Raw genomic sequence first — 144,179 nt, 5'->3', positions numbered from 1 at the left:
CTGGGTGCCCTGGGGTCCAGTCCCTCACTGCTTACTGGTGTCAGAATAGGACATAAAAATTTTCTTCCCCAAGAATCACTGTTCATGGTATTTTATTAGTGAATTTGGATCACTGGGTCCAAGCTCTGAAGGCAGCTATTATTTCAACCTGCACTGACAAAGGTGAAGGCAGCCATTGTTACAATCCTCCCCAGACAGGGGTAGAGGCAGTAGAAATTTAAAGATGTAGCACCTCCTCAAGTTGGTGTGTGACAGTAAACAAAAGGGCTGCATTTGTTTGGCAGACCAGTAGAGCTAGCTTTGGGGAGATATTGGAGAAGGCTTTGGTCATCTTCCCAATCTCATCTCTAGGACACTTTGGAGGCAATCTATGCCCACTTCATGGTTCCCTGTATTGGCTGGGAAAGACTGACTTGGGAAGGTCCTCTCTGGGGTGACCCTCCACAAAGAATTTGCCCTCCAAGCAAAAGCAGCATGAGACAACAAAAACTATAGCAGTGGAGAGTCTGGAACGAAGGCCTGACAGCTTCAAACACCCATGAGAGGGAAGTCTGTGTCTGGGAAACAGAGGGACAACCAAACTCATGTAAACAGGGGAATTTCAAAACAGAATAATAATCAAATGCCCAGATCAAGATGAGGCACAGAAAAACTGTGTTCAAGAAACCCTGGACACTACATTCACCTTTGGTAGCCTTTACTGATAAGAGAGCTGAATCTCAAGAAAATGTCTGTCTTATCATCAGTTGGGCATAAAACCAAGGAACAGAAATCCCAGGGTGTAAATCCCAGCATTAACATTTAAAAATCAATGTTAAAATTAAAATGTACAATGTGCAACAAAAAAGTACAAGATAAACATAGAAATAGGAAATAATGGCACATTCAAAGGTAGAGGGTGAAAATACAGAGAACACCAAAGAAGAAAGTTAAGAATGTGGACACACTAAACAAAGCTTTTAAACATGTGATCTTAAAAACATTCAAGGAAATGAAGGAAAGTGCACAGAAAGAATTAAAGGTAAGACAACTGAGCAATATGAGAGTCTAAATAAAGAGACAGACATTTTAAAAATGAACCAAACAGAACTTCTGTTGTTAAATGCCATAAGAGAAATTTAAAATATTCAGGAAGGTTTCAAATGCAGAATAAATTGGCAGAAGAAAGAATAACAGAAATAGAAGACAAGGCACTTGAAATGAGTCAGACTGAGGAGCAGAAAGAAAAAATAATAATAGCAAAAATAGCCTAAGACAATTATGGAACACCAGGAAGCATAACAAAGTATGCATTATGGGAGTCCCTGAAGGAGAAGGAAGAGAAAAGAGGTAGGAGGAATAGTCAAAGAAATAATGACAGAGAACATCACTGACTTAGCAAAAGATGTGAATATGCATATCCAAGAAGCATGGGGAACACCAAACAGAATAAACATGGAGAAAAAATGCACTGTGTCATATATTGATTTACACTATTGAATGCAAAGAACAGGGAGAGAGTTTTGAAAGCTGCAAGAGAAAAGTAATGTGTACCTACAAGTGAGTCTCAATTCAATTGAATGGCAATTTCTCGTTAGAATCCATGAAGGCAAGAAAGCAGTGGGTTGAAATACTTAAAATGCTAAAGGAAAATAATAGCTAGTCAAGAATTTTATATCTAGAGATACATTCTTTCAGACATGAGGGAGAATTTAAGACATTCTCAGATAAACAAAAGCGGAGGGAGTTCATTACCACTAGCCCTGTCCTACATGCAATGATAAAGGGAGTTCTTCAGACTGCAAGGAAAGGACACAAAAAAATGATTGGAAGAAGCTTAAAGAAATAAAGGCCTGAAATAAAGGTTTACAGTAGCTATAAATGCCAATTTTATTGCATTGTACTGTTTGGAATGCAGCTTCATTTCTTATTTTTTACAAGTGCTAAAATGCAAATGCATAAATGGTAGTAATAAGTCTCTGTTTTTGGACATACAATGCACAAAGATATAAGAGGTAAGAAGAACAAAATATGGTGGGGACAGAGGGGTACAGGAAAATTATATGTGCATGCTATTTAATTTAAATTGATATCAAAACAATTATGATTGTTATATATTTAAGATATTAATTTTAGCCCCAATGGTAACCACAAAGAAAACAGATGAAAAATATATTCAGATATAAATGAGAAAGTATTCAATATGGTGAAATGCAGAAAAGCAAATAAATGTAAAATTAGGTGTTAATGGAAATGAGGGACAAACCTTAAATGCAAAATGACAGAAGAAAGTCCTGTATTGTGAGTAATGACTTTAAATGAAGGTGGATTGAAGTCTCCAGTCAAAAGGTAGAAATTGGTAGACTGGGTAAAAAAGCATGGCTTAATGGTAAGCTGTCTTAAGGAGACTAACTTTTAAGTCAAAGATACATCTAGGTTCAGTATGAAAGGGTGGAAAAAATATACCATGCCAGTAGTGACCAAAAGAGATCTTGGGTGACTAAACTAACAGTGATAAAATAGACTTTAAGTAAATAACAGTCATGAAGGACACAGATTGTCATCATACACTAATAAAGGGGAGCATTGAACAGGAAGATGCAACAATCACAGATATATATGCACCTAACAGCAGAGCCCCAAAATACATGAAGCAAATGCTGACATATATTTGAAGGGAGAGATTGATAGTCTATAATAATAGTAGAGACTTTAACAAACCATTCTCAATAATTCATAAACATCTAGTCAGAAGATCCATAAAGAAGCTCAGGACTTGAAGGATACATTAAACCAATTAAACTTAACAGTCATTAAAGAAAACTGCATTCAACTAAAAAAGAATACACATTCTTCTCAAGTGCACAAGGAACATTCTCCAAGAAAGACCATATCTTAGATCATAAAACAAGGCTGATAAATTCAAAATTATTGAAATAATACAATGTGAACTCTCCAATCACAAGAAAATGAAGCTAGAATTCATTAACAGAGGGAGGTTTGGAAAATGCACAAGTATGTGGAAATTAAACGACGTATCCTTAAACAACTAATCAGAAGTGAAATTAGGAAATATCTTGAGGTGACTGAAAATGAAAATACAAAAATACCTAAACTTATGGGATGGAGTGAAGGCATTGCTAAGAAGGAAATTTATAGCTCTAAATGTTTACATTAAAAAAGAAGAAACACTTCACATCAGAGACCTAACCTCAAAACTGGAATAATTTGCAGGCAAAGAAAAATTAAACCCTAAGCAAGCAGAAGGAAGGAACTTAGAAAGATCTAAGTGGAGATAAATGAAAGAGATACCAAAAAAAAAAAAAATAGAATCAACAAAACCACAGTTGGTTCTTTGAAAAGACCCTTAAAATAGACAAAACTTTAGCTAGACTGACAAACAAAAAAAGAGAGAACTACAAACAATGAAAATAAGAAATGAAATGGTGGATGCTACTACAGACCCAGGTGAAATAAATAGGAGTATAAGAGAATGTTATGATCAACTACACATCAACGAATAAGAGAAGCTATAAGAAATGAACAAATTATTAGACATACAAACTACCTATATTGACTCAAGAAGAAACAGAAGATCTCAACAAAACAATTACTACTATAAGGCCTTGGATCTGTACTCAAAAACTTCCCAGCAAAGAAAAACACAGGAACAGATGGTTTTACAGTAGAGTTCTGCCAAACATCCCAAGTAGACTAATGCTAACTCTGCTCAAAATCTCCCATAAAATTGAAGAGGAGGGAACACTCCATAACTCATTCTACAAGACCAACATATCCTCATACTAAAGTCAATAAAGATAATAAAGAAAAATAAAATTACAGACAGATATCTCTTATGATTATAGATGCAAACATCCTCCTTTCTTGATAAAAACACCTAGAACACTAGGAAAATAAGGAAATTTCCTCAACATCATTAAGGGCATGTATAAAAACCCCACAACTAACATCCTAATTAATGGTGAAAGACTGTAATTTTCCAAGATCAGGAACAAGACAAGGATGCCCACTGTCACCACCATTATTCAACATTGCACCAGAAACCCTTGCCAGAGCACTTAGGTAAGAAGAAATCAAAGGCATTCACATTGGAAAGGAAGAAGTAAAATTTTCCCTATTTGCATATGATATGATTCTATATACAGAATATCCTGAAAATCCACAACAAAGATCTTGAGCTAATAAATGAATTCAGCAAAATGGAAGGATACAAGAGCAACACTCTCAAATCACTAATGATTCTAGACACAAGCAATGATTTATTGGAAGAAGAAATCCAGAAAAAAATCTGTTCACAATAATAAGTAAAAGAGTCAAGTATTTAGTAATAAATCTAACCAAGGATGTAAAAGATCTGTAAAAAGACAACCATGAAACATTGGTGAAGAAATCAAAGAAGACCTAAATTATTAGAAGGATATTTTATGTTCATGGATTGGAAGGCTAAATATCATTAAGATGTCAAAACTATGTAAAGTGATGTATAAATTCAATGTATCTTAATCAAATTCTAACAATCTGTTTTGCAGAAATGGAAAAGCAAATCATCAACTTTATATGGAAGGGTAGAAGATGCAGAATAGCTAAAGCTACCTAGAAAATGAAGATTAAATTGGCAGAATCCCACTTCTTGATCTTAAAACTTATTACAAAGCCACAGTAATTAAAACAGCATAGTATTAGCACAAGGACAGACATAGAGACCCATGGAATAGAACTCAGAGCTCAGAAATCAATCCTCACATTTATGGCCAACTGAGTTTTCACAAGATGGCACAAACCACTCAATTGGGAAAATAGTCTCTTCAACAAATTGTACTGAAAAAAACTGGATGTCCATTTGCAAAGAAAGAAGGTAGACCCTACCTCACACTATATATCTAAATGGATCAAAAACCTTAGTATAAAAGCTAGAATTATCAATCTTCTAGAATAAAACATAGGGAAGCATCCTCAGGATGTTGAGGTAGACAATGGTTTCTTAGGCTTTCCGTCCAAAATACAAGCAACAACATAATAAGTAGTCAAATGTGAGTTCTTCAAAATTAAAAGCTTTTGATTCTCAAAGGACTTTTTCTTGAAAGTACAGTGAAACCTGCAAAATAGGGAAAAAAGATTTGGAAACCGCACATATCCAATAAAGTTTTGACATCCAGAATGTATAAAAAAATCCTTTGACTTTACAACAGAAAGGAAATTTAACCCAATTAAAAAATGGACAAAATACTTGAAGAGATATCTCTCCAAAGGAGATATACAAATGGCCAGAAAACACATGAAAAGATGCTCAACCTCATTGCCCATCAGTGGAATGCAAATCAAAGCCACAATGAGACACCATTTCACATCCAATAGAATGGCTACTATTAAAATAATGGAAAATAATTGTGACATCATCATGTTGACATAAACAGCTACTGAAAGTCTCTCCTCAGAGATTCATAAAAAAAAAAAAGGATAACTCTCACTTGTTTAGATCTCTTGGGGGAGGAAGGTATTGAATGGAGAAGGATCCCACAAATGCTGAATAAAAGAAAGAAAAATTTCACATAGAAAACTTCTGTCCCTGACTGGCCATTTTCTCCTCCCCCTCACTCAGTCTCATATACCTCTGGAAGTGCACAGAGGTTGTAGCTTGGACCCTTCCTGTTTCCTATCAGGAACAAAGATTATAAAATCTCACATAGCAGTGAGAATACCACCTATATCCAGATGCAGAGACCCAGGCCACTGAGACCCATAGAAGGACTTAGCTGTTGAGGTGGGTGATTTACAAAACGGCAGCAAGGAGGATTTTCCAAAATGGATGAATAGGGAGGTAATGGCAAAATCTTCCCTAAAAGCAGCAGAAGTCATGCAGAAGATACTCAATTCAAATCTTTGCAGACCAAGAGGATAGAAGAAGAGATTTCAAGGCCCAAGTGAGGGATGAAGAGTCTGAGAAAATGTGACAGAGACTGTGTTTGCAGACTTGGGTCCTGGTGCCTATCCTCCACTCTTGAGGTAAACAGCAGGAGGATGTGTGATCCTTGCATGTGGTACTGCTTGCATGTAGACAGCTGCAGACTGACTAGTACAGCTGAAGGAATCCTCCATCACAGTAAACTGAGGGACACAGCCCCATACTAAATCAGATTTGGGCTGGTAAAGAGATACCAGGATTCCCACCTGGTCAGACACTATCTAGGCTCCAGGACATAAACAACTTCCGAGGACAATTAAGGTACCAAACATCACCTACTGGACAGGCCAGTAAGTGCAAAGAAATTTCAGGGGTTTTCAAAGTCTTCCCAGACCAGATCCCAGATCATTGGCCATGGTCTGCAGTGCCCTAAAACAACCCCAGGCCTTTCTAGGGGGTGAAAAGTGAGTGCTATTGGGCTGGGTGTTGGCTGGGGAAGTTGAATCTCTCATTCCTGCAACTGGAAGCCTTTTCACATGAGAGCCTGGGAATTGCCAGATATATTGTGCCCACAGGCAGAGTCTCAGCCAAGTTGTTCAGTGTTCATACCCTACCCCCAGAATCAACAGCTATTAGTGTAAAAAGAGTACTGTGGCCTTGACCAGATTGTTGCCTGGTTAGGTCCCAACCTAGCAGTCTTCCACAATCAAGGAGAGGTGAGGTTGTAGATAAGAGGGGCTCCAAGAGTGCAGTATGCTGGGAAGATAGTGAAAGTGCAGTTTGGCAAGCTGCTTTTCTGCCCAGACCCTAACAGAATTCCAAAAAGTGTTGCTCTTACTGTGTGAGGACTCAGCCCTGGTTGGCTTGGAATTACTGACAAACCAATAGCCAAAGGAGACCTTCAATGCAAATCTAAGCAACTACAAAATCTTAGATGAGCAAGGTAAATCGACTTTAAAAATAACCATATCAGGATAATCAAATGTCAGGAAACACCACCACCACCACCACCACCACCAACAACAACAACAACAAAAACACAAAGCACATGAAGATGCAAAACGATACAACCAAGCCAAATCACCAAATTAAAAAGCAAAAGGAGACACAGAACTTGGAACAACTAATCAAGGAAATTCAGACAACTCTCCTAAAAAAATTCAGTGGATTAGCTAAAGATATAAAGGATATCAAGAAGGCAGTAGAAGAGTATAAAGAAGAATTTGAAAGAATAAATAGAAAAATAGAAAATCTCAAAATGATGAAAGATACTTTAGATCAAATTAAAACGTATTAGAGACAAACAACAGCTTTGAAGAAGCAGAAGAAAGAGTAAGCAAACTAGAAGTCAGGGCAACTGAATTTGAATGCACAAAAGAACAAATAGTGAAAAAAGGTGGAATGCTTTGAATTGGATTACATGGAAATGATTGCCAACACAAAGTCCATAAATAAAATAATCATTTGTGTCCCAGAAGGAGAACAGAATAGTAAAGTCTAGGAAGACTAGTTGAGGAGATAATTGGGGAAAACTCCCCAACCCTTATAAAAGACATAAATAGACAAATTAAAGAATCCAAACAAAATCCAAACAGAATAAATCTAAGTAGACCCACTCCAAGACACATACTGATCAGACTGTCAAATGCTGAAGAGAAGGAGAGAGTCCTGAAAGCAGAAGGAGAAAATGAATCACCACATACAAGGGAGGACACATAATACTAAGCTCTGACTACTTATCAGGCATTATGTAGGCAAGAAGGCAGTGGTATGATAAATTTAAGATTCTGAAAAGAAAAATTGCCAGCCAAGAATTATTTATCCAGCAAACCCTTCCTTCAAAAGTGATGGAGAGTTTATAGTTTTCACAGATAAATAAATGCTGAGAGAATTTGTTAACAAGATACTTGTTTTATAAGAAATACTAAAGGAAGTTCTGTCCACTGGAAAAAAAAAGACAGGAGGAAGTGGTCTGGAAGAGAGTACAAAATTGAACAGTATCAGACATGGTAACTTGAAGGATAAAAAGAAAGAGTAAAAAATAGATCTGATGAAGATGGTTGAATCAAGAACTTCCTTTACAGTAATAACTTTGAATGTTAATGGATTAAACTCCCCAATTAAAAGTCACAGATTGGCAGAATAGATCTAAAAATATGATCCAGCTATATGTTGTTTACAAGAGACTCATTGTAGATCCAAAGATACAAATAGGTTGAAAGTTAAAGTACAGAAAAAAATATTTTTTCAGGAATAATAGCCAAAAGAACTCTGGGATAGTGTTCTAGTTTGCTAGCTGCTGGAATGCAATATATCAGAAACAGAATTTTTAAAGGGGGAATTTATTAAGTTGCACGTTTTTACAATTCTAAGGCTGTGAATAATATCCAAATTAAAACAAGTCTATTGAAACATCCAATCTAAGACATCCACGTGAAGATACCTTGGTTCCAGAAGGTCTATGACATCCAGGATTTCTTTTTCAACTGGAAAAACACATGGGGAACATGGTAACATTTGCTGAAGCTTTCTCTCCTGGCTTCTTGTTTCATGAAGTTCTCCCTGGGGCATTTTCTTTCTTCATCTCCAAAGGTCTCTGGTTGAGTGGGCTCTATGACTCTGTGGTTCTCTGATGGTTCTGAAGCTTTTTCCAAAATGCTTCCTCTTTTAAAAAAATCCAGTAAAATCAAGACCCATCTGGAATGGGTGGAGTCACATCTCCCTTTAATCAAAGGTTAATACCCACTATTGGGTGAGTCACATCTATGTGGAGATAATTTAATCAAGTTTACAACCTATAGTACCAAATAGGTTTAAAAGAAACATCTACCTTCACAGGATGGATCACTATTAAAACATGACTTTTCTAGGATACATAATCCTTTCACACTGGCACAGGTAACTATACTAATATCAGACAAAATATATTTTAAATGTAAAGATGCCATAAGAGACAATGAAGGAAATAATATATTATTAAGAGGGGCAATTCATCAGGAAGAAATAACACTCATAAAGGTTTATGCACCCAGTCAAGGAGTCCCAAATTACATGAGACAAATAATGGCAAAACTAAAGGGAGCAATTGACATTTCCACAGTAATAGTGGAAGGTTTCAACACACCACTCTCTTCTATAGATAGAACAATCAGACAGAGGATCAATAACAAAATAAAGAACTTAAAATATATGATAAATGAGTTAGGGCTAACAGACAAATATAGATTATTACATCCCAAAACATCAGAATACACATTCTTTCATTTTTTGCAGATTTTGAAAAGGTAACTAATAAATTCATTTGGAAGGGAAAGGGGCATTGAATAGCCAAAAGCATCTTACAAAAGAAGAATGAAGTGGGAGGACTTACAGTTCCTGACTTTAAAGCTTATTATAAAGCCACAGTGGTACAGCATGGTATAGGCATAAAGATAGATGTATTGATCAATAAAATCAAATTGAGAGTTCAGAAATATACTCTCGGATCTATGATCATGTGATTTTTGACAAGGCCCCCAAATCCACTGACTTGGATAGAATAGGCTCTTCAATAAATGGGGCTGGCTGAACTGGAAATCCATAATCCAAAGGAATGAAATAGGATCCCTACCTCACACCCTACACAAAAATTAACTCAAAGTGGATAAAAGATCTCAATATAAGAGACGTACTAGAAAATATAGGGAAACATCTTCAAGACCTAACGATAGAAGGTAGTTTCCTAGACCTTTCCCCATAGTTCAAGCAATGAAAGAAAAAACATAAATGAGAACTCTTCAAGATTGAACACTTCTGAGCTTCAAAAAACTTCATCAAAAAGGAAAGAGGTAGCCAACTCAGTGGGAAAGAATATTTGATTAACATTTATCTGATAAGGGTTTGATATCCAATATATAAACAGAAGTCCAATAACACAACAACAAAAGAACAAACAACCCAATTAAGTGGGCAAAAGATGTGAATAGACATTTTTCCAAAGTGGAAATACAAACAGCCAAAAAGCACATGGAAAGATGTTCATCTTCATTAGATATTAGAGAAATGCAAATCGTAATCACAATGGGATATTTTCTCACACCTATAAGGACGTCAGCTATTAAACAAACAGGAAACTACAAATGTTGGAGAGGCTATTCACTCCTGATGGAAATATAAAATGGAACAGCTACTGTGAAAGACAGTATGGTGGTTCCTCAGAAAAGTAAATATTGAGTTGCCCTACAGCCCAATAATGCTACTACTCAGTACATGCCTAGAAGATCTGAAAGCAGGGATATCAAAGACATTTTCATACTGCTATTCATAGCAACATTATTCATGATAGCCAAAAGATGGAAACAGTCCAAGAGTCCATCAACAGATCACTGGATAAGTAGAATGTGGTATGACATGCAGTGAAATATTATACAGCATAGATGAACCTTGAAGAACTAATGCTGAGTGAAATAAGCCACACACAAAAGAACTGATATTATATGATTTCACTAATATGAATTAGAACATGCAAACTAAGAGTCTTAAAATGTAGAATATAGAGTACATAGAGATAGAAACTGGAGAAGGGCTAACAGTTACCTAATATGTACAGAACTGTTAATGAGATTGAATTTAGTGTTTGGGAATGGATAGAGGTGATGGTAGCTTGTTATTGGGATTATAAGCAATAGTGCCATATTGTAGGTGAATTTGATTGAAAGTGATTATTTAAAGTCATGTATGTAAATAAGTTCTTGCATGAAGTACTAGAAATATTTAAAAAAGAAGCATACTATAGAGTATATGGGAAAACATAGCTATTACAAACTATAGACTGTAGTTAACAGCAATACTTTAATGTTCTTTCATCAATGGTAACAAATTTACTACACTAATACTATGGGTCAACAGGGGAGGATAAAGAGTACAGAAAGGTTTGCATTTATTTCTCATTCTTATTTCTGTTCTGGAGTAATGAAAATGTTTGAAAATTGATCGTGTGGTAAATGCACAACTATGTGATAGTAATATGCCAAGTGACTATATACTTTGGATGGTTTGTGTGGTGTGTGAATATTTCTCAATAAAATTGAAAGAAAAAGCAAAAACAAAGAAAGCAAACATTGTACAATAAGGATGGATTGTATGATTTCTTAATAAAACTTTAAAAATAAAAATAAAAACAAATTTTAAAATGAAAAATAACAAATATTGGAGAAGATGTGGAGAAACTGCGATACTTATTCATTGCTGGTATAAATGTGAAATGGTACAGCTGCTCTGGAAGACAGTTGGTGGTTCCACAGAAAGCAAAGTATAAAAGTACCACATGACCAGGCAATCCCACGACTAGGTATATACCCCAAATAATTGAAAGCAGGGGCTCAAATAGATACTTGCAGAAAAATATTTATAGATGCAGTATTCACAATTGTCAAAAGAAAGAAGCAACCCAAGTATCCATCAATGAATGGGTTAATTTTCACATTAACCCAGATTCATGTAACCCGTATTCACATAAAAATATTATGTGATATATACAGTCAATGGAATATTTTTCAGCTTTAATATATAATGAAGTCCTGATATGTGTGACAACATGGATGAACCTCGAAGACATCACATTAGTGAAATAAATCAAACACAAAAGGACAAATATTGTATGATATCACTGATTTGAAACAATTAGCAAACTCATAGAGTCAGAATCTAGAATCTAGATGATTAGAGGATAGTATGGGGAGAGGAAATGGGAAGTGAAGGCTTAAAATGTGCGTGGCTTCTATCTGGAATGATGGAAATGCTTTGTAATGGATGGTGGTAATGGTGACGCAACATTGTGAACACAATTAACAGCGCTGAAATATATATCCATATATGATTAAGAGGGGAAATAGATTGTATTTATGGTAGCAGAATAAAAATGTAAAAACAAATCTATGGCACTACACAACACTGAGCTCTAAGTTAAACAAGGGGCTTTAATTAGTGGTTCAGGTGTAGAAATGTGCTGTTGTCAATTGTAACAAATATTTCTCTCCAACTGCAGGTTGTTCTGGTGGGTGTGGTGTATGGGGGCCCTGTATTTTACACCTGTTTGTTCTGCAAACCCATAACTTCTCTAAAAAAAAATTAAAAAGAAAAATATATAATGTAATAAAATGATTTCCCTTCTTTTAAAAATCTTATTTACACGTAAAGAAAAATTATTCTTTTCGAACTAAACCAAAAGTTGGTTGAAATTCTGCAAAATGAAAAATCTACCCTTCTTGTGTCATCCTCAAGTAAAATATTATTTTTATAATTTTATAATGTTTTGGTTAATTTTAAAGGCTCGATATATTAACTATAAAATGAAATAAAATGGAGCACTATTCTTAAGAATCTTCAATACGCTGTCAAATAATTTGGCTGCTATATCAATCAGGGTTCTCCAGAGAAATAGACCAAGAGTGGGTGTTGTGTGTGTGTATATATATATTTATATATATTATATATATAATAATTATATATATATATATAATTATTATAAGAATTAGTTCACATGACCAAATTCTATAGGGCAGTAGAAAGTTGGAAACTCATTGAAGTTGCAAGTTGGGAAATCCGATGTATTCTTAGGAGAAGATGGCTGTAGAGATAGAAATAATTCATGACTGCTGAAATCATGAGTTCTCTCTTTAAGGCCTTCAAATGATTGGATGAGGAGAGTTCTCACATTGCTGAAGGTACTCTCCATTGTTGATTGTAGGTGTAATCACCCAAAGACACGATTAACTTGCTGATGATTTAAATCCACAAAATGTCCTCACAATAACCATCAAGACAGTACTTATTTAGCCAAACAACTGAACACCATAACCTAGCCAAGAAAATATGTGAAATTAACCACTGTAGTTGTATTACATTTAAAACTATCGGTCAGATTGTCTTGAATCAGTTAAACTGGATTTCAAATTTGGGTCTGGGTGGAGTTCAACTGTGATATAATGGTTGTCTGGGGCCATAATGCATGAGAAAAGATGGTTTATTGCTCACAGTTCCCAGGGAGAGAGCTGTGACATGAAGGATCAAGGTAAAAGTGATCACCTCAGATGGCTCAAACTGCAGGTGGGGTGTATACAAGCAGAGCAAAAGGGACCCAGGGGCTTGTGCTTTTTCTATGGTCCAGAGATGGAAGTTAGTATATTTCTTGCATGAATTTAAAGCAGATGCACATGAAAAGGAAAAGGAACTGGGATTCCAAGGGTGGTGGAGATGGTTACCTTATCATTGGTGCCAGTTGTGGATTTTGGGTGAGGCATCTTGGGTGGGGTGGGTGGTGATGCAGATGTAGGTTGAGCTCTAGGGGAGTTTATGCCCAGGACTAGAGGCTGAAGGTCAGTCTAGAGGCTACTGGCTTATCTGAAGTTAGATGTTTGCTAAGGCAGTACACAAAAGTTTTGATAGTTATGATCATAGTATTCAGCTATGCTGTTTAGAGGTAACCAGTTGTGGAAACGGATGTGTAATGTACTGGCATATAGATATTATATTAATTGTCTTTAAAATTTTATTTTAAACAAAGTTTTCATTGCAAAATGTCCATTTTATATTTTATTTGTAAATTACCTGTAAGTGTAAATTTTATAACTACTATTGTGTATTTCCTCATTTTATATATAAAATTTTATATGTAAAAAAATTAAATATTTGGTGAACACAATAGGAATTTTGTTTTTGCATAGGCAGGCACTGGGAATAATAGAAGTTTTAATTATGCAAAAAGTCATATTAAGTTCCTATCTTATACTTGCTGAGAAATGAATCAACAAACACAAGCTTTATGAAAACATCAGGTACAATAAAATGTGTAAAGAGTTGGTTTAGCATCAAAAACATCTACTGTATTAACTACAAAAATCAGCCTAATTTACCCAAATTCTAAGTAAATCTTGCATATGGTTCTATTCTAACTCTCCTTAATACCAAGCCCATTTATTGTGTATAATAAACCAAGAAGGAAAAGATGACGGTAGCACCAGCCTCACTTCTTTCTGATCTCTGAACACTGAACTCATATCTAATCCAATTGTATAGGAAAGAACATTTTAAGGGTATATTTAAATGATCACATTTGGCTGTAGTGTACCATGATTGTTCAATGAGAGTCACTATAATGTAAAACCTTATTGAGAAATTCAAAGGGGAAAATATTATAAAATTTGTCACAGCAGTCCAACTTTGTATAGAGATCTGTTATCTTTTAATGCCCCTATCCAGTTAAAGGGAATTCTGTTTTACACTGGTTGATTCTTTGAAAGGAGTCACTGTATTTTTATAAGGTTACTCATTCACAGATTTTCTCAGAGAATTTGGAGTTTAATTATACTGGATTGACTGTCTTTTTCTGTTTAAAAAAATGACAGAGAAGGCAACGTCATAAAAATTTTGTTGCCATGTCTTCATATCAGCCAAAACTAAAAAAAACAAATGAGCCAACAAATGAACAAATCCTCTATTTTTTTCAAGTATGCATTCTAAATTGAAACAAATTTAGTGTGGATTCAGCTTCTACTTTTGGCATAAAGAGATATGCAAAAACATGCTCTTTTAAAAACTTAATGAAATGTATTTATTTTGAATATTTGCATTTCCCATATTCATCTGGACTATTATTTTTTCCAGCACATTTTTTTCAAAATTCAACTCAGTATGATATTTAAGTGATTTTTTTTAGCCAATATACTTAGTTTCACTTATACTGGTTAAAAGCACACCAAATAAAGTATCAAGACTAAAGAAACTAAGCACTTCATAGAGAGAGAGCAAGAGAAGAAGAAACAGAGAGAAAGAGAAGAATGAATTATTTGAAAGATAGAAGAAAGATGAGCTATTGCCACAATAAGAACAAGTGTCAATATTTGCACTCTTAAATTCAGTGGTTTAAAAAAATAATAATAAATAACATTCTACAGTTGGCAGGTTGGTTGCAATTCAGCTGTATTAGTCTGGTCTCCAGACTCCAGTCTGGCCTTCAGCCTCTGAGTTCCAGGATACATATTAGATTCCAGTTTACTCCTCAAACCAGCAACTACCAGACCTGCACAGTCAACTCCTATGTCTTTTTCCAAGACACAGACTGAGACATGTACTTCTCAAGGCAGGCCATTGGATTATAATGCAATCAGTACAACTGTACAAACACATTTCAATCGTGTGTTCATATATGCCCCCCCCCCACAAAAAATCCTTTGGCTAAAGCAATTCAAATGCTCATCCCAAAATGCAAAGGTATGTGGATATACATACTCCACCATCCATGAGGCCATGAAAGGTTATAAAGGTACTATTCTATTACAATACCTTTACAAGACAGAATAGTTGAAACCAATGATTCAACAAATGACAAGTGCTGGAAATTTTCTAACTTTAAGGGAGCACCTACCATATACAATGCTTTACATATGGCATTCTGTACATGTGGCCATTAATTATCACAACAATCCTTTGCAATAAGCACTGTGGCTATTTCCAATATTATACAAATGGAAACTGAGAATTGGAAAGGATGCATGGTTTTCCCAGGAGCACCAAATTGGCAAGGTGGACTACGGACTCATGTCCAATCCAACTGACTCTGCAACTCTAGCACTCTTATGACCACAGACCTCAACATAAAAGCCCAGAAAAAAAGAGCATGATCACCAAACGAGAGAACCTGTTGGGAAACCCAGTCATTAGTTTGGAAAGAGTTGGTAGAGGCTGCTTGACCAGAGAAGGCAGATATTCTGCGACCCTTGCTACAATTTAGGCAGAGATATGTCTCTTTTGCGTCTTGGCTCGTGATTCACTATCCTCTCCCTATCACACCCTAGATGTAGGATTGCAGCAAAGGGATAGTGGCAGGTAGGACTGGATATTTTCCTCTTCCTATGGCAGTATGCACGGAACATATGGCTGTGATTGGGAAATGGGAACCCAACCCATCTTGGGTGCCAATACTAAGCACCTCCCATAGTGTTCCCATCCAAGTCATAGCTTCTGCCAAGTTGCGCTGTCCAACCAAGTAGCAGTTCTTGAATCCTCCAAAGAAGTGTGTATGTCTGTGTGTGTTGGAGGGGGAGGAAGTTCAAATACACAACCAGACTTTAAGATAGCTTGACTTCTGGAAACACTCATGAGTTTGTTTATTCCCAAATCACTGGATTCAGATTTGTTCCGGATAAATAGATCAGTCAAGGCAAACTGACTCACTAATGTCCTGGCCAGAAAAACACATTCTCAAACATCACTATTCAACAAACTAACAATTTCAGACAAGCTGAGAAACTTCACTCACTTACTACTTTGTATATATGACCAGACCTGATTTATAGACCCTCCTGCACATTTGCTAACCCACAGTGACTATTCTGCTTACCATTCAGCCACAGACTTCCATAGCATACTGACAACTGACCACCTGTGCAGACACTACCCATATGGAATCACTGCACATTGGTGAATGTACCCAAGGGGTAGCTCACGAAGGTTCTCTCATGCTCACTCTAGATAGTGAGTGAGCAACCACCGAGCATTAACATTAAACACTCAAGTCTGCTAATGTGCAAATCTTTATATTTACTGGCAGTCTCTGTAAAAATTGAATTCCATTTGAATATTTAGTTACAAAACACTTCAAAAATAAGTCTAGAATTCCTATAATGTATATCATAATTAAATATCACCTATTTGGGATATATTGCAATGTCCATAACTACTTATTATTATAGTGATTTTAAACATCAAAGTCAGTCACAGACATAGAATTTTTCCAGTATCTGCCTATATCTGCTGAAAATATTCCCAGTATGTCTGTAACTGAACTCAGTAAATGATGCATCTTAGAAAAAAAGAAAACCCTGTTAATTTTATTTACAATAAAACATAAATAAAATAACTAAATATACAAAGTAAAGCTTTTCTTTTGTTTGTCCAACATCCTTCCCCTGAGAAATGGGGAAGAATGGCCCCATTTTTTTGCATTAACACCCTGGTCTCAATACCCATTCACATGGAGATGACATCAGTCCTGACTAGGTACAAGCTCAGTCCTGGTCACTCATAGCATTGTTTCCACTTAACTACGGTGATTACTGTTCAGAAATAGCCATGTGATCCAAGCAAGACCATGAGCTAAAAGATGAAATTTGTTGTTGCTCCAATTTGGTTTGCTCTCATGGAATGTTAGTACCATTATTATGGAGACAGACAAGATATGAACACAATGCTACAAATGACCAACTTGCCTTTGTGAAAATGAAGAGAGCTGGCACAGCTCATGTAGTGCCAGGAATGGAAAAACCTAAGCAGTGTTTTCTATGTCTAGCCTACCTGAGGATCTACTGCCAGGCCTTTAAGTATAAAATGCTAATGGATTACTGTGGCCATTTGAGGTGCAACCAAAATAGATCAAGTCAGTAACAATTTATTATTTTATTAATAGTCATAATTTCTAACAGTGCTGGTTATTTTGTGTTTTTTAGTATAATTAAGGAGGGACCTCACGTATTATATTTAAATGATAAATTTTGCTAGGCAAAGGAAAGGATGCTGATAACCAACAACCAAGGAATCGAGTGTGTTGACATTTTATTTATCCCCATCCCAGGGGGGGCAGTAGTTTTTTTGTTTGTTTTTTGGTCTGTTTGTTTAATTTTCGCTTTTTTTTTTTTTAATGTCCTGCCACCTTCTTCAGTTAAGTGCTTCTGTCAACTAGGGATATGATCATCCCCATTGTGTGTAAGTTTTGTTTTGTTTTAAGTAAATTATTAAATAAACCAGGTTTTGAAATCTTTATTGAATACGTTCTAGCTGGTGAAAATGGCTTCATCAAATTGCTCTCAGTAGCATCAATTAACTCAATTTTTTTGCTGTACCAGATGCATGCAGGTAATTACTAATTGAAACAAATAAAGTAGAAGGTAATATGTGAAAATCTAAAGCAGCATTTAAAACAATTGTTATGAATTATAAATGAGGAGAAAAATCAGAGGCTTGGATATAAGGTTTCTACCTAATAAACCATAATTAATTTGCAGTGGTTGAGGCAGCCCATCTGTATTTTTTTAAGCCATCCAGGTAATTTTGACCATTCCCAGAGCTTAAGATCATTGTTACATACCTTAAGTTGCATGCAATAAACAGAAACATCCACATAAACCTGGATTCCATATTCACTATCAATTTTCTAGCTGTACTATCATTTAAATATTCATGACGTATCAACAGATTCTAAAAATAATGAGAGAAGAATAATAGCATAAATCATTTTATTTACATTCTTTTTCACTGTTATATAGAATTCTATTATGAACGCCAATGCTTTAGACATTGTCTAAATTAAGCTTTCTAGTTAATGCAATGATCATTGTTATACTTTCTTTACAGGCTTGTATAAGTATTTCTCTTATCATTAACTATAATTTTTGAGATATAAATTCCAGATTTGGATTTCTGGGACTTTTTTTTAGTAATTACCATAATATTGTGTTTTCTGACACCTTTCTTGCATTTTAAGTGTAAGGATGCTTTCGAGGTTTAATATAAGGAAGTAATATGCGACTTTCTTTTCCCTTGAAAGGAAGATAATGTTTAAGAAAGAAACCTTTATAATATAATTTTTAATTGAATTCAATCATCTTTTTATAACTCAAGCTAAAATAACAAGCACTATCACAGAGCATATTATCTACCAATAGGTTTAAAACAGGTTTCAGAAATAATGGCCATGAGAGATGCCTAATCACAATGTAGCTAATTTGATTTTACAGTTAGAAAAACATCTCGGCTCTAATTTTATGCAAGGCACATGCACATACACACGTTCTGTCTGACCATATTTCAAAGTTATATGGAGAAAGTATTAGTCAAACAATATTTTTTACATTTATCTGAATCTTTGAAAATATTTTGCTACTGTAACACTGTTTGCAGAGAATCCTCCATCTTCTTATTTCTCTTTGCTTTGTGTGGTACTTTTGCAATTTGATCATCTTTACTGATCATATCCATCCAAATCAAATTAGAAGAGGACATTCACACAACAATTTTGCTACTCAACAATTTTTTTTTTTTTTTTTGACGATGCATAGTCCGGGAACTATTCAACAATTTTAATGCAGTTTGATGCTCCCATAATAATGATGCTCACACAAAATACAATTATTTTATCATTAAGCTCTTTAGTTTAAAATAAAGAAATAATGTATTGCTTTAAGGATCAAATAAATTTAGGAAGTGTAAAGTAACCTATGCAGTGAGGTGGTGACATGTTTTGTGAAAGATTGGTAGGAATATAGTGTACTTCGTGCCTTATAAACTCTGGTGATGATAAGAATCACCTGGGATTTTCATTAATAATACAGAAACAAGAAACAATGAAGATTTAATGAAGCAAAATCTCCTGTGAAGGGGTACAGGAATTTTATTTTTATTAAATATATAATAACATTTATAAGAATGTATAATAAATGTAATAAAGTATTGGCTGATTCCTGTAATCAGATGATTCTATTTGAATTTTGAGGTTCAAGATTAGATGTGCAGCATGACACACAATAAATTGGAGAGGATATGTTGTCACACAAAAATATTTGGTTTCCCCGTAGAAAAGGAATTATTTAAATATTATCACTGATGAAGGAGCAAACTTATACCATAAAAAGATAATACTAGCAGCAGTGTGACAGATGGTGGTTGAGACCAGAATTGAGTAAAACAAAAAATGGCATTTGTGACTCAGATGTCCATTGAGGAAGGTTTAAAGTGACTTTAGCACATTAGAAGAAGGGATGGTATTGATAGATATGAAGAAGTAGTCTAAACTCAATTTTCCCACTAAGCATATAGGATGAGAGTAGTTTATGAAGCATATAAGACTCTAAGAAAACGAAGTGGATAATGATGTACTTCTCCAAGGAAAGAAACACAACAAAGATGAGCAATATGTATAAGGTCCATTTGAACACAGCATGTTGGAATTGCTTATGGGAAATTAAAGCAGAAATGTAGGTATACGACAGACAGATGTTTATGTGTAGGCATGTGTGTGTAGGTTGACTGCATATAATAAATACTGAATTTACAAATATGAATTGAAGTAAAAATTGAACAATTAATAGTCCTTATGTTTATACTTATAGTATTCAAAACACATTGTATTGATTAATTTAAAAACAGTTGCTTGCGTTCTTCATGGATCCTTATTATCTGCACAACCAACATTTATATTCCGCACCCCCCACCTCAATAGAGAAACTTGGTAGCACATTTCATTAATTTAATCTCAGGCATTACTTAGACATTCTGGCTCCCTGTTTTCTGCTGTTCCTTCTGTGCAGCTCGTTTGAAAAAGTGAGTGATGAAATATTTTGGTACTCTTAAGATCTCTATACCCTCTATTCTAATTTGCTGGCTGCTGGAATGCAATATACCAGAATCAGAATGGCTTTTAAAAAGGGGAATTTAATAAGTTGCTAGTTTACAGTTCTAAGACTGAGAAAATGTCCAATTAAAACAAGTCTATAGAAATGTCCAATCAAAGGCATCCAGGGAAAGATAACTTGGTTCAAGAAGGCTGATGATATTCAGGGTTTCTCTTTCATCTGGAAAGGCACATGGCGAACAAGTCACAGTTTCTCTCTTGGCTGGAAGGGCACATGGCAAGCAAGGCATCATCTGCGACTTTCTCTCCTGGCTTCCTGTTTCATGAAGCTCTCTGGGAGGCATTTTCCTTCTTCATCTCCAAAGGTCACTGGCTTGTGGGCTCTCTGCTCTCATGGCTATGTCGTCCTTCTCTGCTCTCTCTGAATCTCCCATTCTCCAAAATGTTTCCTCTTTTACAGGACTCCAGTAAACCAATCAAGACCCACCCAAATGGGTGGAGACATGTCATCACCTAATCCAGTTTAACAACCATTCTTGATTAATCACATCATCCAGGGAGATGATCTGATTACAGTTTCAAACATACAGTATTGAATAGGGATTATTCTACCTTTATGAAATGGGATTTTGATTAAAGCATGGCTTTTCTAGGGGGCATACTTCCTTTCAAACCAGCACACCCTTGATTGCCTTTTCTAAACCAAAATTGGCTTCTCAGTCACTTGACCAATCAACTTTTCTACTTTTTTTATATTTAATCTTTCTTTAAAAAAATTAATAAATATTGGTGATTTTATTCAACTAGAACAAACAAGACCATATGTTGCAACAACGTTCTAATATGATTTAGTGTTACATATGCATGCTTACAATAGTCAATAACATTTAAATAAAAATTTAATGACAGGAAATATTTTAGAACTCCATGAATAAGGTCATATATATATACAAAAGAATTATATGCAGAACAATATTAAGAATCATATACAAAGCAATATTAAGCAGAACATAGGAAAATATCTTAAGGCAAACATGTTCAGTGATTGTTTTCAAGAACAATCACTACCCTAGAAGTAGGGTAATGCCATCAAAATTTTATAAGAATCGCCAATTTGTAATGAAATTCAAGTCAAACTGTATGTATACACCAATATAATACTATTTCAATAGAACTTCTCTGTATACACAGATACTGATTTAATTTCAAAAACAGTCTTTTATCTACAATTTGATATACTTCCATGTCTATTTTTGGTGACTTTAGAAGAAAACTTTTAGCAAAAGTTATCATACTTAAATTTTATTTCCTTAAATTTACCTAACACGCCAAGTTAGGTGACTCAATATATATGTGAATGTGTTTGTTATATACACATACACAATATAATGTATAGTACTTTACTATTTGTTTTTGAAAAATACTCTTTCTACGACAGTTAAAAAATCAAGTTTAAATTTCACTTATTAAGGACACTGTCAAACTCCACTTTCAGATGAGGACAATTCAAACAAATATATTAATATTATAAGGATCTGTAATATTATTCTTTGAAATATTATCTGAATTTTCATTTTCAATTATTTTCTATGTAGGAGATGAACAATTAATTATCAAATTGAAAAAAATAAATATCTTAGGCTTAATAGGGTGCCCTACAAAATGTTTTCAATGATTCATCACAGACCATCTGCATGTTGGCAATAAATCAGTAAAAAATATTCCCATGTGTTTCCACAAAATGTAAATCAGTCCCCTTCCTCCACAAACAGTTTTTTTCATTTTTCACTGCTGGCAATAATATTTTGGTGACATAAATATGGTAGAAAAGATCAATGTGCCTTGCCAGTTATAGTTAAATGAAACAGTTCTTTGATTATAGCTCTCACTGGTTTAGGGTCACCTTAATACATCTAGTGAACTAGGTCTCTATTTTCTTTGGATAAAGCTGTAGAATATTGTTGTTACTTATTTTTATTCTTTAGTGTTTGCTGTAGTCAGTACTCTTCCTTGTTCTGACAAACCTGAAGAAACAACCCATAGAATCAAATTTCAAAGTAGAGACCAAATCAAGCAGTGGCATGCCTGCCAGTTCTTGTGTGAGAGTTGCCCCAGCTCCTGCACAATTGTTCTCTCTGTTTATCTCTAAAATGTTGCTACTTTCTAATTCTCATGGGACACAAATGCTCGTTTTCCAGATATTACTGTTTGCTGTTTTCTTCACTCCCTGGGTGTTTTGTGTTGACATTTAGAGAAAGAAAATATGGGCTCCTAATACTAAACAACTAGTAGATCTAAAAGCTATTATTTTATTCATTCGTAGCTAAAGTGATGTTCAAAAAGGTTAAGCAACATCTTCAAAGTTCTGTGTCAGAGCTAGCAAATATATTCACATTTCTTTACTCTACTTTTCTACCTTTTCCTGGTATACCACACCACCTCTGTGTAAAGCTAAGCTTCGGTGCTGATATATGATGATGTGTTCCAGAATTTTTATTTTAGTAATCGAGTACCATTTAATGATGTTACTGGACTATTTTATGCATTATATTATTTCTGATGACACTACTAGTTTGGGACAGATGATCCCTTAGTCTGGCTTTAAAATGCTTATTTTTCCCTAAGATTTCATATAAATTACAAAGTTTCAATCCCTGTATATGAATTTTTATAGATCCAATCCAGATTTAACTCAATCTGAATAAGGATATCTTGTGTTAGCATACAGCTTTATAGTTATTTACCACTGACCTTTTGATAGTGTATTGAAATTAGTCTTGTTCTCCGAGAAGTTGATGACACTGAAGAGACAGTCACATCTTCTTTTCCATATTGGAATTTAACAAGTTTCTCAGTTTACGAATCTAAAGAAAATGACCAAAACCAGTTTTTATTTTTTCCATTTCTATTTAATCTGAATATTGAATAATAATTCCCAAATAAATTCCTCCAGAACTGACATTTTCTGATTGCCAGAATCACATAAAGACACCATATGTCTTTAGTAATTTTTCAACATCACATGTGTAAAATAAAAGTTTTGACTTTGCCATCACCTCCTCATTACCAAACCTGCTTTTCTCTGAATTACTCACGCACTTAATTAAGTCAAAAACTTGGAAGTCAACATTGATTTTCTTTTTTCCTTACATCACACGTATAACATGAATAAATCCTGTCTGTTCCACTTTAAAATACATCCAAAATTTAACCAATTAGGTTTAATCCCAGACACACTATCAACATATTTATTGCTATTATAATGGGGTCTTTTATTTTTCCTTCATGTTTTTTTCACCATGAGGGCAAGCCTAAGATAGGTACCTGGAGTAGAAATGTCCCCATGTGGTTCAGTCAAGTCTTCCCAGGAAAGGCCTGCTTAAACCAGTCAACTCATCAAGATGTATACACAAGCCAGGCTGAAATCTATAGCGTATACAGCTCAGTAGAACTGTCCAAGACTCTGCTCAGCAGAACAAGCCCATAGACAACTTGGGGAAGACTAAAATGTTTCTTTGTGGCACTGTTATATTAGGATTGGTTATTATGCAGCATTATTGTGGCAGTAAGGTAGTGATATGTGTGTCTGTATTTATAGGTTATAATCACTTGAAATTTCTAGGGTTCCATAAATATGTTCAAATGTATTGGGTAGCTTTTCATGCTTTTTATTTTGAATCATTTTCACAAGCTAAGTTATCAATTCTTAAACATTTTAATTCACTTTTGGCTTATTCAGCTTTTCTACTCCAATTAACATTTAACCACACCTTACTAAATAACCTAAATATTCCATTTTAATTTTCCCTAATATTAAATTAATTAGAATTATTTGTTTATTTTTAATTAACATGCATATGGACTTTGGGGTACCATTTTATTATTTCTTCTGTTTATTTCATTGTGGCTAATAAACAATGGTCAGTATGATAGATTTAAAAATGTACAGTAATTTATTTGTCAAATTGTAAATATTGAAATTGTAAATACAAAATTTGATTTGAAAAATATTTAATATATTTTATGGGTATAGAGTTCAATAGCTATAAGGATTATTTTGGTAATTGTGGTATTCAAATCCTCTGCACTTTTAATTATCTTACTGCTTTATATCTTGATTTTTGAGAGAGCAATATTAAAATATTCAATAAATATGTTGAATTTTTACTTTCAACAATAGTTGAATAAATTGCTTTGGATAAATACAAATTCATGACTGATATATTCTGGTGAATATACCTTTTATCAATATTATTGTCTCTTTTCAAGGTTTTCCCCTGGATTCTCATTTTTGCCCTGCCATTCACCTCTTATTTTATCATTACTGATTTTTTCTATCATTCTATTTTCACCTTCTTACATCATATATTTTGTGTCTGTAGAATAGAATATACCTGGTTTTATTCTTTCTTACACTGTCTCAACATCTATCATGTATATTGAGTTCAAGCCTTACACATGTGTTATGATTATTTACATTTAACTATTTGTTTTCTTTTTATGATTCTTCCACTTTGTGCAATATGTCTTATTCTATCTTATTTTGTATGACTGTTTTATTTATTCTTTTGTTTATTACTTTGAGGTCCTTTAGTTTGACATTCATAGTTTCTTTTCATATTCCTTAACGATTTCCTTAACATTTTAATTTTAAATTTAGTTTTGCTTTTGAAATGATTTATAGTGTCAACTACACATATCTCATCTCCCAAAATAAAATAAAAATTTAGCCTGCTTTTCCTTCCTTCTATACAATACACCGTTCATGTTTCTATCATCTAAAATTTTAATTATGGAATGAAAATGAATATCAATTGATTCTTCGTGGTAATACATAAGGGTGTCTGTTGTCTATTTTTTCCTGCATCCTATTGATTTTTTAAAAATCATTTTTATAAGTAAGTCCTTATATCTCTTTTATAATATATTGATGCCTGAAAGTCTTTAAATGTTGTGTGACTGAAAATATGTTTATCACCCTTTTGAGTTAAATTTTGTCCCTTAAAAATATGTACTCAATTCCTAATCCTCAGTACCACAGAGTGTGACCTTATTTGGAAATGAGGTCATTACAAATGAAATTAGTTAAAATGAGGTCACTCTGAAGAAGGGTGGGCCTCCAATCCAATATGACATTTGTGTTTATAAGAAGAGAAGGGCCCCAAGTAGACAGGAAAGAACATCATGTGACAAATGAGGAACAAAAAGCAAAGAACACTAAAGATGGCCGGGAAACCACCAGAAGGTAGAAGAGGCAAGAATGGATTCACCTCCACAGGTTTCTGAAGGATCCTGGCCCTGCTAACTGCTTGAGTTTGGACTTCTAGCCTCCAAAACTGTTAGACAATAAATATCTGCTCTTTTAAGTCACTAATTTATGGTGTTTTGTCATAGTAGCCGGAGCCAACTAAAACAATAACTTTCACATCAAAATCTTAGGTGGGGAGAATATAATATTTTGGATTCACAGTGCCAAAAGTTTTCCTAATATTCTGTAGTTATTGCTTGAAATTCCTTTGCATCTAGTTTTGCTGAAAATTTTATATCAATAAAATTTTCATTTTTTCTCTTTTTTCAGTTCATTTTCTCATCCTATCTACTCCCCCAGTAACTGTTAGAATTTATATTTCTCCCTTGCATTTAGAAATCTCAATACTATGAGTCTAGATGAGGTCTTTTAAAAAACATCTTACTCTGAAATCAGTGTACTTTAGTGCTAACAAATCACATTTTTTTTTTTAGCTTTTTTTTTTCATGGACCTGCCCATGAAAAACCAGGAATCGAATCCAGGTCTCTGGCATGGCAGGCAAGAATTCTGCCACTGAGCCACCATCATACCATCCTAAATCACGTTTTTAACAGTTCTAATTTTTAAAGAATTTTCCTCTCATCCACTCCCTTCCCACTCTCTTTCTATGAGTTCTTTCATACAGATTCTGAAAATTCACTCTATATGATCTATAATTAATTATATTTAGACAAGCAATCTTTTGTGTGAAATCATGGGAGATTTTCTTCAGCCCTCATTTACTAGTCCACTAATTTTTTTTTATTTTATTTTTTTATTAATTAAAAAAAATTAACTAACACAACATTTAGAAATCATTCCATTCTACATATGCAATCAGTAATTCTTAATATCATCACATAGGTGTATGGTCATAATTTCTCAGTACATATGCATCAATTTAGAGAAAGAAATAGCAAGACAACAGAAAAAGAAATAAAGTGATAACACAGAGAGAAAACAAAAATAAAAATAAAAAGTACAAAAATATATAAGAGAAAAAAAAAACTATAGCTCAGATGCAGCTTCATTCAGCGTTTCAACATAATTACATTACAATTAGGCAGTATTGTGCTGACCATTTTTTTTTTTTTTTTAGAAATCATACCATTCTACATATGCAATCAGTAATTCTTAACATCATCACATAGATGCATGATCATCGTTTCTTAGTACATTTGCATCGGTTTAGAAGAACTAGCAATATAACTGAAAAAGATATAGAATGTTAATATAGAGAAAAAAATAAAAGTAATAATAAGAAGAACAAAACAAACAAAACAAAACAAAACAAAAACCTGTAGCTCGGATGCAGCTTCATTCAGTATTTTAACATGATTACTTTACAATTAGGTATTATTGTGCTGTCCATTTTTGAGTTTTTGTATCTAGTCCTATTGCACAGTCTGTATTCCATCAGCTCCAATTACCCATTATCTTACCCTGTTTCTAACTCCTGCTGAACTCTGTTACCAATGACATATTCCAAGTTTATTCTCGAGTGCCGATTCACATCATTGGGACCATACAGTATTTGTCTTTTAGTTTTTGGCTAGACTCACTCAGCATAATGTTCTCTAGGTCCATCCATGTTATTACATGCTTCATAAGTTTATCCTGTCTTAAAGCTGCATAATATTCCATCGTATGTATATACCACAGTTTGTTTAACCACTCGTCTGTTGATGGACATTTTGGCTGTTTCCATCTCTTTGCAATTGTAAATAACGCTGCTATAAACATTGGTGTGCAAATGTCCATTTGAGTTTTTGCCCTTAATTCCTTTGAGTAGATTCCCAGCAATGGTATTGCTGGGTCGTATGGCAATTCTATATTCAGCTTTTTGAGGAACCGCCAAACTGCCTTCCACAGTGGTTGCACCATTTGACATTCCCACCAACAGTGGATAAGTGTGCCTCTTTCACCGCATCCTCTCCAGCACTTGTCATTTTCTGTTTTGTTGATAATGGACATTCTGGTGGGTGTGAGATGATATCTCATTGTGGTTTTGATTTGCATTTCTCTAATGGCCAGGGACATTGAGCATCTCTTCATGTGCCTCTTGGCCATCCGTATTTCCTCCTCTGAGAGGTGTCTATTCAAGTCTTTTTCCCATTTTGTAATTGGTCTGGCTATCTTTTTGTTGTTGAGTTTATAAATTCTGGATACTAGACCTTTATCTGATATGTCGTTTCCAAATATTGATTCCCATTGTGTAGGCTGTCTTTCTACTTTCTTGATGAAGTTCTTTGATGCACAAAAGTGTTTAATTTTGAGGAGTTCCCATTTATTTATTTCCTTCTTCAGTGCTCTTGCTTTAGGTTTAAGGTCCATAAAACCGCCTCCAATTGTAAGATTCATAAGATATCTCCCTACATTTTCCTCTAACTTTTCTATGGTCTTAGACCTAATGTTTAGATCTTTGATCCATTTTGAGTTAACTTTTGTGTAGGGTGTGAGATATGGGTCTTCTTTCATTCTTTTGCATATGGATATCCAGTTCTCTAGGCACCATTTATTGAAGAGACTGTTCTGTCCCAGGTGAGTTGGCTTGACTGCCTTATCAAATATCAAATGTCCATAGATGAGAGGGTCTATATCTGAGCACTCTATTCGATTCCATTGGTCAATATATCTATCTTTATGCCAATACCATGCTGTTTTGACCACTGTGGCTTCATAATATGCCTTAAAGTCAGGCAGTGCAAGACCTCCAGCTTCATTTTTTTTCCTCAAGATGTTTTTAGCAATTCGGGGCACCCTGCCCTTCCAGATAAATTTGCTTATTGGTTTTTCTATTTCTGAAAAATAAGTTGTTGGGATTTTTATTGGTATTGCATTGAATCTGTAAATCAATTTAGGTAGGATTGACATCTTAACTATATTTAGTCTTCCAATCCATGAACACGGTATGCCCTTCCATCTGTTTAGGTCTTCTGTGATTTCTTTTAGCAGTTTTTTGTAGTTTTCTTTATATAGGTTTTTTGTCTCTTTAGTTAAATTTATTCCTAGGTATTTTATTCTTTTAGTTGCAATTGTAAATGGGATTCGTTTCTTGATTTCCCCCTCTGCTTGTTCATTGCTAGTGTATAGAAATGCTACAGATTTTTGAATGTTGATCTTGTAACCTGCTACTTTGCTGTACTCATTTATTAGCTCTAGTAGTTTTGTTGTGGATTTTTCCGGGTTTTCGACGTATAGTATCATATCATCTGCAAACAGTGATAGTTTTACTTCTTCCTTTCCAATTTTGATGCCTTGTATTTCTTTTTCTTGTCTAATTGCTCTGGCTAAAACCTCCAACACAATGTTGAATAATAGTGGTGATAGTGGACATCCTTGTCTTGTTCCTGATCTTAGGGGGAAAGTTTTCAATTTTTCCCCATTGAGGATGATATTAGCTGTGGGTTTTTCATATATTTCCTCTATCATTTTAAGGAAGTTCCCTTGTATTCCTATCCTTTGAAGTGTTTTCAACAGGAAAGGGTGTTGAATCTTGTCAAATGCTTTCTCTGCATCAATTGAGATGATCATGTGATTTTTCTGCTTTGATTTGTTGATATGGTGTATTACATTAATTGATTTTCTTATGTTGAACCATCCTTGCATACCTGGGATGAATCCTACTTGGTCATGATGAATAATTCTTTTAATGTGTTGTTGGATACGATTTGCTAGAATTTTATTGAGGATTTTTGCATCTGTATTCATTAGAGAGATTGGTCTGTAGTTTTCTTTTCTTGTAATATCTTTTCCTGGTTTTGGTATGAGGGTAACGTTGGCTTCATAGAATGAATTAGGTAGTTTTCCCTCTAGTCCACTAATTTTTTCATGAACTCTCTCCATTTTGCTAAACAGACACCTATGATTTGAATTAAAATATATTGTTTTCCATTAAAATTTCCAATAGTTAAAAATCTTCTGTTACATCATTATAATCCCTACATTTGTTTTATAGGTTGTGGCAGGTTGAGTTATACATACCAGAAAAAAGGGTGTTCATCCATTCCTGTGGGTGTGAATCCATTCTAAGTAGCACTTCTGAAGATGTTATTTTTAGTTGAGGTGTGGCTCAATTGATGGGCTTAAATCCTGTTACTGGAGGCCTCAGAAAGAGAAAACCATGGGATGAGCTGGAAGTTGGAAGTCAACAGAATCTGGAAGAGATAGGAGAGGACTTCACTATGTAATGGGAAAGCTAAGGACTCCAAGAATTTCCCACTGGCCAGAGGACCATGAGTCGGAATGGAAACACGTGTTCTAGCCTCTGAAATTGAGAACTAGTAAATTCATGTTGTTTAAGCCAACACACTGTGTGGTATTTGGCACAGCACCCTGGAAGCTAAGTCATATGTGTACATATTTTTCTTATATCTTGGGAATATACAATATATTTGTTTTAACTCATTACTTCAAATCTTTTTCCATTCCATTGTTCCTGACTTACACCCCTAGGAATGAAGTCATCTTTGATTTCCCCCCACCATTCAAGATGTTTCCTCTTTTGTCCTAAACTGTTCTTTCCTTTTTTTTTGTTCTGATCCTTTCTTGTTTTAGACCCTCAAGGATTCCTGAACAGTTTTTGATCTATCAAGAACTTCCCTTTTTGGGGGGCTCTATATTTTAACTTAAAGATGCATTTTAACATAATCAACATTTAGTTTAATAAATCCATCAGCTTCAAACCAGAAATGGTATAGTATTTGTTTTAGAAGCAACCACTAATTAACCAAGACAGTATTCTTTTTACAGAATTATGGAAGAATGTTAATACTTCTTCATATTTTACATCAAACCTGAAAATAAAATACAGTAAATACTTAAAAGCTACCATTATTTACAACACTTCGGTGTGCAATATAATTATATTCTCTTTTTTCCAGGTTTTAAGAACCTTTCATGAAATTTCAATAATCCACTTTTGACTGCTTAAATAATAACACTGTGTTAAAGCTTATTGTTAAGAAAAAAGCTGTTAGTTTCAGAAACACTGCTACAAAAATTGAATTAATATATATCCAATTGATGGCTTTGAAGTAAAATCCATTCAGTATGTTTCAAATTTGAATATCTTTCCTGGTAAGTGGATTACGCATCTCATCACTCAGTAACCACCCATCAATTTTTCTTTCATCTTTGAACAATAATGTCATTTATGACATATAAGGAAGCTTGCATTCAGTTAGTAAATTACATGAGTCATCTATATTTACTGTCAAAAGCAGGAGCAGAATTCTTGCATCTGTGGAAATAAATTGACTTCCAGTATGAAACTATAAATCTCTTCAAAAGGGGTCTTTATAAAAAGGTTAAAAAGTGGTCCAACATCAAATTGATGTATTAATTAGGAAAGTAGTTTGATGAGTCCAACTCCACATGGTAATACATCGATTTGGAAAAGGCCATGTGAAATTTGACTATAGATACAACCAAAATATAAGCTGATATTTTGACTGGAAAGAAGTAGGAATATGGGAAGGTGGTCAGAGTATTGGTTTTAGGAAATAACTTGAATACCAATGAGAAACAAGGATTCTTCTAAGTACTGAGTATGTATGTGTGCGTGTGCACATATGTGTGTGTGTGTGTGTGTGTGTGTGTGTGTGTGTGTTAAATGCACCAGAAAATGATGACAGGATAACAGGTGTTTTAGTCTGCCAGAGCTGCCAGAATGCAATACACCGGAGATGGATTGGCTTTTATTAAAAGGGAATTTATTTTAGTCAATAACATATAGTTATTCAGAGGAAAGGCAGCTAACTTTCCACTGAGTTTCTTTCTTACATGGGAAGGCACAGGGTGATCTCTGCTTGACTTCTCTCCAGGCCTCTAGGTTCCAACAACTTTCCCCAGGGTGATTCTTTTCTGCATCTCCAGAGGTCTGGGCTGAGATGTGAGTGCTGAGGTGAGGTATGCTGAGCTGCTTGGGCTGTGCTACATTGAGCTCTATCATTAAGCACCAGCCAGTTAAATCAAACATCATTCCTTGCAGCAGGCATGCCTCCTAGCCAACTGCAGATGTAATCAGCAATAGATGAGGCTCACAAACCATTGGCTCATGTTCACAGCAATAGAACTAGGCACCTTCACCTAGCCAAGTTGACACCTGAACCTTACTAATACATGTCCACCCCTTGTCAACTTGGCAACTATATACATCACCTTAAATGATATTAAAGTGGCAAAAATTCTCTTCTGGCTGTGGACCTATGAATCTCAAAACAAGTTATCTGGTGCCAATATGCAAAGGAGGAATAGTCACAGGATAAACGTTTTACTTTTCATAGGGAGAAATTGGAAGGAACACAGATGTCACAAGACTCAAATAGTTCTGAAAACCTGCAGGGCAAACTCCATTGGATTTCAAAGTCTGAAAGTCATTTATCCCTCAGCTTAGAAAGCGGCAGACTCACTCTTTCCAATGGCCTATGCAGCGGGCCACCTCTCTCTGAATCAACCTCAGGGGACATTGAGGAGACCACCTTTTTCTCAATTTTACCTCTCTAAGCATCAAGACCACACCTGGGTTCTCTGCCATTACCAGGGCACATGCTCAACCCTTCCATGTGGTGGCAGCCAGGCTCTCTCCAGTCCCCAAGGAGTGTGTTGTACCTTAACCAAGGCCTGAGGCTGCATGACTCTTCTACTTCAACAAGGTGGGAGATTCATCCCCGCCCTTTAGGGCAAACTCACCCTCTCCATGTATATGGGTGGATCCACTCTCCTGGCCTGATGTTTCTTGGCTTCAGACCCAAACTTCCATGGTTCTCATTCTGCAAACTCCAATTAATCCCTTTTGTGTCCCCTTTTGTCCAGACTGGCAATGATTCCATTAATATCAATAGTCTCTTCAAGTACTCCAGGACTTCTCCATCATTCTCCTCACAGTTCCTCCAGAATCTTCCCCTTATCCATCCAAAAACTGGTCCAACATGACTGGTATTTGCAAACTGCAGTAGCACTCCACTCCTGGTACCAAAATCTGTTTTAGTCTACCAAAGCTGCCAGAATGAAACATATCAGAGATGAATTGGCTTTTAATAAAAGGGGATTTATTTTGTTAAAAATGTATAGTGCTTCAGAGGAAAGGCAGCTAATTTTCAACTGAGGTTCTTTCTTTACATGGGAAGGCACAAGGCAATATCTGCTGTCCTTCTCTCCAGGCCTCTATGTTTCAACAACTTTCCCCAGGGTGATTCCTTTCTGCATCTCCAAAGGCCTGGGCTGAGCTGTGAGTGCTGAGATGAGGTATGATGAACTGCTTAGGCTATGCTACATTGAGTGCTCTCATTTAAGCATCCAGCCAATTAAATCAAACATCAATCACTGCAGTGGGCATGCCTCCTAGAGGACTGCAGATGTAATTGGCAACAGATGAGGTTCACATGTCATTGGTTCATGTTCACAGCAATAGAATAAACACCTTCACCTGGCCAAGTTGACACCTGAATCTAACTATCATAACAGGTTAAAACAGGTTCAACTGAAATATAATTAAGTATTAAGGCAATAATTCTCAGGAGCATTGCAAGAAATGATGTGAGACTCAGCTTATTGTGATTACTAAGAGAATCATGTAGGATTGTAATGGAAATTTATTCTGGAAGTTTGGACATGAAATGATCTACTCAGTGACATATACAAATTGTTTCCTCTCATATATTTTTCAAGTGTAATGTAAATTTCACAAGAAGAGATCACCTTGTTTGAAATACGTATTTTTCCCCTTAATTTCTAATGGAGAATAAAATTTTCCAAGTATAATACACAGAATATCCAACTAAGATGATAATCTGGATATGGCATTTCAATTTATTAATTTGTGCATATATTTAACAGGGTTTGAGTTGGATAATTGATTTCCTTTCCCAGGGAACTTTGGGATCTACATCTAGAGTTGACTCTAAATACCTGAATAAAGCTGGCAATTTTTATAATAATCATTGAACATAAAACATAATTTTAGAGTGAGTGAAAATGAGACAATAATCAAGGAGCTAAGGTTTCTACCAGAAGTAAAGTTTCATGCACCATGCTCAAGGAGATTTTCCAACCACTTAAAGCAGATAAAACAGGATATCTTATGGTTAAAGCATTGAAAAATGGGACGCAATGTGTATGATGATATTGTAACACTTGTATTACGATACAGTATATTAAACAAACTCAAGGTAAACAAGGCAAGGATATTTTGATATGGATTTAATGGAGCAAGTGGGCTTAAATGAGGAAGATTTGAAGAGATACAGGAGCTATTAAGATGAAAAAACATTCCTTACCTTAAAGGAATTTGCAGTTCAAAAAGAGAAATAAATGACAAAATAATTTGTAGCTACCGTGCAATGTGATAAATGCTGTGATGGAGACTTGGATAGGCTGAGAAGCAAAATAGATTGTTGGATGTGAGAAGGCTTTACAAAGACCTGGCGTTTGAATTTCACATTAAGAGATGTATAGGAGATTTTCCAGAGCAAATTGTGAGGGGGGAGAATGTTCCAAGCAAATGGAAAAATGTCTAGCCAGGTACAGAAGTTTATGATAGTATTTGACATCCAAATGTCAGCCAGGGTATGTATACAAAGTGACAAAAGAAGTGCTACACATGAACCCAAGTCATGAAGTGCTTTTTTGCCAGTCAAAGCAATTTGAAAAGTTTAGGTAATTAAAATAGATAAATGTATCAAGTTTGTAATTGAAAAGCACTATTCTACTGAGTCTTATAGGATGAATTTGAAAGGGCAAGGGAAAGAACTAGTGTATTAAAGTTATTGAAGTCATTCTCGGGAATGCTGATGAAAAGCTAAAGAAAAGAATACTGGTGAGAATGGAAAGAAAATATCAAGAAATATTTAGGTTATTACCTTCTACAGCCTATTCTTCATACAGCAATGGAAGATGTATACTTAAAAAACATGAGTCATTTCAAGATGCTCCACCATTTAAAACCCTTCAATGAACTTCCTGACCCCTTCCCTTAGAGGAAAAGCCAAAGGCCAATAAAGCATTACTTTGAATGACCTTTCTGATTTCATCACTTACTACTCTGTCCATTCCTTATCCTTCACTAGGATACTGGTTTCCTTGATCGTCTTTAAATTCACTCTGCTTCAGGACAGTTATATTTCTTGTTTATTCTACTTGAAAGCCTCTTTTCCATGCATCTTCAAGACTCACTCCCTCAATTCAAGTCCTTGCTCAAATGGTCCTGTCTCAGTGAGTCCAGTCCTGAACACGTAAATTAAAATGCAGCCCACAATAAGAAAAATTGCTGCCCACAATTTTTGTCCTTCTAATACTCAAACTTCTTCATTTATTTTTACAATACATATTATTTTTCAACATATGCTTGTATGTGTATTTTCTATCTGTGCATTTATTTTCTATCTTACTAGCACCTAGAATACTCTTCTCATAAGAGAAATGTAACCATTATTTTTTAATTGGATTATTACTAACAGAAATGATGAGATGCTAAGTGGCTGTCGTGGTAAAAATAATTATGGATTTATCTGAAAACTTTAGTCAATGGCGGAATAATAAAAACGCCAGGGAATTTCACTATAAAACATATTATTACATTACTACATTGAGAAAACAAATCATGTTTAAGGTGGTTAGTAACAACATTTCACAGATTATAATGTGTTATAAAACACATTATAATTCAACTATATCTGTTTTGGTGATGCTATATGTTCTTTTAAATTTCCTGGGACTTGTTTAAAAATAGGAACTCATTTGTTACTACCCGGTTTTGTCTATTATAGTTGGAAAACCAATAACAGGGTTAGGGGTAGAGGAAGAACCAGACGTTAAATAGCAGTGAAAATCATTAGATAGGAAATATAAGGGTTCAAATCATGTTTGTTTGTATGTTCATCTATGCAAGCGTGTTTGTGTGTGTGTGTTCATGTCTATTTTATGTAAACAGATACACAAGTAGTACCAAATGACAGATGTGAAAGCTAGAATAATGGACAAATATCATGAGATTCAGTCTATGGAAAATATGCAAACATATACTGGTGAAATAATTTTAACTGATCCTAAACAGGTAAAAGTGAAATTTGAAGGAATTGGGGATGTTAAAAAAAGGTTGTGGGTACAAAACCACTATGCTATATAATTTGCAAAACCCATATTAGGAAATGTGTACTAATTCAAATCTGACGACAACATTATGGATTTTTTAACTTAGTAAAAGGGCAATATATTATGAATTTCTGATACATTCTTATGGATATAACCAAGGCGTTTTTGAACAAACATAATTTGAAAGTAAAATTGGTGCAATAGTATATAATCTCAAGAAATTTATTTAATAGAATGCAAAATAAAGCAAGGTGGTAGCTTTAAAAATAAATATGCCGTCCTAGAAATTAGCACGTATACTTAACCACCATAAATTAGGGAAGGTGACACCAAATGCCTAGCTGAAAGGAAATTATGCACACAATTTATTTAATGTATCCAGTAATTCTAGGACAAGGTCCATTTCTTAGAAGCTCAATGGACCCAATGGAATTGCATCTTTATTTCCTTACAGTCACCACTAGTTTTCACTGGATCCTTATTAGTTGTACAGACTTTGAGTACAGGATTCTAGAAACCAGAACAGCAGTGTAATTGCAAAGATCCATTCAATATATCTTTCCCACGAGTCTCAAAATTCATTAATGTAATCTCAATTAAAATAGGAATTGATCAGCTATCTGCACAAATATATTATATAAAACAATCTTTTCTACTTGTTTTCATCTTATTTGTACAATGTTTCACAGTTAATCCATGTTTACTATAAATATATAATATCTGTGATGCTAAACCACAAGAAAGATCTGGGAAAACTTAGAACATATTCTGTAAATTCTTCCATTTAAGCAACACTTTGTAAGGCCCAAATGATTTTAGGAATTACAAAATAAGCATGATGACAGGTTCATGGAATGAAAAAAATTCTTCCTGTTTTGTGAAAAAGAATGAGTCATAGCTTGAAATAAATTCTAGGAAACTTTTTAAACCTGCTCATTTATATTTATTTACATCTCATTTAATAAATTAAATCTTTACTAGGTAAAACAATCAGTCTTACATTCTTTATGTTAAATATAGCAAATATAACATAGAGAACTTTGTGGATTAGGTTTTTTTGTTTGTCTGTTTGTTTGTTTTTTGCATAGGCAGGCTCCAGGAAGTGAACCCAAGTCTCCAGTATGGCGGACAAAAATTCTGCCAGTATGACACCACTGCACTGCCTGAGAAGATTATTTTAATCCATTTTCAGGGTTTCATCTTTTCCTGATGTAAGCTTTTGAAAAAGTCAGACCATATAAAAATAATGAGAAATAAATCAATGTTCAATGACCTCATGAGCTGATGATTAGGCAAAAGCTTTACCCATATTGAAATATAATATAAAGAAAACAAGAGAAAATATTTCATAATAATGGCATTCGATGTTTGGACCTTACCTAAACATGTCATGATGATATTCTTGTGCCAATAAATTCTGATAGGGAGACTTAAGTTGGATTTAATTCACTAATAAATAATGTAAATCCTTGCAATTACAACAAGTACTAAAAAAAAAAAATACACAGGCAGCATCTGAATCTTTGTTTTCAGAGAAATTTTTTTTAAATAGCTGTTTCACTAATCAAAGTAATAGAATTCAGCAAATGCCATACATATTTTAACAATATTCTTTACCAAAGAAAAAATTCAAATATTTTAGAAAAGTTTCTTTACTTTACATTGAATGTAGCAGTTCATGTCGATGCCATATGTCCACCGTGCTGTTCCGTTGGCATCGGAGTCACTCATCCCCAGTTTCCAAATACAGCCTGAATATTTTGGACTTCTGTTAGATTTTGCCCTACAAGCATCTGCCACCTTTTTCTTCCTTATAACACCCCATTCCATTTTGGTGAATCACCCATCTTGTCCCATTTTTATAGGCTTGTTGGGAGAATAAATTCAGGAACCTTCAATAAGCTGTGAAAGATAAACTAACCTGAGAGTTTAACACTATACCCTGGTACAGGGAGTAACAGTTGTTTATTAATTCTAATACAATACACCTACCAGATTGTTGTTGGTATAAGAGGATTTTTAGTTCTATATACCCATCTACTAGAATTCCTTCAATCTTTACCTATCCCCAGCTTATTTCCCAGTCTCTCATCAATCTATTCAATCTCTAACGTCCTTTCCGTTAATTTTGTTTTACTTAAGTTATCTACCATAATTTTCTGTGGATGGCTAATAGTAAACTTCAATTAAGAAAAATGTCCTAAGCTATGCTGTAATAAAAAGTACTACAAATACCTCAGAAAAGTTTATTTCTGGCTCATATTACATGGCCAATACAGTGCAGGGCTTCTGCTCATGACATAGGGTCCTAGGTTGATGAGGAATCCACCTTCTTTGAATGTCACCATCCCCAAACCAACCAGAGGCTTCAGAGTTTGTCTCAGCAGGGCAAGAAGTCTCCTGAAATGCTGTGCCTCAGGAAGCTTCATTTATCACTCCTAGCCCATCGGCCAGTACTTATCACAAGGCCCCACTCCATTAAAGCCTGAAAATTGAAGTCCCAAGTACATGAAAGAAGATGGGAACTGGATAAATTTGTGGATTAGAAATCACTACCACACATACCTAAATAATATGCAAAAGCTTAAATTTCACTAAAGAATTGTTATAATGAATACTCAACAAAAATGATCTGTATTTATCACCTCTTCAGCTTAATATGTAAAGACTAGTTCCTGGATTAGATTTTTATCTGTTTATTACTTTTTAACAAAAAAGGAAAGCAGATGAATTATCCATGAAAAAAAATGGAAAATGCTTCTCAGACTGCCACCTTCATTCTACATCTGCTTGGCAAATATGATTTTACTTAAGGATTTTTTAGTCAGAATGTTGGGGAACAGATACATGCCACAAAACAAACTCTAAATGGTCCTACCTGTATAGTATCCATGTGGGTCAGAAGTCCACAGTAGTGTTTAGAGGGATCTGGTTTAATAGGAATTTTAGCTGGGGTTAATCTCTAGGAGGAAAATACATAGGTATCTCACTAAGTTTTGCTTGACATATAGAAAAGCAATATCAAAAACAAAAGTTAAGTGGAGGTCAGATTTTTTGAATAACGGTATCTCGTAATACCATGCCTAACACTATGACTGCAGTCAATTAAATGATATAGAGCATTTTGAGTAGTCAGAATGTCAATTCTTATGCTTTCAGTGTGGAGACCAAATGCAAGAAAATACAAGTATTCTGTGTATTTGAGGAATTAATGAAATTGTCTCTGAAATGAGCTTAATTCCTAGAGATGAACATCTTTAGTCAGAGAAGAATCTCATGGCTTTTAGATGGCCAAGATGATTGCTGCTTTAAAAAAAAAATGCAATGATATTGTTCTAGTTTGCTAGCTGCTGGGATGCAATACACCAAAGATGGATTGGCTTTTAATAACAGGGAATTAATTTTGTTAGTTCTTCAGAGGAAAGGCAGCTTACTTTCATCTGAGGTTCTTTCTTAACGGGGAAGGCTCAGGGTAATCTCTGCTGGCCTTCTCTCCAGGCCTCTGGGTTCCAACAACTTTCCCTCGGGTGAGTCCTTTCTGCATCTCCAAAGGCCTGGGTTGAGCTGCGAGTGCTGAGATGAGGCATGCTGAGCTACTTGGGCTGTGCTACATTGAGCTCTTTCATTTAAGCACCAGCCAATTAAATGAATGCAATCATCCATTGCAGCAGGCACGCCTCCTAGCCGACTGCGGGTGTAATGAGCAACAGATGAGGTTCACATACCATTGGCTCAGGTCCACAGCAACAGAACTAGGCAAGTTCACCTGGCCAAGTTGACAACTGAATCTAACTACCACAGGTATTGATATATTATATATTCATATACCATATGTCATTCAAAGTGTACAATCAATGGTTCATAGTATCATCATATAGCTATGCATTCATCATTATAATAGATTTTTAAATATTTTCATTACCGCAAAAAAATTAGAAATAAAAATAAAAGTAAAAAAGAACAGCCAAAACATCCCATACCCCCTTTACCCCATATTATTTATTTATTTATTTGCCTTTATTTTCTCATTTATCTGCCCATACATTGGATAAAGGGAGTGTCATTCAGAAGATTTGCACAGTCACACAGTCACAACTTAAAAGCTATGAAGATGATTATTACTTTGAGTCTACTTACTTTAGGTCAAATGTACAGTTTGAATAAATATTCACAACATAAGGAGAAACCTTGTCTTGGCCCCTGAATAATTGCTAAAAATATATATTATAGTAAGAAGGCAAGGTAAATCCCCTGGAGCTTGCATGGCATTCTAAAAGTTTAACTTAAAACAAAATCACACAGGAAGAATCAAGAGAGATCCATTATTTGGAAACTATTTTAGGGTGAGTACTATTACAACAATTTTTAACTCCTGTTTTAGCAAGATGAAGAGATCTAAGGAAATTACAGTCAATTTGGGACTTCAACTTCTGTCATTGTCTTATATGCGGCATTTACCCCAGAACAGTCTGATATTTTTCACCTGTTGTGTAGCTGCTGATTTTTCTAATTATTTTTCCCCATCTCAATAAAAACTTTAAGCTATAACGATTTACTTCCAGCTAAGGGTTTTGCCTCGAGATTAGGGCACATTTCCAGCCCTAAACTACAAATAAGTCTACAAAGGGCTTGACTATTTCAGCCTCCTGGAAAACATCACATTGATCCAGTACGATTTCAACAAACTGGTGAGTAATAGGGAACAGTAAAGTCAATTTAGATATTCTGGTGAGAGGTATTTGTGACATAGGATGTTGAAACAAAGTTCACAAATATACGGGACTGTTTCCTGTGGTCCTGCAGTTTGAATGGCATATCAATATATCCACTTTAAAATAAAGGCCAAATTGTTGTGCCCTATGATCACTACTTCTAAGAAAAATGTACAGTATTTGATGAACATCACTGAATATTGGGATCATGCTTATAAAATTTGACTCTGCTCTTCTGGCTCTTTTAAGTCCAGGTTGCAATTTTTGAGTAAGGCTTAGAGGAAAGGACTTCTCTTGAGCTCATTCAGGTTACAGTTCAAGTATTGACTCAGTCATTACATTTGGGCGGTTCTGACAGTTTTCAACATATCTTCAACAGATTGCAACATTCAATGCAGACATAGAAAACCATGTTAACCATAGTTGGGTTTTTGGAGCTAGACCATGTCTCTATAGCAATTTCAGATGGGTTATGTGTGCTTAGCATATGACAGAGCCTCGTACTGGTTCCCTAAAATGTGGCATAGGATCATTAGAGTGGGAAGTGTTAAGATAAAGCTCCTGAAAATTTTCTTTCAAGTCTAGCCCAAAAAAGCAAATTAGTGGTGTGGGATTTAGTTCGTCCTTCAGAGCAGCTAGTAAATAACCAGGAATGTAACAGGACAACTGCTAGGGGAAGATCAGTGACTGGGCACACAGAAAACACAAGTCTGGACCAGGTAGAATGGCTGAGATCCCAGGCAGAACTGTAAGTCAACCAAGTCCTGGAGGCTGGTGCCCCTCACCCACAGGCAAAACAGGCTGGTTCCCTGAAGGGAAAGGAAACAGACTTTACTTGCAAAAAGGGCTTAGCTCAACCAAGCTCCAATTATGGAATTAATTAACAGATTCTGACTACTGAAAACAGGCCCTCAGCACACCTGGAATAAACACTAAAGGAACAAAGAGATTTTGCTTCCACAGAGAAGGGTTGAGGATGATGGGGAAAAAAGTGGCTTTTTGAGTTGGACAGAACAAAATACTAGAAGAGGACTGGACCCCAAGAAAAGGGGACACATAGAGCTTAGAGATACATAGAGCCATGTACCAACTCAAGCTCTTGATTAACAAACCCGAGGAGTTGGAGTCCAGCTCTGAAAATGCCTTTTTGCTTTTCTGTTACTACTTACGCAACTCATTAGATAGTACTGGAAACATTCTCAGGCTCTAGCACTGACCCAGGCAAGGGTGTAATTAAGCATGTCTGAGAGACAAAGCAGTCTTGTGAAAGGAGTTAATTCCCTAAATGATGTATCTTCCCTAAGAAAAAGGGAGTGGGGCCCAGATCAAGTGGAGGCTCCTCTTCAAGGAATTCAGGGACTGGAAAACAGATGCAATTAAAGACATTCTACTACCTCACCTCTGACTCAACTACACCACTGGCAGGGAGAGTGTGCTGAAACTAAAGGCACTGCACTACTTTAAGCTGGTGGGCAGGCAAGCACCAAATGCTGCAGTATAGGGGAAACATGAAATCTAGAGGCTTCCTAGGGAAGTCTGACAAGTTGCTAGGTCTCACTATCAGGGAAAACTAATGCTGACTACTCTCCCTGTGAGACATGGGACTATCTGGTCTAGGAAAATCTGACTGGGATCAAGACCCTCCTCAAAAGAAAAAAAGAAAAAGGCTCAATATAAGTAGGACAAGAAACAGAAAAACAAGAACTGAAAAATTCTGATCATTAAAACAGAACATATGTTAGAGGTATAGAATAAGTTGAACTGAATTTCAAAGAGCAGATAAAGAATAAAGCCATCCAGCAAGAAAACCCTAGGTAAAAGAGTGAAAACAATCTCCAGATTGAACTAATTAAGGGAATCAAATGCCTAGATATCAGCAAAAAATAATGAGTCATACTAGAAAAATCAAATCTATGACCCAGTCAAAGGAACAAATCAACACTTCAAATGAGATACAAGAGTTAAAACAAGTTCAGGATATTGGAACAGACATGCAAAATCTCATCACAAATTAAATCAATGAGTTGAGGAAAGATATCAAGAAGACATTGAGCAGACAAACAGATCTCCTAAATTTGAGAAACATTACAGAAGTTATGGAAATGAAAGGCACAATAAAAGAGTTGGAAAAAAAAAGACAATGGAAACCAACAACAGCAGATTTGAAAAGGCAGAAGAAAGGACTGGTGAACTAGACGGCTGGACATCTGAAATTTGACACACAAAAGAAAATATAGGGGAAATAATGGAAAATATGGGAAGGGATTCAGGGAACCTGAGCATGAATATACATGTTGTGGGAGTCTCAGTAGGAGAAAAGAAGGGAAAATGAGGAGAAAGAATACTGGAGGAAATAATCACTGAAAATTTCCCATCTCTTATGAAAGACATAAAATTACAGATTCAAGAAGTTCAGCATACAAAATAGAATAGATCCAAATTGACATACTCCAATACACTTACTAATCTGATTGTCAAAATCAAAGACAAAGAGAGAATTTTGAAAGCAACAAGAGAAAAGCAACCCATCACATGCAAGAGAAGCTCAATAAGACTATGTATGAATTCCTCAGGAGAAATCATGGAGGCAAAAAGGCAGTGGTAGGGGCGGGCCGCGGTGGCTCAGCGGGCAAAGTGCTTGCCTGCTATGCCGGAGGACCTCGGTTCGATTCCCGGCCCCAGCCCATGTAACAAAAACGGAGAAACAGAATACAATAAAACAAGAAAATGTTTAAAAAATGTTTCCCTTTCTTCCTTCCTTCCTTCCTTCTATCCTTCCTTCCTTCTCTCTGTCTTTCCTTTAAAAAAAAAAAAAAGGCAGTGGTATGATATTTTTAAGATTCAAACAGAGAAAAACTGCTAATGAAGAATTATATACCCAGCAAAATTATCCTTTAAAAATGAGGGGGAAATTAAAATATTTTCAGACAAATAATCATTGAGAGAATTTGTGAGTAAGAGACCAGCTCTGTAAGAAATACTAAAGGGAGTACTAAAGGCAGATAGAAAAAAGACAAGAGAATAAAGTGTAGGAAGAGTGAAGAAATGAATACTATCAGTAAAGATAAAAGAAGAAGGAAAAATAGATATGGCACTAAAATCCAAAGGACAAAGTGGTATAAGAATGCACTGCTTTTACAGTAACAATATTTGTAGTAACACTGACAATACTGAAGGAAGAAGTAGATACCTCTATGATAATACTTGGAGATATCAATTCCATGCTCTCAAAAATGGCTAGAACATCTAGACAGGATCAATAAGGAAACAGAGATTTTGAAAACTACAATAAATGAACTAGACTTAACAGACATTTACAGAACATTACACCCCAACACAACAGGATACACATTTTTCTCAGTGCTTATGGATCATTCTCAAGGACAAACCATATGCAGGATCACAAAGTAATACTCAATAAATTTAAAAATATTGAAATCACACAAAACACTTTTTCAGATCATAATAGAATGAAATTGGAAATCAATAACAGGCAAAGGGCCAAAAAATTCACAAATATATGGAGACTAAACAACATACTATCAAACAACCAGTGGTTTAAGGAAGAAATTACAAGAAAAATCAGCAAATATCTCAAAGTGAATGCAAATGAAAACACAACATATCAAAATTTGTGGGATGCAGTAAAAGCAGTGCTGAGAGGGAAATTTATTTCCTTAAATGCCTGTATTAAAAAGAAGTAAGAGCAAAAATGGAGGAATTAACTGTTCACTCGGAAAAACTATAGAAAGAACTGCAAACTAACCCTAAAGAAAATAAAAGGAAAGATATGACAAAGATTAGAGTAGAAACAAATGAAATTGAGAATATGAAAACAATTGAGAAAATCAACAAAACCAGAAGTTGATTCTGTGAGTAAATCAATAAAATCAATGGATCTTTAACTAGGTTGACAGAAAATATAGAGGGTACAATGAAATAAAATCAGAAATGGAAGAGGAGACATAACCATTGACCCCACAAAAATAAAGGAGATAATGAAAGGATACTATAAGCAACTATACACTGATAAATTAGACAATGTAAATGACATGGACAACCTCCTACAAAGGCATGAGCAATCAACATTGATTCAAGAAGAAATAAATGACCTCAGTAAATGAATCACAAGGAAAAAGATTGAATCAATAATCAAAAAGTTTCCAAAAAAGAAGAATCTAGGACCAAATGGCTTCACAATTTGAATTCTATGAAGAAATCAAGAAAAAAATTAGTACCAGTCCTGCTCAAATTATTTAAAAAAAATTGAAGAGGTGGAAAAGCTACCTAACTCATTCTGCGAAATCAACATCACCCTAACACCAAAGCCAGACAAAGATAATACAATAAAAGATCAATTTATTTCATGAATTTAAATGCAGAAACCCCCCAAAAATACTTGCAATAGAATCCAGTAGCACATTAAAAGAATTACATACCATGTCCAAATGGGATTTATTCCGGATACGCAAGGCCAGTTCAACAAAAGAAAATCAATTAATGCAATATATTGTAAGAGCAAATCAAAGTGGAAAAAAACACATGATTGTCTTGAATGATGCAGAAAAGACATTTAACAAAATCCCACATTCTTTCTTGAGGAAAATACTTCAAAGGATAGGAATAGAAGGGAACTTCCTCAACAAGATAAAGGAAATATTTGAAAAACCCATAGCTAACATCCTCAATGGGGAATGTTTTCCCTCTAAAATCAAGAACAAGACAAGGATGCCCACTCAGTACTGCCTTCCCTGCATCTCATAAGTTTTGGTATATTATATTTTCAATTCATTTGTTTCAAAATATTTCTTAATTTCACTTCTGATTTTCTCTTTAACTCATTGGTTATGACCTAAGATATGGTTTTTCCTGTGGAATGATGTATGTCCACTAGAGAAGAATGTGAACTCTGCTGATGTAAGGTGAAGTGTTTTATATGTGTGTGTGTGTGTGTGTGTATGTCTGTTATATCTAGTTGGTTTAGAGTATCACTCAAGTCTTGAATTTCCTTATGGATTTCTGACTAGATGTTCTGTGTCAAGTCTCCCACTATTAATATAGACCTGCCAATTTATTTCTTCAAATCTGTCAGTATTTGCTTCATATATTTTGAAGCTCTGCTGTGAAATAAGTATATTTAGAATTGTTACATCTTCCTCGTGAATTGTCCCTTTTGTCAGTATATAATGACTATCTTTGACCCCCATAATAGTTTTTGACTAAGTTTATTTTATCTGACATTAGTATAGCCACCCCAGTTCTCTTTTGATTAATAATTGTGTGGTATATATATTTTTTATCCTTTCATATGTTTTTTTTTAATCCATTCTGCAAATCTCTGTCTTTTTATTGAAAGTTTTCGTCCATTAACAATTAAAGTCAGTAATGATAATAGAGGATTTTCTTCCCCCATTTTGTTATTTATCCTTTATTTCCTCAGACTTTTTGCCCCTCAATTCTGTTAAAGTGTACTATTATGTGTTTTTTGCATGTATTATAGCATTTTAAGTGCCTTCTCATTTTTATCTGGAAATATTTTTTATCTGTTTTCCATGTGCTCACAACTGGGTTAAAATTTAACATCTTAAATATTTACCAATTATATTTGGTTTAATACCAACCTAACTTAAATAGCATGCATATATATTTTCTTGTACCTCTCTGTCCTTCCCCATTTTTTTTTACAAGTTATCACTTATATCACTGGTCACCATATGCCCCAAAGCATAGATGTATCATGTTTTATCTATTTGCATTTCAGACATGTAGGAAGCAAGCAAACAATAAAATGCAGTAATTCTGGCATTTATAATTACCAAAGTATTACCTTTTTCTGAGGTCTTTGTTTCTTTATGCTGCTTCATAAAGTCTGAAGAACACTCTTTAGCATTGCTTATAGGGCAGATGTAGTAGGGCAGATGTAGTGGTGATGAACTCCCTCAGCTTTTATTTATCTGAGTATGCCTTAATCTTTCCCTCATGTTTGAAAGACATTCTTATCAGATGCAAAATTCTCAGCTGGCAGTTGTGTTCTTTCAAAATTGTAAGCACTTCAACCCACTACCTTCTTAGTTCTATGTTTCTTTATGAGAAATTGTACTTGATCAAATTGCAACTCCCTTGTACATAGTATGTTGCTTTTCTCTTGCAGGTTTCATAATTCTCTCCTTGTTCTTTGCATTTGTTAGTGTAATCAACATATGACATTGTGTATTTTTTTTCATGTCTATCCTTTGTTCTATTTTCTGTGCTTCTCAAATATGAATATTTATGTCTTTTGCTAAGTTTGTGGCATACTGTGTCATTATTTCTTCAACCATTCTTTCTGTCCCTTTCTCTCTTTCTTATCCTTCTGGCACTTCCATAGTGTGTGTGCTGTTGCATTTGTTGGTATCCTATTACTGTTTTAGGCTTTTCTTTCTGCTTTTAATATTTCTTTTTTCTTTCTGCTCTTCATTGTGACTCATTTCATTTGTCTTCTCTTAAAGGTCACTGATTCTTTTTCTGCCAGCTCCAATCTGCTCTTTAAACCTTCCTTAGCATTTTATTTATTGATTTATTTTACTCATCCAACCCTGCATCTTGGGCATTTTTAATTTCAGTTCTTGTAGTCTTCAATGTCAATAATTCTGTTGGGTTCCTTCTTATCATTTCCATCTCCTTACTTAGACTTTCATATCACTCATCCACTGTTTTCCTGATATCCTTCAGTACTGCCTCTATACTTTCCTTTATCTTCTTGAGCATTTTTAGATACTTTTTAAAGGCTTTGTTCAATGTATTTGCATTCTCATCTTCTTCACTGGAGCTTTCTGCATTTTTATCCTTTTCCTGGCCTGCATCATCCAATGCAGCTCTTCAGCTAACTCCGTCCTGTACTTCTGAGGAAGCACAGTGTCTTTCAATATCCACTACTTCTGCCTCTGTCCAGGAAGAGTTTAAACAATGCCTGTTGCTGCCTTCGTCTTGGGAAAATTGAAATAATAGTTAACTTAAGAGCTGGACCTCCAGTAATTTGATTCAAATTCATTAATCAAAAGACATGAACAGTGATCAGACTCGCCTACCCCTATTCATGGATGAAGAGTAATTTTATGCCCCTTTCTGTCACTAGGGATCTAACCAGAGACACTGGTTAGTCTGCCATAAAAGTGCAGGATACGTGCCAATAGCCTCTGTATGGAGAAAAATTTACTGTTGTTGTTTTTTTTTTAATATACTTTAACAGTCTTTTTTCCTGCTCTTCCCTGGATGCTGTACAGTATTCTTTTGTTCTACAGTGTTTAAAAGTAATTGTTCTAGATAGTTGCTTCCTGTTTAGTATTTGCTTTAGTATAAGGACTGAATCCTGTAGCCCCTTAGTCCTTGAGTTTTACCTTCTTAATGAATATGTTTTGTCCTGTTTTTTGACTGGATGGGTAAGATGTATAGAAAGTGAGAAATGATCTCTAGGTGGCATAATTATGTGAGTAAAATATCAGTAAGTGATTTTGTTTCTGGTAACAAATCATCACCATGTTCTGATAAGTATGGTGTATTAGGTTTCTCTAGGCAAACAGAATCAACAGGAAATATTTGTAAATATAAAATTTATAAAAGTGCCTCATGTAACCACAGGAACATAGAGCCCAAAATCTGTAAGGCAGGCTGTGAAGCTGGATGAACTCCACAGGAAAAGCTCGCCGGCCAAAGCAGGAAGAGAAACTTTCTCTTCTGAATCCTCCTTAAAAGGCTTCCAGTGATTAGATTAAACATCACTCATTAAAGAAGACACTCCCCTTGGCTGACTACAAATGGAATCAGCTGTGGATGTAGCCAACGTGATCATGATTTAATTCTAAGAAATGTCCTCATAGCAAAAGACAGGCCAGCACTTGTCCAACCAGACAAACAGATACCACCACCTGGTCAAGTTGACACATAAACCTGACCATGACACATGGTATAAATAATCATTCTCTCATAAATATATATAAATATATGCAAAAAGAAATATAATATGAAAATATCTTTAAGTACTAAATAAGGCACTGTGCTACGAAAATTGGAGTTTAGAAGTTCTCATCAATAAGTGGATAAAGGGATTTGAGAATTAGTAAGAAACATCTGTATACATATTGCAATTCTTTGTAGCTACAAACAGTGAATTCACATAACATCACAGGGCTTATTCACCCTTGAAGCATTTTTGTCTCTAGTAACAAATTAAAGAAATGCAGAAAGAATGTTAACTGAAAATCTGACTATTGTTTTGGTGCCAAAAGAGAGCCCCTCAGTTCACCCATCACAACCTGTCTTAAATTCCTTAAGCTATACTGACATTGTTGTTTGTTCCATGCAGATGATATGGTATAAATAATAATTGTGCACTGAAATGAGTTTTAATTTTCAGTAGTTGTGGGTGGTAGAGAAATTGATGTGCAATCTGTTTTCCAGGTTTAAAAAATGCTGTTCAGATTTTGTAAAAATCCCTTTGCCAGAAACGTTCAGCTAAATCACAGAGTTGGAGGAAAAAACAATAAAGTTTTTAAAAGCATGTCTTTATCTTAACATTAAAAGGGAATCCAAATTAGTGAGAAAATGGAAAGAATCAAACTATATTTTTCCAAAGACATTTCACTGAAGGGATTTTCTGTGGCCCTAGACTTTGTATAGATCCCATCACCCATACTTTAACACTGTTACTACACATAAAGGACATACAAATAAGGAAAGGAGGATTGCTCAAATGGTAGTTGAGGATTAACTATGTATTTTAAAGTCCTATAGGTAGAACTCCAGTCTAGATGCTGCCTCTGAGTTTTTCTTTCAATAGTGTTTCTCAGGTTTGTGGTCTGTAATTTCAGCCTAGAAGTGAGCTGAATTTGATAACTCAAGTACATTGCCATTATCTGCTGAATAACATCCAATCATTTCTTGGCTTTCAAGCTTATAATTGCAGGGAAAAAAATTAAGCTATTTTTTCAAAAACTATGCAGAAGATTGACAGAATAATGTATCTGTTGTAAGAAATGTAATTTTGAACATCCAGGTTTCATTACAGTCACATTTGTAGGGGAAAAAAAAGACACAGATTCAGTGATGCATTTGGTACATCCCCTATTTGATACTCCCCCAACTGTTATTGTGAATAGTTTAAGGGAGTCAGGAGTAATATATTTCAATTATGAAAACATTTTTTTTTAGAAAAAAATAAAGGAAATAACTTGAAATATGTTAGTGCTATATTAAGCATTATTCATATAAAGCACAGCCTTATTTCACATGCAAAAAGGATTTAGTGAATTACAATGCAGAAATATGATTATTTCATTTTATTTCACATAATTCATTGATAATTGGCTTATTCTAAAATTAGCAATTATATCATATTGCATACATACTGCAAATTAGACTTGGAATGATGAAGGACCCCTAACTTAAGTGTACTTATAAACTGTGTGTATTCTAGTATTTCTACTTCACAAGTTGTGATATTGCCCAATGGAATATATATTTGAGAATAACCCTTTCTGCAATGGGTGGATTTATCATGTGTTGATTGAGGTACCCACATCATACTACAACTGAAGCAAGCTGCAATAATTCATACAGAAGACAGCAAGATCAGAGGAAACCTAGGATTAAATTACTTGTTGGCAATCTGTTTCTTTTGTTTATAGCAGATGGAAGCAAAGGCTGCCATGGAATTCTCCAAATCAATCTGAACACTCCATATAAAATTCTAATATGTGCTCTAGATTTTGAACAACAATTTGCTTTTATTCATTTCACTAGTCATGGTAATAAGAATCTGCAGTTTAGTGAACATATGAGAAATATGCATTTTATTTTGCATATATGTTAAAATATTCATAATGTAAAGCTTATTTCCTGAAGCATATGCTCCAAATATGTGTGATATACTCACTTAGATGAAGTAAACTATAAAGCACAATGGAATTATTTTATAACAATTTTTGCCAACAAGTACTATCTAGCTTATAGAAAATAAACTGATGATCTTGCTCAAATACACCAAACGAAACAACAAAAAATAATAATTTCAAAACTCAAAGTCCAAAACCACAGTAGATGCTCTTTCAAGTCTTATATTCTCACCCTGCTATGATTTACATTTGAATGAAGTTTCCAGTTTTATTGTGTGACATGAAATCTAATTAGATATGTCCACACCAAAGAATTGTCAATTGTATTAACATGACAATTTTATTAAATTAAAAACATAAAGGCTTACAAAAGAATGTAAAATCACAATCAACATAAATGTTTCATTTATAATAGATGAATTATTTTTCTTTCAAAAATACAATTTGTGAACATTTGGATCATTTTAGAATGATTTTAATAACAACATAGTAGAATTTTTTATTGAACAGCAACAGAAAAAGTTTTAGTGTTGGAAAAGAGATAAGGCCAGGCCATGAAAATAAGACACAATTGGATCTTCAAAACTTATAGAAAATTTTTTTCACAAACTTTAATAAAGAAGTGTGATAAAGCAAAAGTACATTACAAGGTAACTTTAGAAATGATTTTAAGAATGTTTAGCTAATGTTTCTTCAAAACTCATTTAGTATGTTTTTAAGGAAAAACAATAAGTGTGCCAGGAATCTGTAAATTTGGTGAAAGCAGCAGCATAGATGTCTATGGTTAACATGATATATATATTTTTTCTAGAAAACCCCATGAAACCCAAAATATGACCAGGTTGTGACAAATCACCACCAGCAAGGTTTGTATATATCAGAACATCTCTAGTGTTAGCAAAAGAATTGACGTGTTTGGTTTTTTGTTGTTGTTGCTGCTGTTTTTGTGTGGGCAGGGACCGGGAATCGAAGGTCTCTGGAATGGTAGGTGAGAATTCTGCCACTGAGCCACCATTGCACCACCCAAGAATTGACTTGTTTTAAAATCCAGTCAGGATTTTATTTTATTTATTTATTTTGCTTCCTTTCTAGCTCTTTCCCTGCCTCCCTGCTTTTCTGTCTCCCTTCCTCCTTTCCCTCATTTTTTAAAAGAAACTTTTTATTTTAGAGCAATTTTAAAATAAAAACTATTTTAGTTTTTGGTTTATAGAAAAATAGTGAAGATAGTACTGAAAACAACCATATACCCTGTACCAACTTTCTTCTTTTACTAAATTTTGCATTTCTATGATCTTTTTGTTACAATTAATGGAACAATACTGATACATTGTTATTAACTGAAATCCACAGTTTAGCCTTAGATTTTACCTTATGTCCCTTTACTGTTCCAGGATCCCATCCAGGATCCCATTGGATATTTACTTTTCATGTTTCCTGTGCCGGTTTGAAGTTATAATGTACCCCAGAAAAGCCATGTCCTTTAATCCTCTTTCAGTATTGCTAGGTGGAATCCTTTTTTTTTTAATCGTTTCAATGGAGAAATGACACACCCAATTGTGGGTGGTAACTTTTGATTAGATACTTTCCATGGAGATGTACCTCCACCCATTCAAAGTGGGGTTGCTTACTGGAGCCTTTTAAGAGGGAATTATTTTGGAAAAAGCTTTAGAGTCAGCAGAACCACAAAGCCCATGCAGCGAGAGACTTCTGCAGCAGAAGGAAAATGCCCCCAAGGAAGCTTTATGAATTAATAAGAGAAAGCTTGCAGATATCGCCATGTGCCCTCCCAGCTGAGAGAGAACCCCCAAACACCATTGGCCTTTCTTGAATGAAGGCAACCTCTTGTTGGTGCCTTAATTTGAACATTTTCAAACCCTTAGAACTATAAACTTGCAACTTAATAAATTCCCCGTTTTAAAAGTCATTCTGTTTTTGGCATATTGCATTCTGGTGGCTTACAAACTAACATATCTCCTTAGGCAATTCTTGACTATAACAGTTTCTCAGAATTTCATTGATCTTGATGACCTTGACTGTTTTGAGAAATACTGGACAGGGGTCTTGTAGGATGTCCCTCTATTGGAATTTATCTAGTATGCTTTGCATAGACTGGGTTATGTGTGTTTGGAAGACTATACAAGAGGTAAAGTGTTATTTAGTCACATTATTCCAAGGATCCAAACACTCAACATGATGTATCACTGTTGATGCTAATATTGATAATATTACTCAAATAGTATTTGTCAAATTTCTCCAATGTACACCTATTATTTACTCCCCTATCCCTGTAGTGTCTCTTCAGAAGGAAATCAATATAGGAAGCCAATACTTCAGGAGCAAGAAGTTATGCTCCACCTCATAGGTCAGAATATATATTTGGAATTCTTATGCAGGAAAGACTTTTCTGCAGTTTTTTGGAGAATGGTTTATTTATTCAACCACTGGTCCAATACGGGCCCACAGGTATGGAGGCTCCAGCCATGAGACCAAAGAAAACACCTGGTACCTACTGAGTCATACATTAATTACTTACTCAAGATGGAACAGCATATTTGGTGGTGAAAATCAGAGAATCACCAGAAGCCCCCATAATTAGGTGAAAATCATAAAGGCCAGATATAGGACCCCAAGACAAAGACATTTCGCTGCATATAACTTCATACACCTAGAAGGAGTCCTACGTGTGGTGTTTTCTTACTACTCATTCTATGCACAGCAGTGGTTACAGATTAATTGAGGAAAATTAAAAGAGTACGTGATAACCTGTATTTTTCCAGAAAGGCAGACAGAGTAAAGAATAACACAAAACTACTAAGGGATCTGGTGTTTCTTCAAAGAACCATTTGTATATCCTTTGCTTCTGAGGGAAGAGCGTTTAAAGATTATCTGGGTCCTTTGGTCACACGGGCAGCTGCACCTTCAGAGATTCAGTAGGCTGAGACCAAATTATAGTGCCATTTCCATAATCACTTATTTATATCAGTATAGGCTCATAGATACTTACTTTGGACTTTGGGTCATAATCCATCACTAATATGTTTATTTTGTTGTTCAAATATTTCTGGTTGTGGCCATTGGGGGCTCTTAGTGTCACTTCAGCACATCTTTTTGTTTGCTTGTTTCTTTTTAAGCATTTCCTTACTTTCTGATACTGCAAGGCTCATCTTGCATATTTCCTTTCCCTGTCCTAAAATCAGTCATGTTTCAAGGAATCTGCTTTCTTTGACTGGGAAATGGTATTAGAAACCAAGCTGTGGGTGCTCATCATGATCATTGCTTCTCTGGTGCCATTGCTTCTAGGCCCCCCACGTGTGTATAGTAAGTCATGTATACTCACACATGCATAAATATTTCTACATGTAAGCATATATTCAATTTTTAGATGGATATGAGTTTATGCTGTCTCCAGCTCTAATCCATTGCCACATGGATCATTCCTCTTTCCTTGCTTATCTGTCATCACTTTCTCCAACAGTGAGAAATCCCACCAGTGCATGTGTATAGCAGTATTGGAATTGTTACCTGTACACCCATGGGAAACAAGTTTATCAGTAATTGCAGTACTTACGCACAGTTGCTTTTACCTTAGAGTTATAGACTCTGCTCATTTACAAAGTTATTTATAGAAGTATATTTTTATGTTCCTTTAATGTTGGTTGCTTCATACATTTGTAATGCTGCTAAATTATTTTGTTGCATTCCCCATTACATCATGAGTTCCTCCAACCTCCTAATATATATATAATATATACATATATTAACTTGCAAATATTAAGGCTAGCTCTGTAATAAAATTCTATGGCTCTTGCCACATACTTAATACTTTCCTTTTTCTTTCTTTCTCTAGCCCCTTCCCCTTTGTTCCTTCCTTTTTTCCTTTCTTTATTTCTTTTATTTCCCTTCTTCTTACCTTCCTTCATTCTTTATGGCATTCTTCATTCCTTATGGCACTCAACTGTAGTCTCAATTTTAGGTCAGATATTATCTAAAATATAGTATCTGAGTCACTAATAGGATACATGTCTTCTTACCGAAACCAACATAATCTGATGCAGAAATACCATCAAATCCTCCAGCTGAGTTCATACAACAAAATAGAGCAAGACATGGAAGGCTGGGAACAAAGAGACAAAATGCGGTGTAACTTTCTGATACAATGCTGAGGGAAGACTAACCGAGGCCTGAGTGAAATCTAACATAGGACTGTATGCACCCGTGGGCCAAACATCCACGACACTGGCACAATCCATGCTTATGCCTAGATATTAATTAACTAAACTAGAACAGGAATCATTCTGAGAAAGAATGGGTGACAAAATGAGAGCACAAAATTCTCAAGTTGACTGTGCTTGATTCTTAAAAAATAATTAAACTTGTCAGATTATGCATGAAAGTGACTAAATTATAGTTTCTGCCACTTTGTAACAAAAGAAGGTTAGTGATATGAATTGTTTGGTTTTAAGAAAACAGTGTTACATGGTTGGATATATAAATTTGAGGTTTGTAAAACTCATCTCTGCATTGTACTCTGCCTTTGATAATTGCTCAAGGTTTGCTCTAAGTTTTGCTATATAAATATATTTTTTATGGAGAGTTTCCTTTCTTTCTGTGCGCTCTACAAAGTGCAGGCTGAAAATTTGTTTTTTTAACCTTTAAGCTTATTGCTTAACTTAAGTATTCATTGTGTGCCTTATATGCAAGGATATTTCCCTGTCTCATTATGTCCAAGAGAGGGACTAAATTACAATATCTCTAAGAAAGATAATCACTTCTTCATTGATGCTAGATCTGAAATGGATCTCTTACCTTGCAATCAGGGATCTTCCCTGCTGCAGGAGGAAACTGCTCCTGCACCAGTGTCATACCAATCCTGGAAGTCATCAGAAGTCAACAGATCACTGAGCAGACTTTTTATTTGTCTGGATGACTAATATAGTTCATTTCTACATTTTAAATAGATCTGAATTTTATTTTTTTAAGGAGAGGGTCTCTCTAGAGAAACTAATGTATGTGTCATATTTATATAGCAGCTAGTCAAGTTGAAAAAATAAATGCAAAAAGTAAGAGCTGGGATTTAAATATTTTAAATACACAATACATGACTTTTGTTGAAATAAAATAAATCTCTTCTTTATAATTGAAAGTTTGAAAACTGTATTAAAATGAAAAACGTAGGAGAAAAATTGACACAAAACATATGTTTAAGAAGCACATAGAGACTATGGCAGCACCCAGGCGGCCCGCAGCGATGGGCGCGCCCACCAGGGCCCCCCTTGGTGACGCTTGCTTCATTGCCTCCACCTTGGTGCCCATCGTGGAACCAGGCGCCACTTACCGCCTGCCTCGTTCTCCCTGGCGGTCACGTAGGAAATCACAAATCATGTGGACACAGGACTCTGTGTCTTCGTATTTGTACATAATCCGCTGCTAGCCCTCTGCCTATTTCTAGTACTAGGATTTCTGGATTATTCTGCGTGAAAGGTACACTTTCTCTGTGGGAGGACTGCAGGTTCTATGTAACTCCCTCAATATAGGTGGGTATTTATTTCTGTATCCCTATGCATTCTGATGGTTTGGAGGCTGGTCTAACTGCACACACAGAGGAAGGCTTCTAGGGAGTGGAATGACCAGCGTGAGCTTACAACTGAAAACTACAAAATATTTCTAGGAAAAATGAATGAATATTAAAATAAATAATTATACAGGGTTCATGGCTCATAAGACACAATATTGATAAGATGTCAAATCTACCCAATTTGTCTTGAGATTCAACACATTCTACAAATGTATTTTTGTTAGTTTTTTAGAAATTGACAAGCTGATTTAACAACTCATATGGAAATTCAAAGAACCTGGAGTAGTACAAACAATTTTTTTAAAATAACGAAGTTGGAGGATTTAAACTACCTGATTTTAAGATGTATAAAGCTACAGTAATCAAAACATAAAAATAGATATATAAATCAATGGAACAAATAAGAGAATCCAGATATAAATCCCTACATATATGGCCAATGGATTTTTCACAAAGATACCATAGCAATTCAATGGAAAAATGATAATTTCTTCAATAAAGGATACATTAACATGAACCTTAACTCTTATCTCTCACCATTAAAAAATTAATTGAGAATGACTCATACACCTAAATGAAAGACCTAAAACTAAAACTCATAGAACAAAATATAGGAGAAAATCTTAGGGACCCTGATTTTGGCAAAGATTTCTTGAATAGGGCACAAAAATCAAGGAAAGTATTAATATTTTGGACTTCACCAAGATTAAATACTTTTGTTTTTTAAATATCTGCTACAAAAGCTTAAAGCCAAGTTAAAGATTAGGAAAAATACTTGCAAAACAAAATTCAATACTGGACTCATATCTAGAATACATAAAAAATTCTAACAAGTCAGTAATAGGAAAACAAACAGCCCAGTTAAAGATGAACAATGATATGAGTAGACACTTTATCAACATAGAAATATGGATGGTGTGTAAGCAAGTGAAAAGATGCTCAACATTGCCAGTAGGAAAATGCAAATCAAAACCATATGTGATACTGCTTTTACCCTTTAGAATGGCTATAATTTTAAAGATAGATAAAGACAGGTGTTGGCAAGGATGTGGAGCAACTTATACACTACTAGTGGGACTATAAAATGATATATCTACTTAGGAAACTAGTATGGTAGTTTCTTAAAAAGTTAAACATTCACCTACCAAGCCTCCAGCCAATCTCATGTAAGAGAAATGAAGGCATGTGTTCATGCAAACTTGTACACAAAAGTTCATACCAGCATTATTCATAATTGCCAAGACATGGAAACAACCCAAATGTTCATGAATTGGTGAATGGATAAATAAAATATGATATAGCCATATGATAAAAAATTATTCAACAATACAAAAGGAGTGAAATACTGATACATGGATGAATCTTGAAAACATTATGCTAATTGAAAGAAGTTAGTCTTCTTACAAAGGACCAAAATATTCTATGATTTCATTTATATGAAATGTCCACAGTAGGCAAATATATATAGATAGAAAGTAGACTAGTGGTTGCTAAGGGCTGGATGGGAGGGTGGTTGAAAGGAAATGGGGACTGACTTCTAATAGGTATGCAGTTTCTTTATGAAGTGATAAAAATGTCCTAAAATTGGTTGCAGTGATGTTTGCACAACTCTCTGAATATACTAAAAAACAATGAATTATACACCTTAAATGTGAATAAAATGGCATGTGAAGTATATCTTAATAAAGCAATTATAAAAAAATAGAAAGAAAAAAGAGAAGACACATATGGGGTGGTCTATTAAAAAGCTAATGGAAATCTAAGTAAAAATTTAGAATGTTTTTGTCAGCTTGCAATATTATTCCAAAATAGACTTAATTAAATCTAAAAGTATAGTGCAACTTGCTGTATCATTCCAAAGTTTTGTAAAATAATAATAATCTATAAACAGATCACAGAAGGTTATCCTAACTCAATATTTAATAGAAATTTTTCTGTACTGGTTTTACTGCTACGAATTTGTCTTTGATTTCCCCATCTATTGCTCAGTTATTTCTGGAAGCATATCTTCTATGTTTATTGTTATATAATCTTTTCATCATGTCACCATCCTCTAGCCTCTTTTGTTTTTAGTTAGGCCTCATGTAATGGTGATGTGAGAAAAGAGACACTCGTCTTTGTTTTCTGTGTCTTAAAAATCTTGGGATCTATTTCTTTCCCGTGCAATATAATGAAGATAGTGCTTGGACTGAAAATAGGGAATAAAGAGATGAAGTACAATCAGAGAATAACTTAAAACTACTGCAGAAGCTTTCAACATTCAAGGGATACTTTTTAACTTAAATTATTTTATAAATCTTTCCCTGATTTAAGAGGACAGGACAGTTTGACACCTTCCCTTGTTGGCACAATTAGACGTAACCTAAGTAAGCTCCTACCTTTCACAGTGGGCCAAAGTGATCCTAGGCTCTAGGTGGAGAAGCATTAATCTAAAAGCTGCCCCAGCATTAACCACGTCCCACATGGCTGATTATCCATGCCTTCATGGGAAAGCAGATGTACCCTTCCTGAGTTTGAACATGCTCATATGGCAGATACAGCATGGCCCTTCTACAGTGGTCAATATTAGAATATTTTCCAAAACCGTAGTAGTGAATCCCAAACAATACCAGTCAGACCTCAAAGCCTCAGACTAGTTGTGTACATAAAGGTCAATCTTTTGTTTATCAGATACCTCTTTAAAAAAAAAAAAACACTCAGAACTTTTGTGTTTCAAGCTTGCCCCATGGTCAACAGTATCTTGTATAAACTTTCAGGCAAGAATAAAACACAGAAGTTAGTGTGCAAAATTAAACTAATAAATATTACTAAAATCTAGGCTACATTGTCTCGATACGTGTGGTAGTTTGGAGCTGTATGTATGTCAGAAAAACATGTTCTTAAACTTAATCTATTCCTGTGTGTGTGAACCCATTGTAAGTAGGGCCTTTAGATGAGGTTACATCAGTTAAAGTGTGGCCCAGAATGGGTCTTGCTCCTGGTTCTACATAGTTAGCTGCTGGAATGTGATATACCAGAAATGGGATGGCTTTTAAAAGGGGGAATTTATTAAGTTGCAAGTTTACAGTTCTGAGGTCATGAAAATATCCTGATTAAAGCAAGTCTATAAAAATGTCAAAATTAAGGTACCAAAAAGAGGTTACCACTCAAGAAAGGCCGATGAAGTTCAGGGTTTCTCTCTCAATTGGAAAGGCACATGGCTGATAGAGTGATGTCTGCTAGCTTTCTTTCCAGGCTTCTTGTTTCATGAAGCTCCCCCAGGAGCAATTTCTTTCTTCATATCCAAAGGTCACTGACTGTTGGACTCTTGTCTCTGTGGCTTTTTTTTTTTTATTAATTAAAAAAAGAATTAACAAAACAATTAGAAATCATTCCAATCTACATGTACAATCAGTAATTCTTAATAACATCACATAGTTGCATATTCATCATTTCTTAGTACATTTGCATCGATTTAGAAAAAGAAATAAAAAGACAACAGAATAAGAATTAAAACAATAGAAAGAAAAAAAAAAAAAAAAAAAAAAAAAACCAGAAAACCTATACCTCACATGCAGCTTCATTCAGTGTTTTAACATAATTGCATTACAATTGGGTAGTATTGTGCTGTCCATTTCTGAGTTTTTATATCCAGTCCCGTTGTACAGTCTGTATCCCTTCAGCTCCAATTATCCCTTCTCTCTTTTTTTTTTTTTTTAATTAACGGAAAAAAAGAAATTAACCCAACATTTAGAGATCATACCATTCTACATATGCAATCAGTAATTCTTAACATCATCACATAGATGCATGATCTTCATTTCTTAGGTCATATGCATTGGTTTAGAAGAACTAGCAACATAACCGAAAACGATATAGAATGTTAATATAGAGAAAAAATAAAAGTAATAATAGTAAAACCAAAACAAAACAAAACAAAAACCTATATCTCAGATGCAGCTTCATTCAGTGTTTTAACATGATTACTTTACAATTAGGTATTATTGTGCTGTCCATTTTTGAGTTTTTGTATCTAGTCCTGTTACACCATCTGTATCCCTTCAACTCCAATTGGCCATTATCTTACCCTGTCTCTACCTGCGGCTGGACTCTGTTATCAAGGACATATTCCAAATTTATTCTCGAATGTCTGTTCACATCAGTGGGACCATACAGTATTTGTCCTTTAGTTTTTGGCTAGACTCACTCAGCATAATGTTCTCTAGGTCCATCCATGTTATTACATGCTTCATAAGTTTATCCTGTCTTAAAGCTGCATAGTATTCCATCGTATGTATATACCACAGTTTGTTTAGCCACTCTTCTGTTGATGGAGATCTCGGCTGTTTCCATCTCTTTGCAATTGTAAATAACGCTGCTATAAACATTGGTGTGCAAATGTCCATTTGTGTCTTTGCCCTTAAGTCCTTTGAGTATATTCCCAGCAATGGTATTGCTGGGTCGTATGGCAATTCTATATTCAGCTTTTTGAGGAACCGCCAAACTGCCTTCCACAGTGGTTGCACCATTTGACATTCCCACCAACAGTGGATAAGTGTGCCTCTTTCTCCGCATCCGCTCCAGCACTCGTCATTTTCTGTTTTGTTGATAATGGCCATTCTGGTGGGTGTGAGATGATATCTCATTGTGGTTTTGATTTGCATTTCTCTAATGGCCAGGGACATTGAGCATCTCTTCATGTGCCTTTTGGCCATTTGTATTTCCTCTTCTGATAGGTGTCTGTTCAAGTCTTTTTCCCATTTTGTAATTGGGTTGGCTGTCTTTTTGTTGTTGAGATGAACAATCTCTTTATAAATTCTGGATACTAGAACTTTATCTGATATATCATTTCCAAATATTGTCTCCCATTGTGAAGGCTGTCTTTCTACTTTCTTGATGAAGTTCTTTGATGCACAAAAGTGTTTAATTTTGAGGAGTTCCCATTTATTTATTTCCTTCTTCAGTGCTCTTGCTTTAGGTTTAAGGTCCATAAAACCGCCTCCAGTTGTAAGATCCATAAGATATCTCCCAACATTTTCCTCTAACTGTTTTATGGTCTTAGACCTAATGTTTAGGTCTTTGATCCATTTTGAGTTAACTTTTGTATAGGGTGTGAGAGATGGGTCTTCTTTCATTCTTTTGCATATGGATATCCAGTTCTCTAGACACCATTTATTGAAGAGACTGCTCTGTCCCAGATGAGTTGGCTTGACTGCCTTATCAAAGATCAAATGTCCATAGATGAGAGGGTCTATATCTGAGCACTCTATTCGATTCCATTGGTCGATATATCTATCTTTATGCCAACACCATGCTGTTTTGACCACTGTGGCTTCATAATATGCCTTAAAGTCAGGCAGCGCGAGACCTCCAGCTTCGTTTTTTTTCCTCAAGATGCTTTTAGCAATTCGGGGCACCCTGCCCTTCCAGATAAATTTGCTTATTGGTTTTTCTATTTCTGAAAAATAAGTTGTTGGGATTTTGATTGGTATTGCATTGAATCTGTAAATCAATTTAGGTAGGATTGACATCTTAACTATATTTAGTCTTCCAATCCATGAACATGGTATGCCCTTCCATCTATTTAGGTCTTCTGTGATTTCTTTTAGCAGTTTTTTGTAGTTTTCTTTATATAGGTTTTTTGTCTCTTTAGTTAAATTTATTCCTAGGTATTTTATTCTTTTAGTTGCAATTGTAAATGGGATTCGTTTCTTGATTTCCCCCTCAGCTTGTTCATTACTAGTGTATAGAAATGCTACAGATTTTTGAATGTTGATCTTGTAGCCTGCTACTTTGCTGTACTCATTTATTAGCTCTAGTACTTTTGTTGTGGATTTTTCCGGGTTTTCAATGTATAGTATCATATCGTCTGCAAACAGTGATAGTTTTACTTCTTCCTTTCCAATTTTGATGCCTTGTATTTCTTTTTCTTGTCTAATTGCTCTGGCTAGAACCTCCAACACAATGTTGAATAATAGTGGTGATAGTGGACATCCTTGTCTTGTTCCTGATCTTAGGGGGAAAGTTTTCAATTTTTCCCCATTGAGGATGATATTAGCTGTGGGTTTTTCATATATTCCCTCTATCATTTTAAGGAAGTTCCCTTGTATTCCTATCTTTTGAAGTGTTTTCAACAGGAAAGGATGTTGAATCTTGTCGAATGCCTTCTCTGCATCAATTGAGATGATCATGTGATTTTTCTGCTTTGATTTGTTGATATGGTGTATTACATTAATTGATTTTCTTATGTTGAACCATCCTTGCATACCTGGGATGAATCCTACTTGGCCATGATGTATAATTCTCTTAATGTGTTGTTGGATACGATTTGCTAGAATTTTATTGAGGATTTTTGCATCTGTATTCATTAGAGAGATTGGTCTGTAGTTTTCTTTTTTTGTAATATCTTTGCCTGGTTTTGGTATGAGGGTGATGTTGGCTTCATAGAATGAATTAGGCAGTTTTCCCTCCACTTCGATTTTTTTGAAGAGTTTGAGGAGAATTGGTACTAATTCTTACTGGAACGTTTGGTAGAATTCACATGTGAAGCCATCTGGTCCTGGACTTTTCTTTTTAGGAAGCTTTTGAATGACTAATTCAGTTTCTTTACTTATGATTGGTTTGTTGAGGTCATCTATGTCTTCTTGAGTCAAAGTTGGTTGTTCATGTCTTTCCAGGAACCCGTCCATTTCATCTAAATTGTTGTATTTATTAGCGTAAAGTTGTTCATAGTATCCTGTTATTACCTCCTTTATTTCTGTGAGGTCAGTAGTTATGTCTCCTCTTCCATTTCTGATCTTATTTATTTGCATCCTCTCTCTTCTTCTTTTTGTCAATCTTGATAGGGGCCCATCAATCTTATTGATTTTCTCATAGAACCAACTTCTGGTCTTATGGATTTTCTCTACTGTTTTCATATTTTCAATTTCATTTATTTCTGCTCTGATCTTTGTTATTTCTTTCCCTTTGCTTGCTTTGGAATTAGTTTGCTGTTCTTTCTCCAGTTCTTCCAAGTGGACAGTTAATTCCTGCATTTTTGCCTTTTCTTCTTTTCTGATATAGGCATTTAGGGCAATAAATTTCCCTCTTAGCACTGCCTTTGCTGCATCCCATAAGTTTTGATATGTCGTGTTTTCATTTTCATTTGCCTCGAGGTATTTACTAATTTCTCTTGCAATTTCTTCTTTGACCCACTCGTTGTTTAAGAGTGTGTTGTTGAGCCTCCAGGTATTTGTGAATTTTCTGGCATTCCGCCTCTTATTGATTTCCAACTTCATTCCTTTATGATCCGAGAAAGTGTTGTGTATGATTTCAATCTTTTTAAATTTGTTAAGACTTGCTTTGTGACCCAGCATATGGTCTATCTTTGAGAATGATCCATGAGCACTTGAGAAAAAGGTATATCCTGCTGTTGTGGGGTGTAATGTCCTATAAATGTCTGTTAAGTCTAGCTCCTTTATAGTAATATTCAGATTCTCTATTTCTTTATTGATCCTCTGTCTAGATGTTCTGTCCATTGATGAGAGTCGGGAATTGAAGTCTCCAACTATTATGGTATATGTGTCTATTTCCCTTTTCAGTGTTTGCAGTGTATTCCTCACGTATTTTTGGGCATTCTGGTTCGGTGCATAAATATTTATGATTGTTATGTCTTCTTGTTTAATTGTTCCTTTTATTAGTATATAGTGTCCTTCTTTGTCTCTTTTAACTGTTTTACATTTGAAGTCTAACTTGTTGGATATTAGTATAGCCAGTCCTGCTATTTTCTGGTTGCTATTTGCATGAAATATCTTTTCCCAACCTTTCACTTTCAACCTATGTTTATCTTTGGGTCTAAGATGTGTTTCCTGTAGACAGCATATAGAAGGATCCTGTTTTTTAATCCATTCTGCCAATCTATGTCTTTTGATTGGGGAATTCAGTCCATTAACATTTAGTGTTATTACTGTTTGGATAATATTTTCCTCTGCCATTTTGCCTTTTGTATTATATATATCATATCTGACTTTCCTTCTTCTACACTCTTCTCCATACCTCTCTCTTCTGTCTTTTCGGTTCTGACTCTAGTGCTCCCTTTAGTATTTCTTGCAGAGCTGGTCTCTTGGTCACAAATTCTCTCAGTGACTTTTTGTCTGAGAATGTTTTAATTTCTCCCTCATTTTTGAAGGACAATTTTGCTGGATATAGGAGTCTTGGTTGGCAGTTTTTCTCTTTTAGTAATTTAAATATATCATCCCACTGTCTTCTAGCTTCCATGGTTTCTGCTGAGAAATCTACACATAGTCTTATTGGGTTTCCCTTGTATGTGACAGATTGTTTTTCTCTTGCTGCTTTCAAGATCCTCTCTTTCTCTTTGACCTCTGACATTCTAACTAGTAAGTGTCTTGGAGAACGCCTATTTGGGTCTAATCTCTTTGGGGTGCGCTGCACTTCTTGGATCTGTAATTTTAGGTCTTTCATAAGAGTTGGGAAATTTTCAGTGAAAATTTCTTCCATTAGTTTTTCTCCTCCTTTTCCTTTCTCTTCTCCTTCTGGGACACCCACAACACGTATATTTGTGTGGTTCATATTGTCCTTGAGTTCCCTGATACCCTGTTCAAATTTTTCCATTCTTTTCCCGATAGTTTCTGTTTGTTTTTGGAATTCAGATGTTCCATCCTCCAAATCACTAATTCTATCTTCTGTCTCTTTGAATCTATCATTGTAGGTATCCATTGTTTTTTCTAGCTTTTCTACTTTGTCCTTCACTTCCATAAGTTCTGTGATTTGTTTTTTCAGTTTTTCTATTTCTTCTTTATGTTCAGCCCATGTCTTCTTCATGTCCTCCCTCAATTTATCGATTTCGTTTTTGAAGAGGTTTTCCATTTCTGTTTGTATATTCAGCATTAGTTGTCTCAACTCCTGTATCTCATTTGAACTATTGGTTTGTTCCTTTGACTGGGCCATATTTTCAATTATTTGAGTGTGATCCGTTATCTTCTGTTGGCGTCTGCGCATTTAGACAGATTTCCCTGGGTATTTGACCCAACAGGTTGAAAGATTTTTCTGCGAAATTTCTGGGTTCTGTTTTTCTTATCCTGCCCAGTAGGTGGCGCTCGTGCCACACGTTTGTCTGCGGGTCCCACCAGTAAAAGGTGCTGTGGGACCTTAAACTTTGGAAAACTCTCGCCGTCCGGGGGGTTCGCTAGCCGAAGCGGCTTGAGCCGGCCCAGGGTCCGAACGCAGGTAGGGTTGCTGGTCGCCGCAGCCCGGGAAAGAGCCCGTCCGAATTTCCTAGTTGGCCCTGGGCGACAAGCATGGCGAGAGGGCGCCAGCGGCAGCAGCCCGCCGGGGAGAGTGCACGTTCCCCGGGAGTCACGGGTTTGGAAGGGGCCTCCCCCACCCGTCACCATTCTCCACGGCCTGGGGATTTCCAATCCAATTCTCTCAGTTGGTCCGGGGGGCTGCGCGTGGTGTGGGCACCTGCCGCCTTGGTTTCAGGGGAACGCCTCTCCAATTCTCCCAGCCGGCCCGGGAAGTGGGAAGGGAGTAACTCCGGCCGCTTGCCACCCCGCCCGGTGAGGCCTGCGCGCCTCGGCGATCTCACCCGAGCTGCTTCTCTCAGTCAGCCAGCCGTTCCAGGATGGGGTACGCTGTCTTTTTTATCTCTGTTGTGGCTTTGGGCGCTTTCTGTATCATTTCTAGTCCCCTAGTAGCTGCCCTGGAGAAGAAACTAAGATCCGCGCGTCTTACTAAGCTGCCATCTTCCAGGAAGTCTCCCTCTGTGGCTTTTTCAACATGCTTCTTCTTTTAAAGGATTCCAGTAAACTAATCAAGATCTACTTGGAATGGGTGGAGTCACATCTCCCTCTAATGAAAGGTTACCCACAATTGGGTGAGTCACATCTCCATGGATATAACCTAATCAAGTTCCCAACCTAAAGTACTGAATAGGAATTGAAAGAAACTGTTGTTCCCACAAGATTAGATCAGGATTAAGACATGGCTTTTCTAGGGTGCATAATCCTTTCAAACCAGCACATTCAACCATGGACCCTAAAAAAGACATGTTTTTCCCATATAAAAAATGCATTCATTCCATCACAATATCAGAAGTCCATAAGCCATTTGAGTAGCAATACAAATACAATGCAAGGTTAAAACCAGTACAAAGTTTCATCAAAGTAAGGTACAGGCATGGACAGTCCTCAGGCAAATTTCTCTCTGGCTCTGGACCTGTAAAACTTAGAACAAGTTATTTGTTGCCAACATACAAAACCAGGACAGTCATAGCATAAATATCCCTATTTTCATAAGGAGGAATTGGAAGGAATGTAGAGGTAACTGGACCCAAGCAGTTTTGAAAACTTGCAGGGTAAATTCCATTAGATTTTGAAGTCTGAGAGTCATTTATCTTCAGGGCTTTAGAAAGCAACAGTCCCACCCTTTCTAAGGCCTTAAGCAGTGGCCCACTTCTCTCAAATGCAACCTTGAAGGACAATGGAGAGATAACCTTTTTCTCAGCTCCACCTTTTCCAAGCATCAGGGCTGCACACTGGCTCTTTGCTATCTTCCGGGCATACACACAACCCCTTCGTGTAGTGGCAGCCAGGCTCTCCCCAAACCCCAAAGAATGTGCTGCACCCTCTCCAAGCCTGAAGTGGCACAACTATTCCACTGCAAAGAGATGTGTTCTAGTTTGCTAGAAGCTGGAATGCAATACACCAGAGATGGATTGGCTTTTAATAAAAGGGGATTTATTTCATTAGCTCCTCAGAGGAAAGGCAGCTAACTTTCAACTAAGGTTCTTTCTTATGCGGGAAGGCACAGGGTGATCTCTATTGGCCTTCTCTCCAGGCCTCTGGGTTCCAACAACTTACCCTGGGCTGATTCTTTTCTGGATCTCCAAAGGCCTGGGCTGAGCTGCAAGTGCTGAGATGAGGTACGTTGGGCTGCTTTGGCTGTGCTACATTGAGCTCTCTCATTTAAGTGCCAGCCAATTAAATCAAACATCATTCCTTGCAGCAGGCATAACTGCTAGTCAACTGCAGATATAATCAGCAACAGATGAGGTTCACGTGCCATTGGCTCATGTCCACTAGGCACCTTCACCTGGCAACGTTGACAACTGAATCTAACTACCATATGTCCACCCCTTGTCCACTTGGCAACTACATGCATCACCTTAAACAATATTAAGGTGCAAAAAATTCTCTTCTAGCTGTGGACCTATGAATCTGAAAACTAGTTATCTGGTGCCAATGTGCAAAGGAGGACAGTCACAGGATACAGCTTTTCATTTCCATAGGGAGAAATTGGAAGGAACACAAGAGTTGCAAGACCCAAACAGTTCTGAAAGCCTGTAGGGCAAACTCCATTGGATTTCAAAGTCTGAAAGTCATGTATCCTTTGGCTTTAGAAAGTGGCAGCTCCACCCTTTCCAAGGGCCTATGCAGTGGCCCACCTCTTTCCAAATCAACATTGGAGGACACTGAGGAGACAAACTGTGATGGTTTGAATCTGTGGTGGGCCCCAGAAAAGTCATGCCCTTTAATCCTCATTCAATATTGCTGGGTGGGAGCATTTTGATTGTTTCCATGAAGATGTGACCCACCCAATTGTGGGTAGTAACTTTTGATTAGATGATTTCCATGGATGTTTGTCTCCACCCATTGAAGGTGGAGTTGCTTACTGGAATCCTTTGAAAAAGGAAACATTTTGGAGAGAGTTCCTTTTGGCAGAGCCACGAGAAAGCCAGCAGATGCTGTCATGTTCGCCATGTGCCCTTGCAAATAAGAGAGAAATGTTGAACTTCATCAATGTTCTTGAACCAAGGTATCTTTCCCCGGATGCCTTAAATTGGACATTTCTATAGGCTTGTTTTAATTGGGACATTTTCTTGGCCTTAGAACTATAAACTAGCAATTTATTAAATTCCCCTTTTTAAAAACCATTCTCCATTCTATTTCTGGTATATTGCATTCTAGCAACAAGCAAACTACAATACCAACTTTTTCTCAGCTCCACCCTCTCCTAGCATCAGGGCCAAACCTGGGCTCTTTGCCATTTCTGGGGCACATGCTCATCCCCTCCGTGTGGTGGCAGCCAGGCTCTCCCCAGTTCCCAAGAAGCATGCTATACCTTCTCAGAGGCCTGAGGTGGCACAACTCTTTCACTGCAATGAGATGGGATACTCGTCCTCTGCCCTCAGGGAAAACTCACCCTCTCCATGTGTATGGGTGGGTCCACTCTCCTGGCCTGAGGTTTCTTGGCTTCAGTTCCTAGCTTCCACAGTTCTCACTCTGCAAACTCCAATTTGTCCCTTTTCTGTCCTCCTTTGTCCAGATTGGCAGTGGTTCCATTTACACCAACAGTCTCTTCAAGCACTCCAGGACTTCTCTATCATTCTCTTCACAGTTCCTCCAAAATCTTCCCCTTATCCATCAAAAAAACTGGTCCAACATGACTAGTATTCACAAACTGCAGCAGCGCCCCACTTCTCCAATACCAAATCTGTTCTAGTTTGCTAGCTGCTGGAATGCAACACACCAGAGACAGATTGGCTTTCAATAAAAGGGGATTTATTTCATTAGTTCTTCAGAGAAAAGGCAGCTAACTTTCAATTGAGTTTTTTTTTTTTTTTTTTTTTTTTTTTAATGCAGGAAGGCATAGGGTAATCTCTACTGGCCTTCTCTCCAGGCCTCTGGGTTCCAACAACTTTCTCTGGGGTGATTTCTTTCTGCATCTCCAAAGGCCTGGACTGATCTGCGAGTGCTGAGATGAGGTAAACCGAGCTGCTTTGGCTGTGCTATGTTGAGCTCTCTCATTTAAGCACCAGCTAATTAAATCAAACATTGTTCATTGCAGCAGTCACGCCTCCTAGCCAAATGCAGATGTAATCAGCAACAGACGAGGTTCACATGCCATCAGCTCATGTCCACAGTAATATAACTAGGGACCTTCACCTGGCCAAGTTGACAACTAATCTAACTACCACAAGGTGGAAGGCCCATCCTCTGTCTTTGGGACAAATGCACCCTCTCCAAGTTCTTGGGTAGGTCTGTTCTCCTGGACAGAGATTTTTTAACTTTAGCTTCCATAGTTCTGCCTCTGAAGTTATTTTGTCTTCACATTGTCCCTTTTCTGAGTCCCCCAGTCTAGTTTATACAGGTCCCAGAGCCCTCTTGTTGGCTTTCCATGTAGTAAGCAAGGATCATGCCCATCAGACAGCGAGAGTTTCCACAAATCCTTCCTGGTTAACTCCATTTCCAATCCTGGCTTTTTCTGAAATGGTTGACTGATTCCACACTTAGATAAATCCTCACATGGGGTATTATTTCCTGTAGTCCACCTTCCTGGAAACCCAGAATTTTCCAGAACATCAATTTCTGGTATCTTTGTACCCAAGACTTCAGTTCTGAGCTTATCTCTTTCTTCTCACATTTCCTTGTAATCTATGAGGAGAAACCAGCCTGCACTTTCCACATTTAATTTGGAAATCTCTTCTGCTAAATATCCAAATTCATGAATTTTAAAAACCGCCTTCCAACCAAAAGCACTAGTCAATTTTGCCAGATTGTTTGCCATTTTAACCCAAGGATCACCTTCCTTCCAGTATACAATAACACATGCCTCATTTCTGTCTAAAGCATTGTCAGAAATATCTTTAGAGTTCACATTTCTACCAACAGTTTTTTTTTTTTTTTTTTTTTTTTTTTTTAAAGGAAAGACAGAGAGAAGGAAGGAAGGATAGAAGGAAGGAAGGAAGGAAGAAAGGGAAACATCTTTAAACATTTTCTTGTTTTATTGTATTCTGTTTCTCCGTTTTTGTTACATGGGCTGGGGCCGGGAATCGAACCGAGGTCCTCCGGCATAGCAGGCAAGCACTTTGCCCGCTGAGCCACCGCGGCCCGCCTCTACCAACAGTTTTTTTTCAAAGTATTCCAGGCCTTCTCTTACAAGCTTCTCACAATTCCTCCAGAACCTTCCCCTTATCTGTTTAAAAGCCGTTCCAATATTCTAAAGGGAGAATTTATTAAGTTGCAGGTTTGCAGTTCTAAGGTCATGAAAGTATCCCAATTAAAGCAAGTCTATAAAAATGTCCAAATTAAGGCACCAACAAGAGGTAACTTTCACTCAATAAAGGCCGGTGAAGTTCAGGGTTTCTCTTTCAATTGGAAAGTCAGATGGTAAACATAGAGATATCTGTTAGCTTTCTTTCCAGGGTTCTTATTTCATGAAGCTCCCCCAGAGGCATTTTCCTTCTTCATCTCCAAATGTTGCTAGCTGTTGGACTCTGTCTTTGTGGCTCTTTACAATATGCTTCCTCTTTTAAAGGATTTCATAAAACTAATCAAGACCTACTTGGAATGGGTAGAGTCATATCTTCCTCTAATGAGAGGTTAGTATCCACAATTGGGTGAGTCACATCTCTGTAGATATAATATAATCAACTTTCCAAACTAAAGTACTGAATAGGGATTAAAAGAAATGGTTGCCCCCACATGACTGAATCAGGATTAAAACATGGCTTTGCTAGAGTACATAATCCTTTCAAGCAAGCCAATCCTATTAACAACAAACTTTTATAATTAAAATGAATCTCAGCTAGCTAGAGAGAAAGCCATGGGAAGCAAGAGCTGAGGTCAGTAGAAGTGGGCAGTGACATGGGAGGCCAGGAGAGGCTTCCATGTGCACTGCCATATGACAGAGAACACCATGGCCAAGGATCACCAGTAGCCAGCCCCAGAATGCCAGTCTTCAGAGAGTAACATTTCCTTGATGACATTTTGATTTGGACTTTCTCTTAGCCTTAAAACCATGAAATTCCCATTATTTAAGTCAACCTATTGCATGGTATTTGATTGAACAGCCAAGAAAACTGAAAGAATATGATAAACCCCAAAAAACCTTAAAATGCACTCACACTTTTTCTCTAAATAATTCATGGTTTGTCTTGAAAAAAACAAAGCTGACCCAATAAATAATAACTATCCACAAAGTTCCCAAAATAGTGGAATATATCTTTACACAATAACTACCAGACTACCTGGAGAATGTAACAGCTTGATCTAATAATGCATTGGAAACCAAACTCTGTGCCAGACAGCTTAATAATTTACTGACTTGGCTTTTAAGTATCGCAAATGATAGTCTAGTTGACAATCCCTTAGGGCTTTTCTTAGAAGTGTTTTTGGAAGGAAATTGACCATTGATTTTCCTTTAATTCTATGACTTTCTCTTAACATCCTTAGGCAAACAGAACTTACTTGGCTACTGCAGAGGTTCAAGTTTTTCTTTTTCATTTTCATTTTTTTAAGTGTTCATAGATTGCTCTTTTGAAAGACATACCAAATCACACTATCTCATGTTAGCTTCTGTTAGGACATGGAGCAGGTCTGATGAAGTTATGCAAAGAAATGTCTGTATATTGCAATTAATTTTTGCCCTATCTGTTACTATTGAGTCATGATTTGTGAGCCTGTCACTTTTTTAAAAATTGACTTTACCATTTCGCACAACATTGGTTTTCTTTATGAACTATAGTTAATAGTACAATTATATAAAATGTGCTTTCATGTATTGTAACAAATTTACTAAACCAGTGTAAGGTGTTAATTATAGGGAGGTATATGGAAATCCTACATTTTATGTATGATTGCTCTGTAAACCCACAACTTCTGTAAAATCAATAAAACAATCAATCCTAAAGAAAGACTTAAATTGCTTTTTCTTGCCAACAAATTTAATAGAATGATGATGATGATGATGATGATGATGATGATGATGATGATTAGTTTACTAATGCTGGTAGAAACAATACACCAGAAATGGAGCAGCCTTTAAAAAGGGGAATTTACTAAGTTACAAGTTTACAGTTCTAGTGCTGAGAAAATGTCCAAACTAAGGCACTAACAAGAGGTTATTTTCAATCAAGTAAGGCCAATGCCAACTGGAACATCTCTGTCATCTGGGAAGGCATGTGGCTTGTGTTTGCTGGTCCACTGCTCCTGGGCTCCATTACTTTCAGCCTCTGTTTCCTTTGGGGATTCCTCACTTGGCATTTGTGGGCCTTCACTTAGCATCTCTGGGACATTACTGTGTTGCTTAGCATCTCCTAGGAGGGCATATGGCAACACCTGCTGGGCTCTGCATCTCCAAAGTCTGGGTCTTGCATTGTCTTTGTCAACTCTGAAGCAATTGTTCTCTAAAATTCTGCATCAGCTCGGGTTTCTTTAACATGTTTTCCCTTTTAAAGAACTCCAGCAAACTAATCAAGACCCATCATGAATGGGCAGAGTCACATCTCCATCTAATCAAAATGTCACACTTACAACTGGGCAGGTCACATCTCTGTGGGGATAATCTAATCAAAAGTTTCCACCCTATATTGCTGAATTAGGATTAAAAGAAATGGCTGTCCCCACAAGCTTGGATTAGGATTAAAATATGGCTTTTCTGGGGTGTATACAAGATTCAAACTGGCACAAGTGGTGTGAAACTTCAGGGGCTGAGTTAGCTTTATTTTCCTGAGCTGGCAATTAGAAGTGAAATAAAATCAGTTTTAATTTCCATTTGAGTTTAAAACTTATGCAAACTTATGTTGAAAAACATATTTCCTCTTTTTTCTTTTTAAATCTAAAACTCTTTGAGACATCAAGTTTCTCTCTGAGCCTTCCAATTAAATATAATTTCCATTTTTATTGCTCTGAGAAAGAATATATTCTCATCTTCCTTTCTCAAAAGTTAGACAGAGAACTACACCCTTCACCCAGATGCACTCACAAGTCACAAGTATTACTCTCTTGAAAGAGTGGATCACTTGGGCTTTTTTTTTGTTTTTGTCTTTTTTTACTTTTACCATATTATTTACATTTTATTTCAGCTGGTTTCCATTTTCTAAAACAAAAATGATTATAGACCAAATTACCTTGTGGGCTATACTGTTATTGACTGATTTGAAACAATGATGGTAGTAAAATTTTCAGTTTAACACCTAAAAGTCTTATATTTTAATCAGTTTAAAGTCAAGCTGGCTTACAATACTCTCTTAACTATTATTATATTACCCATTTTATGACTTTAAACAAAATCTAGTTAGAACTTTTTCCTTGATACTTTATGAAAATTTACAGTGGCCTATAGGAATAATTATTTTCCTATATTTCACAATTGCATAATTTCCAGAATAAACTTACTACTCCTACCAAGCCAGACCTCTCCAAGTGTTTTTTATTCTTCTTAAATGGCATCGTTTCCCAAATTGCTCTTATCCCTGGATACCTTGTTTACCTAATCCTTCATTCTCAGACCCAATCAGTTGTAACATCTGGTTAGCTCTTTCCAAGTCAAGTTACCTTTATATTGGAGTTTTGCTGTTTTGGACCACTAATACATTTTTTTCAACTTATTTCCCAGTTACTCCTCTCTTCAAATTAGGGGAGGAATTTACTTTTTTCTTTATTATCCCTTCTCTTTCTCCACTTCCTCCAATTTTAATTATGTAATTTTAATCATATCACCACTATGCAAATAATGTGGATGGCTTCACATTGATAATGTTGAATTTTACCTGAAACCCATGATCCTGGGAAAACTGCAGTTAAGAAATCCCCCATTCTTTATGTTACTGAGTAAAGCAGCTTTGACTTCCCCTTAGAATGATTAAACAGTAGACAGGATTCTCCTCGACTGAGCCCCTGACCATCCTCACCTTGACCTTTAAAAAATCCAGATAGAGCATGGTCTACCTGGCTTTATCAATATGCTCAGGAGACAAATCCATGTAATCGACATTCCCTATTCCTTGACTTCCCACCTCTAGTACTTTCCACTTAGCACCCCCAGGTCTTAAAATCTCCTATCTTCTGCTTCAGTAGAGAAAAGCCCTCCTTCTCTCGCCCCAGTTGGTTTACTCTTCTGATATTTCTTGCTCTCTCTGTCACAATAGCTTTCTTTTTCTTCTCTCTCTCTCCTTTATTACATGTAGTTTTGAATAATGTCATCATTGCCTGTTTAACATTGTCTGGCACAATTTTTTCTTTGACACCATTTACTAAAGTTTTATAAACCCAAATTCTTAATCATAACATTATGTCTGTTTTTTTTAATTCCATTGAACCTTTCTGGGTTTATCTTGTACATCAGGTCCTTAAAGCCATCTATAATTTAGCACACATCCAAAAGTACAATATATTGATTCATGTTTACCAATTAGAGCCTATGTTTTGGAGACCTTGACAAAGACCCAGTGAGTTACTGATTGTTCTGCTAGGTTTTACAAAATGATTTGATTTGTTTCCTTTTTTGAAATCATTGAATGATATTCAGAGCTCCAGGGGACCTACACTGCCAAATGATTTTCAATGGACATTCCTGCATTCTATTTTCAAGTTAATATTAACAAAACTCTAATATGATATATTGATTTTCAACTCTTTTAACTTATTTTTCAGAAATTTGAATAGCCAAGGCAACCAACCTTCCCCAATTTCTTAGGTGAGTTGAACAAAAATAAAGATTGGAGTTCCCTTGAGAAAAATGGTTTTATCAAAGAGGATAAATGTTCTTTCATTTCTATTATATTGAAAATGCTTGATAAGGGGGGCATTCCATTACACAGTTTTCTTCTTGATTTGGGACTCTAAGAAATAGATTTCCTCTCTTCTCATAACAGAAAGTGCTGTACTGTTCTACATCATAGTACATAGCATGACAAATTTCAAGAACTTTTTAAAGAAACCTCCCGTTTTACTTTTCCCATTCAATTTTAGAAATTTATGTAAATTTCTTCAGTGGAAAGGAAATGGTCCAAATCATGTGGTTCTTTATTCTCTTAGTTTTGTCATATCAAATGCATCATTAGAAGGGAAGGGCTATCACATGACAAGTGGCCAAAAGTCTGATTTTTCAAGAGTTTTTAAGAACATGGATTTGTAGGCAGAATGTACCTCCTGTGATTTTTGCCCCCTGACATTACTCTTGCAAATTTGTTATGCTACATGGCAAAAAGAACTTTGCAGATACAATTAAGATTAATAATCAATTGACTTTAATGTAGGGGAATTACCCTGGATTATAATGTTGGTTCCAGTGTAATTACATGATCCCTTAAAATCAGAAAACCTATTCTGGCTAGTGACAAAGGAGGAAGTCAGTGAGATTCCAAATTCAAAATGGATTCAGCCCACCATGGCCTAAGGACAGCCCCATGAAATGCATGGAAAGGAATGTCAACAGTCTCTAGGAGCAAATACCAGCTGCTCTTTGTTGACAGTCAGCAAGAAAAAGGGACCTCAGTCCTACCATGACAAAGAACTGAATTTGGGTAACAACTTCAGTGAGGTTGGAAGCAAACTCTTGCCCAGAACCTCCTGTAAAGATAGATCACAGTCCAATTGACATTTTGATTATAGAATCCAGCCCAGACCACCCAGACTTTTGACTGGCAGAACCTGTGAAATAGCAAATTTTTGTAGTTTTGGGCCACTATGTTTGGTAATTTGTCTGGACCTCAAAAGAAAATTAATATAACATGTTCTTTCATTCATTGCTTTATTTTATCTAATTTAGTTGTTCTCATTGCCTTCCTTTTAATCATTATATTTGCCCCTCAAAATATATGTAGTCACTATTTGGGATGATGCAAAAGTTTTGATAATGGATGGTGGTGATGGTAGGACAACACTGAACATAACAACAATGGGTTATATATTTGATTGTGGTAAAAATTGGCAAACTAGAAAAAAAATTAAATCCACTGAACTCCACAACAAAGGGAACCCTAAGTTAAACCATAGACCATAGTTAACAGTATAATTATAAAAATGTGCTTTCATCATTTGCAACAAATATGCCACACTAATGCAATGTGTTAATAACAGGATGATAGGTTCAGTTTGCTAAAGCTGAAGGAATGCAATATGCCTGAAATGGATTGACTTTTACAATGGGGATTTATTAGCTGAGAAATTTTCAGTTCTAAGGCTGTGAAAATGTCCAAATTAAGGCATCAACAGAATGATACCTTCTTGAAGTCAGACTTAGGCATCTGTAACACCTCCATCACATAGGAAGGCACATGGCTGGCATCTGCTGGCCCTTCACTCCAGGGTTTCATCGTTTTCAGCTTCTGGTTTCAGTGGCCTCCTCTCTGAGTTTCTCTAGGTCCTCTCTTAGATTCTCTGGGCTTTTCCCTATAAGCTTTTCTTCAATTCAACTCTTATAAAGGAATCTACTTGAGCATTAAGATGCATCATGAATAGGGTGGGTCATATCTCAATTTAAAAACCTAATCAAAATGTTCTACCTGTATCAACAGGAATGGTCTGTACCAACAGGAATGGATTGAAAGAGCATGGCCTTTTCTGGGGTACATGACAGCTTTAAACTAACACAGGTGGTATATGGGAATCCTATATTTTGGTTCTATAGACCCACACCTTCCCTGATAAAAAAAATCAGAGGTAAAAACACATTAAGGAAAAACCAGTAGAACTGAATGGAGGAATAGAAACATCCTCAATTATAGTCAGAGATTTCAATATTCTTCTCTCAACAACTCATCAAGCAACTATGCCTGTGAGAAAATCTCCTGGGTATAAAGGACTTCAACACCATCAAACAGATTCTGATCACATTAATAGAACAATCCACCCAACAGCCACAGAACACACATTTGTCTCACTTGCCCAAAGGACATATACTAAGACAGACCATATGCTGGGTCATAAAACAAACTTCAAAACAAATTAAAGAATTGAAATTGTATAAGATGTAGTCTCAGATCTAAGTGGAATTAAGTTTGAAGTCAATCATGGAAAATCTCCCTCCAAAATACTTTTTAATTTCCATGGCCCAATGCTTTTATCATCCCATTGTCTTCCTATTCAGATGAATTGTTGGTACCCATATTACCAGCTCTGTTCAATTTATATAGCAAATATGTGTGCACTTACATTCCTTCCTTTAATTTGAGTTTAAAGAAGATTCTGTAATCGTTTATTTTCTCATATATCTATATACTTCTGATACATAGCACAGTGCCTGGTACATAGAAGGATTTCCATATAGAGTTAATGATGAATTTAAGTGAGTTCATAGGTTAGTCGGTCAGCCCTTAATTGTCCAGATTTTCTAGATAGCTTCTTTTATTTCATCCACTAATGCATATTGAGGTCATATACTGTACCAGGTTATGTTCAAGAGGGGAGGATATTGAGCAGCAAAAGCATGTTGTATACCCTGGTTAAAATTCTAGTAAGTGTCCTCTGAGCGAGTTCTTACAGTTTTGATGTGCTCAGAATGTGATGATTTCAGAATAAACAGCAATCAGGTGATATAACTAACAATTAAGAATAAAATTTAGATTAGGGGTAAGGATAGGCTTTTCTAAGGAGGTGACATTGAAACTGAGACCAGAATGATATTAAAGAGCCAAGCGTGTACCTCTCAGCTGGGAGTGTTTCCAGCTCAGGGAATAGTAAGTGTAAAAATCAGGTTGAGAATCAACTAGGAGTGCCCAAAGAAGAGAAAGAGTGCCTGAGTAGTATGCAGGCTTTATGCCAAAAGGATATATTTAAGCCTTTCATATTAGGTTTACAGAAAGGAAACATGTTTGGTTTATCCCTGTATCAACAAAGCCTAATAGGGCTTGGGACATAAGATAAATATGACATTTATTTTTAGGCTCATCTACTTGGACTCTACATTGAGCCAAGAAGAGCTCCAACAGACCACATCTATCTCTTTGACTATAACATATTCCCATTAAAGAGTTCTGTGATATAAACTTACAGCCTGTAGAATGTTTTGGTTTTTTGCACATGGAATATCTGTTGCATTTCTCATTTTTTCATTCAATTGGCTAGGGAAAAAAATTGAACATCAGTATAATCTAATCAATGCATTATCTTCCAAATTGTCTAGGAAACACATTTTTATCTTTGAAAATATGCCTCTATGCATATTTATGCTTATGCCTCAAGCATAATTGGGCGGCTTGCTCTTGGACAATTGAATTGAAATAGCCTAGACTTTGACACTTGGTAGTTTTGTACTAACCACAGACTTCAATTTCATCATCTTCAGATCAAGGAGTTTGAAGAATTTTCTGATCTTCTTATAAATTCTGCAAATGTGTATTTAACCACATTTTAGCAATAAGCACTATTTTAATTGTATAAATTTACACATACGAAAACATAAGGATACGGTTTCTTCAGAGGATCTTTTATCTTAAAAAGGCTATATTAGAGTGTTTATAAAAGGATTTGAAATTCACAGATTTCATCCAACTCATCCACAGTGAGCATATTAGCGTTTTGAGGTATCTGAGCATTCAAAACTAGAGGTCTATGAATGCTTTACAAAAACAAGTTTTTGGGAAACTCACCTTATCCCACGTTTGACTATTCAAAATTACAATAGTTCCTTCATAAATTATCATATTACTCACATGGTCTGGAGGATCCAATTATTGGAAATTAATGTGTTAATTCTACATTTTAAGAAATTTTCAAGTTTTCCTTTCTTATCTACTTATATCTTCTTAATAATGTATTCATATATTCTGGCCTTAGATTTCTTTTTGCTATAAAACCAGAGATTTTTGACTGGTGGCAAAAAAACTCCTGAGAACAAGAATACAATGTTTCAAAAGGTTAAACTAAGGAGATAATTTCATACACAGAATTGGTGGCTGTCACATTTTTCTTTTAGATATAGAGCATGTAACATTTTACAATATAATATTTCTGGATTCCTGCTCTCCATCATCATTTGGCCCTCTTTCCTGTCTGAAATTCTTGGAATAGTTAAAAGGGTGAAAACACCCACAGTGCCATCCTTACTGCCTTACATTTGCTGTATTTCTGCCACTGTGAAAACTTTTGTTGAAGTTTCAAATTTCTCCTTTTCAGTTTCCAGTAAGTTGGTGTAGAACAGTCTGTGTACCACATGCTGAAATACCAGGGCTTCACTTGCCATATCTGCCAACTGGGGACATATGGCCCCTCTCCTGGATTTACAGCTTCTATCTGATCCCTCAGACACTTTCTGCGTAAGCATTAAAAATTGCTTTAAATCAATCATTCAATAAATAAATGTCAGGTTCCCATAGCTCAATGGCAGACCCGCCATTTTCAACTTTCTTTCTTTTGTTTGTTTATTTTTTAGCTTTTTTTTTTTTAGCAAGATGGAAGGGACCAATTTTTTTAACTTGTAGTTTCAATGTTTATTTTCCTAGAAAGTATATTCTATTTATTTTCTTGTATCCTTCTACCCTTAGAGAATACTAAAAATTATCATCATCCTTTCACTCTTAGAATGAGGAAAGGATTTTTGTACAGTATTTATTTTTCAATATTACTTTGTATAGTCTCACACAATGGATTGGCTCTGTTAATCTATACCATCAGTCACAAGTTTACAACTATCATAAGGTATAAGACACATGAAAATTGGCAGGCAATAACAGTAAGGCAGAGTTACTATGCCAATGTGTCAACATTGCTTTACAAAATAAAATGGAGGTTTTCCCTTCATCTTACAACTATGCCTTAAGCTTAATTATTCTTATTTACATAACTACTTTTTGGATGTCTCCTGCTGGGGAAGTCACATACACACTCAATGGCCATCTGTCAGCCCTTACCTACACCCCTCTTCATTTTCCCCTTTTGCCTGTTTTGCATGCAGGGTTTGCTATATTTCCACTCTTGCTTGTTAGCAAGCAGGTGATTGTTATGTTTCTAATTTATAAGCAATGGCAGGCAGCTAGGGGAGAAGTTAAATCTTAACCAGCCCCAGCTGCTTGACATGGCACAAAGTTTGTTCATTGGTAGTGTCTGATCCCCATGGAGTATATAAAAGCCCATCACTCGGGTAGAGCAGGAACCTCTCATCTCCGACATGAAGCAAAGAATAAGAAGCTGCCATATAGAGAAACCATCCCAGAAGAACAGCCCTGATGGAATATTTTCCCCTGCTATATTGGGCCATTTCAGCTGTGTGAGTAACAAAGCAGTCATTTGCCAGATGTCTCTGTTGGGCCCAAGGAGGTGTGCCCAGAACACACTGTATAACTACTCATGCCATACCACCCAACAAAGTAGAATAACATGATTTAGAAAATATATTTTACAGTAATTCATTTATTTAACAGTAGAATTTAAGACTTGAAGAAATTAAATCAATCAGTTGTTATTTGGACAGTTCACAATTTTGTTTTATTATGTAATTACTTGTGCCCTGGTTAAGTGCAAGTTCTTTGGAACCAGTCTGCTGGGGTTGAAATTCCAGCACCAGCTAAAATTTTAATAAAATAAAATTCGTCAGCCTCTTAGAGTCTCAAAACTTGCTTTTCTGAAAAACAGGAAAGCACTATTATATATGCATATCATATCAACTCTATTATATATGTATAATTCTATAGTAAAAGTATCAGTAGAGTTCATGTATGTCATGTAAATCCTTGATACATAGTAACCACCCAATAAATAGTTGCTATTACACTATAGGAACTCCTGTTATAGGAGTAAAACCAAAGAAATTCCTATTATGCTTGATAACCTAATACAATCCCAGTAATTTGCCTTCACTTCTTTTTATTTAATTTCTATATGGGTACAAAAATCTTTTAAAATGCTCCCAGTTAAAACTACTGTAATGGGTTGAATTAGGTACCACCCCCAAGAAACATGTCCCTAATTTTGATGGCTTTCTATGGGTTCTCCCTTAAACAGGACCTTTTGAAAGGTTACTTTTAGTTATGGTTTAGCCCATTTGGATGAGGCGGGGCCTTAAACCTATTATTGCAGGCTCTATGAAGAGAAAACACATGGACAAAAAGCTACCTGGAAGTCCATGAATCTGAAGGGAAGTTGCAACCAAGTGCACTGCCAAGTGTTAGAAAAACCAAGGTCCCAGAGATTCCTGGAAGCCAACTTCAGAACATGATGGTCTCCAGGGAAAATGTATTGCCTTGCTGATGTATCAACTTTGCACTTATCCTAATCTTAAAATGGTGAGCCAGCACATTTCCATTGCTTAAACCAACCCATTTTGTGGTATTTTTATTGTAGCTGGGAACCAATACACCTAAACATCTTTTTTCTTTCTTTCATTTTTTGAAGGCACTACAGTACTCTTAAAGAAAATCTTAGAGAAAGTTCGTAAATCACCATTACAATGCCTGGAACAGTAGATTTATTTTTCCATAAACCAAAATGCCATAGATTGGGTAACACAGGAGTATATGTTAAGAAATTCTGTGTACCAGACATTATTAGAGACTAAGAACTCTATAAGGCAGGACTCAGAAGAAAGGTTGGGCAGAGAAAGAAGTCACCTGTGCTGCAAGCCCAACAATATCTTGCCCAGTTCCACTCAGAACTCCGTAGCACATAAGGTTCACGGAAGTATCTTATGGTAGAACTAAATGGCAGGAAATTTATTCCCACTGGGACTAGTCACTGGATAAGAGTTGCTCGAGAAAGGATGCGTCCTTGGGAAATTCAGTTTTCTGCATTCCAGGCATAGTCTAAATGAGCTGACAACTCCTGCTGACTGCTTTTCAAACACATCAGCAATAAGTCCTTCTTTGCTGGGGAAACAGGAGGTGCCTACTATAGTCCATTCTTTATACCCCTACGATCCATTTCAGACATTTGTGCCTGGCACTTCCAGGATTACACTAGCCTCTCTTCCCGGGGAAAACTTAGAACAGATAGGGTTAGTGTTATGACTGTAGTTCCTAGCTTCTGTAGCTTTCTCAGGGTCATGCTTTATTCTTTCTATCTCCTTCTTCATCTCCCTTCCAACTAATCCATTCTAGTATTGCTTCTGATTGACCTGTTGGTTTACCTGGGAGGATGACCTCTAATCTCAATTTTGTTGCTACCTTTAAATGATTGAAGAGTTTATGTAGATGAGAAAATCCATGCTATAAATGGTCCACAAATACCTACTATATTTATTGAAATTCAAAAGACATATTCAGGCATTAAAACAAAATGTGGAAAGTGAAGAAGCCTTTTTTAAAATAAGGAAAGGGAAATAGAAAGAAGAAAGAAAAAGAGAGAAAAGCATCATCAGAGTGAAATTTAAAGTGTTTAGGGTCATTGAGTTTTTTTTTTCCCCTATGACTAAGAATTGCCTCCCATATATAATGTATAATGTATGAGCAGCTTGTCACTGACTCATCAAACCATTTGGAACATCTTATACATCTAGTCTATAAAAGTATACTAACATGGAAATGGGACAACAAAGGAACACATATGCCTTTTGATCTGGGCATCAAATTCTCAGAAAAGATAATTTAGTTTTCTTAATGGAAGCCTTCTCATTATATAAGTCCAAGCTGAGAATTGTTGGTGTATATATATATATTTTCATCCTCACTACTATATTATAGCATTCTACTGACAGTAATGTATTTCCCACTGTGACAAGTATTGACCTTATTTTTTCTTTGAGACTCCTAACAAGCCAAACTGTAGCTTCCTAAAATATTCAGCTGTAGCGGCAGTTCATCAGAAATATACATTTATAATAAATTTACTTCTATTCTCCTTTGGAATAATAAAACACAATTAGTATTCCCCATGTATTTTGTGATTATGTATTGTTTTATTAGATCAGTGACTGAATGACAAAAATTGAAGCCAAGATCCCTTCTCATTTTACTTAATTGTATACGTACTTTTTTATAGAGGGGAGATAATCATAAGCAATTACTTTTGTAAATGATATAATAAAACAGGGATATGGTCAAATTTGAGAAAATCACATAACTTTAAATCTATCAAAAAAGTTATTTCAATACACACTTTTAAATTGATTTTATATACAAATGTAAATGAAATCAAATAGTTTAACTAAATAACAAGGAAATTATATAAAGGGTCTCTATTTCTTAATCATGTCATGTTTTTTATGAAAACCATAAACAGAATGTTTGAAAGCAGAGAACATTTAACGTATTGGTGACTTGAGATTTACTTAGGATACTAAATAATAGAAATTTACAGGTAATAATACTTTTTAAGTTACAATTATTAGTGAACTTTGTCTAATGAATGTTTAAAAATAAGAATACAAATGTCAGGAACCCTAGAAATTGTAACTTTACAAATAAATAAATTTATGGTCAGTTTATTAAAAAAAAAGGATCACGAACTTTGTAATGGTAATCTATTTGAGAATGGCATTTTTCAATGTTCTTCAAACTTTATGTCAAGATGATATAGTTTCATATTTAAATTTTTTAAACAAGCCATTATTGATTTTCATTCTTTGATATAAATAAATCTTTAAATTAAGTTTTAGAAATAACTTATTCAGGGTTAATGAAACTAATTTAAAGGGAAGTAATTTCAACTTTAATCTTTTTGCTCAAATTTTAGCAACATTAAAGTCTGACTGGAAAAAAATAACTAAGCTACCTTTAAATCAACTCAAAACAAAAAATAAATATTCCTTGATTATCAGAGACCCCAACTTCTTAAAAATACACAATATGCCATTGAGGTCTCTTAAATTTTTTTTCCCTTCTGACACTTACATATGTAAATATAATGAACATTTTATCCCATTGGACCACCAATCCTTAAGTAAAAACAGTCTATAATATAAAATATGTACATAAAAATGAAGCCTTTTATTACACAAAAATGGTATACTTTTTTTACCCTTTATCCACAAAGTACATTCTCTAGGATATTAATTGCTAACTTATTGGAAAGCATATATCATGCAATAAATTTCCATTCTTTCAGGAAAACCTTCCTGTTCTAGATATACATTTGCTATACGATCTCAGTAAAGCAAAACACTGTCTCCGTTATAGGAGGAAGGCCTCAATTCTGTCTAGAGCATATTCATACAGTTGACTATTGAAAATTCTAAAAATATTTACTTAGTTAAATAAACAAATTTCTCCTGTTAATATAGGGCTTGTCAAGAAAAAGAAATAAAAGTCATCCAAATTGGAAAGGAAAAAGAAAACTTTCACTATTTTCAGACAACATGATCCTATATGTAGAAACCCCCCCCCCCCAAATTACAACAAAGCTGCTAGAACTAATAAAAATGAGTACAGCAAAGTGACAGGATACAAGATTGATATGCAAGACTCAGTAGTGATTCTATACTACTGTAATGAGCAATCTGAGGAGGAAATCAAGAAAAAATTCTATTTACAACAGCAAGCAAAAGAATCAAATTATGAGGAATAAATTTAACTAAGCGTGCTGGTTTGAAAGGAACTATGCCCCCTAAGAAAAGCCATGCTTTAATATAAATCCCATTTCATAAAGGTAGAATAATCTCTATTCAATACTGTGTGTTTGAAAATGTAATGAGATCATCTCCCTGGATGATAAGATTTAGTCAAAAGTGGTTGTTAAATTGGATTAAGGGATGACATGTCTCCACGTATTTGGGTGAGTCTTGATTGGTTTACTGGAGTCCTATAAAAGAGGAAATATTTTGGAGAAAGAGATTCAGAGAGAGCGGAGAATGCTGCAGCACCATGAAGCAGAGAGTCCACCAGCCAGTGACCTTTGGAGATGAAGAAGGAAAACACCTCCCAGGGAGCTTCATGAAACCAGAAGCCAGGAAAGAAAGCTAGCAGATGATGCTGTATTCGCCATGTGCCCTTCCAGCCGAGAGAGAAGCCCTCACTGTGTTCACCATGTGCCTTCTCACTTGAGAGAGAGACCCTGAACTTCATCGGCCTACTTGAACCAATGTATCATTCCCTGGATGCCTTTGATTGGACATTTCTATAGACTTGTTTTAATTGGGACATTTTCTTGGCCTTAGAACTGTAAGCTAGCAGCTCATTAAATTCCCCTTGTTAAAAGCCATTCCGTTTCTGGTATATTGCATTCCAGCAGCTAGCAAACTAGAACACAAAGGATACAAAAGACCTATTGTTCTAGTTTGCTGGCTGCTGGAGTGTAATATACCAGAAATTGAATGACCTTTACAAAGGAGAATTTATTAAGTTGAGAGTTTACAGTTCTAAGTCTATGAAAATGTCCAAGTTAAAGCAGGCTGTAGAAATGTTCAATCTAAGGCATCCAGGGAAATATACCTTGGCCCAAGAAGGCCAATGATGTTCAGGATTTCTCTTTCAACTGGAAAGGAATATGATGAACATGGTGACATCTACCAGCTTTCTTCTAAGCTCCTTGTTTCATGAAGCTCACCTCAGGGGCATATCCCTGCTTCATCTCCAAAGGTCTCTGGATGAATGGGTTCTCATGATTCTTGTGGCTCTCTCATCTCTCTAAAAGGGATTCTCTCCAAAATGCTTCCTCTTTTAAAGGATTCCAGTAAACTAATCAAGACCTATCTGAAATGGGCAGACACAACTCCATGGAAGCTACCTAATAAAAAATTTAATAAGCACAACTGCATGAATCACTTCTCCATGCAGATAATCTAATCAAATTACCCACCTATAATACTGAATAAAAAGAAACAGCTGCTTCCACAAGATGGATAAGGATTAAAACATGGCCTTTCAAGGGTACATATCCTTTCTAACTGGCACACCTTTACACAAAAACCACACAAAAAATTGCTAGAAGAAACCAAGGAAGATCTAAATAAATGGAAGGACATTCCACATTCTTGGACTAGAAGACTAAATATAGGTAAGATGGAAATTCTGCCAAAATTGATTTATAGATTCAATGCAATGCCAATTAGAATCCCAACAACTTACTTTTCAGAATTAAGGAAACCAATAATCAAATTTATTTGGAAAGTCAGGATGCCCAAACAGTTAAAAATATCTTGACACACACACAAAAAAATGAAGTGAGAGGTCTTACATTGCCTGACTATAAAGCATATTACAAAGGTACAGTGGTCCAAACATCATGGTACTATAAAAATGATAGGTATTCTGACCATTAGAATGGAGTTGAGGGTTCAGAAATATGAACTATCATCTATGGAAAATTGACCTTTGATAAGGTGGTCGAGTTGTTTCAACCAGGATAGAGCGGCCTCTTCGACCAAATGGTGCTTGGTGAACTGAATATCTATATCCAAAAGAATGAAAGATGACCTTATCTTACATCTCATACAAAAATTAACTCAAAATGTATTAAAGACCTAAACATTAGAACTAATACCATAAACTATTAGAAGAAAATATAGGGAAATATCTTAGATGACTTGTGATAGTCAGTGGTTTCCTAGACCTTTCATGCAAAGCACAAGCAATGAAAAAATAAATAGTTAAATGGGATCTGCTTAAAATTGGATGCTTTTACACATAAAAGGGCTTTGTCAGGAAAGTAAAAAGGCAGCCTATGCAATGGGAGACAATATTTGGAAACCACATATCAGGTAAGGGTTTAATATCCAAAATATTTGAAAAGATCCTACAACTCAAAATATAAAGACAAACAATCCAATTAAAAAATGGGCAAAAGTCATGGACAGACACTTTTCTAAAGAAGAAATACAAATGGCTCAAAAACGTGAAAAGATGCTCAACTTCATTAGCTATTAAAGAAATGTGAATCAAAACCACAATAAGATACCATCTCACCCCTATTAGAATGGCCATTATAAAAAAAGAAATAAAACAGAAAATGACACCTGCAGAAGAGGATGTGGAAAAACAAGCACATTTATTCACTGCTGGTGGGAATGTGTAGAACAGTGCAACAGCCGTTGAAGGTGGTTTGGCAGTCCCTCAGGACATTATGTTTAGAATTGCCACCATGATCCGACATCCCCATTACTAGATATATTCTCAGAGGAACTGAAGGCAGCAACACAAATCGACATTTGTACACTGATGTTTATAGTCCAAGAGTTGGAAACAGCTCAAATGTCCATCAACGGAAGAGTGAATAAACACGCTCTAATATATACATATGATGGAATATATTACACAGCTGTGAGACACAATAAAGTCATGACACCTGTAACACTGTGGCTGAACTTTGAGGACATTATGTTGAGTGAAATTGGCCAGAAACAAAAAGACAAATACTGTATGGTTTCAATAATATGAACAAACTATAATGAGCAAACTCTGAGAGTTAAAGTTAAGAACTCAGATTATCAGGAGATAGAAAGAGGGTGGAGATAGGGCATTTGATGTTGAAGGAATACAGAATGTTCCACAGCTTTATTATAAAGATCCATAAATGGATGGCACAATGCCACCTGATGGTCACCCAATATTGTAAGTATAATGAGCAAACTAAATGTGAATATGGTTGAACGAGGAAGACTAGGGGTATGTATGACACCAGAAGGACAGGTAGAGGATAAAAGCTGGGATTGTATAACAACAAAATCTAGAGTGGACAATAATGGTGATTAAATGTACAAATACAAGAAAATTTTTATGTAAAGGAGGACAAATGAATGTCACCATTACAAGGTCTTAGAAATGGGATGGTATATGTAAAAAATACAATTAATGCAAACTACGGTCAATAGTGAACAACAACACCGTAATATTCTGCCATTAGCTTTTATAAATGCAATATGCCAAATGGGAAAGGTATGTGGTTCTTGTTGTTGTTTCTACTTTTTATTTTTTTAATTCGTTGTTTTATTTATTTATTATTTTTCCTTTTTTTTTAACTTTTTTATTCTTCATGTTTTTCCTCTTCTTCTTTCGTTGTGGAAGAAATTGAAATGTTCCCATACAGATTGTGGAGGTGAATGCATAACTATATGATGACACCTGGTATCATTGATTGTTTACTTAGAATGCATTGTATGGTGTATGAATAGAGCTATTTTTAAAATAAATGGAAAGATACAAATGGAGAGAAAATGTGGAGAGAAGGAAATTTATCTATTTAATATCAATAGGGAAGTAGAATGTTGTAACACCTCTGGAGGGCAATGTAGTGGTTGCACAGGGGAGTAAATATAGGGCTGCTGTATGTTACTAAAAACAGGGTCATGAATGGACATTTCACACTGTTGTTTATGCTAGCAGTATGCATGATTTGCAATGGATGGAGGTAGCATCAGGGTACATTGACTGATAAACGGAAGGGCAAACTGTGGCGTATAAATACTATGAAATATTGAGCAGCTGCAGGTAGGAATGAATTTGTGAGGCATGCAACTAGGTGAATGAATCTTGAGGACAGTACGTTGACTAAAATAAGCCAGAAACAAGTAAACATATATTATAATGTATTACTAATATGGACTCACTGCAATGTGTAAGCTCTAAGAACTGAATCCAAGAGCATAAGTTATCAGGGGAACACTTATTGTTAAGATTCCTAGATTGTAGGCTCTTATATCAATCACATCTATTCCTGAGTTGTAATGGTTATTTATAAATTCTTAGATTCTGAGCTCTTTGTGCATAACCTGGTCATCCTGCAGAACTTCAGTTACCTTTGTGACACCTGAGACTCAGTTCTGGAGTTCTGCAGTTATGAAAGTCAGCATTACCCCACACAGCAACTTTTACAGAAGATGAAAAAGAAATCAGACTTCAATTAGAAACATGGATGAAGTTGATCTGAATGATGATATTGGCTGTATTTTAAAACTTCAACTCCTTTGTGAGACCAAGGGAAGAGATGTTTATTTGGTACAAAATTTATATTTTCTGTAGTACACTATTCATTTTAACCTCTCTGGTCAGTTTATTCAAATAACATAATTACATGGAACCTTGAATAAGCAATGAGATCTTGTTATTTTGCACAGGTTAATGAAATACCCTGATCTATTTCAGAGTAATTTGGGCAGAAAATATAAAATCATTTGCAAAGTCCCTCTGAGGGACTGGGGAAAATGTTGAAATATTAAATATCCCCACCTGAGGAATTCTTGATATTCTTGTAAGAATTAAGGACTAATAATTTAATAACTCAAACCCTTGATCTCAGGGCTTGCCTTTATGAACCATATTCCTGTGAAGGAGAAGCTAAACTACTTATCCCTCTGCCTAAGAGTCATCCCATGAGAACCTATTTTGTTGCTCAGAGGGGGCTTCTTTCACTAAGCCAACTCTGCAAATAAATACACTACCCTCCTCTGTATGTGAGACATGATTCCCGGGAGCTTAAATCTCCCTGGAAACATGGGACATGACACCAATGGATGAACCAGAATGAACCTAGCCCTGGCATCATGGTATTGAGAAAGATTTTTGACCAAAAGAAGGAAAAGAAATGAAACAAAATAAAGTTTAAGTGCATGAGAGATTTCAAATAGAATGGAGGAGTCTTTTTGGAGGTTATTTTAATACATTAGATATCTATTCCTTTTAAGTTTCAAGTGTATCAGGATGGATAGCAGGAAACACCTGAAACTGTTAAACGTAATCCAGTACCCTTGATTTTTTTTTTTATTTTCTAAATTTTTATTGATATATATTTTATATTCGGATACCATGTAATCATGCAAAGTGTACAATCAATGGTTCACAATTTCATCACATAGCTGTGCATTTATCATCATAGTTAGTTTTTTTAATTTTTGTGAAAAATAGTTCATATATAAAAAAGCAATAAATTTCAAAACACATTGCAACAATTAGTCATATAACACATTTCAGAGTTTGGTATGAGTTACAATTTCACAGCTTTAGGTTTTTACTTATAGCTGCTTAAAGATACCAAAGACTAAAGGAAATATCAATATAATATTTCAGCAATCATATTCATTGGTTAAATTCTACCTTCTCTGTATAACTCCACCATCAACTTTGATCTTTCTCCCACACTTTAGGGGTACTTAAGCTATGCCCATTCTAACTTTTTCATGTTGGAAGGAACTGTCAATAAAATTGGATAAGGAGATGAAACTAATTGATGTTTTCAGAGGCTGGCCTCTCTGCCTCTCAGGATTTATATTGTCCAGGGACCCATCTGGAGGTTGTACATTTCTGGAAAGTTACCCTCGTTCATGGAACCTTTGTAGAATCTTTTATAATGCCTTAGGTATTCTTTAGGATGGGCAGGAATGGTTTTGGTTAAGGTTTGGTAAATGTGCTGGCGTGGAAGGATTTTTGTACCCTAAAAAAAGCAATGTTTTAATCCTAAGCAATCTTGTGAGAGCAACAGTTACTTCTAATCCTTATCCAGTACTATAGGTTGGAAACTTTAATTAGATTATCTCCAGGAGGTGTGACTCACTCAAGAGTCGGTGTTAAACTGGCTCTTCACCTGACTCTTGATTACTTTACAAGAATCCTTCAAAACAAGAAGCACTTTGGAAAGAGTGAGAGAACAAGAGGGAAGGTCAAGAGATTCTGAAAGAACAGAGAATGCAACAGCACTGCAAAGCAGAGAGTCCACCAACCAGCAACTTTTGGAGAAGAAGAAGGAAAATACCTCCCAGGGAGCTGAAAATGAAGCTAGCAGGTGACACTGTATTCACCCTATTTCTTTCCAGATAAGAGAGAAATCTTGAATTTCATTGGCCTTCTTGAATTAAGGTATCTTTCCTTGAATGCCTTAGATTGGACATTTCTATAGACTTGCTTTAATTGGGACATTTCCATGACCTAAACACTGTTAACTTGCAATTTATTAAATTCCCCTTGTTAAAAGTCATTCCGTTTTTTTATGTTGCATATGTTGCTATGATAGGTAGAAATATCTAACAGAAGCTTGTGTAAGAGTTACCTCCTGAGTAGCTTCTCAACTCTATTTGAATCCTTTCAGCCACTGATACCTCATTTGTTACACTTCTTTTCCCCCTTTTGGTTAGGATGGCATTGTTGATCCCATAGTGCCAGACAATAGTCTTGATTTTTTTTAATGAAGATTTTATAACTATATAGATTTTACTATGTGATTGTTAAAACCTCATGAGTGACACTGCCTTGATCCAATGTGTGGAGAGATGAGTAAGAAAATCAAAGCAAAAAAGTAAATAAACTATAGGGGTGATGAGGGGTAGGAGATCTTTTGAGTGTTCTCTTTTATCTTTTGGTGGAAGTAAAATGTTCTAAAATTGATTGTAGTGACAAATGCACAACAATATGATGATACTGTGACCCGCTGATTGTAAACTTTTCTTAGTTATATGCTATGTGAATATAACTCAATAAAACTGCATAAAAATTAGAGGCCTATAATTTTAACCTTGATCCCTAAATGATAAGAGTGAAAGTGTATTCATCTCAAATAATGTAAGAAAAATTAGCAAAAATTTTTATTTTTCAGGGCGGGCCATGGTCGCTCAGCAGGCAAGAATGCTCGCCTGCCATGCCAGAGGACCTGGGTTTGATTCCCGGTGCCTGCCCATGTAAAAAAAAAAAAAGAAAAAAAATTATTTTTCCTTCTGTGAAGAGTTCATAAGAAATGCTTTAAAGAGAATTTTCCTTTTAATCTCCAAAACATATGTCCAATACAAGAAATAGTGCACCCAATCCTGGTGGAACTCATTCACAAATGTCTCAAGAGCATTTTGTGTAGGTCTTTTTTCTGTGAGGATGGAGTTGGCAGTAAATATCAAAAAATAAACTATGAAATAAATATCTCTTAAAGTATCTATAAAAATTCCAACTTGCTTGAAGCCCACATACAAGAGATATGTATTTAATAATACATATTTTATTTTTAATAGTAATAAAATATAATTATTAATCTCATATGTTTAAGTAAGAGAATCTTTTATCACAGTATCTATTTTTGTGACTTTTTTTTCCGTTTAATGGTGTCTATGCAAAGGTTCAAATGATTTATGCAGTCAGTATTCCAAGATTTTCTTTTGGTACACAGATGTGTATGAATTCTTAGAAATAAGAGATTGTTATAATCTATGCATGGATAAATGCTATTATTCATGTTTCATCTTCGATCAGAAGACAGACAATTTTACTACCATGAGTTGCATGAAATTTTCGTGAACACAAATTTATCACAAGTTTTCATATCTATAGTCATTACAATTCTTTAGATACCTAGATTCTTACATATGAGAAAATTGTGAACACTATTTTCAAGTACTATATTGCTAATATTTCTAGTAATTTCCTGCTAGCATTCATATTTCTTATTTTATGAGGTTCCCAAGTAAATTCTTCCAGCTTTTGTAGCATTTCTATTGTAATTAAAAATCTTTGTGGCAAAATATCAAATTGAATGGGTTCCATATTTAAAAAATAAAATTATTAATCTCAGATGTTTAAGTAAGAGAATATTTTATCACAGTACCCTTTTTTGTGACTTTTTTTTCCATTTAATGGTGTCTATGCAAAGGTTCAAATGATTTATGCAGTCAGTATTCCAAGATTTTCTTTTGGTATACAGATGTATATAAGCTCTTAGAAGTAACAAATAATTTCCTTTAAAAGAATTATTTTTGCAGTAATACACTGTAACTAGTTAACTAGTGCCATTTAAAGTTAAAAGTAGGTTCCAGAATTTAAATTGAGTTGATGGATATCTTAGAAGTCCTTGTTTCAGTTTGCTAATGCTGCCAGAATACAGTATACCAGAAATAGGTTGGCTTTTATAAAGGGGCTTTACTAAGTAACAAGTTACAATTTTGAGGTCATCCAAATTAAGGCAACAAAAAGAGCATATATTCTCACAGGAAAAGCAGATGGAATCAGGGTTCCTTTGTTACATGAGAAGGTACAGACCTATGTCTGCTGTCTTTCTCACCTGGCTTCTAGTTTCAAATGGCTCTCTCAACTCCTGTGGGTCTTTCTGACATTTCCTGGGACATTTTCCCTCTGCATCTCCAAATGTCTGTGTATGGTTTCCAAAATATCTTCCTCCTAAAGAAAACCACTAAGCAAATTAAGATACACATTGAGTGGATGGGATGGAATCCCCATGGAAACTAGCTATGCCAATTTGAATCTGTTGTGGTGCCGCAGAAAAGTCAAGTTCTTTAATCCTCATTCAATATTGCTGGGTGAAAGCTTTTTGATTGTTTCCATGAAGATATGGTGTGCCGAATTGTGGGTGGTAACTTTTGACTAGATAGTTACCAGGGATGTGTCACCACCCATTCAAGGTGCAGTTTGTTTACTGGAACCCTTTAACAGGAACCATTTTTGGGCAAAGCTTTACAGCCCATGCAGCCAGAGACCTTTGGACATGAAGAAGGAAAATGCCCCTGGGGGAGATTTATAAAACAAGAATCTGGGAAAGAAATTAGTAGACTTCACCATGTGCTCTCCTAGCTGAGAGAGAAACCCCAAACTTCATCAACTTTTCTTGAGTGAAGGTAACCTCTGTTTAGTACCTTGATTTGGACATTTTCATGGCCTTAGAACTGTAAACTTCAACTTAATAAATTCACATTTTAAAGGCCCTTCCATTTCTAGTATATTACATTCTGGTAACTCTCAAACTAGAAAACTACCTAAGCAAGGAGTCACACCCACAAGATTGGATTGAAAGAATATGGATTTTCTGGGTTATCTAACAGCTTCAACCAGCACATTTCACCCTCTGGACCTTAGAAAGACATGTTCTTTACACAGGAAAAATGCATTCATTCCATCACAATGTCACAAAAGACTTAAACCATTTCAGTAAAAATACAAATACAATACCAAGTCAAAAAAAGTACAAAGTTTCATCAAAATCAGCCAAAGATGTGGTTTGTCCTATGGCAAAATTCTCCTTTGGCTGCGGACATGTGAAAATTAAAACCAATTATCTGCTGCTGTTATACAAAGGAGAGACAGTCATAAGATAAACATTACCATTACTATAGGGAGAGACTGGAAGGAAACAAGGGCCAGTGGACCCAAACACTCCAAAAGTGAGTAGGGCAAACTCCATTAGATTTTAAGGTATGATAAACATTTACAGAATGTTTTGAGAGTGTGGCAGTCCCACCCTTTCCAAAGGCTTTCATAGAAACTGTGTTTGCAAATAGTGGGATGAAGTTTGCAATATTGGAGTGCATTGGGGAGATCATGTTGTTCTCTGCCCCACCCTCCTCAAGCAGCTGGGTGGCATCTGGATTCTCTGCCATCTCTGGGACCCATGTTCAATCCCTTCAGAACACTGAGGCAGTTGTCAGGCTCTCTGAAATTCCCAGGAATGTGCTCCACCTCTCTGATCCCTAAGGCAGCAAAATTCTTTCTAATAATAAAGTGATCAGGCTCTGCTCTGTGAACTTCAGGGCAAACTACCCCATTCCATGAGCATGGATGGGTCTTTTTTCCAGGTCCTAAGTGTCCTAGCTCCAAACCTTGCCTTCCATGGCTCTTCCTTTAAAATCATTTTTCCTTCAATCTATCCCTTTTCTGTCCCTTGTAGTCTGAATGGCAGTGGTTCTACTCATACAGATCTCTTTAAAAAAAAATGTTGGTTTGGCACACAGCATCCAGACATCAAAACCATCAGCCAATAGGACCTTCCACGAATCTTTCCTAGATAAATCCCTCTCCAATTCTGGCTTTTCCTGACGTGTTTGGTTAAATCCTGACATAGGGGACTCTCTGCTAACACAGAATTTTCCAGTCCATCAATTTCTGGTTTCTTTGTACCTAAGAATTCAGTTCTAAGGTTATCCTTTTCTATCACATTTTACTATAAGCTTCAAGAAGAAGCCTGGCTGCATTTTCCACTTTTAGTTTGGAAATCCTTTCGGCTAAGTATCCCAGCTCATTGCTTTCAAATTCTACCTTCTGTCCAACACCAATAGCCAATTTTGCCAAATTCTCTGCCACATTAAAACGTGATCACCTTTCCTCCAGTTTGCACTAACATATTCATCTTCTCTGCCTAAGCCTCATCACAATATCTTTAGAGTCTGTATTTCTATCAACAGTCTCTTCAAAGAAAAATAGACCTTATTTATCAATCATCTCACAATTCTTCTAGACTCTTCTCTTTATCTATTTATAAAACTGTTTCAGTATTTTTTTGGTATTTTTCAAATTGCTGCACACACTTCATTGATATCAATATCTGTTTCAGTTTGCTAGGGCTGCTGGAATGCAATATACCAGAAATGAATTGGTTTTTATAAAGGAAATTTATTAAGTTATAAATTAAAATTCTAAGGCTGAGAATATGTACAAATTAAGGCATCAAAAAGACAATACCTTCTTGGAAGAAAGGCAGCTGGTGTTGGAGTTCCTCTGTCACATGGGAAAGTACATGGAAGCATCTGCTGGCCCTTCTCTCCTGGCTTCCAGCTTTAAATCTCTCTGTTCCTGTGGGTCCTCCTAGTGTCTCCTGGGACATTTGTCTTTTGTATTTCCAAACATCTGCGCTGATTTCCAAAATGATTCCTTTGTAAGGGACTCCGGTAAGTGAATTAAGACCCACGTTAAATGGGTGGAGTCACATCTTCATAAAAACAACCTAATCAAAACTTTCCACCCAACATAGGTCTGTCCCCACAGCTTGGATTAAAATAACATGGCTTTTGCCAGATAAATGACAACTTCAAACCAGCACAATCCTATGAATTAACATAGCATATGTCATTATATGCATGTAATTATATAATATACACTGCAAAATTAATTTTATCTATTTTAATTCACTCTGATATAATAAAGTTATATATAATTTAATATTCTAATTAAGTAGATGGAATATATTTCTTAATATGTTATTTCACTGTTAAATTCAAAATAAGAATTTCTCTTAAACTTAGTTTCTAAGTGCAGATAATCTTTTATATACTAACCTTAATCAAAGCTACTTCTTAAAAAGAACAGCCACAGAACACATGTGGCAAAATTAAAATTTTAAAGCTGAGAATATGTCCAAATTAAGGCATCATAAAGAGAATACCTTCTTGGAAGAAAGGCAGCTGGCATTGGAGTTCCTCTGTCACATGGGAAAGTACATGGAAACATCTGGTGACCCTTCTCTCCTGGTTTCTGGCTTAGAATCTCTCTGTTCCTGTGGGTCCTCCTAGTGTCTACTGGGACATTTGTCTTTTGTATTTCCAAGCATCATAATCAGTGCTCCAAAGTAGAGTTATGGTGTTTTAACCACTTTATTTTACAATCTAAACAAGAAATAGATGATGAATACCATCCATTTCAAAAATTGCTACTGTGAAATTAGAATGGTAATAGCTTTACGAATCATCTTAATTTTGCTAAAATTTACATTTTTAATCAGGAACCTACAAATAAGAATAAAAAATAACTGAAATAAGCTGACATACCAACAATGATTTGCAGTGTTAATTAAGACCCCTACTTCCATGGAAAAGGAGGAACTGTGATAAAGAAGTCCTACTGACACCAGAAATCCTGCTTATCTTCTCCAGATCGGCCCATTCCTACACAACCTTCCACCTAGGTGGCTTTTGCAGATATATGGTGCCCAAAGATGCCCTGCCCCAGACATCTCAAAAAGCTCATGTCCCCATTACCTCCCTCTCCCTAATCCCCCATACTCTTTTTTTTTTGTTCTAAGCAGGTATATAAACTGTTTGCCAAACACTTCTCTTTGAGCAGTAACTTTCTTTTATTTTTGCTCCCATGCATGCCACTTAGCTCAATAACCTTACTCTGTACTTTGATTTTCAGATCCTGTTTTCAACTTAACAATCTGGTGTCAGAAGTGGGATTTGGAGGCAGATGCTTTGACAATGTTGGGACAGTTCAGGGAAGAGCTTAGGTACCAGAAGGAATCCTTTTTCTTCCACCTTCTCTGGGTTCATCATCTGGCTCGCTTGGCAGCCCTTCTTGGACCTTTAAACTGCTGCTATGTTGCAGTTGAGGCCAAATCTGTTTGTTGAGCTGAATTCTGGTTGGGCTCTCTTTAAAAATTTTTGATTATGAGAAGTAGTGTCATTCAATCAGTTTTGTTGAGCAAATAGCCTTGTAAGGCCTTTGTGGATTCATTACTGAACTGCCAAGTAAAATTTCTCTGTTTTATTGACTATGTTTTTTTTTTATTATTGAAAATGTCACTTATTATATGTATAAGAATCTATGGTCAACAGTTGCAACTATGATAGTCAATGACTTAAATCAACCTCTGATGAACCTAAATTTACACAGCCACAAATTTGAAATTAAGTTTACTAAATGGAATGTTTCTGACAAATAGCTCCTAGAAACTACTGAAAGGAAATAATGAAGAACTTAAAATTGCAAACATGTGACCTAGTCCCAAAGGCTGAAAGTAAGCTCATCTGTCCTTCAGCTTTCTCCCTGCTGCTGTTTGAGCTTCTCTCTCTCTCTCTCTCTCTGTCTGTCTGTCTTTCTCTCATTCTCTCTCTCTCCCTTTCTGTGTCCCTATCATGTTTTTGCAGTGATGCCAAAACCTCTCTTCCCCTTTTCTCCTTCTCTCCTTATACCTGACCACCTGCACCATCCTTGCAGGCCCTGTAAAATTAATACATCTAACTCAGCCTTAATATTCCCATTCAAAATCAAATCCTTTGTCCTCTGGACCCAAATCATGAGCTAGGGTAAGGAACTACAGAAGTAATCCTGAGGCGGCCTGCTTTCTTAACGTGGGAAGAGGTCACCTGATTGCTTAACTGCTACAAACTTCCATATGAGTAAGGGGATGCCGTGAAAACACCTGAAGGAATAGAGTGCATGTTACAAAGACAAAAGATGACAAAACTTGGTAAAGATAGCAAGCACTCTGCTGTTACAATTACCTACTCATTATTAGGTATGGTAGGGTCAGCTACAGTAAGCTGTCTCAAGAAAGAAAGAGGAATTTACAACTTGAGAGAAAGGTTATGGCTGGAAAGAGATAAGCAGACTTCTACCTCTGCTTTAATGACAGGCTTGTGAAAATATCTAAATACGATAAATAATGATATCGAGGTGCTAGCCTGTCAGTTCTTAAAATTAAGAGGTCAAAAAAAGACCCAGCCAAAAGTTAGAGCTATTTTAGGAAAAAAAAAAAAAAACTTGGGATCCAAAACCTAGAATCCATGAGAAGACGTCAAGAAATCACCAATACAGTTGAAGAATTAGCGAAAGTGGAAATAGTCAGATCAATACAAAGACCCTTTAGCAACCCTGTTTGGCCAGTAAGTGAAACTAAAATTGTGAGTAAATACTCTGAGTGAAATTAATTAAATTGGGAAGAAATTCTCAAGAAGCAAATGCTTTAGTCTATATCTACCTAATATGTCCCACACCTACTGACAAAGGTCCCTTATAATTACATAGAAAGAATGGGCATAAAAGATAGGAATCCCTCTCAAATACAAAATTATGAAGATTGTTCCCAGTTTCACCATCATTCAGTGCTCTATAGTTGCAAATATATGCATAAATCCAAAATGCCCCTAGAAAATTTTACAAAATCATAAAGACAAAATACCTTCATGCACTTCAAAAGTCACATAAAATTAATATTTTTTATTTAGATTTTTAAGGGGCAGTGTATTATAAATATAAATACACACACACCATAATATCTTGTTATTGTTTCACCAATGCATTAACTAAAGTATTTTAAATATTTAACGTTATTCTAGCAGGTCTAATTTCGATGATAATTGTATATTGCAAGATGTTTACTGTTCTAGTTTGCTAGCTGCTGGAATGAAATATCTCAGAAACAGAATGCCTTTTAAAAAGGGGAAATTAATAAGTTGCTAGTTTACAGTTCTAAGGCTGAGAAAATGTCCTATTTAAAGCAAATCTGTAATAATGTCCCATCAAAGGCATCCAGGGAAAGATACCTTGGTTTGAGAAGGCCGATGAAGTTCAGAGTCTCTCTCTCTCTCAGTCAGGGTTCCTCTCTTGGCTGGCAGGGCACATGGCAAACATGGCATCATCTGCTAGCTTTCTCTCCTGGCTTCCTGTTTCATGAAGCTCCCTGGGAGGCGTTTTCCTTCTTCATCTCCCAAAATTGCTGGCTGGTGGTCTCTGCTTTGTGGAGCTACAGCATTCTCTGCTTTCTCCGAATCTCTCATTCTCCAAAATGTTTTCTCTTTTATAGGACTTCAGAAACTAATCAAGACTGATCCAAATGGGTGGAGACATGCCTTGACCTCATCCAGTTTATCAACCACTCTTGATTAAATCACATATCCAGGAAGATGATCTGATTACAGTTTCATAACTGTAAACATACAATACTGAATAGGGATTAGAAAAAAAATGTCTGCCTTTACAAAATGGGATTAGGATTAAATCATGGCTTTTCTAGAGTACATACATCATTTCAAACCAGCACATTTACTTAAAAAGAGTTTCCAAAATCATTTTGGCAATGTAAATCTGTAAGGTATACAGGATGTGTTTTCATTAAAAGAAAAAGGTAGTAATATTGTCCTAAATGACTGGTTGTTAAGAATAAGAAAGAAGAAAGTATACAACAAATCCTGACTAGTTATAGAAAGTTGCAGAAAGTTTATGGAAAAGAAAATTTATTTTGGGGGATCAAAGTAAGATTTGATGTTTATCTACAAAAATGTTTAAAGCCTTACTGTCAAATAATACATTGGTGCAAATTAAATTTAATTTTCTTAAATTATTAGCCTATCTTTAGTAAAAAGTAACACATTTTCTGAATAATTAGTATAAAAAAAAGCAGGGAGTCTGTATTTTCTTAGAGTACCTTCTTCTGCTTTATGTTGACTTTATCATGCCCTTAGTTAAGGAAATCAAGCTTCACTTTTAAAATTGCTGAGTCTTTTCCTTAACTTTAGTTAAATAAGGAACCAAATATTGTTTCAAATCTGAAAACTTCAGCATTTTACTTTCTCAAGGTCAAACCCTATTCCAAACACTTGCAAATAACTTGTTCCTTTACATTGTAAAAGAGAAGTGCCAAAAAACAAAATAGTTTTGCTCTTTTGGCATGTTATAAAATGCATAAAAAAAGGTTAGAAAATGTTGCAGGAAGTGAAAGAGGTTTTTCTAACCTTCTGTTAGTTAATGATATGCATAATATTAGACAAGAATATGCTGTTGCTAGCCATGGTTTTAATTATTTTAAAGAAGTTGTATGTTGCCGTAGCCATCAAGTGTCCTTATCAGTCATATTATTTTACTCTAATGCTTCTCTAAAAGTGTTTGCTGTTAGCTGCAGGTCAGAGCTCATCTTCAACAACAAAAAATCCTTTTAAATAAAAGAAGCCAAGCAATTATATAAACAATATCCTACCTGTTAACTAACATAACCCTAGTAGAAATACAAACAAGATTTTGGACCTCCTTTTTAACTAAACAGCTTACATACTTTGGCCCCAGAAGTCATACTGTCTCCCACTTTGAGTTATTTGCACAACCGATTTCCACAGCCCCCCAAATTATAAAATTATTAGCCACATCTATCTTCTGGTCATGCCCTAAAAGTGAATGGAAATGCCTTCCTACTACAGATAACTCAATCTCTGCCTGCTGAGAAGGACTCTTCGGCCTTAGCTCTTCATTAAGCCCCGCGTCCACACTGGCTCTGTTGCAAAGTGCTGGAGGGTGTGTGAAACAGGACGATGGGAACCTTGGGCTCATCTTCCAAGCCAACAATGCTACAATATGAAGGAGGCACAAGAAACATATCCATTGGGGAAATAATAGCCAAACTCTGTGGTTAAACTTAAAAGGACACAAGTGACACTCAAGTCTGCTCCTATGGGGGAACAGCATGTATGGAACTGTAAGCCCATCGCCTACCCATTGTGGTAAAAATCCTAGGCCCTATGGAAGAAAGTTCTGCAATAGTTTTACTTACAGGAAAAGACCTTCCCACCTGGGCAGTCACTAAACATTTATGTTTGCATCTCTAGGCTTCTTTTCCTGCTTTATGTAAAGTCCATCTAATATTGTTCTTGATTGAGACATGGCCATGGCAATATTCCACAACCATACTGACTGTTAAGTATGCAGATATGTGCCAGCTTCAAGTAGTGCTGGCCTCCACTGTCTTTAGTTAACTGGAGTGATTAAATAATAACTGTTAATCACCCATGTTCTCCAAAGTGGCAACTACCTAATTCTAACTATTCTCTCTGTGTTCAGCATTTTATTTCTACTTTTAGAGATCACTTAAACAAGACCCAACCACCTGTGACATTTGTTTAGGACAGCTTAACCTGGATAGTTGCAGAATATTGCATCCTAAGCACCAAAACTCCTTAGCGAATTTAAAAAAAATTGATTATTTGTCTAGTCTATGACTGTTTATATTATAATCTTGACCTCATTTCTCCATGTATCATTGTAAATGTGTCCCCCCTGTTCCCATGATCAGGGACTTAGGCAGAAGAGGTAGTGGAAAGATTGTAACTGTAGTGGAATGGAGCACATTGTAACATGGTAATAATTTCCCACTTTCTCTCATCTCTTCTCTAATTATGCTTGTTTTTCTAGTCCTCTTTAGCCCGATAGTCCTTCGATGGCTCACTGACTTCTTATCTCAATGAATAAAAGCCACTAAACTGTTTTTAGTTTCACCTTTGTCCTGAAGTTACCAAGGACTTAATCAACAAGATAAACCTCTTGGTCTTCGGGAGGTTCTGAGACTCCCTTGACCCAAAGGAGGGAATGTGAGCTTAGAATGGTAAATATGTTTACTAATCATCTTGAATTGCTTAAAGTTTCATTTTACTCAGGAAACTACAAACAAGAATCAGGAATAACTGAAGCCGACTGACATACCACCAATCTTTTGAGGTGCTAAATAAGACCCCTACCTTCATGAGAAAGGATGAAGTATGATAAATAAGCATACCAGAAAGTATGCTTATCTTCACCAGATAGGCCCATTCCTACACAAATATTCTGTCTGGGTGGCTTTTGTAGATTTATGGTACTCAAAAATGACCTGTCTTAGACAACTCACATAGTTCATGTCCCCCTTGTCTCCCTCTCCCCATTTCCCAGTACCCTTCCTTTGCTCTAAGTAGGTATATAAGTTGTTTCTTTGAGGAGTGACTTTCTTTTATTACTGCCTCCATGCATGTCACTTAACCCTAATAAACTTACTCTGAACTTTGTTTTCCAGTCTGTTTTCAACTTAACACTACTAATGTGGCATAAATTATCCAATTTCTTTACTTTTAGCACAAAGAAATACAAGCTACCTGTTCTAGTTTGCTAGCTGCCGGAATGCAACACACCAGAGACGGATTGGCTTTTAATAAAAGGGGATTTATTTTGTTGGTTCTTCAGAGGAAAGGCAGCTAACTTTCCACTGAGGTTCTTCCTTATGTGAAAGGCACAGGATGGTCTCTGCTGGTCTTCTCTCCAGGCCCCTGGGTTCCAACAACTTTCCCGGGGGTGAATTCTTTCTGCATCTCCAAAGGCCTGGGCTGAGCTGCAAGTGCTGAGATGAGGAATGCTGAGTTGCTTAGCTGTGGTATGTTGCAATCTCTCATTTAAGCACCAGCCAATTAAGTCAAACGTCACTCATTGCAACAGGCACGCCTCCTAGCCAACTGCAGATGTAATTAGCAACAGATGAGGTTCACGTACCATTGGCTTATGTCTGCAGCAACAAGACTAGGTATGCTCACCTGGCCAAGTTGAGAACTGAATCTAACCAACACACTACCCTTAATCAATACTTAAGGTAATATTTACAATGCTATTTTTTTCATTAAAATAAGCAATTTCAGAAAATTTAACCCCTGCTGTGAAATCAAAATGGATGGCATCATGTAGATATTTTTTCTTTTGTTCCGACATAACTAAATTACATGCCCCCAATACTATTAAAAAAGATAAATCTGTACCATGTATATCTGATTGTTTACCATACTCTGGCTTCTCTCCTGCCAATTTCCATGGAAGTATCTGCAAAGAAATTTCTGAAACATTCTGTCTGAAGCCAAGACTGATGTATAGGAACCTGGTAATAAAGTCTATAAAGTCTATCTTTATAAATGTATTTTAAGGGACATCATTTTACCTTTTATATATGAGAGTTCATATTAAACATAAAAAGCACATTTCAACATATTTTGGTTTCACTTAATGGACTAATTGTCTGCGTAAGAAAGCTGACTATTGACAAAGAACCCTGTACCTTGTCTATTAATTGGATTATTTCCTTATTCTCAATAGCACCTTAAGGTGGTATTATTTGTGAAACTAAACAATGTCTCAAAAATATTAGGCAAAATTCATTATTATTGCATTTCAACTGGTATTATGAGAGCCATGTTTTCAGCAGAAGCATTAAGATGGATTCTCCTTATATATTTTAACAATTCTCTTGTCTAATAATAATGTTTTACTAACTTTTTTAGGGATTATTATATATAGACAATAAGCTAAATATTGTTTGTACTATATCCCATTTATTCCTCTCACAATCCTATGAAGAATATGATAATTGTTCTGTGATTGTTAGTTTCTTAAAAGCAAGAAGAGTAATGTAATATTTTAATAGCTGTGGTGGTTTGAATCTGTGGTGGACCCCAGAAAAGCCATGTCCTTAAATCCTCATTCAATATTGCTGGCTGAGAACTTTTCAATTGTTCCCATGGAGATATTAACCAGCTAATTGTGGGTGGTGACTTTTGATTAGATGGTTTCCAAGGACTTGTGACTCCACTCATTCCAGGTGTGCCTTTATTAATTTACTGGAATCCTTTAACAGAAGAAGCATTTTGGAGAGAGAGAGCATTGATTACCATGAGAGCCCATGCAGCCAGTGACCTTTGGAGGTGAAAAAGAAAATGTCCCTGGGAGAGCTTCATGAAACAAGAAGCCTGAAGGGAAAGGTAGCAGACATTGCCATGTTTACCATGTGCTTTTCCAGTTGAGAGAGAAACCCTGAACTTCATTAGCCTTCTTGAACCAAATTATCTTTTCCTGGATGCATTAGATTGGACATTTCTATAGCCTTGCTTTAATTTGAGCATTATCATGGGCTTAGAACTGTAGACTTGTAACTTATTTTCTCCTTTTAAAATCCATTCTGTTTCTGGTATATCACATTCCAGCAGCTAGCAAACCAGAATGTTAGCTATGTTCACAAGTTCTAAACAGTTATTCCTAATAGTATATCATAAAAGTCTTGTGCTAATAAATATAAAATGCCATGGCCAATTGCTTTTAAAATAAATTCAATCATAGCCTAAATCTGAATGCCTAATCATAACATTTTTCAGGAAATGAGGATACATACATGCATGTGCATATGTACACACACACACACACACACACACACACACACAGACTAACTCATTAAATAGTATGTGTTTTGTGAAGTTCCTAAAATTCTTAATCTTGCATATAAGATTAAATGGGATTTAGTAAGAGAGGATTGTCCAGGCAGGCTATACACAAATTTAAGCATTCTGTTAGCAGATCCAGTCTGTTTAGTTTCTGCCTCTAACTGGAATTAAAGGAACCAAAACAAAACAAAATTGAAAAAGATAGAGAGAAAAGAATTGGATTATCAATGAAGGAATGAAACAAAGAAAAAACAAGGGTAATATAAATGCAAAGAGAAATTGTACTTTTTTTTATAACTCTATTTACATTTAATAGGAAAAAGTAATGCAAACACTTTCCTTGAGGATTTCACCATTACCTTGGAGAAATCTCAGTTTCTATTTACTGGATGCCAAATTTATCACATTTATTTAATGGCATCCGTAAACAAAGGTCTACAAGGCTAAACACCAATTTCATTTCATTTTTGTTAACTTCTCTAGCAACCTTTAAAAACACTTAAAAATGTTTTCATGTCTAAGTTGTGGAAATAAAGCAGCACAGATCAGCTGAAATAATATTCATTTATAAGAAAAGCTATCACTATGAAACAGGCAATAGGACCAAATAAATATGCACATTAAATTTAATATCCAAATGATTTACATTTATTTTCCTCTTGAAAGTCAAATGGAACTGACAAACCATGGCTCAAATCATGTCTGATGAATGACATACACAGCTTAGTTATTAGGCCCCATATTCTGCAATTAACCCCTTAGATTAGAATCTGGATCCCTCTGTTGCTAGCTCTGTTATTTTGGGAAAGCTTTGGGAAAAATGCTTCTATGCCACATTTTCTTCAACTGTAAAATTTTGGTGTTGAGATTTACCCTGTAGTGAATAGTATTTACCTGATAGTATTTTCCTAAGATATAGATGTGACAACATATGGAAAACATTTAGACTAGAACCTGCTTGAAATAAGTATTAGCTAATATTGCATTAGTGATGATAGAAAAATAATGTCCACCCAGTTTAGACATTAGATCCAATTCATCAGATCTGTCAGATAGCTAGGGTCATAGGGCAAAATGCTGCCCCAGATAACTTGAGAGAAAGGAGAGCACAGAGAATCATAGACTATTAGAAGCAGAAACCTGCCCCTAGAGCCAACACTGGTAGAAACATTCAAATTGCAACTATTGAATTGTTAGAAGCTCCTTTTTGAGACTAGAAACTCTGGAAGTTTAATATCAGGAAGTTACTATGCATTTTTTTGAATTTTAACTCTAGGAATCCCAGGTTCCCACTGTGAAGATCAGAGAAAAATTCCCTTTGCTTTTGGCAGGTGGAGTGGAAAAGTAATCTTTAGAAATACGCTCAGAGTTCTCTGTTTCTAGTAAGGGACTGCCTTCAAATGAAACTATTTTATCAGAGCAGAACCTACCTGGGAGGAAGAAAATACCAAGCTCCAGCTGCCTTTGACATTTGATGTGAAAGAAGGGAAATATCCGAACCTAAGGTCCTAAGAGGCACTGGTGAAGCTCACTCAGAGGCACAGAATTACTAAAAGACAGAAAACCAACAGGATTACAGAATGCTTCTCCTCCCCCTCCACCTTGCCACTGCATCAATCATAATTCTCTATAATAACTCTATATTAACACTCTGTATTGCAGAATTATGTAATATAATAATTAAAGCTAAAAGAACTGCCAAATTCAGACCTCATTCAAGGAGACTAGTGAAAGCCAAACACAGCAGTGGAGACAAAAATAAGGATGCCAGAAAAAAATTTAACCTTTGATGTCTACAGGTATCACAAACTATAAACCTAGCCTAATTCCTAGTCAGATAGACATAAAACTTCAGTCTCACACAAGAGGACTATTTACCTTAGTTCCTTTTATCCAATACAACACATCTATATTCAATAAAAACTTGCAAGGCATAATTAAAGGCAGAAAAACCACAGTTTGAAGAGACGAAGCATTCACAAAGATTGGCCTTAGATATGGTAGAGAGTTTGGAATTATCAGACAAGGATATAAAATAACTATAAGGACTCTAATGGAAAAGTTGTCAACTTGAGAGAACAGATAGATAATGTATGCAAAAAGATTGAAAATCTAATAATCAAAAGGTAATTTTAGAAATGAAATACACTATCACAAAAATAAGGAATGTCTTTGGTAAGCCTATTTGTAAGCTAAAGATGGCTAAGAAAGAATCAGTGAGCCTAAAGACATGCAACTAGAACCACCCAAACTGCAAAGAGAAAAAAGGTAAGAAGGGTGGAATAGAATATTCAAGAATTATGGCACAATTACAAATTGTATAATATACTTAGAATGGGAATGCCAGCAGAATGAAAAGGAATAAAAGAAATATTTGAGGTAATGATGCCTGAGAATTTTCCAACTTTAGTAACAGACACCAAATCACAGATTCAGAAAACTTAAAGAGCATCAAGCAAAATAAATAAATAAATAAATTAGTAAGTAAATACATAAACTACACTTATATATATCATATCGAACTGCAGAAGTGAAAGTCAAAGTGAAAATTATGGAAGAAGATTAAAAGGCAAAGAAACAAATGAAAAAACAAAAATAAAAATCCTACCTTACCTAAAGAGTAACAATATGAATGGCATTTTCTTACATGTTTATAAAAATTAAAAAAAAAATAAAAACAAAAAAAAAGAAGAAACTACTTCAAAGTTAAAAATATGGCACAGAGTTAGGTTTCTTTCTATCCCAGTCTTGAGGAAATTTGATATCCTCATAAATAATACATCCCCAAACCTAACCCTTTGGGGATGTCAAAGCCTAGAACCTTGATGGGTTCCCCAATCTTCCACAATCCCAATTAAATTTAACAGATGCAAGTTCAAAAGTACAAATATACACTTTCCTCTTAATACTGTCACTGCCCCATCCATGGTTCTTAAGTTCTAAGAATCCACTCTCTTACAAGTCTTCTATCTTTCCAACTTTCTGCATTTTTATGCTTAAACAATCTAATCTTCTCAACTCAAGCCTACATGTGCTATACATCTCCCAATTATAGATTGTTGATCCATTTTCTTAACTGTCCTATCTTAAGACTAATTCCGTATCACCACACATACAACTTCTCCTTTCATTTCATGGTTGGTTCCTTAATTTGAAACCCATGAACATAACACATTCCTTTCACTTTTCTTCATTCATTTTCATTAACCAGGTCACTGTCTTCTAAGACACTGGATTCTACTTTTGTACAATTTTCACACAAAATCAGCCTGCAGTTGGAATTTTCCTCTAAATGGATTTCCCGAAACAATCTCAACAACCATTTATTTTGTTACTTCATTACATTTGCCAAAATAGAAAATCCAAATGGTAGACTCAATATGCTATGCAAGTTTTCCTGAAACCTCTGAACTTTTCTATTGATATCGCATAGATAGCATGAGCCTGGTTCCTGGAAATTAGTCAAGAAATGGAATCAGTGCCTGATAATCTATTGGTAGAGTGATATATGAATTCACATTCAAAATCTAAAGACAGATTCTTTAGTTTTTCATTCTGTTTTTTCAGAAAGGTCAGCTCTTCTTCTCTGCCCATTCTCACAAATAGTCTTTAGTCTTTTCACTTATTGGAATGACATTTTCAAGTATTCTTTTCTTGAAAAAATTTTCCTCACCTCTTCTACCAACCTCACTAACAGCTAAACTTTTCTACAAGCTGGAAGCAATGATAAATTATTCGTGCCACCCATGGCTCCTCAAAATTGTCCAAGTCATCAAAATTTTTTTGAATTCCAGAAACTTTCAGAGCAAAGAGGAACCTAAATGGGTATTTTCAGTGAGATAAAGGAACAGAAAATGGACATTAAATGAAAACTAAGAAATATGAAGAAATAATGGACTTAAATATAGTAATAACATATTAATATCAATTCATCAAAAATGATTTTTAAAAATGTATGTCGGTGGTAGAATGCTCACCCTTCTTGTGGAAGATCCGGGTTCAATTCGCAGACCATGCAGCCCCCCCACCCAAAAAAAATCTATGATTATCCACCCCCATCCAATATGTAGACAAATCTGGAGTTGCACCATTTGATTTCTCAGTAGCAGTCAAAGCAATCATGCATATCTTCTCTTCTCTATCTCCTGTGATACTTCTTTCTTTTGTGTACATTCCAACATCCTTAGCCATAGCTTTTGGTTTCTTATCTGACTCCACATCTTTTTTTTGCATGGACAGGCACTGGGAATCGAACATGGGTCTCTGGCCTGGCAGGTGAGAATGTTGCCTGACCTTTCCCCAACTCCACCTCTTTTAATACAAGAGGTTATATTAGTTTTCCTGTGACTCATCCTGGATTTTCTTACTTTCCTATCTTCTTTCTCTATTGTCTATATTACTTCTTAAAAATATCATTAAATAGCAAGACACACACATAGCCAACTTAAATCACTTTTCTTCTCAAAAGTTCACAAGCTTATAGGTATGTCTCACAATAGGTAAAATGTAATGTGTCCAAAACATAACTGCCAATGTATTCTCCAAACTGTTCCCTTTATCCAATATACATCAATATTTGGTAAGTTATATCAGCATCCACTTAGTTATTCATGCTGCAAACATTCAAGTGCTCTTCCACTTACCCCTTTGCCTCAACACCCCTCACATCCAAACCATTAATAATTATGGCATTTTATCTCCAAAATGTAGCTCTATTCTACCTGCCATAACTTTTGTGCAGACTACTTCTGGCTTCTTCAACAAATCCTTGCCAAGTTCCCTTGTACTTTCCAATCATTCTCCTATTGATTTTTTTAAATAAATGTTTTTAGAACAGTTTTAAATTTACAGAAAAGTTGTGATGATAGTACAGAATGTTCCTATGTTCCCCACTCCCAGTGTTCCCTGTTAATAACATTTTATTTTAGTATATAATTGTCAAAATTCATAAACCAAATTTGGTACATTATTAACTGAAATCCATGCACTTTTTCAGATTTCCTTACTTTTAACCTCATGTCCTTTTTCTGTTCCAGTATCCAATTGAGGACAACATATTATATTTAGAAGTCATATCTTCTGAGTCTCCTCTTGGCTCTCAGTTCCACAGCCTTTCTTGATTTTTAATGACCTTGACAGTTTCTAGGCATGCTCTTCAAGGATTTTTGTAGAATATCTCTCAACTGGGATTATCTAGTGTTTTGTCTCATGATCAGATTGAGATTATGGGTTTTGGAGAAGGAGTCATTTAAGTTAAATGCTACTCTAATCACTTCATGTCAATAGTATATACTACAAATGTAACATCACCGTTCCATTCTTAATCATGATCACCTGGCTAAGGTTGTGTTTGTTAGGTTTCTCCAATGTATGTTGCTCTTTTCTCCATTTCCAATTGTATTCTTTGGAAGGAACTCACTATGCATAGTGCAATTTAAGAAGTGAGGAGTTAGTCTCCACCTCCTTCAGGACAAAGACGCTACATAAATTATTACAATATTTTCTGCATGTGAAATTTGTCCATTTTCTCTCATTCATTAATTTAGCCAATTATTTAATTATATCCACTATACTTAAATCCAGTATAACTTTTGCACTTAGTTTCAAAAACTTCTTAGATAATATATATTGGATAATAACTCCTTTATTTCCAGAATGAAATATTTTAATGACTCTCCACTGAACCCTTTATTCATCCCACATTACTATCACTTTTATTACCTAAACATTAGCCATACTGTTCTTCATCTTTCTAGATGACCCTTAGCATTTTCTCACCCTAATGTCTTTATATTTGTGCTATTTATTTTGCATGAATATTGTTAAATCCACTCTTTCCATAGCTTTTATATATCATATTAAACATATCCCACAATCCTGGCTGGAATTAGATAAAGTGAGATATTGCCAAAACAAAGGAAACCAGGCAAGACTCAGAATGGGTAGAGGCATTCAGCCAGCCAGGGAAAAAAGGAGGGGATACCTATAAACTTCCCTCTGGGAACATTCCCCTGGATAGTCCATTGGGAGAATGTTGGAACATTGGCATACCAAGAGAAAGAAAAATGTGCATTTGGACAAAAGAAAGCAGTGTGCCACCTGATGTATTCTGTCCAAAATATGGGGCAGATGAGGATTGGCTTTTGTGCAAGATATTTAAGGCCTCACTATACAGGGGATACAGTTGGCTGTATTCAAATCTCAGAACTTAAATAAAGCCTTTGATGTGGTTCAAGGAAAAGACAGCTTAAACTATCCAATAACTTTTAGTCCTTAAAAGCGAATTGAAGAAGCTACCCAGAGTTACTTGTATTCTGGTAATTTTCCAGTTTTGTCTCTTTGGTTCAATAGAACTATTTCAAAGTAGTATGTAACCACTTGAAGAGTTTGGGTTTCTGTATAATAAATTCCTTTACCAAATGCAGAAATTTCAGACTTGCTACTAACAAGAATGAAGCAAATGGGTGAATAAAACTATCTTGATGTGGGGGCATTTTCCTATAGGGTTTCACTCTTGATGAAATTCTCAATACAGGAAATTGGACTCCTAGGAGGATTATGGTGTCTCCTAACAGGACCTGCCAACTACTTTGAGCAATAATGTTGGCATTATTTGAAGTGGCAAAAAAGATGTCTGGTTTCTACTTTATTTAGGCAATTAGCTGAGCCAAGGAGAGAGTGAATGATTAAAGGGATGCAAAGTACTCTTAAACTAAAGACACATCTTTCCCAGTAAAATCTTATTGGGTATTACGTTTTTTTTTATTTTTAGGAATGAACTTAAACAAAACTCTCTCTGTTTACCTGCAAAAGATGAGGGACCAAGTAAGGAAATCTACAAGGATGGGCCCTGATATAGTCCTGTGGCTCAAGGATGTAAAGGGGTCTTGGTCTAACATTCAGGAAATGATCCAGAAAATAGATAGGTGAAAGGATAAACCACCAGGAGAGTTTATTGAGAAAGTCTCAGAGTGTATTTTAATTATGATGTTTTGCTGTATTCAACTTTACTGGTGATGGCAGCTCTTAAGACCAAATCAGTCTCCTTTCTTTGCTTCCACATTTTATTTTAGATGCAGAATCACCTTTTCCTACTTTGGTGTAGAGTGGGCCCTTGTTTCTATTTGTTTGCTTTGAAGTGTTGTGTAAGAGAGAGGTGGGAAGCAGGTGAGGGGGGTGTCTAAAATTGCTCAGTGTCAGAGCTGTGAAAATGGATGTCATTGGAGCATCAGATGCATACCAGCCATGCTAGTTTGAAAGGATGCATGTATCCTAGAAAAACAATGTTTTAATCCTAACCCTATTTTATAAAGGCAGCCATTGTTTCTAATCCCTATTCAGTGCTGTAAGTTTGAAACTTTAATTAAGTCATCTCCCTGGAGTTGTGGCTAATTCAAGAGTGGTTGTTAAACTGAATTAGGTGGAGACATGTCTCCATCCATTCCTGTTGGGTCTTGATCAGTTTATTGGAATCCTATAAAAGAGGAAACATTTTGGAGAAAATAGGAGATTCAGAGAGAGCAGGGAATGATGACAGAATGCTACAGAACCACAAAGCAGAAAATCCACTGGCCAGCGACTTTTTGGAGATGAAGAATGAAAATGCCTCCCAGGGAGCTGAAGAGGAAGCTAGCAAATGATGCCATGCTCACTATGTGCCCTTCTAACAGAGAGATAAACACTTACCATGTTCACCATATGCCTTTCCACCTGAGAAAGGAACCCTGAACTTTACCAGCCTTCTTGAATCAGGGTATCTTTCCCTGGATGCCTTAGATTGGACATTTCTATAGACTTGTAATTGGAACATTTTCTTGGCCTTAGAACTGACACTTCTATAAACTAGATTTAATTTGGACAATTTCACAAATTTAGTAACTAAATTTAGCAACTTACTAAATTCCCCTTTTTAAAAGCCATTCCATTTCTGGTATATTGCATTCTGGTAGCTAGCAAACTAGAACAGATTTTGGTACCAGAGGAGTGAGGTACTGTTATGGTTTGCAAATGCTAAACATGTTCAATGTCTTTTTAAATGGATGTGCTGGTTTGAAAGGAAGTATGCCCCCTAAGAAAAGCCATGTTTTAATATAAATCCCATTTCTAAAGGTAGAATAATCCCTATTCAATGCTGTATATTTGAAACTATAATGAGATCATCTCCCTGGTTGAGGTGATTTTGTCAAGAATGGTTGTTAAACTGGATTAGGGGATGACATGTCTCCACCCATTTGAGTGGGTCTTGATTGGTTTACTCGTGTCCTATAAAAGAGGAAACACTTTGGAGAGAGAGATTCAGAGAGAGCAGAGAATGCTGCAGCACCACGAAGCAGAGAGCCCACCAGCCAGTGACCTTTGGAGATGAAGAAGGAAAACACCTCCCGGGGAGCTTCATGAAACAGGAAGCCAGGAGACAAAGCTAGCAGATGATGCCTTATTCGCCATGTGCCCTTCCAGCTGAGAGAGAAGCCCTGACTGTGTTTGCCATATGCCATCTCACTTGAGAGTGAAACCCTGAACTTCATTGGCCTTCTTGAGCCAAGGTATCTTCCCCTGGATGCCTCAGATTGGACATTTCTACAGACTTGTTTTAATTGGGACATTTTCTCAGCCTTATAACTGTAGACTAGCAACTCATTAAATTCCCCTTTTAAAAAGCCATTCCGTCTGTGGTATATTGCATTCTGGCAGCTAGCAAACAAGAATAATGGATAAGGGGAAGATTTTGGAGAAGTTGTAAGGAGCTTGGTAGAGAAGGTCTAGAATGCTTTGAAGAGAGTGTTGGTAGAAATATGGACTGTAAAGATACCTCTCATTACAGGCTCTACACAGAGAAATGAAACATGTATTATTGCAGACTGGAAGGAAGGCGATCCTTGTTTTAAAATGGCAGATAATCTGGTAAAGTTGACTAGTGGCTTTGGCTGGAAGACAGATTTTTTTTTTTTTTACGTGGGCAGGCACCAAGAATCAAACCCGGGTCCTCTGGCATGGCAGGCAAGCATGCTTGCCTGCTGCATCATGGTGGCCCAGCCCAAGGAAGAGAGATTTTAAAAGCCATGACCTTGGAAATTTAGCAGAAGAGATTTACAGATTAAATGTGGAATGTGCAGCCTGGTTTCTCCTCACAGTTTATAGTGAAATGTGACAGGAAAGAGATAAGCTGAGAACTGAACTCAGTTCAGTTCTGGAATTGAAGTTCTGGAAAATTCTGGGCCTCCAGAAATGAAGACCCCAGAGAATAGTGCCCTGCATGAGGATTTAGCCAAATGTGGAACCAGGCAGTCATTTCAGAGAAAGCCAGGATAGGACATGGAGTTATCCAGGGAAGATTTGTGGAAACTTCTTGTGTCTGATGGGCATGATCTGAGGCTACTGCATAGAAAGCCAACAAGAGTGTTGCAGGATCTGTATAAAGAGAAACACTGCCAGTTGGGATTGAGAGGGATAGAAAAGGGACATATTGGAGGAAAAATAACTTCTCAGACAAAACCATGGAAGTCTGAAGTCAAGAAGCCTCAGGCCAGGAAAGTGTACCCATCCAAACACACAGAGATGGTGAGTTTGCCCAAAAGGCTGAAGGTGGGCCTTCTACTTCATTTCAGTGGAAGAGTCAGCCTGCCTCAGGCTTTGGAGAGGGTGAAGCACATTCCTTAGGGTTTGGAGTGAGTCTATCTGCCACTACATGGAGGGGCTGAGCATGTGCCCTGGAGATGACGGAGAGCCCCGGTGCAGCCCTGATCCTTGGAGAGGGTGCAGCCGAGAAAAAAGTGGTCTCCCCAGTGCCCTGAAAGGTTGCGTTCAGAGAGAGGCAGTCCTCTTCATAGGCCCTTGGAAAGGGTGGGACTGCCACTTTCTAAAACCCTGAAGATAGGTGACTCTCAGACTTTGAAATCTAATGGAGTTTGCCCTGTGGGTTTTCAAAACTGTATTGGCCCAGTGACCCCTGTGTTCCTTCCTCCCTATGAAAATGTGTATATTTATCCTATTAATGAAATGGTTTAAGGTTCTCTGATCTTGTGATGGAATTAATGTATTTTGTATATAAGAAAAACATGTCTTTTTTAGGTCCAGAGGGTGGAATATGCTGATTTGAAAGCAAGTGTGCACCCTAGAAAAGCCATCTATTAAATTTAATCCCATTTTATAAAGGTAGCCATTTCTTCTAATCACTATTTAGTACTGTATGTTTGAAACCTTAATTAGATCATTTCCCTGGAGATGTGATTCAATGGAGAGTGGTTGCTAAGCTGGACACGTCTCCACCTATTCATTGGGTCTTGATTAGTTTACTGGAATCCTATAAAAGAGGAAACATTTTGGAGAAAGTAGGAGATTCAGAAAGAACAGAGAAGGATGACAGAATACCACAGAACCACGAAGCAGAGAGTCCACTGGCCAGCGACTTTAGGAGATGAAGAAGGAAAATGCCTCCCGGGGAGCTGGAGATGAAGCTAGCAGATGATGCCGTGTTAACCATGTGTCCTTCCAGTGGAGCGATAAACCCTAATCATGTTCACCATGTCTCTTTCCAGGTGAGAGAGAAACCCTGACCTTCATCGGCCTTCTTGAATCAAGGTATTTTTTTCCTGGATGCCTTAGATTAGAAACTTCTGTAGATTATTTTTAATTTGGACAATTTCACAGCTTTTGAGCTGTGATTCAGTAACTTATTAAACTCCCCTTTTTAAAAGCCATTCCATTTCTGGTATATTGCATTCTGGCAGCTAGCAAACCAGAACATCAGCCATCACCAGCAGTCATGATGCACACTGCTGGTGATGGCTGATGTTCTGGTTTGTCCCATGAGAGACAGGAGTGAGGGGGGCTGCCACAGCTTCATGGTGCTGTCCTGATTCCCAAAGCCTGAAGATGCTAAGCTGAGATAAATAAGAGGACCCCTGCAGTGAGCCATGAAGCCTAGGGCATAGGCCTGGGTGGAGCCACCACAGGTGCAGGTCTTGGGGCTAATAGCAAATATGTAAATGAAACTTTGAAGACCCAAGTGAGGAAGGGTTCCATGTGAGCAGCAAATGAACATGGGTTAGTTAGTAGTGAGAGCTTGGTCTCAGCACCCTCCCAGCTCCCTTTTTCAAGCCCCAAATCCCTCTACCACATGTAGCTCATCCCCAGGCTCCCAGGACTGCACTGCCACTGGCCTCTCCAGGCGTGGGGACCAGTGCCAGGGATGGGCTAGGAATGAGCTTGGCTAAGGGGCCAGTGCAAAAGCTGATTAGGTGTTCCCCAGGATGCAGAAACCAAGTGCAGAAACCAAGTCATTTAGTTGAATGTCTTCCCCTGCCGTGTCATTGGTTATAGTGGATTGTGAAAAAGGAAAAGGAAAACAGAATCAAGTTAAACTCATGTGGAAAGAACATGTTTAAAGTTCCAAAGTTTCATTATTTAACCATGTTCATTTTAAATTACATAATCCTATAAGTCAATACATTTTCATCTTTGCATTTGTTTTCAGTGTCATTCAGTGTGTGTATGAGTGTGCTTTTGTGTGGATGTGTTTGTATATATTTCCTCAGACATGATTAAGAGGGAAAAACATCTGTCAGGGACAGGAATGTAAATTTTTACTGGAATTTAGGCACCAAAATTTTTCTTGTGGCTTTATGATAGATAAAACCAGAATGGAAATATATTAAGCCAAAATTGTTTAGATGTATTATTTCCATTTAATGGGTGTTAACATGCAGCATTTGCTTCTTATAAAAAATTGGTTCTATATGTTGTACATGGTAAATTGAATTATGTACCCTAACAAAAGATGTGTTCTTTATCTTAAAACTCATCACTATGTCTGTGAAACCACTGTAAGTAGGTTTTGAAGATGCTATTTTTAGTTAGGATGTGGCCCAACTGAATCAAAGTGGGCCTTAATCCATATTTCTGGCAGTCTTGTCAAAAGAAGAAAGCCAGAAGGCAGAGACAGCCAACGGTCACAGCTGGAAGTCAGCAGAAACTGAAAGAACAGACACAAGGAAAGAAAGACTCCCATGTGCAGAGATGGAAGCCAAACAACCCCCAAAATTGTGGCAAGCAAGCTCCAAAATGCTACAGATTACAGAGAGTAAATACTGCTTTGCCAATGCCATGATTTGGGACTTCTCGCCTCTGAAAGCATGAGCCAATGAATTCTTATTGTTTAAGCCAATCGATTGTGTGGTATTTGTTATAGCAACCCAGAAAGTTAAAAGACAATTCCAGTCTGAGATCTTTCCTGAACAAAATGTTTGAGCTTGTTTAAATCGGGGACTTTGATCATCCACTAGTCACTTTCAAATGCAGGTCTGAGTTAATGATGTGACTTAGTACAATGGGAACCAGAGATATTTTATGGGTTTTGGAACTGTCAAAAAACGATATCCACAAAGCACTTCTGTTTGAATTTTAGGCAGGGAAGGTCATCTAATAACTGATAAAGAGAAAATGTAAATTTCTCTTTATCAGAATCAGTATGTTTTTTCTATTAGCTTTTAACTACTGTTTGTGTAAATGTTTCTTTTCCAACCCAGTTCCTCCAAGGGTTTTTGTGGAAACAAATGATGAGGAACATGATCTTTGCAATGTTTCATTTCATTGTCTCTTATTGTTACATGGTGCCCAGAGTGTGACATGAATAAAGCTGTCTTGTCATCAAAAAAAAAAAATGCTGAGCACAGTCAACCACATGGTCAAGAAAGAATTAGAGATAAAGCAAGGAGGAGACAGGCTGAGGTGAAATAGAAAAGCAGTCTGGGCCAAAGGGGATAAAGGCATGAGAGGGGCACATGACTCAGCAGGATGCTATCACTGTGGGAAACCTGGCCATTTCAAAAGCGAATGCCTGAATTTAAAGAAAGAAGGCTGGGGATACCCTCAATAAATCTTAAAAATTAAGGAGGTAAAAGCCTCCGTATCTCAAGAGTCCATTGGGGGCCTTTGATAACTCTAAAAGTAGGCCCATATCAGGGAGAAATTACATTTTTGGTAAACACTAGGGCAGCTCAATTTTCTGCAACCCATATCACAAAGGAAATTGAATGCTTTTTAGCTCCTTCAGAGTTTTAAGGGCAAAAGGGAAAAGATTTAAAATCCACATTTTTAGACCTACTGATATCTATTAGGAAGATAACCAAATTATAAGCCCCCCTGCTATACATCCCAGAATCTAGGAGTGGCTTCTTGGGAAAGAACCTAATAAAACCCATGGGACTGGGGCAGTATGATGGTAGCTCAGTGGCAGAATTCTCACCTGCCATGCTGGAGATCCAGGTAGGATTCCTGATGCCTACCCTTGCAAAAAAAAGCAAAACAAAACAAAAACAAAAACATGGTACTGGCTAATGGGTATGACCCAAAACTACTACATAGGAGGACAGTGAGAGTATTATAGCATCAGTATAAAAATAAAAAAGCCACTGCCAGTTGGGACTGGAAGGGGCAGGGAAGGGACACATTGAAGAAAAATGGTTTTGGAGACAAAACTATGGAGGCTGGAGTCTGAAGTTGGGATGCCTTGGGAAGGGAGAGTGGACCTACCCAAGCACTTGGAGAGGGTGGGTTTGCCCCGAGGGCAGAGGATGGGCCTTTTACCTCACAGTGGGGGAATAGTGCCACCCCAGGCTTTGGAGAAAGGGGACTGGGGGAAGCCTGGCTGCCACCACAAGGAGGGGTTGAGCATGTGCCCAGAAGTGGCAGAGAACCTGGATGTGGCCCCGATGCCTGGAGAGGGTGGAGTCGATAGGGATATCGTCTCCCCAGTGTTCCCCAAAGTTGCATAAGGAAAGAGGCAGGCCACTGTGTGGGCCCTTGGAAAGGGTGGGGCTGCCACTTTCTGGGGCCCCAAAGATAAATGACTCTTAGACTTTGAAGTCTAGTGGAGTTTGCCCTTTGGGTTTTTTGAGGCTGCTTGGGTCTCATGACCCCTGTTTTCCTTCCAGTTTCTCCTTATGTAAATGGGAAAATATATCCTATGGTTGTCCCTTCTTTGTATGTTGGCAGCAAATGACTTGTTCTGAGTTTTACAGGTCTGAAGCCAAAGGAGAGTTTTGCCTTAGGACAGACCATGCCAGTAGCTAACTTTGCAAAGGATCTCTCTCTTAAGAATTATATACTGGCTTTGCCCTCTACTCTGTCATCCCTCAGGCACCTTGACTTGCTGGCCCAGACCCCACTCCTTGAATTTGCTACCCATCAACACCAACCCAGCAGTTGGTCTTCATCAAATTGGGGAAAGATTCCAAACTCCAACTGGCCTGGGAAGGATGTCGAAACTGAGATGACTATCTAGACAGCAGAGAAAGTCTGGACTCACTACACCCAAGTGAAAGGGCCAATATCTAACTCAGATGATAAATACCCATCAAGACAGTCTGATTCCTGAGAAATAACTCCGACTTTGAACCCTTTGAACACTTTAAAATCATGTAAAAGAGATAATAGTTGGGAGGGTAAAAGTTTTTTTTTTTTGGATTTGGGGTTTGGTGTCTCTACTGTAAACTAACATAGTTAATACTGACCCTGGCCAAAGAAAAGTCTTACCTAAGGAAAAGATGTGGGATCTGGGGCTCAATTTAAAAATGAGAAATATTATACTAGTCATAATTTTCCAAATTGGGGATGCAATAAGCTCTGTCAAGTTAGTAATGAATATAACTGAAATTTGAAGCCCCAAACTGCACAGTTTGATGAAAGGCAAACTCATCAATTCCACCAGGATGGAGGTGGGACAGAAGGGTTTAAGCAAAAGCTTTATTTCAGGGAAAAACAGAGTCACCGAGGCAGCATTTCAACAGAAAGAGAAAGAGGTTGCCTCAAGTAGGCGGGTAGTGCCAGGGTTTTTTTAAGACTCAAGGTTAAAAGGTTGGGGGTCAAGGGTTAGGCAAGTCCCTATTGGCTAATTTTCAAAATCAGAGGGCCAAGTTTGGAGTTGGCAACTTTCCATTGGTAAAGTTTAAAATTTCATTGCTGCCTTAGGCACACAGGGTTATAAATGCTGGAAGGCTAATAATAAATAAGAGGAGTTTACACGAGAATGCATTTGTTGGGGAGTAGAAGCTGAATAATGAGAAATAACTGCAAGAAAGCAGCTGTGAAGGGTGAAGGAGATGCTGGGTTGAGGCAGTTTGGGGTAAGAGAGGATTTCTAAAATATTTGCTAGTGGTGGGTTACATCCGGGGGGAAGGGGACCTGTCCTCCAGGCCTAACAGCTGATGCTTGGCAAATAATAGACTCCTGAGACTTAACAAATCAATGACAATTGAGTGGGAAAAACAAATATTTGTGTCCAGAACCAATAAGGGGGTGTTACAGACTCTCCTTGCCCTTCCTGGGATGAAGTATGATGAACTACCCAATTTCAAAGATGAACTGTGGACATGAAATTAATTTCACAGATCTGAAGGCAGTGTAATATGGTGGTGATAGCCATCAAGAAAGCAAACATCTAGCAGGGGGCAGCAGAGATGCAGTACTAGTTGATAGAATATATGGGAAGGGAGCAGACCACACTGGAAAAGACCCTCTAGGAAGGTTCAGGGTACGAGTCCCGTCCCTAACACCAATAACACCCTCTTCAGTTAACTCTTCAATAGTTCCTAAGGACACTCAGCTAAAGGTTAGTTCCCCAAAACAAAATAATCCCAAAGTTGTCAGGGTGGACAGAACAGAAAACTTGGAGGAAACCATAAGGGAAGGGATAGGGTGCAGAGATGCAACTGCCTGGTGGAATGGATCACATATACAGTTCAGAATCTAAAAAAGTTCTTGTCATGCCCTTTCTGATGGGTATGGAGAAACGTGAAATGGAGTTATGTGCATGGTACTCCTTTTTCAGAATGCTACGCCTGGTGAAAATTGTAGTATGTTGTTTTCTCTTTTCCCTCCAGTCAAGGGTGGAAAAGTCAAGGTCATACTGGCTTCAGTTCAGGAAACCACTCTGGCTGTCTCTGTAGATGGGAAGAAGGGCTCTGAGGTCTTGGAACCATGGTTTCACGGACCCAAGCACGGGATGTGACTGATGATAGTATTGGCAATTTCCACTGTTTAAGCATACCACAAGCAGACCTTTGGTGGTTTTGTAGAAAGAGCATCTTCCTACCAGCTTTACCCAAGAAGGGGAAAGGAACCTGTATTCTGGTCCAGTTGGTCATCCCACTTACCCTGCAATTTGAAAAGGAGGAGGATTGAGTTAATTTAGATAGTATAGAGGTACCAAGGGAAATCCCAGATGAGTTTAAGGCTAGGAATTTAGTAGCTGCAAAATTTAAGTTATCCTTATTCTGGGTCACCATTGCTAATGGGTCACCATCAGCAAAAAAAATGTAAATTGGATTAATCAAATCAATTACACCAAGGATGAAGGTGAAAGAAGAGCAAAAGAGTTAGATGCTACCAGCCAAATAACATGGGAGAATAAGATGGCCCTAGACATAATATGAGAGAAAAAGGGAGGTGTTTATTTTAAGGCTGGGGGTAGTTGTTACGCATTTATCCCAAATAACACAGCTCTAAATGGAATTCTCACCAAAACTTTACAAGGTCTGAGGGCTTTAACTAAAGAATTGGCAAAAAATTCAGGCAATGATGACCCTCTCATGGGATGTATAAAAAAAAAAAATGGAAAGGAGTGGAACTGTCCAAGTTAACTTCTTTAATCATCCTAGCTGGGGTATTCATAGCACTTGGGTGCTGCATTATCCCATGCACCTGGGGGTTAGTTCAGACTCCTTGAGGTTGCCTTAACCAAGCAAATGCCTACTCAGTACAAGCAAAATACTTTATACTCCCTTAAAAAGGAAAATTACTATGATGAAAAGTGTGAAAAGGCTCTTAGCAAGTTTGAAGAAAGTAAAATGTGAAAACTAAAAAAGGTTCAAAAAGAAAAAGCGGGGATTTGTAAGAAAATTAAGCTTAGCTTTCACACAAGATGGTGTAGGAAAGGGCTGCAGAACAATTCAGGCTGCAGGCAGGAAAGGTGAGCACTTCTGATGTAAGCTTAGAATTGGCATCAAATAGTCAGAAACAAGTTTAAATAAACAACAGCCAGGGTCTTTGAACTAAAAAGTGTAATCAAAAGTGGGAATCTTCTGTTGGAAATTTGAATTAGTTACATTATCTGGATAGCCTGCAACCTCTGGAGTATCTAATCAGCAGAGAAAAGGGGAGGGACAGGTGGGTTAAATAAATATTGCTGCTTTTAGTTGTTCAGCATGCCAACCACCATTTCTTGGGTGGGCTCCATTCTTGCAAGACTATGAATAAATTGTTTTCTTCTCCACAATCGGGTGAGTACTTATTTTCTTTCAAATATGGTGTTCTTTATAACAGAGACAAGTAAATTTTATAATATTCTCAAAGGTGGTGTTCCACACTGTGATAAACCAAGGGTTTCATTATAGACTTTCTTTTAAAAGTTTGCAGGAGAATGTCTTTTCAAAAACAAATGTAAGAAGAGTAACAATATTATCATTTAAATGTAATAAAAAAACTCTTATCTAATATTTGCATATGCATAAATAATTTTATTTTCTAATTAGAAATAAGCAAAATGCTTTTCTCTCTTTCATGGCTATCACACAACAAGAGAATTGTATCTACTTTGAACTTGTTTGGTGTTACCTAAAAATTTTTAATGAGGTACCTAGTGACCCTTGCTTCCTTACTTCTTTGCTTTCTTCCATTCTTGCTTCCTCACTTTTGTCTTTCCTCCCTTCTTTTCTGCCTGCCTTCATACCTCTTTCTTTCTCTTTAGAAATACATTTTTTTATGCCAGATTTGAGATTCCAACCTGATACAGATTATTCTTGAGTTTTGTTTAGAGATTCTTTTTTTTTTTGAAAAATATTTTAATGAATATCTGAAGTCTGAAAAAAGTGAAACTATAGTTGCAGAACTTAATCGGATACTTCGTCCTTTCTCTGGATAACAAATTAAGGAAAATAAAAGATTTTGGAACTCTGCAATTAAAAACACTTCCAGTAAATTGAGCACAAATGTAAAGTGTCTTTAATTTACACCGCTCCCCACCCAATTTCATTTATTTGTTAAAGAAAGCATATATACAACTGACCAATCAATATAAGTGTTTGATGCTGTGACTATAGAATTTAAATTCAAGAGGCTTACATTTATATGTAAATGCAAAATTTAAGCATACCAAGCCTAAAAGACAATGGAATGTTCCCTTAAACCTTTTACATGGCTTGAGAAGATGCTACTAAATTAGGCCAGGCATCACTCATCTACAGACCCCATCTTTCATTTGGAGTGAGACCCATTTCCCCACCATTTGACAGATGAAGTTGATAAAGTGTCCTGAAGCATATCTTTTTTGGCAAAATGGGTTTTTGCAGGAACTTTATCCAGCATACTATTGCTGTTTCAAACTATTACAATGCAGAATTTATGGTATGCCTTACTGCCTCTTGATACCTGCTTAAATTTCACTGACCTCACCTTAACAATTCTTTTAGTTATTATGGAAGTTCAACCCCAAAGTTTTGCAGACTCTTATAGTAAGTGTGCTTTTATTTTAATGGTCTCCTGTATATCCTGAGCTTCTGATTTCCTCTACTATTATTAACTGAATTTAAATATCAAAGTCATTTCCAATTTCATAAAAAATGAAAGTCACTGGGGTGCAAGGGTAGTTCAGTAGTAGAATTCTCACCTGCCATGTGGGAGACCCAGGCTTGATTCCCAGATTGTGCACTCCCCCCCCCACGCCCACTCCCCAAATCAACAACAAATGGTGCTCCAATAATGGGACAGTCACATGGAAAAAAAGAATGAAATGTGACCCTCAACATACAGCATACACACACAAAAAAAATAAATAAATAAATAAATAGCACTCAAAGGAAGAATTAGTGCATTTAATATATTTTAGTGGTTTGCAAAAGGAGCTCTAAATTTTTCTATTAGCATTACTTATAGCAATTAAGTTCTTCCCTGATGCATGCTGACAAAGAAAAGAATCTTCTATTTAACAGAATGCACTTTTCGAGATGGCTTTAGCGGTCAATGATAACTCATTCTGGTTTGCTGAGGCTAATCTTGTTGATTCTCAAGTAGATGAGTTTATGAGGGACAACAAAAGAGAATAGATATCCCTGAAAGAGAAGTCTGAAATTTCATTCAACTGCAAATTGTCAGAGATAAGTCATCTCTCTGGTTCTAGAACCTTGGGTCTGGAGGAGAATCAGAATGTGATGCCTGCTAGGATACACTTTTTCCAGTTCTAGTGCTGCTCAGCTTACTTTTTCCTCTTGGAACCCTAGTACAGCATCTTGTAGATTCTAGTAACAATCTCAGACACTCCTTCGGGACTAACCATCAGCCAATATACCAACTACACAGCATTTCATGTGCAGAAATATCAGAGATGAAAAATAGAGGTTTTAGTAAAAGGAGTGATCTAGGTGAATATTTGCAGTGAATTAATTGCAAGCAATTATAATCAAGGTAATTAGACAAGCAATGTTTTTAATAGAGGATAGAAACAGAATAAAATATTGGATTTGTGGTTTAATTTATATTATTTAAAAATGTTTATTTACCAGTGTACACTTTGTCTTTAAGTAGACACTAAACAAATCGTTTCAAATTTTAACTATTAATATTTGGAACAATTAATGACAAATGGGTAGAAAGACAGGGAGCCTTCCTTGACCTCTGGTTTCATAGATGACGGTGGGTGAGAAGCTGTCATCTTGAATACAGGGTCACCAAAAGACAATGATGATCTCTTTAATAATTTAAATATTCACAATAGATTAATCAGGATGATTTACAAAGCAACTAAACTTTGATATGCAACTACATACTGAACACACAGCATGCAGTTTCAGAATTAAGCACTGTTCAAGGCAGCCTCTACATATATTAACATTAGATTGGAGCTATTTTTTTTGCATCCTATACCCTTGTATTTTAGTTTGCCAATGCTGCCAGAATGCAATATATCCGAAATGGAATGACTTTTAAAAAGGAATTTATTAAGTTATGAGTTTACAGTTCTAAGGTTTTAAAAATGCCAAAACTAAGGCATCCAGAGATAGACACCTTGATTTCAAAGAAAAACCAAACGACTTCTGGGATTTCTCTGTCAGCTGCAAAGGCATGTGACTAAAGTTTGAGGTTGCTCCCTATTTGTTGCATGTGCTTCTGATTCCAGTGGCTTACTTTCCAAGCATCTGTGGGTCCTCAATTCGTTTCTCTTATAGGCTCTTCCCAGGGTTTGGCTTGCTTAGCTGCTCATAGGAAGGCACATGGCAAAGTCTGCTAGGCTCTGCATCTCCAAGCATCCATGTTTAGGCTTCTGCTTTCTAACAGTACTCTAAGCATCTCCAAATGTCTGCATCTAAGCTTTCTTCTAAAATGTTTCCCTGTGTTGGCTCTTTTAAGGATTCCACTTAACTAATCAAGACCCACCTTGAATGGGCAGAGTCACATCTCCATCTAATCAAAAGGTTAGACCCACAATTGGCTATGTCACATCTACACATAAACAACCTAATTAAAAGGTCCCACTCTACAGTATTAAATAAGACTTTAGAAAGCATGGCTTTTCTGGGGTACATGATTTCAAACCAGCAAACCTTGCTTACTTTTGTCTTCAAGCTGCAAATAGGGCAGAGAGATAAAGTGTTTGAATTTGATTATTTTAAGGGATTGGCTTTATTTTTCCATGCTTTAATATTTTAATTTCAGAGATATTGCTTATTTTTGGAATTTCTGAAAGTACCTAAGGCATGGGTAAACGCTCTGTATGTATTAAATCTCAGACAGAAACAAGTTTGTGTTCGTGCCTACTACTGCCCATGCCAGATCTTCTTTATCAAGTGCAATGAATTTATACAGATTTAAAATATTTTGGTTGAAGACACTTGTGGGGGTGTGTCACCTGCTCCATCTTTGATAATCAGATTCTAAAGTTGACCTTCTCACATCTAGTAGTTAGCTGTCTGATACTAGCCAATTAAAACTTCTTGAGATGATGCACCAGCTGCTAAAAGTTATTGTGGTGGATAAGTTTTTCATGGGATCGTGGGCCTTTTTTATGGTAGTACTAAAAGCTTCAAAATTAGGCATGTATGCTATCAGTTCTCATTCCCAAAAGAGATATTTGTGAAACGATCATAGATGTGAAGCTATGGAAGCTGCTACTGACTGAACACAGGGACTTGAAAGTATGGACAAGTTTTCGCAAGCACTTACATCTGGTCAGAAAGCCTTAAGTTCAAAGGCTATAATCACCTTTTCTTATTTATTTCATGTATAAGTTTTGAACATCAGAGTCAGAACTCTTGTTCTATAATTCATTCTTTGTAGTGTGCATCCTGTAACCACAACTCAAATCATATTCTGAATGGTAAACCTGTTTGGTACATTGGTGTCCTTTCTTCCTAACACTAGACATCTATCAGGAATTTACTAAATAATTAGCAATGCTAATAAACTCTTAGCTTCCTGATCCTATCAATATTACAATCCGATTTCAAACTACTTCTAATTTTAAAAAAGACCAATTACAATGGTTTTACATATAGAACATATCTAAAAATGAAATTTAATGTATACAAACAATTATAAAATGTTAAAATAGCATAATTTCTGCAGAAAAGTATTATATATTTAGTAGATGCTATTAAACATAAATGCCAATTATCTTCCCCAATATATGGTTGTATCAATCACTTTTGCTTTTGACAATTTTTGGCTTTGAATATGTATATTTAGATGTATAACTTTTCTACTTCTTGTCAGTACTCATTAAATAATTTTACAGGAACAAAAATCCACCTGACATGTCCAGGACTCACAAAGATTTTCTTACAGTAAATAAAGCATATAGACAACAAAGAGATTGTGTTCAATTATCTATATTTAGGTTATAGGGCTTAACCTCACATTGTTTAAATGAAAAATAGAAAGTAAGTACTCCCAAATAATGTCCCTGGCATTTATTAAAAGAGAATGACATCCTGTGGTTTTATATACTTCAATTAAGGAAACGTGCTTGCAAATAATCTTGTCCTTTCTGTCTACACCTACACTGCAGTGCAGGTCCTGTTTGTTCTCCTAGAGTGAGGAGCCCTTTTAATGACCTGGGGTAGCAGAACACAGCATATTCAGTCTCTTTCAGTTCACATTAAACTGTCAGGTAGGCAATCAGAACAGCTACAAGATATTTAAAAATATTGTGAAGATTGAAAATAAAAATGAAATGTTATAAAATAAATTCAATCTGGAAAATGTAGAGTTATGCATCTGTGAACCACAGTCATTGAATGGATAAAATCTGGAATATGTTGCCTCTGAAGTGATAATGAACAACAAATTCATGATGTGTTAACAATGCTATATACAATGAATGCTAATTTGGTGGCATGTAAAACTACTATTTTAAAAAATCTCCAAGTGTGTTATTGCTATTATATCATTAAACTCTAAATATCCTTATAGAATAAATATAAAAAGTTAAAATGTTGAATTAAAAGAGTTTAAGTGCCTTACCTATGCCTGTATGGCATAAAATACCCAGCTGCCTAATAGCTCTCTCCACATTGATCTAAACTAATGCTTCCTAAACATTTTCATTCTTGGGCATGTGCATAAAATGTTTAGCTTATCACAAGTATGTAAAGTTTGAAAATCTTGAAAGGAATTTTAATAGTGTTTGCTAACGAAAAGAACCAGGAGTAGATCTCATTAAAATACAATGTTGTTACATTATTTCATTTCTTAGTGCATGGATTACAATGTTTCCTTTGTACATTTAATCTTAGTTCTTTAGAGTATAAAATATATTGCATATTGTTATATTGACAGCTATAGATAAAGATATGCAAGTAACCATGTTTGCATATCTATCAAATAGAAGGTGATAAAGGGCATAAGAGGCAGTATCACTTTTCCTAATGAAATTTTGTGGTGATGCTATAGATTTTCAGATATTGTTGATGATGGGAACAAATATAAGGGGATTCTAAAATCCTAACATGTGCCATGCAGTTCTGTAATACATATTGCAGCATTTTCACTTTTTCATGTATCTTCCTTTCAGCTTGAATTTTTCATTATTTCTTCCCATTTTGTTGGGTATATTTTTGCAAGATTTCTTAAAAGTGGTTTTGAGAACAAAATGATCTGAAAAAATAGTTCAAAACTAAGTTAATCATAAGAGGGACAGTGGGCCTTAATCTAACATGACTGAAGTCCTTACTAGCAAAGAAATTGGACACAAAAAGAAGCCATGGGCTATCAGTCTGAAGCTGGAAGTCAATGGAACCCAAAAGGGAAAGGGGAAAATGCAGCCAGGTGCATTGCTATGTGATAGAAAGCCCCAAACATTGCTGGCCAGTAGAAGATATTGACTGTGGGGAGAAAGGAAGTCTCTGAAACCTTGAGCCAAAAACTTCCTAATTAGCGTGAAGCCAACCCATTCTATGTTATTTGTTTTGGCAGCCGGGAAACTAAAATATTTGCATTCACTATTATAGTTGTGTTTCAAACAGAATTATAAAATTTCAAAACTTAAATAATTCTGAACTTTAGAAAAATATGTGAAGTAGAAGAAAAATAAGAATAAATTTACAATGTACAATTATGGCAAGCCAGTAACAATATTGTTTTATTTATTTATGAAGAAAAATGTAATGAGTTTCTACTATTACAATTCAGAGATGATAGTTCCAGTTAAGCTCTGCTTCTGGTATAATCAAAATGAAGCAAAAGTGACAAAAGTAATAATCAAAATGTTAACTATCTTGATTGAATGAAATCTATTCTCAAAGAAAATAAGTACAATTATGTTCTAGTTTGCTAGCTGCCAGAGTGCAATATACCAGGAACAGAATGACTTTTTAAAAGGGGAATTTAATATGTTGCTAGTTTACAGTTCTAAGGCCAAGAAAATGTCCCAATTAAAAGAAGTCTATAGAAACATCCAATCTAAGGCATCCAGGGAAAGATACCTGGGTTCGAGAAGGCCAATGAAGTTCAGGGTTTCTCTCTCAAGTGAAAGGGCACATGGCAAACACAGTATCATTTGCTAGCTTTCTCTCCTGGCTTCCAGTTTCATGAAGCTCCCTGGGAGGCATTTTCTTTCTTCATCTCCAAAGGTCCCTGGCTGGTGGACTCTGCTTCTTGTGGCTATGTCATTCTGCTCTCTCAGAAGCCCTCTCATTCTCCAAAATGTTTCCTCTTTTATAGGACGCTGGAAACTAATCAACATTGTCTCTACCTAATCCAGTTTAACAACCACTGTTGATCACTCAAGATTGCATCAAGATCACATCAAGTTCACATCATGTGACTCCCTATGTCTTATCTCCAGAAAGAAGATCTAATTACAGTTTCAAATATAAAGTACTGAATAGAGATTAGAAGAAATGGCTGCTTTTACAAAATGGGATTAGGATTAAAACATAGCTTTTCTAGGGTACATACATCATTTCAAACCAGCACAAATTACAAAACAATATTTTAGGGGATTTAAAGAAAATAAAATTGTGATGATCAGGCAATTTATGTTGGCTCTTTAAACTAAAAATTTTCCACAAAATCTTCAGCATCTTCGTTCTTGATTTATTGCAAATTATTCATCACTCCCTTTATAATTTCAACTCCTTGTCAGGGAAAGTTAAAAACAACAGTAATTATTATGACAACAACATGAACATTTAAATAGGGGTTCCTTATATCAACAAACTGGCTTTTATTTTAATATTTATGAATTAGAGCTACAAGGGAGCATGGAAGAGTGAAATTAATGTTTATTGATTTTTTAGTCATAAGTTTTTGCTAGTCAAAAATTGAGAAATTGATGAAACTTTGTTAGGCAAATACAAATACTTTATTTTACTGACACCCAATAAAACATTGTAGCACTTACCACTATTTTACCTAAGAGAAAACTGGCTTGAGAAGTTAAAGTAGAATTTTCTACATTAGAAATATTAGAAATTTGAAGTACAGTATCTTAAATTCTAGCACATCTGATTTCCAAGCCCATGTTCTCTTCTGTCAGGTAGTACTGCTCTAAACATCATATCTAACATTTGTCCTTGTTTTATTGGAAGGCACCTTTCAAGCAGTGATGCATTTGTTCATAATGTGTTCCTATCCAGCTAGCTAACTAATCTATATGTTTTCTTTTATTATCAACTTAATTTCCACAATTTATTTCAGAATTTTTGTTTGGATTAAATTATTTCAAGAATATTTGCATTTTCTTTTAATTATTCTCTCTTAATTTGCCACCTTCACTAGCCAAGTTGATACCTGAATCTAACTACCACACAAACCAAAGAGAAATATATACCAGGAAAAAAATATGTTGAGTCATTTAAGTAATATACATACTTCTGAATTGTGCTCAGATCATTGTTTCTACATTTACTAAATGTGACTTTAGGTAAGTTCCTTGGTTATCTAAGCCCCCAATATATACCCTGGAAAAACAGAAACATCACTTCCCTAATTTTGAGCATTAAACAAATGTATACTTACAAACTATTGAACACAATTTGGTGATTGTAAGCAACTTGTTACGTGGTCATTGAAAATAATAATGAAAACTCAGAAAATTCCTTTAAATCTGGGCCATATTTGCATATTTCTTTATTACTAAATCAAATTATAAGTTAAAAGATTTTGAATGGTCTTTGACTAAAGAATTCTGTTAAAGATTTCTTTAGTGCAAATAGTTATTTTCTGATTTAATTTTGTAAGTTATTCACAATGACAAGTCTGCACAGTCATTCCCATCTGATTCTTTCCCTCTTTTTTTCCTTCTCAGATGTGAAATGACACATGCAGTATTGTCCTCTGGACACTCATCTGACCTACTGTTTTGGTTTGCTAATGCTGCTGAAATGCAATATACCAGAAATGGATTGCCTTTATAAAGAGGATTTATTAAGTTACAAGTTACAATTCTAGGGCTGGAAAGATGTCCAAATTAAGGCACCAGTGAGAGGGTACCTTCTCCCAAGAAAGGCTTACAGTATTTAGGTTTTCTTTATCACATGGGGAGGCACATGGCAACATCTGCTGTCCTTCTTGCCCGTCTTCTTCATTTCAACAGCTCTCTCAGTTCCTTAAGCATCTCCAGACATCTGTGTCTTGGTTTATCTCTCTGTTTTCTGTGTTAGCTCTGAGTTTTCTCTCATGAAGGGATCCAAGAAAGGGTTAAGAAACACCTTGAATGGGTGGGGTCACATTTTCACGGAAAGAACCTAATCAAAAGGTCTCGCCCAACAGTTGGGTGGGTCACATCTCCACAGAAACAACCTGATCAAGAGGGCACACCCAACAATAGAAATACCACCACAAGATTGAATTAAAAGAAGATGACTTTTTTGGGTACAGCTCTGTCCCAGTCTGAATCTGTGGTGGACACCAGCAAAACCATGCTCTTTGATCCTCATTCAATATTGCTGGGTGGGAGCATTTTGATTGTTTCCATGAAGATGCGACCCACCCAATTGTGGGTGGTAACTTTTGATTAGATGATTTCCATGGAGGTGTGTCTCCACCCACTGAGGGTGGAGTTGCTTGCTGGAATCTTTTAAAAGAGGAAACACTTTAGAGAGAGTCCCTTTTTGGTAGAGCCATGTGAAAGCCAGCAGATGCTGCTCTGTTTGCCATGTGCCCTTCCAGCTGAGAAAGAAACGTTGAACGTCGTTGGCCTTCTTGAACAAGGGTATCTTTCCCCGGATGCTTTAAATTGGACATTTCTATAGACTTGTTTTGATTGGGACATTTTCTCAGCCTTAGAACTGTAAACTAGAAACTTATTAAATTCTGCTTCTTAAAAGCCATTCCTTTTCTGGTATATTGCATTCCAGCAGCTAGCAAACTAGAACAGACTTTGGTACCAGAGAGTGGGATGCTGCTGCAGTTTGCAGATACCAAACATGTTGGAATGGCTTTTTAAATGGATAAGGGGAAGAATCTGGAGGAGTTGTGAGGAGGTTGATAGAGAAGCCCTAGAATGCTTTGAAGAGACTATTGGTAGAAACATGGACTCTAAAGATACCTCTGACCAGGCTCTAGACAGAATAGCACATGAGGCATATAATATTAGAGACCAGAAGGAAGGTGATTCTTGTTTTAAAATGGCAGAAAATCTGGCAAAGGTGATTAGTGGCTTTGGCTGGAAGGCAGATTTTAAAAGCCATGAACTTGGATATTTAGCAGAAGAGATTTCCAAATTAAATGTGGAAATTGTAGCCTGGTTTCTCCTCACAGCTTATAGAGAAATGTGACAGGAAAGAGATAAGCTGAGAACTGAACTCTTGCATACAAAGAAACCAGAAACTGAAGTTATGGAAAATTCTGGACATCCAGAAAGGGAGACCCTAGAGAATAGTGTTCCATGTGAGGATTTGGCCAAATGTGGAACCAGTCAGCCAGGATTGTACATGGAATTATCCAGGAAGGATTTGTGGAAACTCCTTATCTCTGATGGGCATGATCCAAGGCTACTGCATAGAAAGCCAACGAGAGTGCTGTGGGACCTGCATAAACACAGCCACTGCCAGTCTGGACTGGGGACCTCAGAGAAGAGACACATTGGAGGAAAAATAACTTCAGAGGCAAAATCATGAAGACTGAAGTCTGAAGTCAAGAAGCCTCAGGCCAGGAGAGCGGATCTCCACCCTGTGGAGAGGGTGAGTTTGCCCCAGAGGCAGAGAATGGACCTTCCACTTCATTTCAGTGGAAGAGTTATGCCACCTCAGGCCTTGGAGAGGGTGAAGCACATTCCTAGGGGTTTGGGAAGACCCTGGCTGCCACCACATGGAGGGGTTGAGCATGTGCCCCGGAGATGGCAGAGAATCTGGGTGCAGCCCCAATGTTTAGAGAGGGTGGAACTGACAAAAAGGTGTCTCCCCAATGTCACCCAAAGTTGCATTTGGAGAGAGATGGGCCACTGCTGCAGGCCCTTGGAAAGGGTGGGACTGCCACTTTCAGAAGCCCTGAAGATAAATGACTCTCAGACTTTGAAATCTAACGGAGTTTGCCCTGTAAGTTTTAGGTACAGTGGGGTCCAATGACCCCTGTATTCTTTCCTCCCTATGGAAATGTGTATGTGTATCCTATGAATGTTCTTCCTTTGTATGTTGACAGCAAATAACTTGTTCTGAGTTTTTCAGGTTCAGAGCAAAAGGATAAATTTTTGCCTTAGAACAGACCATGCCTGTAACTAATTTTAATAGGAAGTGGTATGATTCTAACTTTGTGTTTCATGTGTATTGATACTGAAATGGTTTAGAGTTCTCTGATATTGTTATGGAATGAATGCATTTTGCATATGGAGAAAACATGTCTTTTTAAGGTCCAGGGGGTGGAATGTGCTGGTTTGGAAGTATATATGTCCCCTAAAAAAGCCGTGTTTTAATCTAAGTCCCATTTCATAAAGGCAGAATAATCCCTATTCAATACTGTATGTTTGAAACTATAATCAGATCATCTCTCCGGAAATGTGATTTAATCAAGAGTGGTTGTTAAACTGGATTAGGTGACAACATGTCTCCACCTATTTCGGTGGATCTTGATAAGTTTTGGGAGTCCTATAAAAGAGGAAACATTTTGGAGATAAAAAAAACATTTTTTTCGATATACTTGACATTCAATTTTATTGCTAAAAAATGTTCTTTGGAGTGACAGCAGTATCTGTCCTTGGCCTCCTCCTCCACCCAGTGTTACTGGGGAGGGAACAGAGGACCTGGGGACAGGGTGGGATGTACCGTGGAGAGCAGATGCTGATAGTAGACACACACCACGCGCGTGCACATGTGCAAACACACACACACACACACACACACACACACACACACACAACAGCACAGCCACAGCCAACAACGATAACCAGCAAAGGAGCCAGCCTCATGCTGGAACAGCCTTTTCCTCAGAGAGGGGGGGATTCCTCACAGTCACCTGTGCCCTGAGAAAGGGGGAGTCCAGACAGGCTCCTGGGGTGAGGGGGTTGGGGGGGCAACGACACTTGTTTCGCCCTCTTGCCGTCTCCTAGCCTTGGATGAGGGACAGAAGTGGAGGACGGGGGGACGTGGGGAGACACCCTCCTCTCCACACATACCCCAGTAGCGAGGCCTCCTGGATCTGATGTCGGGGAGCAGGGCTGGCTGGGAGCCCCCCCCCCCCCTCAGAGAATCAGTTTGTCCGCCTGTCCCTCACGATCCCAGTGTCTGGAGATCCAGAAAGGGAGACCCTAGAGAATAGTGTTCCATGTGAGGATTTGGACAAATGTGGAACCAGTCAGCCAGGATTGTACATGGAATTATCCAGGAAGTATTTGTGGAAACTCCTTATGTCTGATGGGCATATAATGCTGCAGAGCAGAGAATGCTGCAGCACCATGAAGCAGAGAGTCCATGAGCCAGAAACTGTTGGAGACTTTTGTAGATGAAGAAGGAAAACGCCTCCTGGGGAACTTCATGAAACAGGAAGCTGGGAGAGAAAGCTAGCAGATGGCACTATGTTTACCACGTGCCCTTCTAGATGAAAGAGAAACCCTGAACTTCATTGGCCTTCTTGAACCAAGGCATCTTTCTCTGGAAGTCTTAGATTGGATATTTCATAGACTTGTTTTAATTGGGACATTTTCTCAGTCTTAGAACTAACTTATTAAATCCCCCTTTTTAAAAGCCATTCTGTTTCTGGTATATCGTGTTCCAGCAGCTAGCAAACTAGAATAAGCTCCTAACCAGCACACCTGCCTCTTTGCATAAAAACTACTTTTGCCAAAATAGATTTATTAGCTTTTCTTTAAATGGTTGAGTGGCTCTTAAACTTTCTTGAATTTTGATAGCCTTATTATCAAATAATAAGAGAAAAATTGTGTATTCAGGTGAATGTGTTCACCATTTTGTATTGCTCTCATCTAATTCAGGCATTTTCTTTGAGAAATTGTCGTGAGAGAGTAGGTACATTTCTTTCTTTCTTTCTTTCTTTCTTTCTTCCTTCCTTCCTTCCTTCCTTCCTTCCTTCCTTCCTTCCTTTCTTTCTTTTGAATAATATGATAGTTTGAAGCTATACATACCCCCAGTAAAACAAGTTCTTCAATCTAATCCATTCCAATGAATGTAAACCCATTGCAAGTAGGAATTTTTGATGAGGCTGCTTCAGTTAAGGAATGTCCCACCTCAACCAAGATCGGTCTTAATTCTATTAATGGAGACTTTTCTAAAAGAATGAAATTAAGACACAGAGAAAGTGAGGCATGGAAGCAAGATGAAATCAGTGAAACCTGGAAGAGAAGGAAGAGATCAACAGAGTCTGTCATGTGCCTTGTCAAATAGCGTACTTTGGTTCCCTAGGCTACTCAAAGCAGATAACACAACATGGGTTGGCTTTAACAGTGGGAATTTATTTTTGAAACTAAGAAAATGTCCAAATGAAGACATCATGAAAGCAACACTTTCTTCCTGAAGACTGGCTGCCATTGATCCTCTGCTCCTCTGCATAGTTGGGCTCTCCCTTCTCTTTTGGGTTTTGTTGAGTTCAACTTCTTGATTCTGTGGTTTCTAATCACTTTCTGTATTCATTTTGCTTACTAGAAGACTCCAGTAATAGGATTAAGACCCATCCTGAATGAGGTGGATCACATGTTCACTAAGTAGCCTCATCAAAAGGTACCGTTTAACAATGGGCTTTTACCCACAGGAATGGCTTACAATGGCTTCACACCAACAGCAATAGACTAGATTTAAGAACATATTTTTCTAAACTGCATGCAACTTTAAACTACCACATAGCTCTAAGATGTTCTTCGTGCCCTTCCTTTCTTTATTTCCCCAGCTCATCTTACTAATTCACGTATCTAAAATATTTAGGATATTTCTCCTTTGTATATACCTCTTTATTCAATGTTACTAGATTAGTAAGAAGATCTAGCACTTATTCAGTGGTTCCATGGTGACAGCAATACATAATTTTTATGAGAACGTGTTCAGGTTATTTTCATAATGAATCGGTGAGTAAATAATCATCGTTTGACAAATGAGTTGAGGCTCACATAGTTTAAGAAGTTTAACTAAATTTTCACTTAGGTAAATATAAAAATAGCCTATGATTGTGGCTATGTGAAGCCTGAATGCACACTCTTAACCACTATCTGCTTGGTAATACTACTATGGGCTATGCAAAGCCATAGCTGTGCTGAAGTGAGTGAAACATTTGCCTCTGGCAAAAAATTAAAAAAGGAGTATGAGGAAGATTAATGTGTGCCATCTTCTGGTGGAAGCCTTTAAGAGTTCGTACACAATTTGTCCTGTTCCCTTCCACTGATGTTCCAGATGTTAAGAGGTTTTGTCAGCTGCACCCTAATGAGGATGGTGTAGAGCAGAGCCAGCTGTACATCAGCCTGCAATGGGCATTAATGATAATTGAATCTTCATGTTGCTGTACACTTCTGAGGTTCAGTTCTTGAACGTTTCCGCATCATAGCTTAGTTTATTGTAATATAATCCTCCAGCATCTTTAAAGCTTTGCCATATCTCACTTTCTCAATGACATTTATTCTGAGTTTCAATCGAAATTTTGTTCTAAACATCTTTCACCTCTCTTTTTTCTGACTTTTCTCTACTTTGCTCATTCTTTGCTGTAGCATTTATCTTTGACATGCTATATTATTTACTTATTTAATATGTTCTGTATCTATACAACATTTTACACTAAACTTAAAAGCCACAGGGCAAAACCTTAACCTAAAATGTCAGTCAACCCAACAGAGAGTAACGGGACCATTTTGAATTCACTGGGCAAATCAATAAGAAAATATGTGTTTAGCAGCTTTGTTGTTATACAATCTCACTCTGTTAGTTTGGATTATCCCAAAAGCAGACCCTAAGACAAAGATTTGGGTGCAGGGAGTTTATTTAGAGATCATCTCAGAAATCACAGGAGAAGGGGGAATAAGGCATTTATCCACTGCTTTATATCCTATTGGGTGAGGGTAGCCCCTGGAGAATTGTTGACCCTACAATTTCAAGTTGCACTTGCCTGCTCCCAGCTACTCTATTGCTGGGAAAAATACACGGGAAGTAAAACTGAGAGATTAAATAATAAACAAACTGTAGTAATAAACTAAGTGCAGTATGCACACCAGAAAATGTATAGCACACATGCAGATAAAAGTCAAAGTTAGGACAAAATACTATAGAACAGTACAACAACACTGTCTATTATAAAAACATTAGACACATAATTAAGTAGGTAACCCTCTTTTTGCTAGAGGGTAGGTACCTGGGATTCAATTATTATCCATTATTCATTACAATGAGCTTGTAATTAAGCTTGACTCATATTTCCCAATATGATTGCATGACATCCAAATTCTTAAAATTGACTAAGCTATTTCAATTCGAATGTACCATTTTAAGATTATTATTAAATTATGTACCTTCTGTAAGTAATTTATTTAACTTTTTTAGACACTTCAAACTCTTGAACAGTTTTATAAACTCTGTGACATAATAAATGGAAATAAACTTTTGCTAAAGAAGTAAATACATAATGCCAACAGCATTAGAAAGTATGCATTTACCTTTCTCAAGAACATTTTAAGTCTTATCTCTATTGTTGACATTGTTTAATCACAGATCGTTGTCCAGAACACAACCTCCTGATCAGTCAAAAGTTTTAATTTTCTATGCTTTTATAGAGAGAATAGAAATTCTCCATCTTATATATGATTATGATGATCCTCCCAGCTAATATGTTTTCCCTTTGGAGAGTTTTTTTCACCACTTGTGATATAAACAGATGCCATTCATGACCCTTAATAAATCAGAACTGAAAGTGATGGCAGGGCAAACTGATAAGTGGCAAGTTTTCAATAAGACACATTATTAATAATATTTAAAAAAAAAAGAAATCATAAACACAGAGCTATAATTTGGAAGGCGAACTACATAATGCTCCTGAAATTGGTCTGGTATTTTTATTGTTGCTCATTGCTCTTTTGTTTTTCTACTCCCCATTGGGATTACATATTACCAAAAGCTTTGGTGTCAGAAAGATAATTGATAAATGCTAGCTTTTTGTTAAATGCCCTCTGGTTTCTTAAAACAGAAATGGATGCTTCAACTTGAGATATCTGATCAAAATAAATCTTGTGCTCAAATTCAAATCCAGACTTGGGCTTTGTGTAATATAGTGGTTAAAAATAACAGTATGACTCAAAACTTGATATCCAAAATTACAATGGTTGACAGCTGAGTGATTTCTGGCTTTTCTTTTTTCTTTTACATTTTCAGAGATTCTGGGGTTATTGGATTTTTTGCTGATTGAAAGTTTATATTTTACAAATATTACTCAGATACTTTTTCTTTTTCATTACATTTGGGTATACATTGGAATTTATTTTATGGAAGTACAAAGGCAGAAATATTTTATTTTATTAGATTTAGTCCCAGCCACAATCCCAATTTGATTTGGAAAGGAAGGAAGCCACTACTAAATAACAAGCTTGGTATATAATTTTCCTTCATTTTGTACACTATCTTAGGCAACAACAAACTTCACATGCTCTAATTCATCTCCAGGCAACATCTTCTACTCAGCACAGTGGCTATTGTCAGATTTCAAAATAAAAATCCTGATTTTGGTAAATTTGGTTTACTGAGAGTAAATACTGCATACATATTATAACACTCATGTGACTAATTATAAGTAAAGCAAATGAAGCAGTCACCAAAAACATTATTTATTTTGTCTTTATTCTTTAATAAGTGGTTCACTCCTCATTTAATTCTTATCTTGTAGAACTGAATTGAAGCACTAAATGTTCAATTTCAGTGTAGAAAGCATCCAAATTACAAGTGAATATAAAACACAACACCAAGAAACTAGCTATCAAGGCAGAAAATATCATATGTTTGCTTCAATGTGACTCCTTTCAGGACACACAAAGATTAAGAGTTTGATTGTGCCTAAAACTCACATATCAGCAATGAAGTTCAACATTCATTTTCAACTTTTCAAAAATAAATTGAGTAGCTACATGCCTGTAGGTATAGCTTAAATGACTATAAAATGTTTTGAAAAAAAAAACTGTAAGCAAATGAAATTGTAATTTTATAATAAATGATGTTTCATTTTCAACTAATACAGGCAAAATCATAAGAGTGAGCTCATAGAAAGGAAGAACATTGCTCCTTCCTTTCATCATTATAGCTGGTTTTTCACAATGAAAATATTTTCTTAAGTTGTATTTTGTGTAAGATTTGAAAGCAGATATCCAAGGTTCCAACATTTATAGGTTGGTTGAAGGAGGTTTATGTAAACATATAGCCACAAAAATGATAACTTAAAGAATATATCCTTACAACTTACTTTGTTTTAAATATATGACTTCACAAAATCTGCATCATTCCATATTTGGGAGATCGCTAACCCAAAACACTGTGGAATTTTAATTTAACCGAAAACACTCTACTCATTAAGGTGATAAAAATGAGGAACGGACCCACAAAAATGGAGTACCTCAAAATCATGTATCTAAATATAACTGTGTGTTTTGCATGCATTTGCATGTGTGTATGTATGTATATATGAGAGAGAGAGAGAGAGAGAATGTAATGGCCCTCATGAGAATGCATTTTAATATGGATATTTGATGTTATTTCTAGGTATTTGGTTAATGAAATATATGCATTAGAAATTAAACCATAGGAAGGGAATATCTACTGCAGAATTATATTAACTGATTTTATTAATACAAACTAAAACAGTATTCCACATACAGAGGTTGTAAGTCCCCCTTGTTTAGTGCTTTCAATGTTGTGATCTTACATGTGCTTCACAAACCATTAGCTCATATCGATTACAACTATTCCACTTTCTCCTCTGTGACACTTATATTCTTATGCATTTTTCTCTATTTTCCAAGCATTCCTCCCTATCATCCTGGGTCTTCTTTTCAGATAATTTTCCCAGGTCATTAATTATCAGTTCAGGTGTACTCAATCAGCTGTTAAGTCAATCTTTTGACTTTTCTAGTTCTCTGCTGATTTTCTTTAAAGCTTAATAACTTCTTGGACATATTAATCGCAATTAAAATCCATATTTGAAAATGTTAATTTTTTATTGCCTATGTATGTGTTTCTGTTACCTGACTTTTCTCCAGGTCTTGGGTCAAACCTATTCATATCTAGTTATATTTAATTAAATGTTTGCAATTGTATGCAGAAGATTATATTGATAATATAAAGATATTGATGGAGTTAACTACCTCAAAAAAGATGTACTTTGCTTACATCATGCCATAAAGCTAGAAGTGGATTACAGCAATCCAACAAGGCATTGAAGTGATCTCAGTTCCTTTTGCGTACTTTTAAGAGTGGGTATCTTGCTGGTTTAATTTATTCCTATATAACTGTCTTTTGAAACTTGCATATTTTACCAGGGTCCCTTCATTTTTGTAGGTCCTGACCTCAAATATTTATCTTACTAGTCTTTGAAATTACTTAAATCCTCAGACACTGCCCCCTTTTCTTTTAGATTTGGAAATTTTTCCAGGAGAAAATTGACACCAAACATTGGGCTCACATTTCTGTGGGATCATAGCTTTAAAGGTCTGCACAGCCTTTCATACCCTCTAATGCTTTTGAGTAGATTTTTTTTTTATTAATTGAAAAAAATTAACTAACGCAACATTTAGAAATCATTCCATTCTACATATGCAATCAGTAATTCTTAATATCATCACATAGATGTATGATCATCATTTCTTAGTACATTTGCATCGATTTAGGAAAAGAACTAGCAAAACAACAGAAAAAGATTTAGAATGGTAATACAGAGAAAAAATAAAAATAATAATAAAAATGAAAAATAATAATAAAAAATATTAAAAAAACAAAAAAACTATAGCTCAGATTTGAGTAGATTTTTTAAAAAACATTTTTCTCCAAATTTTTTAGGTTTTATTTTCATGGTGTAAAGAATACTGAACAAGCCAACAAGCTGCCTCACAATTAGCAAAGAGCAGAAAATTCCTATATTTTTAAATGTTTGATAGCTCCAACTTGAGCATATAGTACTTAAAGACTAAGATTGACCCCCCCAAGCCTTCTTTTATTCTTTAAAATATATGAGTGCTAGGCATAGGGCTTTAAATTTACATTTATCTAATTGAATTACATGTTCTATTAGATATGTTTCATATCTGTTAACTTCAACCAAATGATGGTTAGAGAGAAACATTAAAATATAATTTTCAATAAATATGAAAACCGTTGTTCCTAAAGGTAAGCATTCAACTGTACTTCTAACCATGTCCCTCTGATATCAAAAATCATATTAGTTGATTGTAGAGAATATTTCTGCACATAAAGCCACGATGCATGTGCTGTTTTGAAGCTGTTACATACCTTCGGAAAAGGTCATGTTCTTTCAATCTATTCCTGAGGGTACAGACCCACAGCAGGTGGAAACAGTGGTTAAGTTATTTCAGTTGAAATGTGACCCACCCCATTCAAGGTGGGTCTTAATCCTTTTACTGTAGTCCTTTATGAGAGGATAAAGGACAGAAAAAGCCAAGACAGTAGAGAGAAAAAGCCTGGGAGAACCTAAGAGAGGACCCACCAAGGAAGCAACTGGAACAAGAAACTGAAAGCAATCAAACATGGGCGTCAAGGACCAGTAGATGCCAGCCATGTGCCTCCTGGATGACCACTTTGTTCCAGATGGTAGTAGCCTGCTTTCAGTGTCCAGATATCATCTTATTTATGAATTAATTGGGACATTTTCACAGCCTAAGAACTGTAAATTGTAAGTTAATAAATTCCCATTAAAAGCCAGTCTGGTTTTGGTATATTGCATTTTGGCAGCTTTTGCAAACAAAAACATTGTTTTTAGTGTACATTACAACGTTCATTCATATCCGAGACAAGCGACCAGTTTAAAATGCCAAGGATAGTGAAAGAAGTTTCCTATCTTGTTTGGTTGCTTATGGCTAGAGTAAAAACTGAGCAATTTTTATACCAAAAATAAAATCATTTAGAAAGAGAACACATGTAAAATGTATTTATTTAATGTAGCCACTAAACTAACTACATGTAGAATAGACACAATTGCTCCAGTATGACATAAAGGGTAGTAAATAAATCCTTAAGTGAAATATCTCCCTTGCCAGATTGTTTTAAAGTCTGCAATTATCCTTCTTAAGGTTTCATATATTTTAAATTTATGGTGGTATCATCCTCTATGAAAAGGACAAGCATTTATTGTTTAATGTTGAAGAAATCTTTTCTAATCAAAAACAGTTGTTTCATTTTATGTAGTAGTAACCAAAATAGCGATTCCCATTTTCCAATTGTTTATCTTGTGCCAGGGACTGGATTTATTATTATTCCACAGAATATACACACACCTTAGACACTATATTTGCCCTTGTATTTGTGTGCTTATGTTTTCTAATTTCTCCAGGAAATTTGTTTTGCAGAGCACACATAACAGGGCAAAGCGCTACAAGCACAACTGCAAATTACTTATGGGAAGAAAAGTGTAAAAAAAAAATAAAACTGCTACTGCTTTAGTGATGCAGTCCTGACTTGAAGGGTCTACTCTGACAAAGGAGTTCTGGTCACTGAGAGGGGTCTTTTGAGAGTGAAGACTCCAGATCTCTGTGGGCTCCGTAGCTTCAGGCTTGAGCTCCAGGGAGCCAAGGCCCATGGGTGGTGGTTACCTGGGGCCACGAGAGCTCTGCTCACTGGCAGTCCCTGGGCTGGCAAGGAGGAATTCCCGGACAATCTTGATTGACAAAACCTTGCTGTCTTCAAGGATGTCAATGGAGAGAAACTGTTAACAACTTCACGCTGTTTTTCCCTTGTATTGTTTTTGTCAAAGTCCCTTCCCTCCCTAGCTCCCATCCCAAGGTAGGGGAGGCACCAACCTAATCTACAAGTCTGAACACTGGTCTTGGATGCATGCTCCAGGTTGACAGAGGGGTGCCCCCCACCCCGCTCCAGGGACTGATGGGGAGAAGACCCAAGCTGGCCAATGTAGGTTAAGGTAAGAGACCAAAGGAAAAGATAAAAACTTTAGGCACAAAAAACAACAAAAACACTACCATACACCACAACAATTTTCCATACCTCAAATGCTAGATGTGGAAGGACACATGTCCCTCTAGCTAGAAAAATTCCTAAAGCAGACCCAACACAGCAAGTCTAACTGTTCATATAATCACATCTTGCACTTGAAAGAAACAACCAGCAGAGGGATGCACCCCATTTCATGTTGTCTTTTTCTATCTACCTATCTATCTATCTATCCATCTTTCATCTACCTAAAAATCTCCCCTAGAGAAAATGTTAAGGTGTTTATGTACCATAGCACAGCTAGGAAATGGCAGAACTATGTTTTGTAAGATATGCTCAGTGTATCTAAAACTTGGTACAATTATTGGGTGGAATTATCTGGAAGTATTTGTGTTCTTCATCATCTGTTTTTATTTCAATGTAATCCCCCCTAAAAATAAGTCTGTTCTAGATCATATATATTAATCTCATAAGCAATTGCTGATGTATTAGTTTTCATTTACAATTGAGTTGCACTAAGCATTACTGTTACTTGATTTAATGAGAAAAGAAAATCAGATCAGTCAATTCACAAATTAGTATAATCATGAGGAAACATTTTTTGAATGTGTGAGACTTCACCTGACATAAGCTTGAAGAAATATACCAAACTTAATGAACCTTTCTGTAACGTTCAACACCATATTAATTTTGACAGAAACTAATGATTTCAGGTAAGGTTATTTTGTATGTAAAATTAATATTGTTATTTGGAATTGTATTGGTTAACAATTTCTGTGCATTTGGTTGGAATTTTTTGTTTGTTTTATTGGGAATATTGCCATAGCTTACACCTAGTATTGTAGAATTTGTCAGAATTGAGGTCTTTTGGAATGGGTTGTTATACTACCTTGTTTTAGAAACACTGGAGTGGAAACTGTTAAATTGTTTTGAAATAAGAACATAAAAAAATATTTTAGTTTGTTAAACATGCCAGAAAGCAATATACCAGGAACAGACTGGCTTTTAAGAAGGGAATTTATGAAGCTGAAAATTTATATTTCTATGGCTGTTGAAACGTCCAAACTAAGGCATTCTGAGAAAGATAACTTAACTCCAAAGAAAGGGTTGATGTAGTTCAGTGTTTCTCTCTCAACTAGGAAGGCACATGGGGACATCTACTAGCTTTCTCTCCCATCTTCTTGTTTCATGAAGCTACCTCAGAGGCGTTTTCCTTCTTTATCTCCAAAGGTCTATGGATGAGTGACCTCTGTTGCTTTTTAAGCTTTTTCCAAAATGGTTCCTTCTTAAAAGTCTCCAGTAACTGACCCTACCTTGAATGGGTGGAGATACATGTCCATGGAAACTACCTAATCAAAGGTAATACCCACAATTGAATGTGTAACATCTCAATAGAAACAGTTAGAGACCCCACCCAGCAATATTGAATGAGGATTAAAGACCATGGCTTTTGGGGGGTATACAATAGTTTCAAACCAGCACAAAAGGCATATAACACATTTTGAGACAGGTGGGGAATCAATTAAGTGAGAAAGCATGATGTCTTGCACACTTATAATAAGAGGCCTTAAGACAATTCAGGTGAATTAAGGAGGTAAAAGTGAGTTAGTAAATATGAACTTGAGATCTCATTTTTCCTTAAATCCTGATCTATCTGGCAAGATGCTAGGTCTAATGGAACAGATTGGCCATGACTTAACTCAAAACGAGGAACAGGCATGCTCAGCTGCTTATCAGAGAGGGAATTTGCAGTGTCAAACCCTCCTCGCCATGGGGTTATATAGATACTCAACACTTAAACAACACAGGGTCTCTCTTCTCTGACATAGTTTGGGGTATGTAGAGCTGCCATCTCCTGACCATGACTTGAGTATTTGGCCTCCCTGGGAGACCAGACACAGCGGGATCTAGTGTCCTGCTCTTTGGGATTCTTTGTGGTATGTAAATATTAAAGCAATCATTTGCTGAACTTTTCTCTTGTGCCTGAAGCTGTGTTCCCATGATGCACCATATAGCAACTCATTACACACCCTCTAGAAATGTTAAATGATTTTCTTAAAAAAGAGGTGATAAAGTTGACCTGTGAGAATGAGATTATCTAAAAATATGTAGGCATATGTTAATGCATACCCATAAAAACAGAGAAAAGCAAATACATGAACCAAATAAAAATAAATAGACTTGTCCATAGATAATACAATTTTTTCAATGCATGCAAAAAAATGCTATGTATTAGAAATATGGAATTCTAAAGAAGTACAGCAG

The sequence above is a fragment of the Tamandua tetradactyla genome, chromosome 9 (genome assembly GCF_023851605.1).
Source record: "Tamandua tetradactyla isolate mTamTet1 chromosome 9, mTamTet1.pri, whole genome shotgun sequence".
Classification (NCBI taxonomy): Eukaryota; Metazoa; Chordata; class Mammalia; order Pilosa; family Myrmecophagidae; genus Tamandua; species Tamandua tetradactyla.
Note: the sequence above shows the minus strand (reverse complement) of the source record.